Genomic DNA, 140,056 nt, shown 5'->3' with positions numbered 1-140,056 from the left:
GCACCAGGAGTACATGAGGGGAATTTAATTGGATTTTATGTACTATGTAAAATGCACATAAGCATGTCCGATAATGTGAAAGTAAATCTAAAATGGATAAGTAAAAAATGCTGTACCATGAAAGGTAATGCATTCAGGTTATCGTTTACTTTATTATTTCCTTTATATCAAGTTACTAACAATCATTCTCTTTTCACCTAACATATGTATGACTGGTTTACATTTGCTGTTTAGCATGTAACAAGTTTTACTGTATTGCATTGCCCAAGCTATTCTAGAACTACATGTTGCAGAAGTCGTATTGAAAATTGATGTCAATGGTGTGCATTGTGTATTCTGAAAAACTGTTCAGTTGAATGTCTGTGTTCCAAACTAGATCTTTTATATATATACAGTATATACATAATATTGTAAATGTTGATTTATTTGATCTCAACTTAATAGTCTTCGTTGATAAAATTCATTTATCAACATGTTTATGAAGATATGATGTTTATGTTGAATTTGCCCTGGAAATCACTACATTGTCTATAATAATAATAAAAAACAACTAATTGTTTATCACCACTGAGGTTTCTTCTTTTGAACAACCTTAGCATGTAGCATTTCTGTTTAGCTCAATATTGCTCATCTGGCACATGCTGCCATCTGGGCCTGCAGTTCCATATTTTATTTTATTTTATTTTATTTATTATCTTAAAAAAAAAAAAGTATTATTATTTTATTTGATTTTTTTGAGCCAGCCATCCAAATAACTGTTCACTGAAGAAATATCTACCATAACTTAATGCAAAAATTTTGTATTTCTTCAGAATGCATGCCAACTTTTGAATGGCCGTCAATGGAGAAAGATGTTTTTTGCCTGCAAAGTGTGTAGAGGCTGACAGCTCAAGCTAACCAGCCAAACCTTGACCCGCTGGTTCAAAACAAAGGCCGGCCAAACCAAAAACCAGGTGATTCAGGTTTAATGCAACTCTAGTAAAAATGATCCTCTGTGTGTTTTTGCATGTGACCATTCAGCCTGTTTTTCATTGAGCCAAAAGCAACCATGCTGCAGAGCTTTGGCCATTGTTTTGCAGCTCATTGTCCTAATGTTGAATCCAGGCCATGCATTAGCCTGAGCCAAAGACGGCTTTAAGAAAAGAAAGAGGTAAGCCCCTGCGCTTCAGGCTTGTCCTTAGAGATTTGGCCGTAAGCAGCGTCAACATGATAAAGATATACTTGGGGTGAGAGCCCTTTCTACCATTCAAGTTTAGTACGTCTAAACGTGTTTGGAGACTCTAATCTCACTCCGAACTCAATCGGTTGATTAAAGTTCCAGCTAAATATCCATTTTGAGACAGCTTTGTTTTTATGTGATAATATCATGTACAAAAGTAGGTCATTGACAACAAGTAGTGGTTACATGATATTACCAATTATTTGCACTGAAAATCAACTAAAAAAATATTGATTGATTGAAAAAGAAAAGAACAAGGACAACACACGTTAACATTTGTACTTATCTAAAACTTCAGGCTGCTATATTATTTTTCAAATACATGGACAGAAACCACAGTCAATTGTGACTGTCATGTCCACTTTTGTTCCAACACTACAATAGTAATCTTTTGATCTAAGTGTTTGGTTACACTCAAGGTGTCCTTGTTACAGAGTAATTATACATTTGTACACGGAGTAATATCAATTAACAGCATGCACTTACTAAAGGGTAGGGTTAGGTTTTGGTTTAGGATTAGTTGCTTGTTATTATGCATAATTTACTGCTACTTATTACTACAGTAAGTAGATGTAACATATGTAGCAAGGACACTGTAAAACAAAGTGTTACCCCAAGTCTTTATATTGCTAATTGGCATTGGTGGATTGATGAGTAATGACATGGACTTAGAATAGATATGTATTCCTAAATTTTTCATGTAAAAATTCTCTAAAATTGTCATCACCATCACTATACATCCTAAAAAAACACAGTACAAGAAATTTGTTCTATAAAAATGACCCAGTCAGCTGCTAAACAGATTCTGATGAATGCATGTTGAGCGCTTAAACCACCTTAACCCTGAAGGGATCTAAAAGAGGAGAGCCACTGGACCCTGCGGATTTGTCTCACCCGACCTTCAGATCCTAAGAGGATTGCATACGCTAGAGTTGGACTGTTAACATGAGCCTAATTGCTCTTATTGATTGGACTCTGAAAACAATGGAAATAGCAATGACTTCAAAGGCCCTTCAGGTAGATGTGGTGGTGGTCCAGGACAGAAGTCTTGTGTGTATTATAAGAAAAGCTAGGTTTGTCTGGTTCATAACTCTGACGTGTTTATGGATAGCGGATCTGTATGTGTCCAGTATGTGACCTGGAGAAGCAGTCTGGTTCGTGTAGGTTTGGTTTCAAATGAATAGAAACGAAGCTCCGATCAGTCTCATGGGAATGTGGTCATTAATGCTTCTTTTCCTTGAGTTTTTCCTGAATCTTCTTTGGCTCGTCGAACTGTATCAACCTCAAGATGTCTTTGTTTTCCATGACACCCTGAATGAATTCCCCCTCTTCGATCTTATCTGTGAAGACAATGAGACATTGTGAAAATGCATGGATTATGAGCACACGGCATGATTCACGTATTCTATAGCAATAGCACATATTATGATGAGTTATTACCATCATCTTTCTTTCCGAAAAAGGTCCAAATTTTGTCTGCTCGCTTTTCTGGTGTGTCCTCATCTTCCGGAAGGTTTTTCTGGTCTTCGTCCGGAATCATGTTGAATATCGACTGTTCCCAGAAGAATGCAAAATATAAAAATTCTGTCACTTTTAACATAATAATAAGAACTGACACATTTACTACTAGTGATTGAGACTTGTATTACACCAGGGGGTGTAATCTATCCTGAGCTTCTTGAGCCATCTGTTCACAACTGTTGGACTGTTACCTACATGCTACAACTTGCTACTAAATGCCATGAGCAGTGGCTGCAAACAAACCCCTAAGTTTTGCACACTTTCCATACTCAGTCAACAGCTAATGCATTAAAAAGTCTTGTATGTTAAAGCCAATATTGACCAGTACTCACCCGTACAATCTCCTGCACCTCGTTTTTACTGATGGTCCCGTTGCCGTCTACATCATACAGAGCAAACGCCCATTCAAGTTTGCGTGTGGTCTTGCCTGACGAGGTAAGGTGCAGCGCCACAATGTACTCCTTAAAGTCCAAGGTTCCGTCTGCGTTGGTGTCAAAGCTGCGGAAGACATGCCTAGCGTAGGCGGAAGGATCCGCATCTGGGAAGAAACTGGCGTAGATGCCCTCAAACTGTTCTTTGGTGATGCGTCCAGTGGGACACTCTTTGAGGAAGCTGGCGTACCATGTGCAGAGCTCTTCCTCCGTGTATTTGGTGTTCAACTTCAGATCATCCAGAATCTCTTTGGACAAAGCACCGCTCTTACTGTTCCCCATATTCCCAAGCTGTACACGAGTAAAAGGGACGGATTTGCTGAGTTTCTTCTTGCTTTCACCCACCCTCCTCGATTACCTCCTCCTTTCTCCAACCAGAACAACAGGATGGCGTTGTGCTGAGTGCTGGCGTTGGCCCCTCTTTGGGCTTGGCTCCCCCTGACAACTCCTCTAAGTGCTGAATGGGATTATGTATATCTCTATTTAAATCCAGACAGGCTTTCTGAAAGATTAGTTAGTTACGTAACACCACTTCTGATGAGTGCTGCATTATGTTGCTTTGCTCCTTTATGACGTGGTCTAACAATACAAGGATGGCAAACAAAACTCTGCACTTTGCTATAAAATTACCAGTGTCATCAAGTGTGATGAGCAACTCGGCTGCCATTTTGCTCAGAGAGTCGGTTTCTACATGTGGTTTGGGGGCTCTACATGGGGGTTCATTTTACAATAAGACCCACCAGCTTACAAGACCATCTGCTGTTACTCTAATTGGACTAGGTAATTAACAGACAGGGTTGTGTTACTGTAATACCTTAAACATCCCAGAGGTGCATTTATGAATAGGAAAACACTGCACAAGCTGCATTGTTGTTATTTTACAAAAATATAAACAATGTGTAGTTTCATGTTATATACTGTAAGTATGGTTTGGGTGTCTTCAGGAAGCATTATTTTGGTGCTTTGCAGTTACAATTTAAGTCTCCAAACCAGCAAAATCAAACAACAAATGGTGCTAATACACACTTGTGTGCTGTAATACTACCGAATCATGATCCTAACCTTCATTTCCATACCGAAACCTCATATGGCCAGACAGTGATTCATTTTTTTTTGACTTGTTAAGTATTGGTGTCCAGGATGCCGTGCGTCCATATGTAATCTACAAGTTTTAAAAGCGTAGCTTAAATATGTGATGTGAATAAATAGTGTTCTCAATTACAATGAGTAGAAGCTTGGACCCAGAACCAGTATTCCTTATGTCATGACTTACCAAGCGGATAGAGAATTGAATCAAGTCATGAGGCCTGACAAGGGCATCCATCTTGCTTCCAACATCTTTGCACAAATTAGATTTTTGTTATGATTTTTTTATAATGTCCCTTGTGTTTCAAATAGGATTGTTGCATTTTGCAGTCTGTCTGACCAGTGTTGTACAGCTTATGACCTTAATCATAGGTTTAGTTTGTCATCCCTCCATAAATGTACCTCTTTTGTCAGCCATGACCTGTCAATGATCCTTACTTGATTTGCTTCCCAATCATAAAAGTAGATCGGTTCCATTCACTCGGTTCCATTCCGTTTCTTTATTGGTATCTATGGTTCCATGCAGAAATCCATGAAAACTTTCCATAACACAAAAAGTTCTTTATAATGGAAAAACGCTTCTTCAGACTAAGAAATATATATATATATTGTTGTGGTTTGGGGAGGAGAGTTTCCTTTAGTAACATCAGAGGACATGACTTTAATTAGAATACTATTTTCTATATTTCTAACACATTGGATGTTGGAACCCTGTCATATGTGTCATGTTGATTAGTGTTACTTTTTAAAATATTATTATTATTTGATTATTTGAGTTATTTTGCTGGGTGGGTGTGCTATTGTTTGGAAGGTGAACAGCTTGAGCTACTGACCTCTCTAAACTCATTAGCACACATTGCCTATTTGTGTTGCCTCAAGTCATGGAGGTCAGTAGTCAGTACTGCTCTACTAAGCAGATTATGACTGACGACAGATCTGCCAGCCAAAAAGGGAAACTGATCTTATTGATAGTGTGTCTGCTGTGCTGTAATTAGCTTAGCTTTTTAGGGTATGTTTACACCACAACGATGTACTTAAAAACGTAAACGTTTTTCCTTTGCGCTTTGAAAAGTTTTGTGTACAGATGACAGCGTTGTCAAAACCATCCCCGTTCACATGGATCCGCAAAAACGCTGTATTATGCAAAGCGTCTCTGCTGGTCGTAGTAGTGGTGCAGTAAATATACACTTTGCTGGAGAACTCTGTATCTTGAGCAGCACAAAAACCTGTAGTCCACCATTGTTGTTTTGTACTTGTGCATGCCTATAGACTGAACATGTAATTTACATGGAGATGATAATGGCGTCAGTGGGTTGGGAAACTGGGCTTATGTCTGACACCATATACATCCCTATGACTGTTGCACTGAAGAAGCCCAGACTACTGGTCAAATCCAGGACACACAGACTCAGCTATTAAACCATAACAGTCAAGTATCCAGCCTCCTATCCGCACCAGAACCTTCTCAAAATTTTGATGATAGGGTTCCTTAAAATGTTTTGTTTGTTTGGGGACCCTAGTGAAAAATAAATTGTCACAATTATGTTCTGTCTTGTCTGCACCTGTTCCTGTTAGTCCCTGATTTGTTAACCTTCATCCACCAGTGTCTAGTTATTTACCCTGTGTATATTCTCCCAGTTCAGTTCAGTCCCTTGTCGGTTATTATTCGTGTTTATGTATTATACACGCTGTTGTGTCCTGTTCACCTGCCTGTGTACATTAAAGCTTTGTTATATTTTGGAATCAAGCTTCGTCTGTCTGCTTCATCAGCCAAAGCGTGACATAAATATACTTAACTCTATTTTAAATACATTTATTTTATGTTAAGTATTCTACAAATACATTTACATATTATGTACTTAATATAAATACCCTGCAATTGTTTTTTTAGTAAACTAAATTGGTATACTTAAAGTCTGCTAAATTGGAACAGCTAATTTTGTACTTAGTGTAATTTAGTTATCCAGAAATAATGCTGAAGTTCAACTAAAGATCTATTAAGTATATTTGATTGTGCAAAAGTGAAGCTATAGCAGGTATACTTTAGGAACACTTTAAATATCTTGCATTTAAAGACTGATATCATACAGAGATAATATGATCCTTACTAATAGTGATATTAAAACATATTTTTGGCTTAATATTAATAAATGTGCATTGTGCAATAAAGAAGTACTCCAAATAAAGTTTAATTATAATATGTATATCATTAAGTCACAAGCGATATGTCAGTAAATATGTTAATGAATTTGTAGTTTACTTTTGTATAATATCAAGGAAATGCACTTACCCTGCCTACTTGTCTATTGTAGATAACCTTTTTGTTACACATATTTAGCCAGTGAATATAATGCATTGTGTACAATGTATACACAATGCATATACTGTATTGGCAGAGATGTACAGTAATTGTTAGGTATGTGCGTTTGTGTGTGTGTGTGTGTGTGTGTGTGTGTGTGTGTGTGTGTTCAAGGACACAAAAGACTGTGGTTCTACTCCTAGAAAGGAGTATAAAGGAAATCAGCCATTTTGGTTGAGTTTACTGGAGTTCAAGCACATGAAAAGGTGGACAGCTTGCACCTTCAATGCCTTGAGAAGGATCTTGGAAACTTTGGGAAAGTTACAACTTGTGTCAATCAAGAAGATTAGAACCTAACTTTGGTGGGAAACAACAGGAGTATAAAAGACTGATGAGTTGATTGCCTCTTTGGATACTGATACGTCATTAAACACTAGACGCCTAGAAGCCCAGAGCTGAGGATAATAAACCCAGAGCTGAAGACAAGAAACCCAGAGCTGAAGACAAGAAGTCCAGAGCTGAAGACAAGAAACCCCAAGCTGAAGACAAGAAACCCAGAGCTGAGGACAAGAAACCCAGAGCTGAGGACAAGCAACCCCAAGGTGAGGACAAGAAACCCAGAGCTGAGGACAAGCAACCCCAAGGTGAGGACAAGAAAGCCCAAGCTGAAAACAAGAAGCCCAGAGCTGAAGACAAGAAACCCCACGTGGAAGACAACAAGCCCAGAGCTGACTACACCTTTGACTCAAAGCGTGATTATAGTTTTATTTGCCTTTATATTTTTGTTTATTATAAAAAGAAAAGTAACCAATTAAAATAAATTTAATTGACTACAAATACTGCTTGAGGATTGATTTATAGTGTTTTTAAAGACTTTGAACAAGAACATACAGTATATTACAGAGAAGTCTTCTGACCGAATTGTTAGTAATTTAAAATGCCTTATAATTTAGGCCAGACTCGAATTTCTTTACCTAACCTGAGAATAATCAAAAATAAGGTTAAAGGTGTTAAGATAAAAGTACACCACACAAAACAATACATATGAAATACATGCATTTTGGTATGGGTTTTTTTTTTTCCATTGTTTATTTTTTTTATAAAAAAAATTAAAAAAATTATCACTAGGGAACATTACTATGCTGTAAGGGCAGAATTTCCAAAGACAACTTTTGCCAACAGTGCAAATGTAACAATGAGCAATTTGTAAATACAATTAATTTACTAAAATATTGAAGTACTACTTCTGTAATTTAGTTTTGTTTAATTCTCTGTTGACCTGATATGATTAAATGTACAATACAATGAATTGTATTTGAGTTCTACTTGTTGAGTTTACAGGAAATGTGTTTAGAGTGCCAAAAAGATAATCATGAAGTTTTATAATTATGACATTTACCGTTTCAATAATTTACCCACACTCTATATTAGGTAGACTATTGCTTAATTCAATTCAAATTTATTTCTATAGCACTTTTCACAGTTTTGCATGGTTGCAAAGCAGCTTACATAGCCTAGATATAGAATGTACTGTAGTCACAAAAGTATAGTTATGACAAATAATGAAAACAAAATATAGTCAATTTGAAATGGTGAAAGACATTCATGTACCTGATCAGAAGTTTTATGCACTGGAGTGTATTATTCATAATATAACTACTGTAGGGGAGAGCCGGGACGATTGAAACGCGGGACGGATGAAACACTGAGATTTCCTTGAAAACCACTCACGTCATGTACGTCAAATTTCATCAGCACGTACAGCACGCAATGCCTACCACCCGCGAAAACATTTCTTCTTTACGTCATGCCGTTTTAAAGTTAGAGCCGGAAAGCTGTGTTTGAGTGCGATTAGTGAATTCTTTCGTGCGGTACTTTTTTTTGACTGACAAGTTGTATTTATTGTTTCATGTGCCATTGTAATTATAATACGGAAGGTGTATTAGTACTACAACACACCCTTAAGTGTGCAATATCAGAGTTTTTTAGTTTAAGGGCAAAACAGGTTTAACGGGTAGGAGGCGCTGTCGGGACGGTTGAAACAAGTGTTTCAACCAAGGGGGTAATCCAGCATCCGGAAAGCGTACCTTCTATGGGGGCATCCATTGGCTAACAAGCCATCACCTGCTGTTAGCATTCCATTGACTCCCATTCATTTTGTCGTCACTTTGACAGAGAATAACTTTACATATGAGGTGTTTAAAGACTCCATTTGTCCATTATTTATTTCTAAAGAAACACGACAATGTATAAAAGGCTCCATTACCTTGTATCTTACGTTATGGCCCCGTAGAAGCAGTCTTTGTAAAAATAGGCTAACGATTGCGTCTTAACCACGCGACTCTCTGTCGCACAGTGGAGAAATTACCGTATAGACAGGAGGAGAAGCTCGCAGGCAATCGGAGGGACGTGGAGGCATAATTCAAGAATACTTACCAAAAGTTGCTCCTGCTCCTAGCTCATGGACACTTCCTACTCACTCTCTCCGTCTCTGCAAGATTTGGAAGGGAATGATTCAGATTTCTCTTGCCACAGCTAATAGAAGACTTACAACTGTCAGACAGGCTGCTCAAGTCACATCTACGTCGGAAAGCTCAGTTTGAGTCTGCGCAGTACGCTCATCCATCAGGAAGAGAGTGCTTCTAATTGACTTCACTGGTCTCCGTCGAAGTCTATGGGGTCGCTGTGTCCATTTCTTTTACTGTCTATGGTTTCAACCGTCCCGACAGCGCCTCCTGCCAGTTAAACCTGGTCATAGGAAAACCGCTGTTAATGTGGTCACACTATGTGTTTAAGCATTGAATAAAAAAGTGTTTTGCAATAAATAACGAAAACATTTTTAATGCATAAGATGTGTTTTCAATGTTTAATAGTTATTTAACCATATGAACCTACAGAAAATGGCAAGAATAAGGAAAAAAAAACTACAAGGAGAGGAGAGGTTGAGCCAGAGTACTGTATATGAAAGGGCCTATTTAGATATAGTGTCTAGGGAGGTCAGCATTAGGTGTGCAGCTGAAATACATGGCCTCAACCATGTCACCCTGCCGGAGAGCTGAGACACTGATTTCACTGCAAATGCCCTGCCTCCTGGGAGAACAAGGAGATGGCAGGGAAGGACTGGCTCACATCATTTCTCCAGTGTGCCACCTCGCCATGCTGCCCCCAAGCCACCAGCATTCAGCGCGCAACCAGTTTCAATGAGAGCAATGTGAACTCCTTCTATCTCAATTTGCAGAAGGTCCTGGACCGCCACAAATTCACGGCGAAGGATATTTGGAACGTGAACGTAATTTGTTTTTGCAGGCATTACCATGGTGCCGGACAGAGTGATAGCCGCCACGGGGGAGCGGCAGGTAGGAGCAATGACTTCTGGGGAGAGGGGGACATTGGTCACCATCGCCTTCGCGGGTAACGCGCAGGGTAACCATGTCCCCCCATTCTTCATATTCCCTAGGATGTTAATATGAACCTTTAAATTAAAATAAATTACAAAATATGTTTGTAATAATATGTGCATAAGTTACTTGTCAGTTATTGTTAATAAAAACAAGCATTAGATGAATATTGAATATATGAATGTTTCATCCGCTCCACCCCTGTGTGTCACAACTACCGTTCAAATTCAATTTTTACTTAAATCATTCTATATTTGTACCGAATAACACATGGTACTAAGAGAACACATATGTGAGTTGCTGATCACCAAAAAAAAAAAAAAAAAAAAAAAAAAAAAAAATATATATATATCAATCTGTAACCTTATCTTATAAAACGACGTTTATCTGAAAAGTGTTTCAACTGTCCCGGCTCTCCCCTACTAATACACTTTTCCTTTTAATTGTACTTTAATGGCCTGTTAAACTTTGAAAAGCCCTTTAGGCTGTCAAAATATTATGAATTATTAAACAAATTTTTTAAATGATCCCAGTCCTCAAATAAATACACAAAAAGTTTGTCAAATAAATTCAGAAACGTTGCATGAAATGCATGCAAATAATTTCAATTCATGAGTCATATTTAAAACCGCACTTCTGTATTGTAATGCGAGACCGTCAAACCGCCAAATCATTTCATTGCGTTTTACATCAGGAGTAGACAGTTCTGCAGTAGCCTACATTGAGAGTTGAAGCTAGCAGTGACAATCAGGCGGGTAATCCATCGACCGGAAGTTGAAGCCGGCCGCGTGCCGCCATCTTGTAGTAGAACTTCACTTGCGTTAGCATTCCATTGACTCCCATTCATTTTGTCGTCACTTTGACAGCGAATAACTTTACATCTGAGGTGTTTAAAGACTCCATTTGTCCATTATTTATTTCTAAAGAAACACGACAATGTATAAAGGGCTCCATTACCTTCTATGTTACATTATGGCCCCGTAGAAACAGTTTTTGTAAAAATAGGCTAACGATTGCGTCATAACCACTCGACTCTCTGTCGCACAGTAGAGAGATTACCGTACAGACAGGAGGAGAAGCTCGCAGGCAATCGGGGGGACGTACTGGCGTTACATTTTAAAATAAATACTATCGAAAATAATTAATCAGAATACTTACTCCTGCTCACTCACGCCAAAGAACTCTTTGCTCAAGCTCGCCGTCTCTGCAAGATTAACGTTGGCAGTTTGCACACACAGCTACTAGAAGATTAACATCTGTCAGACAGGTTGCTCACGTCATCAAGCTTAGTTTGAGTCGGTTTGAGTCTGCGCGTCAGAAACGGAAGTGCTAAAAAATCGCTAAAAATGGGCTTCACTTGTCTCAATTGAGTTCCAATGAGATGACTCTGTCCACTTCTTATACTGTCTATGGTGACAATCGGCAGAGAATTGTCAGTGGCGGCGTTTCACAAAAACCTAGAGTAGGCCTATGGCATTCCCTCTGGGCATAGGCCTACAACAACGACATTACCGAACGATATACCAAACAAAATGCACGATGCACTATTAACTCTATTACACTATGAATTAAAACTCACAGTGAACAGCATTGAATATAAAAACACTGCCTTTACCTTTTTATTGCTTAAGTGTAACGTTTTGCTGACAGCACTACAGTCCTATTTTTTTATTTTATTTATGTTTTGCTGCTTCTATTCTCCTGATTGCTATTATTTAATTTCTTCGTTAAAAATACATCCAGGGAAGATTAAATAGGCCTGTTTCTTTTCATTTTTACTCAGTATCTGACAGCTAATCAAAAAGACGCGCGATAAAGTGATGCAAAAAACTGCGGCTACGCACACTCACTCCACGCAATTATTTTTATAATAATACTCTTGCAATAATATATACATGTATGTGTTCATTTAAAATCTGCCATTGTGTTTTCGACGTTGTTAAAATAATAATAAAAATACGTTTTTGTTTTTCTGAAGTGGGATCCAATCAGAGAAGTCGGCGTTAAGATCATAAGAGCAGCGCTCATCGTGAATGGTGCACTTATCGCGTGTTTTGCCTTTGGATTTATTATCAAATTAATATTATAATATATTTTTTAAGCAATTTTATTGCACTGAAGTGTGAAGTATAGGAAGAGTAGGAAAAGTCACAAAGTCTCATGCCGTTTGGATGAAAGGAATTTCATAAATAAATAAATAAGCCCAGATTTTACAGTGGGAAACCGTGTTGAATTGCTACAGCATCATATTATGTCATCTGCATTTATGATAAACAAAGAACTACACAGATGCATGTATATCATAACGATCTATCAATAAATGCACACACGTTGTCCTCAGCTTTTGTTCTGACGCTGACGCTGCGGAGATAGGCTACTGGGAGGAGCCGGGTTCATATGACTTTTAATGACATATGAGGCGATCACGAATTAGTGTACAGTAAATAGCACATTTTTAGGGGGGCTGGGTGGAAATTTAGGGGGGTTAAAGCCCTACTAAAATTTTTAACGAGCATCATCATTAGCTGATGTTTTATCTAAACTCGATCTGACTGCTAGGGTCTCATACTCTGCCATACGCAAACGCCGCCCCTGTACGGATGTTCTCTTACGAGAGGTCTCTCGTACTTGCGTAAGTATCTTACGCTAGGGGAAAACCTCTTTTCCTCGAGATATTGAAGCCAAAAATTATCCTTAATTTTGCAATAATGTAAAACGCATTGCAGCAGCATGCAGACATGGGCGAGACAGCTCGCGCGCCCATTGGCTGCTCTGCGGCAACTGCACCAGCCTATCGATAGAGGCCCCTCATGACGTAAGAACCAATGAGGGTGCTTCGCGCCCATTACGTCATGTCCCGCCGAAATCGGGTGGGGCTGGGGCTATAAATACGGCCCAGAGAGGCTGGTTTGGTCAGTTTTTCATCTCTTCAGCGGGCTTACGCATCGCTGGATCCTGAGAGGAAGCCGCGCCGTCTGAGTCAAGCACCCAGCGGGATTAGTCTGCATCTGAAGCTGCCGGTCGACAACTCGCCGCCTTCAGTCGCCGTTCCTGCTGACGCTTTCCGGTGTACATATATCCTTTTATTGCTGTGTGTGTGTTCGCCGCTGCGACACGCACACTTATTTCCTCTAAAAGAGCACGAGCGTCTTTTTCAAGATGCCTCGTTCATCCTGCGGCTCATGCCGAGCTCCACTCAGCGACGGGGACCACCATGTCATCTGTGTTTCCTGCCTGGGTGAGGATCACGCAGCTATCGCGCTCGCTGAGGGCGGCTGCCCTCACTGCGAATTAATGTCTATGGTGACTCTGCGGACTCGCCGGGCATTTTTCTGCGAAGCTGCGCCCGCGCCTTCACCCGCTGAGCTGCCGCGCCGTAAAAAGCGCCGCGCTCAGCGGGTCCCTGAACCTCCTCCATCCCGCGAAAGCTCGCCGGTGCGCCAGCCAGCTTCGCCGCCTGCTTCACCTCAGTCTCTCACCGCCGGTCAGCGGCCGCCGTCTGCCGCCGCTTCCGCCATTGAGGATTACGAGGAAGCTGTACGGGTGGAGGACGACAGTTGCTCTCTCCTAACGTCGGGCAGTGAGGACTGGTCGAGCTCCGCGGACCTCGCACCATCTTCTCACCGGCCCTCTGGGAAAAGAGCCAGCATCGAGGCGGAGCTTATGCGTCTGCTCGAGCAGGCCGTCGAGAGCCTCGGCCTTGAGTGGTCGATGCCCCAGCAGCCTACACTCAACCGCCTGGACGGCTGTTTTCTACAAAGGGACCGTGCTTCACAGCCTTCAAGACCAGCCCCCTTCCTTCCTGAGCTTCACGAAGAGGTAGCTAAGTCTTGGAGCGCTCCCTTTTCAGCCAGAGTGCGTGCTCCCGTGTCCGCAGCATTCTCCGTAGTCGAAGGTGCTAAGGACAAAGGGTACCACTCTCTTCCTCCCGTCGAGGAAGCGGTAGCCGCCCATCTTTGCCCGCCCTCTGCTGGACGGCGTGCTAAGACGGCGCTGCCATCAAAAGCCTGCCGCACTACCTCAGCTCTGCACGGTCGCGCTTACACCGCCGCCGGGCAGGCTGTCTCGGCGCTTCATTCAATGGCCATACTCCAGATCTTCCAGGCCAACCTTCTCCCCAAAATGGACGAGGAAGGACCGGGAGCTGTGAATCTCACGGATTTGAGGAGCGCGACGGATCTCGCCCTTCGCGCCACTAAATCCGCCGCGCAGGCCATAGGGCGGAACATGGCTTCTCTCACCGTGGCTGAGAGGCACCTATGGTTAACGCTCTCGGAGATGCCGGACTCGGAGCGCTCTGCGTTTCTCGACGCCCCCGTCTCCCCCGCTGGCCTCTTCGGATCTTCTGTCAAGGATTTCGCAGACAGATTCGCCGAGGTTCAGAAGACATCGCAGGCCATGAAACATTTCCTGCCAAAGCGCTCGAGCTCCGCAGCAGGTCGCTCTAAACAGCCGTCTGCTCGCAGCTCCCAGCCGCAACCCTCAGCTGCCGCCGCCCCACAGCGCCGACAGACCAGGGATCAGAGACCGCGCTCTCGCTCCGCCGGCCGCCGGCCGCCGCCCCCCGCCGCGTGGGCCACGGCCGAAGATTGAGTTAAAGCCCGAGGCCTCTAAGTCTTTCTAGCCAGTTTACGGAAGCGACGGTGTTCAAGTCCCGCTGCGGCCGGACTTCCACCAAAAATTTTCGCTCGCTCAGTTCCAGTAATTGCGACTGTTCCAGCGTATTCTGCAGTAAACAAGTCGGCAGTACAGTCCGCTTGCCTGCACACAAACGCCGTTTTTACGGCGATCCAGATAAATCCCAAAAAGAGTGTATTTTCTGGTATTCCGGCCACGGCCGATGGTGTTATGAGTGTAGTAAAAATGCCCACTACCCAGTGCCCATTCCTACACACAGACACGGCCCGCCACACACGGCCCGCACAAATAAAATCGACTCATGTCGGTTGTGCACCAAATGTAGTGATTGTGCCCACGTCCCAGTGCCCGCAAACACTACATGCTACATGTCTCACGGTTTTTGTAAAAACGAAACCAACGCACATACAGTCTGCACAAACAGACGGTGTTCTCAGCGTTATGCATGGGCCCGTTGTCCCTCGCCCTCATTCGCTCACAGACATATTAAACCCCACGGGGCTGACCACGCTCGCTCTCTCTCAGCACACAGCTGCAGGAGAACTGAGCGCGGGCAGGTGATCAGCGCGCCCCCAGTCTCGCACGCTGCAAACGCGGCGCTCATGTTACAGCACACTGTTGCTCTCCGCTCGCCACTTGGCCGCGACCAGAGCCCAGATATCATTCTACCCCTAGCCACTCACGCGAAAGCATGGGCAGAGCTCCCCGGGGTATCAAAGTGGGTGCTGAGCATTATAGAAAGAGGCTATTCGCTACAGTTTGGTCGACGCCCGCAACGCAAAGCGGCCCGAATCGAAACTACGGTGAAAAAGGAAGTAGCACACCTACTTCGAGCCGAAATAGCGAAGTTACTGAGCAAAGGGGCTATAGAACCCTTATCACAAGCTCAGAGCGAAGGGGGCATGTACAGCAGATATTTTCTGGTACCCAAGAAAGACGGGGGTCTCAGACCCATTCTAGATCTAAGACGCCTAAACAAAGCACTTCTGAAACGACGGTTCAGAATGCTCACGACCAAGAAAATCCTCTCGCAAATTTGCCAAGGGGACTGGTTCATGTCGATAGATCTGAAAGACGCTTATTTTCAAATACAAATAGCGTCACGTCACAGGCGATTTTTGAGATTCGCCTTCGAGGGCCAGGCATGTCAGTACACAGTCCTGCCATTTGGCCTTTCCCTGGCACCTCGCGCATTCACGATGTGCATGGATGCAGCGCTCGCACCCCTCAGGCTCCGAGGCATACGAGTGCTGAATTATTTGGACGATTGGCTGGTTCTAGCTCGATCACAGTCAGAGCTCATAGAACACAGGACCATATTACTCGATCACCTCGAGAATTTAGGTCTCACAGTCAATTGGGCGAAGAGTTCGCTGTCTCCCAGTCAGAAAATATCTTTTCTGGGCACAGATCTGGACTCGCTGTCTATGACAGCACAGCTGTCGCCGCAGCGCAGACTAAGTATTCAGCGCATGACAGAGATTTTTCGCCACGACGCTTTGGTCCCGCTCAAAAAATTTCAAAGGATGCTGGGTCTCATGGCTTCAGCATCCTCAGTGCTTCAGCTGGGTCTGCTTCGCATGCGCCCGCTGCAGTACTGGTTGAAAGCGCGCGCGCCGCGCAGAGCTTGGACCTCCGGTCTCGCGCGCCTCAAGGTCGATCAGAAATGCGTCGCAGCTCTGAAACCTTGGACAGTGACCGACTGGTACCGGTCAGGTGTAAGCCTGGGGACTTCCTTGAGTGTGAAGGTGGTGTCTACGGACGCCTCAACCTCGGGATGGGGAGCGCTGCTCGAGGGCAGACCGTTATTCGGCCAGTGGTCGGAACGGGAGAAGCTTCTGCATATAAACTGCCTGGAAATGATGGCAGTCGACAACGCGCTGGGGCGCTTTTGTCCTCAGATAAAAAGACACCATGTCTTAGTCCGTTCGGACAAAATGTCAGTGGTGGCTTATATAAATCACCACGGAGGTATCAGATCCAGAATCCTTCACAGGCTGACGGAACGCCTCCTGGTCTGGGCTCAGCACAATCTGCGCTCACTCAGGGCAGCGCATGTGCCCGGCCATCTGAATGTGGGACCAGACAGGCTGTCCAGAAACAATCTTCCGGCAGGAGAATGGTCTTTACACCCACAGACAGTCGAACTGCTATGGAGGACATTTGGCAGAGCGAAAATAGACCTATTTGCGTCTCAAGAGAACGCTCATTGTCAGGATTTTTTCTCCAAGAGCAGGGACGCGCTGGCTCACGTCTGGCCCCGCTGCCCGCTCTATGCGTTTCCCCCTGTCACGCTCCTACCCCAGGTGTTAGAGCAAATCAGGAAGAGCGGATGCCCAGTGCTACTCGTCGCCCCATTTTGGACAAACCAAGCCTGGTTTCCAGTCCTGATGTAGCTGACGAGTACCGCCCCGTGGCCGATACCGGTGAGGAGGGATCTCCTCTCGCAGGCAAACGGCTCGATCTGGAATCCTTGCCCGGCTCTATTCCTCAAAATGGTCTGTGTTCACTAGTTGGTGTACAGCGAGTGGTACTCCGCCCTCACGCTGTGGGGTGATGGAGGTTCTCTCCTTTTTACAAGAGCTTCTGGATAAGGGCAGAACCCCATTCACGCTCAAAGTTTATGTGGCGGCCATAGCAGCGTTCACTGAACCACCGCTCGGCCAGTCATTAGGAAGGAACGATCTGGTCATTCGCTTCCTTAGGGGAGCTAAGAGGCTGAACCCTCCCAGACCTCCCTCAGTTCCCGTTTGGGACCTTTCCACGGTTCTGGAAGCCATGAAAGGTGCCCCATTCGAGCCAATACAGTCAATAGACCTGAAACTCTTGTCTTTCAAAACAGTGTTTCTTCTGGCTCTCGCTTCAGTGAAGCACATAGGGGATTTGCAAGCGCTCTCAGTGAGCGTGACGTGTATGGAGTTTGGGCCTAACGACTCGAGAGTCATACTCAAACCAAAGCACGGATATGCTCCTAAATCCCTCAATACACCATTTAGGGCACAGGTGATCTCCCTGTCGGCCCTGCCGGTATCTGAAGAGGAAGGGGACGCAGGCTTCCTTTGCCTGGTCAGGGCGTTAAGGGCCTATGTGTCTCGCTCATCTGTTTTCAGACAGACAGAGCAGCTCTTTGTTTTGTTCAGCGGACGTTCTAAGGGACTAGCTGCGTCAAAACAGAGTCTATCCAGATGGATAGTTGATGCTATAGCGCTAGCTTACACATCCAGGGGCCTGCAATGCCCGATAGGTGTCAAAGCGCACTCCACAAGAGGCATGGCCTCGTCGTGGGCTTGGTCCAGTGGGATTGCCTTGCAAGATATCTGTATGGCGGCAGGCTGGGCCTCCCCGTCTACATTTATAAGGTTTTATAACCTCGAGGTTCCCGCTTTGCAAGCTAGGTTGCTCTCGGTTTAATTTTTCAGTATTGCCCGCCCGATGCTATCGGCTCAGGATGCTGAAACTGCTAGAGCGTCGATCACGGATCGTCTGTATACTTCTGTGGGCAGTACGTAAGTCCCCCATATTTACCAGTCCAGGCCGAGTTCGCCCTGGCTGTGTGGAACACTTGATATAACATGCTCTTATCAGAGCTCCATATTACAGGAATGATGCTATTCTAGCCCCTCTTCCCGGATTCTCTGTGAGTCCCTTGTGATTAGGCACTGTATGAGCCCCGGGCACCTGCCCTTGGGACTTTAGTGTTATGTCTCAAGCACGCACGGCGTTTTACATTGTGTTCCCCTAGCGTAAGATACTTACGCAAGTACGAGAGACCTCTCGTAAGAGAATGTACTCGGTTACTAACGTAACCTCGGTTCTCTCTAGAAGAGGGAACGAGAACTTGCGTATCTTGCCGTGCATGCGTCATGTTCTGATTCGCTTCAGCGATGAAAAACTGACCAAACCAGCCTCTCTGGGCCGTATTTATAGCCCTAGCCCCACCCGATTTCGGCGGGACATGACGTAATGGGCGCGAAGCACCCTCATTGGTTCTGACGTCATGAGGGGCCTCTATCGATAGGCTGGTGCAGTTGCCGCAGAGCAGCCAATGGGCGCGCGAGCTGTCTCGCCCATGTCTGCATGCTGCTGCAATGCGTTTTACATTATTGCAAAATTAAGGATAATTTTTGGCTTCAATATCTCGAGGAAAAGAGGTTTTCCCCTAGCGTAAGATACTTACGCAAGTACTCGTTCCCTCTTCTAGAGAGAACCGAGGTTACGTTAGTAACCGAGTACGTTTTTATTCCATCCGCACGCACCGAGCGAAACTCAAGCAGTTCTGCACGTTCACATTCTTCCACAACGAACGGAACTGTCTGTGTTTTAGCGTGTGCACAATAATAAAACGAGTGCATTTGTATTAAGCGACTCGGGCGACCCGGGTTTGATCCCAGTCCGAAGTGGTTCCTACATTCAATGTGCAAATATCTGTTCCCATTGTCTCACTGATGTTCTCTGGATAAGTAAGTTACTGGTATATGGTAAAGGGACTGCATTTATATAGCGTACAGACCTATGGCCACCAAAGCGCTTTACATAGCCTCACATTCACCCTGAGGGTGGCCTGAGGGGAGTATACTGAGGCAGGTCAGTAAAATGCAATTTCTCATATAGGGCCCTATTTTAACGATCTGAAACGCAAGTGTCAAAGCGCAAAGCGCAAGTAACTTTGTGGGCGGGTCTCGGCGCTGTTGCTATTTTCCCGGCGGGATAAATGACTCTTGCGCCAGGCGCAAATCTAAAATGGGTTGGTCTGAAGTAGCTTCATTATTCATAGGTGTGGTTTGGGCGTAACGTGAAATAAACCAATCAGAGCGTCATCTCACATTCCCTTTAAGAGCAGAGGCGCTTTTTCCATAGCGGATTGCTATTGTAACGGCGGATTTGCCAGACGCGCGCCAGGAGCGGTTCACAGCCAAGGAGAGCAACGCTCTCGTCACGGCCGTAAAAGAGAGAAGTTACATTGAAATGGAGAAACCCACCCAAATTAACTTCGGTTAAACACGCGTATGGTAATTTGGGTAAATGTGTAAGCTAGATGTATGCTTTTATAATAAATTATCTATCTATCTATCTATCTATCTATCTATCTATCTATCTATCTATCTATCTATCTATCTATCTATCTATCTATCTATCGTAATAATGTATGATTTGCAAAAATGAAAACTGCTGCTTCTGTGTAGATTAGAGAATCAAAGTGCGCGTTGTGCACAGGCTACATTGATTATGGCCAAGCATGCGCCCTTAAAATAGCATATGAATAACATGCGCAACGCGCCACTGACTTTAAACTATTTTTTCCTGGTTAGTGGCGCAATTGTTTTCTAAACCTGCAAAATAGCATGAAGGAACGTTTGCGCCGGAACACGCCTCCTCTTTTCGCTGAACCGCCCCCGGGAGCGCAAGTGTATTTCCTAACTTACCGACGTGCTTCTGTGGAGGGAAAAGTCCGCTTTGCGCGGGTGCAAAATAGGAATGATACATGCGTCGGTGTACAAAGTCACTTGCGCTGGGTGCAAGATAGGGCCCATAGTGTCATTATTTATAAAGATGACTTTATTGTAGCCTATTTGAAGCACACTATAATGATGCCAGTAGCACATTTCAAGTTTACTTGGAATGCCATTGCATTGTGTAACAATGTGTAACACTCTTACAGTGCAATTGAATTGCAATTGTAATGTCACCAAAATATATTAAGCTGAGTTACAGTTTAAGCTGAGGGAATTCTGCATTTTAAAACTTAAATACAGGAGTAGGCTATATATTAAAGTGCCTTGGAATTCTTGGAATAGTTCCACTTTAGCACAAACAAGTATATTAAATACAACTTTAGTTGAACTTCAGCACTGCTTTTGTACAACTAAAATGCATTTAGTACAAAATTGGTTGTTTCAGTTTAATAGACTTTAAGTATATCAATTTATAGTGTAGCATAAATACACGTAGTAATAAATTGTGCTTCAGTATACAATCTTTTCACTAGGGGATGAGGACTGATTTTATTTTTCATATGCGCTCTGCTGTTGAGGCTTGGCTTGAGAGAGGTCAAATCTGATTTATGTAATCAGTTGAATTCAGTCATTTAACAGGATTATCTAATGTTGACATTGTGATTTTAAAAATGTTCAGAAACAATTGATGTTTTTCAGAATTAATTTGCCGCTTTACATGGATAAATACGTGGAATATCTCTTAGTCATGAAGCCAACACTTATACTGTCTTTTACAGTATAGAATAAACAACAACAACAACAACAACAAAAGCAATTAAGTTTGGGATAGGAGGATATGCAGGTAAGGATTACATGCTTTAGCTTCTCTTTTCCAGGAGGTTACAGCAAAACCACAATCAAGAGGGCAGCGTGGTCATGATTACAATCTGTGTTCATGCCCTTTAACATTTAACCAAGCACAGATATTGAAGGATTAATTCTGAAATGAATGTATGAAAAATGCAACGTACAGAATAAGTAAAACTGACTCATCACAAAACTGGTTTAGACTTTTAAAAAATTCAACTATCAAACCTGCTGTGGTGTTTGACTCAGCGACAGTTTGATACATTTTTCTTGGTGTTCTATGTTCTACGTTTCTGATCACTTTGATAATTAGGTTGTTTTGCATATTTCACGAACACGTCATTTTAAAGTCAAAATTAAAATCCTTGCAAAAATGCAACTCAATACGTACTGTGTCTAACAAGGAGAGAGCAATGTTTGAGCAATCGCTATTATATAGGGCATTGGATGTAGTTTGTATATGTAGGACATGGTCCTCATCAAATGTCAGCGCAGATAATCCTCAAAGCATCTGAAACTCCTTTTAAATGAGGTTTGTAGACAAATCACCTGTGTGTTATTATTCCTGAATTTTTTATTAAAATTAAATTTTTTATCATTATTATAACTTATCCTAAATCTATATTGCATTAGAGTTTGTAGTTTCTAGGACAATGGAAGACAATATGAATGCACTAGGTTGAATATTATTGTAATCTGTGTTTATTTTGTTGAGCATCAGAAATCTAATGGTAATCATATGGATTATTTGTTGCATAATTTCACTCCTACAGAAAATACTGAATACTTCTGCCATATTTCATCGGTCATTATCAGATATTAGTGTTCATAGCTAGCTTTTTAAAAATACTTATTTCAGTGAATCATATTTTTCATAGGCCTGAACAATAAAAAAATAAATAATAATAATAATAATCAGCATTGAATTATATTAATATGCATAATATTAATATGGACATATGCTGAATAGGATAATGTAGATGTTTGGTTCTAAATATCTTTTTTTAATGGGATCATTCTCTATTTTTGATGGTTTCTCACTCTTGAAGGTCAATAAATCACCTCACAACATGCACTCTGGTCAGTACAATCCTTGCTGCAACCTAACCCGTATTTAATTTAGTCTAAGACATACATTTTGTATAGTTTTGTTTATGGTTTTCAAGGATTAGAGGATAATATGTATCTTGTCCAGCAACCTGATTTGGTAAGTTTAAATGGATATTGCACCCAACATGTTTGTTTTTTTGTCAGTTAGTTTGTTTTTGGATGTCAGTGGACCAAACGGCGACTTGATTGGTTACCAGTAATCTTCAAAATATCTTCTTTTTTGGTTTCAAATGTAACCGGTGACAGAATCTTCATTGGGATGAACAGATGCATTTTGTTGGATAAATAAAAAATAAAAAAAATAAAAAAATAAAATTGCCTTAACAAAAGTAGGTACAAGCAATACAATGTTGCATTTTCTAAAATGAATATCTCTGTGACAAAGCATGAAATATCCGGAAACAGATAAACCTCAGGATTCCATATTACATAACATCCTTCACTGTTCTTTTATATCATGAGCTTTAAACCTGTATTGGTATTTCCGGTTCAACAGCACCTTGGAAGAACATGGGGGAAAAAAAGTAATTTCCTCCTTTTCCCTATATATCCCTCCTTTATCCTCTGCTAGGATCCATCCCTGTAAAAAATCTCTTTTCACCTGTTCATGAAATTACTTTGGGAAAAAATCACATGGACAATTATTATAACCTACTGTATTATTATAATACCCTTGTGATATTATATGCCTTACAGAGATTAGTTTTTTTTAAAAAGAAGAAAAAACTGATGTCATGCAAAAACCCATATGACTTGCGTAGAACACAATACCTCCGTTTCTTCCAAATACTAGTGCATAGTGAAATAGACTATGTTTATGGCACTTTCATGGTGCTTTTTTGGTCATTTTTGTTGTTTGACACCCCCAGAAACCGTTCGCTTACATTGTGAAAGTTTTTTTAAAAGAACAGTGTGGACATTTTTCTAAACATTGCAAAAACTTTAACTAAAAAAAAAAAAAAAAAAAAAACCCTCTCTTTATTCTCTCCAAGATAATTTGTGAATTCCTGAATAATAAAAGTTAAATAATAATTTACAGCATAAGCCCCTGTGGGCTTAATCCAGTGTCTGTTTGTGCTGACATCTGTCTTAAAGCCCTTAAACATATTTCCCATAGCCATTTCCCTACATTTGTATGAAATATCCCACATTAATCATCCAGCTGTCAAATCAGACAGGATTTGCTGTGTGTGTGTGTGTGTGTGTGTGTGTGTGTGTGTGTGTGTGTGTGTGTGTAGCAATAATTTTTGCATGTGCAAACAGATGTAAGAGCTTCTTCGCAGCATCAAAGATGTTACAGATTTATCTTTATCTTCTTTACTGTAAACCATTGTTGAACAAACTGTTGCACTTCATTGACATGTTCACTGAGGCAGTCTTGAAAATGGAGGAAGTTCCCACTGAGATTTGGCAGATAGCCCTGCATCAGATTGAAGAATAATCTGATTGATAATCTGTTTTATTGCTATGCTCACAAAAATAAGCTACGGGTTTAGATGGAAGAACAATTTCCCCTTTGAAATGATAACAGTGAAAAGGATGGGGGGAAGGGAACCGTGGGTGGGGTGGGGAAGGGTAAGTTAGAGCGAAACATAAGAGACTCATAGCATTAGAGCTAGACATGAAGTAGAGCAGCTGTCATTTGTGAAAGCTCTGAGTCCGTCCAGTTGGTCTTCCAAGGAGAAGAAAGCACAGATGGGACGCATTAGCAAGCATCTGCAAAACAAAAGTTTGAATGTCTGAAGCAAGGACCTCGAAACCAGGATCACTCATCTCCTTGTGCCTCCCGGAGCACGATGGGTATACAGCGTGCTCAGAGAGCATCTCTGGCGCTCACGCTCAACTACGTGGCATTGGCCATGGCGATCTCCGCCGTCACCACCAGCTACTGGTGTGAGGGGACCAGAAAGGTGGTCAAGCCTTTCTGCATGGGGCCGGTGAAAGTCAAGCAGACGTACTGCATCCGCTTTAACAGCTCCGACATCAACGACACACGGCTGGTGCAGTACATCTATGAGACCGGAGAGGAGAAGTTCCTCATGAGGAAGTTCCACGCAGGCATCTGGTACTCCTGTGAACAAACCATGGACTTACAAGGTAAGACAGCATTACTGCCTCTTTCTCATGGCTACTGCCTACAAAAACCACTGGTGTTTTCATTTAAAGTGCAGTGCAGAAGTTCATTCTCCAGATCTGGCTCTGGACTCTGGAGAAATGGATGTGGGTAACACTTTACAATAAGGTTGTATTTGTAAACATTAGTTCATGCATTGGTTAAAATTAGCAATGATCAAAATTCTGCATACAGCATTAATCTTTGTTAATGTTAAATTGTGCATTTACTATGCATTTCTTAGTAAACAGCTTTAGTTAATCGAATCATCTCTTAACATTAATAGCTTACATTTTTAACATTTGTAATGCAATAGTTAACGTGAAGTATAAAATGAATAACACCCCTTTACAATGTGAATTAATCTTGGTTTATGTTCATTTATAAAGGCTATTTACATGTCTGGAAACAAATCACAATAAGGTTTAAAAAAAACAAAAAAACAATGATTAATGCTTTTACAGGACTGTTATTATTCCTGGGTTATGTTAAATTCTACACAATACTAATACCACCATTTCTAAGTATAAATTAAAGCACTGGTTCCCCACCCTGGTCCTGGAGGCCCTCCAACACTGCACATTTCTGATGTTTTATCTGACACAACCATCTGAGGTCTTGCGGTCTTTACTAATGAACTAAATGAAGGAAGAAAGCAGTAAGAACTAGCATGGCAAGCTACACAGCATCTCGTTCTCTGTTCGGGGAACCGAGATGTTCCTTTCAATAGGTTTGCATGATGCTGCATCATGAGCTATGTGCCAGGAGTGGTGCAAAAACAGCAATTCTGGAGAGTGTAGTTCCATCAATGCAAATTCAAGATGGGTGTAGTCTCCCATATACTTTTTCAACATCAGAAAGTGGACCAGATATACTAAACAGGGCAAATTAGCATGAGAGCGAAATTCGAACAGAGCGCAAATGGAAAGTACTGCGTGTGATCTACGGAAGACGCGCAAATGAAAGAACACCAATTTCATAATGACCAACAAGAGCAGCGCAAATTAGCCTCTGGTTTAAGACTTGCTTTTTGGGGGGCGTTAAATAATGGCGCAAATACCAGTAAACTGACAAGCGCCAACCTTAGTAAATCACCTTCCATGATTCATTTAAATGATGTTTTATTAACAAAGTTCGGGAGGAGCACGTTCAGATAATTAACCTAAATTAACTCAAGAGGAGCGCACTCAGTTAATCAACCCATTACCTAAATAAGAGGTATATGTACAGCAGACTTACCTCCGTTCGTCCACAGTTTAACAGCATCCCTCTACCACCCCATCTCCTCACTTCTAGTCCTAACTACTCTTTCAACAACCGGGGGGAGTACTCTGGGTTCGGGCAAAAATTCCGAGCTCGGAGCCCTAACTTATGCATAACCTTTACTCCACTTAATTACATGTAAGTGTGAACTCATGAAATACTCTCCTCCCATAAATTTTGAGTCTGAAAGGGAAACTCCTACAAATGCATATGCAGTAAGGTGTCCACGCCTTTTCACCTTTTTAACTGTGTGTCTTTAGTAAATCCTGACAGTAGTTTTTTTATTAGTAAAGATTTAGATTTAGTTAGTAAATCTGGCCCGGTATCGGCTGTAAAAGCCAGACTCCCTTTGAGAAGGAGACACTTCTTCTACGGCTCCTCTTTCCAAAGGGGAAGAACTTAGAACTTCCTGCCCCAAAATGAGAGCCTCCCAACCCGCAGCTATAGGGAACAGTCCATTGAAAAAAAGCGGACCACGATGGAATTGGATGATGTTCCCCAGTTTTATGGTTCAAAGAATCATCCCATTTGGCAAAAGTCTCCTCCTTGCTAGATGAAGGAGAGAGGCATCAGTCTCTCTGAAAAGCATAAACTCCAAAAGTCTTGTAGCATGGAGAAAACAGGAGTACATTGTCATATGGGGCATCACACGGTCTGCTTTCGTCAAAGACACAGGTTGTGATGGAGCTAACCATAGGCGACATGGTCACCTGAAAATGTGTCATAGTGAGAGAGCCTGAAGCGTCTCCAACCACTACATGAGAAATGAAGAGTATAAAATTGGTTTAACTTGATTGCCGATCTTAATTTAATGCACCTACGTGGGTGCTGGTGTGCCTTTGGACTAGGCCCGTTTCTTGGAGCGGGACGGACCGCATTGCCTAACCACGAAATAGTAGTCTTGTGAGTGAGCCATCTTTAAAAAATACATAACTGCTATCGAACTGCTATCATCTGTAATGCCACACAGCAGAGCTGACAAGCAGAATCAGCCGTGAGCAACCAATCATATAAACCAAACGTTTAGTTGCACAAACACCAAATCAATCGCACACTCCCATAGAGTATTTAAACAGGCTTCAAACAATCATCACTTCTGGTAGCATCAAGTGAACCTATGAAAAGGAACATTAGTTTGCAAAAAACGAACAAGCATGAATTAACAATGAACAATAGCATTTATTATTTATAACAGTAGCCTATAATATATTCTGTAAAACTTGTTCCTTCTTAAAGAATGTGAATCCATTTGTTTGATGTACATTTGGAGCCAGAAGCCAATGTTTACCAGAATTGTCTTTTTATAGGATTTACCTGTAGGAGCTTTTTAGAGATTGCACCAGATCATGAAAGAGGTGGGTAAGTAACAAGTGTTACATGTTATTTATATGAACAATAAAGACAAATAACCTAAAACAAATTCCGTTACATCTACTAGTTCATTAAAGGTATAGTGGAGGATTTTCTTTTTCCGGGTGGATCATCAAGACTATTGGTCCACCTAAGTGTCAATCATTCTGGTGATATGTTTACGTAAGGCCGTCGTACGTGCTCGTCCTTTCTGCGCATGCGCACTTTCAGGTGTATGTGTGTGGTGAACTATGGTTTCAGCCATTCATTGAAGCTCGCCGTTCTCACCGGGTTTTTTCAAAATGTCTGAGGGTCGCAAGAGAAAAAGTGTCTACGAATTGAATGACACGAAGAGAAAGGCCTCTGAAGAAAGAAACAAGACCAGTGTTTTTGGGAGAATATTTCACACGCTGGCGTGCGCTAAAAGCACAGGTTGGGCTTCCCACTGATGCCTCAGTCGCGAAGTTTCTACTCGACAGGTAAAGTTTGGCATGCTATTTGGAGAAATCCATTTAAAATCACTGCTAGTAAAAGTTAATGTAAGCTATGATTAGCGATGCTAGCTTTTAATAGGCGTTCCCTCTCGGGAGCAGGTAGAGTGTTGCGCATGTGCATTTTTCTCAAAAAGTCGAGAGGGCGGTTCTTTTCTAAAATTCGGGAAAATCCTCCGCTATACCTTTAAATTCAAAAACTAACACCACCCAAACACTTCTCTAGACAAGGTCATCAGATTTTCTTTTGCTTACAATATGTGCAAGTGTGCATGTAAGCTTTGATGCTTGTGAGAGGTCAAAGATTACTTGGAATGAGTAACAGTGTTCAGTAACTGAGGATAAAGTAGCCTAAAGGTGGTTCACATCAGTTTCTGTGTAATAGACGGAAATAGCTACATTTTAAAGTCATTAATCCCCTTTTCATATTTTTGTATTTATTAAAAAAACTATTTTTTTACTGAGAACAAAGCACAACTTTTTTAGCGGAATTATATATATATATGTATATATATATTTAAAAAAGTCTACAATAGTAGAAAAGAGGAGCATGTTCTTAAAGTATGTATGGAATAATGTATAAATGTAAATGCTAATTTAAAAGCAAAAGGACAACAATGTCTCTCTCTCTCTCTCTCTCTCTCTCTCTCTCTCTCTCTCAGAAGTACTCTGGCTGTGTATTGTGGCTGAGTGTCTGTACATTGGTCTTCTGTTCACCGGTGGAGCTATGATGGTCATAGAGATGTGTCCATGCTTTAACATGATGAACAGACTCAAGCTCAATGCCTTTGCAGCTCTATGCACCGCTCTCTCAGGTAAAAATAAATAAAACACATAAGAACAGTTGGGGCAGTACATATTTAAGGGCTTATCTTTTTTTAAATAAACAGTTAATTGCATTTAGTTTAAGATAGCCTACTGTTAGTTTTGAATGTATATATCTGCTATAGGGCTGGTATGACGGTACTGTATATCGTGACCACGGTATAACGTCTATCATTAGAGATTTTACAATATCATCTATTTCTCTGTATGTAAATATATCTGCATAGCACAGTACTAGTGATAAAGAAACATGCATGAATGAGAAACTGAAGAGTGGGACATGCTTGATGATGAGTGCAATAAACTGTAAAAAAGAACTCAATGCGTTTGGTGCTCGCGCTGACTGACATTCACCAGAAGTGTGCTAAGACAGTAGTTCCTTTGCAAAGACCAGACTGTTAGGATTTGCTCTGGTTGTTGATGTAGTTCAGACTGTTGTGCATCAGAATTAGCCAAATTGCTGAATACTGAATAAGCACTGGTTTGTAAATGTTGGCGGTAATGTTAATATTTTCATGGATATGACATTCTGTGCTGCGTTCCAGTCCAAAATTGTCATGCCCTTCACTCGCTAACTTCCCTCCGTCTCGTTCACTCGGATGTACAGTACGTCATGCTTATGTTGCACGAGTGCCCACTACTGGCGGAAACTGCAATGGGCTGAACTGGAACGTCCTCAGCCCTTGATCACTTGGAATCAGCTATGGAGTTTATTTATTTATTTATTTATTTTTCATTTAAGAATTTGTTTAATGCGGCATCCAAATGTTTATAGGTGTGTTTGAGTTGTTAAAAAAAAAAAAAGAAAAGAATTAATATATAATAGAGTTGTTTGTTGTGGTGGTGATTAGATGAGATCTGTGGGGACGTATCGGTCACAATCGTACTGCATTGTGGGACATATATGTGCCTGAAGTGTACATATGAAGTAGACTCGCTCCCTCGGTCAAAATCGAGGGAACGAGGGTCTGTCCATATAAACTTCCCTCGTCCACCTCATGAAGTGCTTAGGGAAGTCTGCAAGTGCGTGTCTAAAAGTGGACTGGAACGCAGCCATAGTGTCACAATCAGGGCTTGACATTAACTTTTTTACTCACCTGCGACTGTGGCTAGTGGGTTTCCAAAGTTACTAGTGACTCAGCATTTTCACTGGCCACCATTTTGACAATGATACCATGGTGAATAACTGCCATATGGATATTTTTAATATTATCAGGTAAATTAGGCTGCTGTCACTTGAAGCATGGATCCATTATACTGTTCCACGTGCATTTTCTTTCTCAACTGTTTACGTTCACTTAAAACATAACTGACTGTGTTTACGTGATTACTCACCAAGACCGGCATTTTGTCATTATGTTTTGTGTATTTGACTGTTTAAGCGCAATAAGCAGCGAAAAATAACAACATTTAGTACTAAGAGGCGGCTTTATGTGGTGCACTTTGGGTGTGAGCACAAAATCTGCGGGAATTAGTCAAATGATGCGCAATACATGCTGTAGCAACTCATGTAATAAGTATTACATTATTATTGTAACAAAACTCAATGTAATAAAAAAATTACGTTATGAGAAATGTATTACATTATAAACTCATCAAAAATATGTCATATTTTTACAATTGTCATAGCTTTTAAAACATAAAAAAAATGTATTCCATTACAGTACACCACTGTCACATTTTGGTTTTGTCATTGTCATGTTTCTGTGTCTTGTCATGTGATTCCCTGTAGACCACTGTTTGTAAGTTCATGTTCATGTCTTCATTTTGAGTTTTTCATGCCACGCCATGTTTTTGTTTCAAGTTTGATCTTGTTTGTAATAAACTGCACTTGGGATCTCAATAAGCTTGCCTCCAGTGGATCCCGGCTTACAGAATACTTGACCGTCAACAATGAACCCAGCAGTTGCCCTCCTAAATTATAAATCTACGCCAGGGGAATCATCCCCTGGAGGACTATGTTGAGGACTTCTGTGAACTTTGCGATGTGGTAGATTTGAATGACGTGGCTCTAAAGGACATTTTTCATTTTGGGCTGAATGAACCCGTGCGGTCTCGATTGCCAGGGGGAAAACTTCATTTTTCCCTGGCCCAATAACATTGACTATGCCTTGTTGGTGAGTGGCTCAACTTTTACAGTGTTTTTTGCGGACGAGGAGCCCCGCAAAACCACAGTACCCTCCAAGCCTGAGTCTCTTCACGTCACATCTGCCAAGCCTGAGCCTCTTCAGGTCATGCCTGTCAAGTCTGAGCCTCTTCACGTCATGCCTGCCAAGTCTGAGTCTCTTCACGTCATGCCTGCCAAGTCTGAGTCTCTTCACGTCATGCCTGCCAAGCCTGAGCTTCTTCACATCAGGCCTGCCGAGCCTGAGACTGTTCACGTCATGCCTGCCCAGCCAGACAGTGTTCACGTCATGCCTGAGTGCCTGTGTCTTCAGACAGGATGGGCGCCACGCCTGAGTCAGCTCTGGAAGATGCAGCGCTGATCGTGGTGGACACAGCTATTTTGTGTGTGTGGGCAGCACATCGGCTACAACCCGTGAGCCCTCGGTCAGGATGGCCGCCGCCACACCAGTAGGTCCCTTGATAGGGCCATGGAGGCCGCGCCTCTATGGCCCCCTGAAGTGTCGGATCCGCCCTGGCTACCTGAACTTCTGATGTCACCCTGGAGGCTTCATAGCCTGCCAGGTCCGCCCACGCCATGCCACGATCCAGGCCCGTCCATGTCCTGTCCCCCTGCACGGGCCTGGCCCACCATCCCTCCCCCACCATCCCTCCCCCAAGACCTCCGCGACTTATGTATGGTTTTGGTTTTGTTTGGCGTCGGGAGCCGCCCTAAGAGGTTTTGTGACCCTCTGTCACGTTTTGGTTTTGTCATTGTCATGTTTCTGTGTCTTATGTGATTCCCTGTTTGTCATGTGATCCTGCCATTTGTCTTGTCATTGGATAATTGTCTGATCATTGTTCACAAGTGTCCCTTGTCTTGTAATTAGTCTGTGTATTTAAGCCCTTATGTTTGCCATCCTGTAGACTACTGTTTGTAAGTCTATGTTCATGTCTTACCATGTTTTTGTTTCATGTTGGTAAATGGACTGCATTTATATAGCGCTTTCAACAGACCCATGGCCACCAAAGCGCTTTACATCTTGCCTCACATTCACCCATTCATTAATTCACTCATACACCGACGGTGGTGTCAGCCATGCAAGGCGCCATCCAGCTCGTCGGGAGCAGCTGGAGTTAGGTGTCTTGCTCACCTCGACACTTGGTTAGGTGTCTTGCTCACCTCGACACTTGGTTAGGTGTCTTGCTCACCTCGACACTTGGTTAGGTGTCTTGCTCACCTCGACACTTGGTCAGGTGGATCCGGGGACTGAACCACCAACCTTCCGGTTTGTAGACAACCTACATGAACCACTGAGCCACTGCCGCCCCATCTTGTTTGATCTTGTTTGTAATAAACTGCACTTGGGTTCTCAATAAGCTTACCTCCAGTGGATCCCTTTAACTTGCACAGATTAATTGTTCACCACAAGACTAGTAATATGCGCTAACAAAGTAAATAGGGTAAATTTTGTCGGTTTTGAGCTGCGCCCTCTACTGCACAGGCGTAAATATGCATTTCCTTCTGCCTGAGGCTTATTCATTTAACTTTTGGTGTGAAAGGGCCTTAAAATTTGCCAAAAATATAACTTTTTTTGATGTTATTAAAAAACAAACAAGAAAGCCCAGCCCAGGAGAGAAAAAGTAAATCAGAAGTAATGTAACGCGTTACTTTTCATAAAAACTAATTAAGTAATGCAATTAGTTACTTTTTTGGGGAGTAACACAATATTGTAATGCATTACTTTTAAAAGTAACTTTCCTCCAAACTGTTTAACAGTATGTATACAAGAAGTAGCAGCAGCAGTAGTAGTAGTAGTAGTAATAATAATCATAATAATAGTACTAGTCTGGTGGATTTTGTTGGCAGGTTAAGATTGGATTTAGATTTTTTAAATGTACTGTAAAGGAATAGCACTGCTTTATGTTTATTTTTAATTTATTTTTAAATCTATTGCAGGTAGTTTAAGACTATTTAGATTTTTTTAAATGTACTGTAAGGGAATACTAATATTTTTTATGTTTTAAAAAGCTATTACAATTATGAAAATATGACATGTTTTCGGGTGAGTTTAAAATGTAATACATTTCTCATAGTGTAAAATGTTTTATTACATTATGAGCTCAAGATTTTCTAACGTTTTGAGAACATTATTACATTATGAACATTTTATTGCAATAAAAATGTAATACTTATTATGTGCAGTTTTTACATTATGTGCAGTTACATAATGAGTTGCTACACACGCAATCCCATGCCGAAATTCAAGCCCTGCAACAGAAACAATACTCATCTGGAGCAAATGAAGCGAGTGAGTGAGGAGAGGAGGGTTTGAGTGTAACTCGCTGTCGGAGAGATGAGAGAGCAAGAAAGCACAGCTGGTATCGTGTATATATTCTGCGGAAAATAAGTATTGGAAGTATTTCAGTAGTGATTTATACCGAAAAAACTATATTTTTGACACTACATTGTACTTAGTTTATTATTTCACATGCTTTTTTAAAAGACTACAATTAAAAAATGTATATATTATTTATAAAATTCAACCTGCCAAAGTGGCTAGGAGTGACTGCGCTACACGCCACTGCTGAAATACACCTGCATTGTTCATCAAAAGAGTTGCAAAGAGCAATAATATCCTGTTTTTCGAGGATGTGACCTTTTAAGTAAAAATCAAAGAATGTGGGTGACAACTTTCCCTGTTAGTGGTGTGTCTTCTATTAAGGTGTCTTTGATCATGTGAACTGACTATTTTAATATTAAGGACATATTATATTTTTTAATTATAAGGAAATGGAAACGAATTGGAATAAAATAACAGAGAGCAAAAATAAATCAGGCCAGTTGGTTTAACGATCTTCTTTGATAGTTTGACCTGTGTCTGTGTGGCAGAAGACATCCAGAATATTCAAATCTTAAAGGTCTTATCTATTTACCACTGTAAGAAAACCAATCTGTAGAAAAATGGAAAAAGCAGTGGAAATTTTCTGCAAAGATTTTCCATTATGTTTACGGATATCTCCAATGACCTAAAACACAGCACAAGGCGATGCATAATTCAAAATACGGGGAAACATCTGTGAAAAATCAACATAGAAAAGTATTAACACCGTACATCGGGCCCTATTTTAACAGACTTTTCTTTCTTGCTTTCACATTTTTGGCAGACAGAGGAACACTAGTCCCTGTTGAATGCTCATTTACCAGAAAATCCTGCAAGCTCAACTCCTGCCAGTCATCCCCAGCTGTGAAACCGAGATGAGATTATACAGCACAAATCCAACCGCTTCATGGCGCTTTAATGGCTAGATATATTGTTGTATATATATTGTATATATATTGCTTTGCATTGTTGTAACAAAATGTAATGAGGTTTACGCTCAAAACAACAGAAAATGCATCTAAGGAAAGAAAATCGTAATTTAAGCATAAATAATCTCTGAAAAGTTTTAATATTTTACGCTTTTTTATGTGAAAAGTATTTCAATATTTTACTGAAAATAAGAAAAAATTGTGATTAAGAAAAAGTTGTCTTGCAGTGAATGTGTATTTGTGGCAGTGGTGGGAGGTTGTTTTGGACGGGAAGCTATCTCTCTGGTCTGTCCCAACAGCGTGGGGATTTGGTAGTTTGTGCTGTAATCGGATTGGTGTGGGGGGTTAGGGGTTTTGGTACGTGACATGGCCAGCCGAGACCATCATCCCTCCCCCTATTTTTTTTTCCACTATAATCCTGGTTGTAGGAATGCTCACCAACACACTTGATGTACATCAGCACCTGCCATGAGAAGAAACGACACTGAAAAAACACAATAGCCGCTTCATCACATGATGCATGTGCACTGCAGCGGTGTGGTCGGCTTCTGAAATATTTGCATTTGGGTTTTTTAGTTATAAATAAATGTTTCATTTAATGTTTACTTGGTTTCAATTCATAATCAATAGCCTAATATAACATTTCTGTCACAATAAAAAAGTAATCAAGTGTTTCTACCTTATTTTCAAACCAGACAGTGGTTGTAATGAGTGTAATGGTGTAATGAATGTTGCAGGCACTCTAACTTAACTTTGGTGAACGGTAATTTGACCAGCTCACTCGCAGATTTAATTCAGATGTGACTAACTTTGGTCTTAGAAAGCAATCCGTTAACATTCTCATTGATCTCAATAGGACTGATTCGTGGTGTTCGAGGGCAAAGCCAAAGCAAAGTCTGTGTGTCACTGTTTAAAAAAAAAAAAATACATATATGTAAATGTAAATTCATATTCATGTTACGCTTAATGTTGACACTTCAAGGTTAAATAAATGTTACTCACACTATTACAAAAAAATCAACAACAACAACCAATAAAATTATATTTTGTATTTTTACAGTAATAATGCAATTTATGTTTTATTTAATGAAACGAAGTATAAAGATAGTGCTTATTATCATAATTATTCCATAATGGATACTTTATTTGTTACCTGATGTTCACCTGTTCTTTTTAACAGTTAACTTCGGATCATCAGTCATCAAGACTCGGTAAACACTGTAGGTCTCAGACATGAGATGTAACTTAGGCTACTTTTAATTTCACCATACAAAACTGATTGCTCACTTAAAAAAAAAAAAAAAAAAAAGCCCTTGCAGGTCATTTTTGACGTGACAAAGCGGTGATATCTGAGTGGGTGAGTTGTTTACTTACTTTTTATTTGGTCTTTCCATTAACATATTTCTTCAGACTGATTCTCACGAGCACTAAATTGAGAGGCGCGATTTTTACCCGCACAAACAGTGCAATAGCCAATCATAGTGCGATGGACACTTTGCCTCCTCTCACGTGACTTTTCCAAATTTAAGCCGGTAACAGAGAATGTCTAATATGGCCGGTAAGGTTTTTTTTGTTTTGTTTTTTGGGGGGGGGGAGTTGTCAAAACTCAATGGGACTTAATATGGGACCAGGTGAGGCAAGAGAGACTCTTCTCGCCGTAACTTTCACCGCTGGTGTTGCTGTTGGACAGTGCACACTTTTTAAATGTCATATTTCACAATCTGCATTGTTTTAGTTTTCTACTCATCCAGTTCTTTGAGGAGAAACTGCCTATCTTGCCTCCTCGGAGGAAACAACCCTATCACAGCTGGTCAAGTACTCGCTACTACGCCTATTAATTAATATACAATTATTAATAATTTCTACTTCTTATTAAGTTGGTTTTGCAACTGGACAGTTTACTCTTTGAATAGACATTATACTGAAACTCATACTGACATCTTGTGGACAAAGCCAAAAATGACAACATATGCGATGTCATTTTTCTGTGTCCCAGGCCTTTTCGGGATGGTTGCACATATGATGTTCACCACAGCTTTCCAGCTGGCTGTTCAGCTGGGTCCAGAAGACTGGAGACCTAAGACATGGGACTACAGCTGGTCCTATCTGTGAGTCTCATGTATGACACTTTGCAAATAAATTTGCCAGCAGACGTACATTAATAATTGTCAAGCCAGATGCACTAGCAGGATAGTTGATCTTATAGACTTGAAAATTTCTTTTTTGCACAAATACATCAAGTTCTCTACATACAGTGAGTAATGTGAACTTTTATTAATATTATATATATATATATATATATATATATATATATATATATATATATACAGTCAAACCAAAATGTATTCAGACATTTAACATTATACATTTAACAGACATATAACATTTCCCACATTATGACAGTTTATATTTCACTGGTTTTTGCCATCCTTCTGTTAGACTGTCTCACAAATTAATTTGGTTAAATTTAAATACACAATTGGGTAATACCAATTTAGGTCAACCAATTACCAAGCAATACTTAATTTTGATCAGTCTGTGGTGTAAAAAGGTTGCATTAGCAATTAAAGAAAAAACAAACAAACACTTAAGCAAAACATGGTCAGGTCAAAGAGTCTGAATAATTGTTGGTCCCATATATTTTATAAATTTCACTGGTAGTCCACTGTATGAAGAATTTTTGACTATATGTCACAGTTTACTTTATTTTGCTATCCTCACATACATAAATGTGACCCTGGACCACAAAACCAGTCACATGGGTCAATTTTTTTTAAATTGAGATTTATACATCACGAAAAGCTGAATAAATAATCTTTCCATTGATGTATGGTGTAACGCAGGGGTGGGCAACTCCGGTCCTGGAGGGCCACTGTCCTACAGAGTTTAGCTTCAACCCTAATCAAACACACCTGAACAAGCTAATCAAGGTCCTCAGGATTACTAGAAAATTACAGGCAGGTGATTTTTTCAGGGTTGGAGCTAAACTCTGTAGGACAGTGGCCCTCCAGGACGGTCACCAGCTGGAGTGCCCTTGAGTGCCACCAGAGGGCACTCCACACCAGACTATCATATTTCACTCACACTACATTTCCCAGAACTCACTGCCCGGACTCATTATCATTGATTGCATTCACCTGTATCTTATTGCCCTGTTAGTCTCAGCCTATTTATACCTTGTACATTCATTCATTCCCTGCGAAGTCTTGTTTGTGTCACACTGCATTTCTGAGCGTTTATCCTGTGTTTTGTTTATCTGGTTTTTGATCTTGGACTGTTTCCTTTGCTCTGTTTGCCCTGTTTGACCCCGCCTGTACGACCTTCCTTATTAAAAGCTGCATTTGGATCTCAACCTTTGTGTCTCGGAGCAGTTCGTGACATATGGTTTGTTAGGATAGGACAATATTTAGCCGAGATACAACTATTTGAAAATCTGGAATCTGAGGGTGCAAAAAAATCGAAACATTGAGAAAATCTCCTTTAAAGTTGTCCATTTATGTTCGCGATTGTGTTGCATTCACTCACAAAAATAAATGTTTATATGTTTACGGTAGGAAATTTACAAAATATCTTCATGGAACATGATCTTTACTTAATATCCTAATGATTTTTTTGACCCATACAATGTATTGTTGGCTATTGCCACAAACCCGTGCGACTTATGACTGGTTTTGTGATCCAGGGTCACTTAACTATAGTGTCCTGCACCCACTAGTAAAAAAAAAAAAAAAAAAAAAAATTATATCTGGTGTCTGAATCATTTTTGGTTTGACTGTATATAGGCTAACTGTATTTATTGGAATGCATCAACTACAGTAAATATACAGTATGTGTCAGTTATGTTTTACCCTCTTTTTTTAGTACTAAAATAAAATAAAAAAATAGAATATTAAATATAATCTTCTCTCCACTTTTTCTCAGTCTGGCATGGGGCTCGTTCGGCACCTGCATGGGCTCGGCGGTCACGGCATTAAACCGCTACACCAAAACCATCATTGAGTTTAAGTTCAAGCGGAGGACGATTGAGAAGAAACTGCGCATCAAGCAGATTCTGGAGCTGGACGTGCCAGAAGACTTATGGTACACCACTTCATTACAAGAGGAAGCAGACCAACACACTGCTCTGTATGTGAACGGCACCGACCCGTCCTGCATCAACTCCACTATACTGGACAATTGGGGCAGAGCATACTGCTGAAACTCATGAAGGACACTGCCCCTCTTCAGCACAGACATTTCTGTGCATTTATATCATAGGGCTTCTGTCAACAGAGCAGGATATGGACTAAAGTTATTTTGCAGTGCCACATCTGTTCTGACAAGACTCTCTGTGCTACCGTGAACTTTGTTCATATGCTGATAACTGAGGTTTAAAGTAATGTTCTGAGTTTAAAAAACAAGTTAAGCTCTATCGACAACAAATGTGACTAACGTCAGTTATCACGGAATATAATTCATGCTGAAACAATGTTGGTATTCTTGACAAAAACATAGTTTGACATTGTTGACTTAATGGACAGTTCTTATTTTTATGGAATTTTGAAGTATTTATAATAATGGATTTATCCACGCACATCATTATTATAATTTCCATGCGCTCTCTTTAATGATAGTAACTTTAATTAATTGTTCCTCCTATAAATATACACTATATGGGCAAAAGTGTTGGGACAACCGACCTTTGCACCAACAGGGACTGTATAATGACATTGCATTCTAAACACATAGACATTAAAATATGGAGTTGGTCCCCCCTTTAATTGAAACAATTGAATTAAATGTGACCCTGGACCACAAAACCAGTCACATGGGTCAATTTTATGAAATTGAAATATATACATCATATGAAAGCTGGATAATTGATGTATGGTTTAGGACAATATTTGGGCGAGATACAACTATTTGAAAATCTGTATTCTGAGGGTGCAAAAAAAAAAAAAAACCTTGGGAAAATGGCCTTTAAAGTTGTCAATTTATGTTCGCGATTGTGCTGCATTCACTCACAAAAATACATGTTTTATATATTTACAGTAGGAAATTTACTAAATATCTTTACTTAATAGCCTAATGTTTTTTGGCATAAAAGAAAAATCGATAATTTTGACCCATACAGTGTATTGTTGGCTATTGCCACAAATATACGCGTGCTACTTGTGACTGGTTTTGTGATCCAGGGTCACAAATAATTAAGAGGTGTGTCCCAATACTTGTACATATAGTGTATATGGGAGTGCAGCTATATGTATTTAAAAGTAAACTATTTTATGTATTATGGTTTTTAATCCAAAAGCAAGGTTAGTTCAAATGGAGCACAAAGCAAAAATATTTTCTGTGATGATTGACACCATGTCACATGTACTGTCATTAGACTTGTTCTCTAACCCAGAGTAGCCTATTATACCATGCATTGTTTGTTGTTATATATATTTTTAAACATTTAAAAATTGATTAATGCATGTCTATTCATTTGAAATGTCATTATGTCTCATATGAACTTTAAACCACAGAGAGGTACGGACGCCATCTTCTGGACCGACATTTCAGTGCCTCTGGCAGAAATAAGACTCCTTTAATAAGACATGCTCCAGTGCCACATTTATTACACACTTGTGTCAATGCCAACCATCTTGTATATGCACTTGTTGTAGGATGAGTGAAATCCCTCAATCTCTTATGGATGTAAGCGTGGGTTTCTGGATTAGTTCTTCTGTCTTTGATCGCACGGAAAGCGGTTGAGTTTTACTTGTATGTGTGGTGCATGTTGATGAAGCGCTGCTTATTAAATGGATAATTAATATAAAAATGACATCTGTCATCATTAACTAACCCTCACATAGCATTTTCTCATCACTGTCATGCGTCGGATTTATGATGTTTTGGTCTGATTGTTACAGTTTTTGATATATGCATGAGTAGCCTAAGAAATTTGATGGATGTGATAGTGTCACGGGGTGACAAACAGCTCCAGATCTGTATGAGTGTTGGTCGTCATGACAACTAAACGGCAGATTGGCGACAGGTGTAGGGACTTCACTCTGAGCGTCTGATTGAGGCCACTCCCGCTTTTAGAGAGGATAAAACACACGAGGAGGAGAAGGCTGGGTGTACTGTGCCATGCTGTGGTGCTGTGTTGTTCTTCTGCCCTGTTGATCTGGATCGTCCTCCCCCCCGATCGTTGGTGGTCTCTCTCTCGTGGGGAATTGGTTATGGGCACTGCAGTTGAGGGGTTGTCTTGAAGGAAGAGGAGCGTTGTTTGAGAGGACGCGAGGACGGCCCAGAGGAATGAAACGCGCTGACTGAGCTGGAGAAGAGAGAGATGAGTAGTTAACAAACTGCATCTCATAATTGCATTGTGTTCTCCACTAAATTGGGTATTGGATTGAAGTGTTTGGAGCATGTGTACACCCTTCACCGAGTGAAATACTGATTCTTTGTCGATCTCTCACCTCCTCTCCCCGATTGGAGTTCAGCGAAGTGAAGTCCGTCTGTGACCGCGAGGAAAAATCTCTCGAGTGTTCTGTCCGCCCCTGGCGATCATCAGTGCGGTAGACCAGGACTTGCGGGTGAGTGCTGGCCTTATGCGCACTAGAAGAGTGAAGTTGCAGTGTTTAAATTGACGTTTCCCCTCACGATTGCATGCTTAGAGTTGGATTGCAGTGTGTGTGTGTGGAAGAATATCTTTATTGCTGTGCAACCGCCCATGCGTCCTGGGGGTCTACCATCTACCGTGAGAGCTGAGTGAGATTGCTTACATCTACGTGCGGTGTCTAGAAAGAAGAACCTCCGCGAGATAACATCACCCCATTTGAGAACTGTGTATTGCTGTTGAAGTTGATTCTGTCTGTCCTAGAGAAGCCCCGCTCAGCCTGCGACTTTGAGCCTGTTGCAGTCCTAAGCCCAACTGCACGGTGTGAAGTTATCTGTCCCCTGCAACCCACGTGAGAGCTGTGTATTGCTGTTGAAGTTGATTCTGTCTGTTCTAGAGAAAGCTCTGCTCTGTCTGTGACTTGGAGTCTGCTGCAGCCCTGAAGCCCAACTGCACGGTGTGAAGTTATCTGTCCCCTGCAACCCACGTGAGAGCTGTGTATTGCTGTTGAAGTTGATTCTGTCTGTTCTAGAGAAAGCTCTGCTCTGTTTGTGACTTGGAGTCTGCTGCAGCCCTGAAGTCCGACTGCATGGTGTGAAGTTATCTGTCCCCTGCAAGCCACGTGAGAGCTGTGTATTGCTGTTGAAGTTGATTCTGTCTGTCCGGGAGAAGCCCCGCTCAGCCTGCGACCCGAGTCTGCTGCAGTTTTGAGCCTACCTGCATGGTGTGAAGTTATCCGTCCCCTGCAACCCATGTGAGAACTGTGTATTGCTGTTGAAGTTGATTCTGTCTGTTCTAGAGAAACCCCGCTCTGTCTGTGACCTTGAGGCTGCTGCAGCCCTGAAGCCTACCTGCATGGTGTGAAGTTATCCGTCTCTTGCAACCCATGTGAGAACTGTGTATTGCTGTTGAAGCCGATTCTGTCACCTGTGACCCTCACCTGTCTAACGCTCTCCCATTGAGAGTCTGGCACCAGTCTGTGAAGGGAGTGCGCCTTGATCCCTCTACTCACCTGTGATACTCACCTGTCTACTGCTCTCCCACTGTGAGTCTGGCACCAGTCTGGAAAGGAAGTGCACTTTGAGCCCTCTACTCACCTGTGATACTCACCTGTCTACTGCTCTCCCACTGTGAGTCTGGCCCCAGTCTGTGGAGGAAGTGAGCCGTGATCCCTCTACTCACCTGTGATACTTACCTGTCTACTGCTCTCCCACTGCGAGTCTGGCACCAGTCTGGAAAGGAAGTGCACTTTGAACCCTCTACTCACCTGTGATACTCACCTGTCTACTGCTCTCCCACTGTGAGTCTGGCACCAGTTTGCGAGGAAGTGAGCCGTGATCCCTCTACTCACCTGTGATACTTACCTGTCTACCGCTCTCCCACTGCGAATCTGGCACCAGTCTGTGGAGGAAGTGAGCCGTGATTCCTCTACCCACCTGTGATATCCACCTGTCTAACGCTCTCCCACTGTGAGTCTGGCACCAGTTTGTGAGGAAGTGAGCCGTGATCCCTCTACTCACCTGCGACACTTACCTGTCGAACGCCCTTTCACTGTAAGTCTGACACTCACCTGTGAAGGAAGTGATCCCCGTTCTCTCTACTCACTTGTGATACGCACCTGTCCAACGCTTTCCCACTGGGAGTCTGACACCAGTCCGTGAAGGAAGTGAGCCTTGATATCCTTACTCACCTGTGATCCTCACCTGAGATTCTCGCCGGTCCATACCCGCGGCGGTGCGGTTCCGGGTTCCTGGGAAGAAGGAGACAAGGAATTTTAGATTAGGATTTCTTAATTGCTTTTTAATAGAAAATAAAGTTGCCATTCCTTTTACTCCTGCCTCTTGCCTCCTCCTTGATACGCTCCTCTGGGTGACAGTGGTTTAGGGGTGAGCGCAGTCTGGCTTGGCCCACCCCGACCTGTGACAGACATTTGGCGTAGTCGGCAGGGTTCATCTTGAGTTGAGCGGTCAGAGGTTGAGATGGCGGGGGGGGAAGAGCCTGTGAATCGGCCACCTGTCATGCCGATTTTCATGGGTGCTCCATGGGCCCCGAGGTATGGAGGTCCGGGGTCTGAAGTAAGTTTGTCCCTGTGGAAGACCCAGGTGGAATATCTGGCGGGGCTCCAAGGGTTGAGTGCCCTACAGAAGGTCCAGTTTGCCTTGAATTCCCTGGAAGGGGAGGCGAGAAGAGAAGTTCAGGCGGCACCGGAGGCCAACCGAGCGACGATCCAGGCCATTTTCGACTTTCTCACGGGGCAGTATGGAGACACTACCCCGGTAGCTGTTCTGAGGACGAAGTTCTTCAATTCTCGCCAAGGTCCTCGGCAATCTGTGCGGGCCTTCGCCTTGCAGCTGCGGGAGCAGTATTCTCGACTCACGGGGAGACAGGACCATGGCCTGGGGGGCGAGGAGGTGTTACTGCGAGATCAATTCTTGTTGGGGCTGCGAGAGGGTCCCGTACGCCAGAGCTTGCGGGTGCAACTTCGGAGAGAGCCAGACTTAACCTTTGAAGAGCTGAGACGAGAAGCCCTGGCCCTCGAGCGTGACCAGGCGGAGCATGTGGAGGCTCCCAGTTGTCTAGCTGCCAACGTTGTTGACCCCCTCCCGGCCCCTCCGGCACCCGATTGGAAGCAGGCCCTTCGGGAGGAGTTGAAGCGGGATGTTCGGGAACAAATGTCTGAGTTGTCCAAGTCCGTCATAGAAGAGCTCCGTCGAGAGCGCCCACCGCCATCCTTTCATTCCCGAGAGCGGGCTTATTCTGATGGGAATCGCCCTTCGGAACGCCGTCCTCCCCGGCCAGTGGGCTCCCGATTCCAGTGGGACGAACAGGGGCGGCCCATCTGTAACGGCTGTGGAGAGCCCGGGCACTACTTCCGCCAGTGTTCCGCTAGACGAGCATCACGAGGGGGTTTTTTAGAGTCTCCAGCCACTGTGGGTCAAGTGGTCGGGACCCCCTTATCAGACCCCTCTTCTTCTGCATCCTCTCGGAATCATTTGATAGGCCGTTGTCCAGTGGTGGTGGCCCAAGTTAATGGTCAAGAAATCCGCTGTCTCTTGGACACTGGCTCCCAAGTGACTTTATTTGCCGAAAGTCTGGCCCATGAGCTGTTTGGCACCAATGGTAGGTCTCCTGCCGAAGCTCCCTGGTTGACGCTACGTGGGGCCAACGGGCTGGACATACCGTATGTGGGATACCTCGTGACTGATCTGAAGATCCATGGAGTTGTAGTGCCTCAGAAGGGGGTAGTAGTTGTCCGAGACCCGTGTTTGGGGTCCCATCGGGCCTTGATCGGGATGAATGTTATCTCGGAGTGCTGGGAGGAGCTATTCCGGAGTGGACCGGCGCGAGCAACCGTAACCCCAGCCAGTCGGGAGTGGGATCGCATCAGGGCCGATTGCCGCCGGATATGTCTGGCCGAACAACAGCACGATCGAGAGAGTACAGGAAGAGTGGCCTGTCGCTATGCCCTGTCGATCCCCGCTCAGAGTGAGGCTGTAATCTGGGCCAGACTGCCCCCTCGACGTTATACTCCGCAAGAGTGGGTTATGGTGGAACCCCATGAAGAGGGTCCCAGGGTGGAGGTGGCTCGAGGACTGGCAACCGTTCAGGGAGGCCGAGTCTCGGTGAGAGTTAGGAACACGAGTCCCTTCCTTATTCACCTGTATCATCGTCAATGCTTGGCCCGGGTGACCTCAGTAAAGCCGCAGCAGGTTTGTGAGCAGGATGAAGTTAACTTCCAGCGGGTGGGTCCCACGGTGGTCGAAGTAGCCTTAGCCCGGGCCGGTCCCGGGGTGGAGGAGACCGGAGGACTGCCGGCTCACTTGAGGGGAGAGTCGTTACGAGGCGACGGACTGCGGGAAGAGCAAGTGGGACAACTTCATGAATTCTTGAGGAAGTGGCTATGACTATGGTCGCACCGATGTAGTAAAACACCAGATTCCAACCGGGGATGCCGCGCCGAGCCGAGAGCGTTACCGACCTGTACCCCCGACCCTGTACACTGAGATCCGCACTCTGTTGCGAGGAATGCTCGACAGAGGGATTATTCGTGAGAGCAGCAGCCCTTGGGCCGCACCGATAGTGTTAGTCCGCAAGAAGACAGGGTCTTGGAGGTTTTGTGTAGATTACCGTCGGTTGAACCAGGTAACCAAGAGGGATGCTTTCCCACTGCCCCGAGTGGAAGATTCTTTGACGAGCCTTACGCAAGCTGCCTGGTACTCCACCCTCGACTTGGCCAGCGGCTATTGGCAGGTGCAGATGGACGAGCGGGACCGGGAGAAGACGGCATTTACCACCCCTTTCGGTCTCTATGAGTGGGACCGGATGCCGTTCGGCCTCTGCAACGCCCCCGCTACATTCCAGCGGCTGATGCAGCGCTGCTTGGGCAGTCAAGTGATGGATACCACCCTTGTCTATCTGGACGACATCATCACTTTCGAGTCCCACCTGGAGCATCTTGGGCGAGTCTTCCGCTCCCTAGAACGCTATGGACTAAAGCTACAGCCCAACAAATGCCAGCTCTTCAGGAAAGAGGTCAAGTTTTTGGGACACGTGGTCAGTGCGGCAGGGATCTCTGTTGACCCAGAAAAAGTGAGGGCAGTGCAAGAGTGGACAGCTCCCCAAACGGTGCGCCAAGTTCGGTCATTCCTGGGCTTTGTGGGCTACTATAGGCGATTCATCAAGAACTTCTCCAAAATCGCCAAGCCCATTAACCAGCTGTTGGGAGGTATGGGTCAAGCACGGGGCTGAGGATCCCCTCCCATTCAATGGGACTCCACCTGTGAAGCCGCGGTCCAACGGCTTAAACAGGAGCTTCTACAGGCCCCGATATTGGCATATGCCGACTTTAACCAGCCCTTCATCCTGTACACCGATGCTAGCCAGCTAGGGTTGGGAGCTGTCTTGGCACAGAAGCAACAGGGGGAGGAGAAGGTGATTGCCTATGCGAGGCGAAGTTTACATCCTGCCGAGAAGAATGACTCGAATTACAGCTCCTTTAAACTCGAGCTACTGGCCATGAAGTGGGCGATGGGCGAAAAGTTTAAAGACTACCTGTGGGGGACTAAGGTACAGGTGGTCACAGACAATAACCCGCTGGTACACCTACAAACAGCCAAACTGGGGGCAGTAGAGCAACGCTGGGTGGCACAACTGGCCAACTTTGATTACCAGATTCAGTATCGGCCAGGCAGAGAGCACACCAATGCTGACGTGCTGTCCAGGCTACCGGGTGAGAGATCGGCCGGCCATATACCGACCCCAGGATCAGGCTCCGACGAGGGGCTGATGGTGGGAGTTGTTGAAGCACCGGGGCAGACACCTGAGGATCCCCCTCCCTGTTGGGGATGGGAACCACAACGCTGGAGGCTGTGGCAGGGCGAAGATGGAGATGTGCTGCGGGTGCGGACATGGGTAGAGCAGAGGATTTGGCCTGAGGGGGCAGAACGTCGAACTCAGACTCGGAGTGTGCGAGGCCTGCTGGGACAGAGGGAGAGACTCTATTTGAGGGATGGGGTGCTCTGCAGGGCGCTTCAGGACCCAGGCCAAGGAGAGGAGGTCTGCCAGATCGTGGTCCCCGAAGGCCGAAGGCAGGCTTTGTTGGAGGCGTATCATGTTAGGATGGGACATCAGGGGCAGGAGAGGACATTGGCTTTGCTGAGGCGACATTTCTACTGGCCTGGGATGGAGGGCACCATCAGGACTTACCTTCAGGGATGCCCCCGTTGCACTTTGTTTAAGTCCAGGAAGGAAGCACGGGCACCGCTGGCCCCGATTCAGGCCAAGGCACCTCTGCACATGGTGGCCATGGACTTTCTCACTCTGGGACGACCGGTGGATCAGATCCAAAATATTCTTGTTGTCACCGATCTGTTCACCAAGTATGCTTGGGCCATCCCCACTGTGGATCAAACTGCCCTTACGACTGCCAACGCTCTCTGGAGGTATGTGATTCAGCCCTTCGGATGTCCGGAAATCCTCCATTCAGACCAAGGGGCCAACTTTGAGTCGAAGGTGATCCGTGAACTATGCCAACTGTACGGATGTAAGAAGACCCATACGACCCCGTATCACCCTCAAGGGAACGGAGGGTGTGAGGTTTAATCAGACCCTATTGGGCTTGCTGGGAACTCTGGAGGAAGAACAGCAGGGCCAGTGGGCAGATAGGCTCCCAGCAGTGATGCAGGCATATAATAACAGCATACACAGTACCACCGGTTATGCCCCTACCTACCTGATGTTCGGCCGACATGTAAGGCTCCCGATGGATATGCTCTTGGGAACCACTGGGAGAGAAGAAGGAGGTAGTCTGTCCGATTGGGTAGCAAGTCACCATCAACGCCTCCAGTCCGCCTACGAACAGGTCGCCGGCCGGATTAATCAGGCAGCGTTAAAGAACAAGAGACTATACGATCGGACTGCCCGAGAAGCCCCGCTACTGCCTGGGGAGAGGGTGCTGCTGCGGGATAATCGCCGACAAGGGAAGGGAAAATTGAGCAACCGATGGGAGGCTCAGCCATACGTCGTTCAGCGACAACCCCATTCGGACCAACCTGTATATGCCTTACGGCCTGAAGGGAAGACGGGCCCGGAACGGGTTTTACACCGCAACCTGATCCGCCCCTGCCCGAATTATCTTAAGCCAGTGGTAGAGGACCCACAGGCCGAGACGACGTGGATGCCCCCACTGGTGGGATGGGCAGTGATCCCAAGGGGCCTAGGCCCAGGACCACGACCTGAAGCCCCCCTCTCTCCACCTCGACGTTCCCAGCGGGAGAATCGGGGCCAGCCCCCAGCCAGGTACGGAGACTGGGTGTCGGGAGACCGTTCTCGGGACTAGAACGGTTTGGCGGGGGGGTATGTCACGGGGTGACAAACAGCTCCAGATCTGTATGAGTGTTGGTCGTCATGACAACTAAACGGCAGATTGGCGACAGGTGTAGGGACTTCACTCTGAGCGTCTGATTGAGGCCACTCCCGCTTTTAGAGAGGATAAAACACACGAGGAGGAGAAGGCTGGGTGTACTGTGCCATGCTGTGGTGCTGTGTTGTTCTTCTGCCCTGTTGATCTGGATCGTCCTCCCCCCCGATCGTTGGTGGTCTCTCTCTCGTGGGGAATTGGTTATGGGCACTGCAGTTGAGGGGTTGTCTTGAAGGAAGAGGAGCGTTGTTTGAGAGGACGCGAGGACGGCCCAGAGGAATGAAACGCGCTGACTGAGCTGGAGAAGAGAGAGATGAGTAGTTAACAAACTGCATCTCATAATTGCATTGTGTTCTCCACTAAATTGGGTATTGGATTGAAGTGTTTGGAGCATGTGTACACCCTTCACCGAGTGAAATACTGATTCTTTGTCGATCTCTCACCTCCTCTCCCCGATTGGAGTTCAGCGAAGTGAAGTCCGTCTGTGACCGCGAGGAAAAATCTCTCGAGTGTTCTGTCCGCCCCTGGCGATCATCAGTGCGGTAGACCAGGACTTGCGGGTGAGTGCTGGCCTTATGCGCACTAGAAGAGTGAAGTTGCAGTGTTTAAATTGACGTTTCCCCTCACGATTGCATGCTTAGAGTTGGATTGCAGTGTGTGTGTGTGGAAGAATATCTTTATTGCTGTGCAACCGCCCATGCGTCCTGGGGGTCTACTATCTACCGTGAGAGCTGAGTGAGATTGCTTACATCTACGTGCGGTGTCTAGAAAGAAGAACCTCCGCGAGATAACATCACCCCATTTGAGAACTGTGTATTGCTGTTGAAGTTGATTCTGTCTGTCCTAGAGAAGCCCCGCTCAGCCTGCGACCCGAGTCTGCTGCAGTTTTGAGCCTACCTGCATGGTGTGAAGTTATCCGTCCCCTGCAACCCATGTGAGAACTGTGTATTGCTGTTGAAGTTGATTCTGTCTGTTCTAGAGAAACCCCGCTCTGTCTGTGACCTTGAGGCTGCTGCAGCCCTGAAGCCTACCTGCATGGTGTGAAGTTATCCGTCTCTTGCAACCCATGTGAGAACTGTGTATTGCTGTTGAAGCCGATTCTGTCACCTGTGACCCTCACCTGTCTAACGCTCTCCCATTGAGAGTCTGGCACCAGTCTGTGAAGGGAGTGCGCCTTGATCCCTCTACTCACCTGTGATACTCACCTGTCTACTGCTCTCCCACTGTGAGTCTGGCACCAGTCTGGAAAGGAAGTGCACTTTGAGCCCTCTACTCACCTGTGATACTCACCTGTCTACTGCTCTCCCACTGTGAGTCTGGCCCCAGTCTGTGGAGGAAGTGAGCCGTGATTTCTCTACTCACCTGTGATATCCACATGTCTAACGTTCTCCCACTGTGAGTCTGGCACCAGTTTGCGAGGAAGTGAGCCGTGATCCCTCTACTCACCTGTGATACTTACCTGTCTACTGCTCTCCCACTGCGAGTCTGGCACCAGTCTGGAAAGGAAGTGCACTTTGAACCCTCTACTCACCTGTGATACTCACCTGTCTACTGCTCTCCCACTGTGAGTCTGGCACCAGTTTGCGAGGAAGTGAGCCGTGATCCCTCTACTCACCTGTGATACTTACCTGTCTACCGCTCTCCCACTGCGAATCTGGCACCAGTCTGTGGAGGAAGTGAGCCGTGATTCCTCTACCCACCTGTGATATCCACCTGTCTAACGCTCTCCCACTGTGAGTCTGGCACCAGTTTGTGAGGAAGTGAGCCGTGATCCCTCTACTCACCTGCGACACTTACCTGTCGAACGCCCTTTCACTGTAAGTCTGACACTCACCTGTGAAGGAAGTGATCCCCGTTCTCTCTACTCACTTGTGATACGCACCTGTCCAACGCTTTCCCACTGGGAGTCTGACACCAGTCCGTGAAGGAAGTGAGCCTTGATATCCTTACTCACCTGTGATCCTCACCTGAGATTCTCGCCGGTCCATACCCGCGGCGGTGCGGTTCCGGGTTCCTGGGAAGAAGGAGACAAGGAATTTTAGATTAGGATTTCTTAATTGCTTTTTAACCCTCTGGGGACCAAAAACGCGCCCACGCGTTTTGCTCGTTTTTTTTTTTAGCAATGAAAAATAAACACAAAATGCTCTGTTAATTTTGATCTTTCATTTTCGTGTAATACATCAATCGATCCTGTTCAGTTTCTATTTTTTTTCTGTATACTCACAATACAAATAAAGTGTTTTGCTTTTTGACAAATAAAGAAAAACTAACATGATGCTATTTCTGCCTTCTCTCTGTCAGTAAACTCCCATTTGAAACGCGTTCGAAAATTATCTATAACTCCGCGAAAATTCAGTCAAACAGGCAAACAGACCCACGGGCATAAAGCTTGAGATCGCAGCTTTTAAATGAAGTAATTTATATAAAAAACAAATATTATCAGCTTCTGTAATCTGTATAAAAAGAGAGCGACTCCAGTCGAGCTCATTAGGAGCCATTCAAAAGTAATGTGACCACTCCCCGGAGAGCGCGTGCTATTCAAACGCAAATTCTGAGAACCATTTCAGTCTGTGAAACGCCCCCACATCAGCTGTAAACAAAGAGGCATAATATAGCCTACCTTATGGAGAAAATTTTCCGTGCTGATATGAGGAGCAGATCCCGCTGAGGAGTGAGGTAGGCTAAGTTATCCTTTCTCAAGTGTTAATGTGGAATAACGTTATGGAATAACGTTGTAGGCTTATGTAAACAAAAAGATGAATCGCGTTTCTATAATATGAATCGCGCGTCTATTTGTAAAGAGTGTTTAGCCTAAATATGAATCGCGCGTCTGTGTGTGAAAGAATAAACTGCTTTTACAGTTACAGTTACTGCGTTACAGTCAGGCGAAGTATGAAAGACAACATTTTGTTGACTAGATTTGGGTACAGTTTTTACTGTAGAATATACTGTCACATCAAATAAGCTTTTCTGAATATATATAAAATACTATTTTGTCAAAAATAAAGTCATATACTAAGATGTTCCAATGTTGGCTATATTCAAACTAATGAATACATATGATAAAATGTAGGCCTATAATCTTTTTTTTTTTTTTTACAAAGAAAGAGTACTTTTTTGCAGAAATATTGCTGAAATTGTAATTATTGTTGTAATTGTAACCTTTTTAATAAAATAGCAAAACATATTTACAAGATAGATGTAAGCAAAATCTTAAATGGTCAATATAAGTCTTCTTCAAAATATATATTTTGTCTTTGCATTGTGGCTCAGTCAGTGTCACACCTGAATGAATGGCTAATTATGCAGAGTCATTATGCAGAGTGGGTGGGACTAAGGTGTAAACTACTCCTCCCCCTCGCATATTGGCTTTCCAAGCAAAACCTGTTTTACACCATTTAAATCAATGTATTTTTTTTTGTGAACGATAAAGCAAGACTATTTTCACATAATTTTGAAGCTAGAACTGAAAGGGACAACATCCATTAGTCAAAAGTCTTGTGGGCACATATTTTGTATGAGTTTTGTGGTCTTATTTCAGCAACTTTCATTTTTATTTTTTTAAATAACCACGCATAAACATTATTCTCTTAAAAATACAAACATCTACATACATGTTGCTCGCATATTATGGTAGGCCTGTTTGTGCTATATAGAGTGAATTTACACCTTTGCCATTAACATGTTTATAAATAACTGAAAAAAGCACAAATGTCAGAGCATGTCAGAACATCTCAAGGGCCCCAAAAACAGCTTGGTCCCCAGAGGGTTAATAGAAAATAAAGTTGCCATTCCTTTTACTCCTGCCTCTTGCCTCCTCCTTGATACGCTCCTCTGGGTGACAGTGGTTTAGGGGTGAGCGCAGTCTGGCTTGGCCCACCCCGACCTGTGACAATAGCATTGATTAGATATCACAAAATCCTGTTAATTATAATGTGGTTTTGTGCATATGAAATATATTTCTCTGTGATCTGTGCAGCCGGTGACTTCTTAACAGACTAAGTTTGTGTGTTTCAGTTCTGAAAGAGCTCAGAGGAACATCATGATTTACATAAAGCTGAAATGATGAGGCACATTGTGCAGGTGTATCCTGAGAGAGAGTCATGCATGTCTATGAAAGAAAATGCAAACAAATGCATTGCCAAAGATCTTTAATTGCAGAACCAAAACCAAAAATTTAAGTATATACTCGTGTTAAGTCTCAGATATGGCATCATACAATTCAAATAATATGAAAAGAAATAAAGAAGAAGAAAAAAAACATCTGTTATTTTCATTCAGACAATATTTCAATAACACTGTGAGTTTTTGATACTTTTCTTAGTGAATTTTGAGCCCACTGACACTTGACATGAGAAATCCACATTATCGGTCCAGTCCGAGGAGTCGATGGTCAGAGAGCTGCTCATTTTGAAGGTTTTGTCTTGTTGTTTCTCAGTAGCACTGCTCCAAACTCCATCTGTAACAGAGCGTCCATTGACTGTCCAGCTGACATGAACCAGAGCTACAGAAATATCCTCAGCCAGACACACAAGTGTAGCTTTACTCTCCTTCAGAGCCTCAGGGGGTGAGGGACCTGGATAATAAATAGTCCAAAAAAGGCCCAAAAAAGGTTGAGGACCACTGGTATAGAATTATAGGCTTCAACCATGTAATTTTGGTGATCAAAGATGAGTTTTTAGGGATACAGTTATTGACTACAGGGGGACTTTAAACACATATTTTAGGACAATTTTACAAATACAAAGGCTATGTGTGATTACTTACCTGATATGTTATATGATTGGTGGATGCCATACTATCTGACTTTGAAAATGTTTTTGCTTGTATTTAAATTAGTCTTTGTGTACATGCAAGCTTTATACGCTCATGAAGGCTTGTGTGCCAAAATGTGTTGGTGTATAACAGTAGTATTTTCTTATTAAAATAATTCATACAACTATAAAACGCAAGTAACAAATGCAAGTTTAATGTTTTACAAAAAAGCATCTGATGTTCTGAAATAATCAAAATCTGAAACTTAGAAACAGTGAGAGCCAAAAAGCTCAAAAAAAATAAAATAAATAAATAAATCACTAAATACTATATTTTTAAAGCACTGAATTTTGCTTTGTTTTGTATGTGATTTTTTTCATTTTTTTTTCCATTTTGAATTCATTTTATTGCTCCTTCATTATTGTTCATGTACAGATGAAGATCCCCTGATCATTTGCTGTTAATGCTCTTGTCTGGTTGAATGAACAGATAAAAAGAGACAGAGAAACTGCTGATTTGCATAGAGCTGATTATAACAGCAGGTGTTTCCTGTGTGTCAGAATCAACTTCCTGTCCTGAAGAAAATCTCCACAGCTCACTGCATCTGCTAGAAGACACACTTCAGCATGAACTTTACAATCCAGATTCACATGATGTCGGATCACATGAATGTCAGGCCATCAGGAGCATTTTGTTTCTCATAGTTTAGATCGTAACTTTACTGTATCAAATAATAGTCATTTTTCATTTGTCATTGAGTCACTCTTCATTATCAGTCATGTGATCGTCTCCATATTCAGACGACATTCATCTCTGCTGTGCTCTGAACAAATGATATTTACTAGCAGTAACACTCGTTTAATTAGCTCTTTCCTCTGAAGATCTGAGGTTTCATATATTTTAAAACTGAAGACATGGTTTATTTGAGTATTTACACAATGATATTACTAAGAAATTATTCATTCTTCCATTGATCGTAGAAGTGAAAACTGACTTAGTAAAGAAGTAGTAAATACATTTTGAATGGTTACTATTTCATTTCTCTACAAAATCAAGAAGAAAACTGTTTGTTCAACATGCGGTTTATTAAACAGGTTGTAAATCATCTTACATCATTAAAGCCAGAATATTGTCTGCAGAAAATGACACAGTTCAGGCTACTAAGTTACATTCTTGAACTATTTTTAATATATATTCATGATTTCTATTCCACTACGTCAGAAGACATTATCACTCGCTATCATAATCCCTCAAACAACACATCAGATCCTCTGAGTTTAGTCGCTGCATTCAGATTTCTTGATGCTTGTGCTGGTGATTTTTGAGGCAACAGACGCTTCACATGTCAGATCTTGGTCTTTGTCCCACTCTGAGCTCTCAATGGTTAAATAACTGCTCATCTTGAATTTCTGATCCGGCTGCTGTTCAGCAGAGCCGGTGAAGACGCCTGTAGTAACAGAGTTCCCGTTCACAAGCCAGCGCACATCAGCAAAAGCCACAGACATGTGATTGATCAGACACACCAGAGTGACTTTACTGGAGCTGATCAGATCTTCTCTGGATGGACGGAGGATGTTCAGCACAGGAGGAGCAACATCAGCATCTGCATCGGCATCAACACAAATCACCATTAACATGGACAAACATCTGCATCAGCATCAACACAAATCACCATTAACATGGACAAACATCTGCATCGGCATCAACACAAATCACCATTAACATGGACAAACATCTGCATCAGCATCAACACAAATCACCATTAACATGGACAAACATCTGCATCAGCATCAACACAAATCACCATTAACATGGACAAACATCTGCATCTCAGACACACATCTGACATATTGAACTCTGACTACATTTAAACTTCGAAAATTTCATACATCACCATGTCAACAATTAATCTTTTCTCACATCATTAAATAAATAATTAACATCATAATAAATTTTTTAAAACATGCCTCTCAATGTCTTTATTGAATTGCAACACAAAAGTCAGATAGTGCATGTATGTGGGTAGTTGGTTGGATTGTTATTTTCTACATCGAGATTTTAGGTTGAAATGTACATGAATTTATACACAGTGTATATTGTAGATGCTGACACTATATTTTCTACCATTTTTAATAATCTTCATGCCTTCACTAGCTCATTTTCAACTGTCCTACAGCGTGACATAAAGGTACAAATTGAGTAATATGACTAGTTAATAAAAGTTTAATGTATAATAATTATATATATACTGTATATATATATATATAGGAGGTTTATATATATATATATATATATATATATATATATATATATAAACATTTAGCAACACAGTTTTAGATGTAATACAGCACGTCACACCGCAGGTCCACTTCTCATGTGTTGTTTCACAGATACTGTACATTATTAGTTCAATGAGGATTTTTAAAAATACATCAAATTAAACACAAAGTAGATGCTTGTTCTTAAATCACAACATGAAAAAGTATGTTCTATAATAATCATTATTATTATTAATTGAATATAAAATACAACCAGATAAAACCACAGATGAAAGTTAAAGCTGCAGTGAAAGTCTTGTCAGTGTATTTCAGGACTGTTCACTGGAGGTGTTTGATAAAACTGTCTCTGACTGAATTCACACATTTAACTAAATTAACTACAATAATGAGTTTATATTTCTATAATAAAGTTTAGGCTATATTTAATACAGTAAAAATATTGAAAATATTGAAACTACAGTGTAAAGATCACTTACCAGTCACAATGAGTTTTGTTCCTTGTCCGAATACCACAGTGACACATTTCATATGTTCAGTCGTACAAAAACCTCCTCAGTCTGTGAAGAGACACAAACAGAAGTGAAACACTCACTCAACCTCGGCTGACTGTGTCCTTTACACATTTATTTCATGGAGAAATGTTTCAGATTCAAACACAAACACATTTATGTTGCTGTTTTAGTCTTCATATTTGCTGTATTTGACGGCTGTGTATTTGTGGCACGTGTTCAGCTACAGGATCACACCACAGGAATAAGTCCTGCAGAGATGCTGTTGGGACGTAAACTGCGTTCCACTCTTGATCCATTGCATCCAGACTTGCAACAGAAGGTACGAGACAAACAAAGTAAATAAAAGCAGTATCATGACAACAAATGGCAAGTTAGGAGTTTTCAAGTTGGTGATGCTGTTTTGACAAGGAACTTTAGTTATGGACCCAAGTGGACTCCTGGGTTCATTGCCAAGGTGACGGTCCCTCTCTCGTACCCGGTCATGCTCACAGCTGGCAATATAGTGTGTAGACACGTGACGTGGATCAAATTCTCTCTCAGGAGGAGGAGAGTTCAGACTCAAGAGACTGTGTGGGGATGTTTCCTTGGACAGTGTGTACAACAATACATAGTCCTGATTCGCTCAGCATTCACACTGTCATTTTTAACACTGGCACTAAAGATACAAAGAAAATAAAAAAGAAAGTATGACACTCGATGGAACGATGGAACTTGTCGAACATCCAAAACAATGCTGTGTTCTGCGCTAAATTCAAAGTCAACCACAACTCTCTTCATTAAAGCTCTTCAAGTGATTAAGTGTCGTGATGTCAAGAAACAAGTTCATAAGCAACTGTTTTTATGCAGTTTTTTTAGCATGAGGAATTTCTAGCTTTAAGACACGAGATAAAGTTTTTGTGCGTCATCATTCATTCTTTGCTTTGTTATTATTGTTCATTTGTAGATGAGATTGCATGATTATTTGTAGCCAAAGATGAGAGTAATCTGTTGTGAACACTGAGTGAATTCACTTTGGGAAGGAGAAGCCGTTTCAAACGAAAGTGAACAACTGAATCCATCACATACTGTAAGTCTGTTAGTGAAGGGAACATGCTATGGTCACTTCAAGAAAGTGTGTCTTTACACCTGAGGACCAGAGATGAGAAACTGCTGTAGCTTCAGAAGACCTGGAATACAGAACATTCACGAGTTTGTGTGCCCATATAATCTTAGCGTAAGTGGTAAACGGATTTGGCTTGCTGTCCGCTATAGAGGGACTCAGATCGCCCCCTATTACACAGGCCAAATATGGTAGAAAAGGAGGAGAAGGAGAGGAGGAGGAGGAGGAGAAGAAGAGGAGGAGGAGGAGGAGGAGAAGGAGAGGAGGAGGAGGAGGAGGAGGAGGAGGAGGAGGAGGAGGAGGGGGGATGCCGAAAGAACTAACCTTGAGAAATGGTAAGAGGCTGGATTTATATCTTGGTATTAATTAGAAGATTAGATCGGTGCACTCCTCCCGAAATTACGTTAATAAACTTCACATATTGATGAAAATTGATAAACATATTTTTCTAAAATAATTACTTACAGGACAGAATATAAAAGTTTTATTTATTAAATGAGGTTAATCATCATGGATCTGAGAAGTGAAGTAGTGCTCTTATCATCTGCTGTCTAAAAGCAGAAGAGAGTCTGAGCAGTGAGGAGGTTTTTGTCATGGTGTGAATCACTGTGATACGTCCTCACTAGCAGAGACGTCATATGTGTGACAGTAATACACTGCAGAATCACCAACATCCACATTATTGATGATCAGACTATAATCTGATTTAGATGAATGTGTTGATGTGAATTTAGGAGCAGAGAAACCAGATCCATATGTAACTGAGCTCCAGTCATGATAAAATCTTAACACATATCGAGTAACTCCTCCTGGAGTCTGTTTGTACCATCTAGCACCAGAATCAATCCCCAGATTACAGTCCAGTTTAGCTGTTTCTCCTTTATTGACTGTGATTAATGGACTCTGAGTCACTACAGTCACTCCACTGACACCTGCAGAATAAACACAACCTTTATATGAGATTGTGTGTCAAAACACTTTAAAAATCTGACATCAGAAATGAGGAAAACTTACAGGTCAGAAGAGTAAAGAAAGCACAGAATATCGTGATCATCTTGTGATTTGGTCCGTGTGACGTGTAAAGATGCGCAGTGCTGTAGAATAATGCTGAGATGATCAGAGAGAGAAACTTTAAGACAGTCAAGATCTCTGAGAGGGAGGAGCCACTGAAAGACCCGCCCACCTCGTACAATAGACACGCCTACATCATACAAAAGACACGCCCACATCATGCAATAGACACGCCCACGTTGTACAATAGACACACCCACATAATACAATAGACATGCCACATCTGACAAACTACACATGAGCTTCTCACTTCTTCACTGAGGAAAATGTGTTAAAGTTTTTCTCAATCGATTTGACATCGATCTGAACACTTTATAGTTGTCCTAAACAGATTATAAGTTTGTCATATTCTCAATTACACATAGCATGATTTCAATTGGCCCCAAACTAGAAGGCCAATCTGATTTAATCTGGTTAACAATTCACACATCACTGGAAAAAAATGTACACAGCTATCACAATTGCATTAATGATAAAAACTATTTTCAGAAGTAACAAACATTGTTATGCAAATGAAATAATAAGAATAAGCATGAGGAAGGAGGAAAGAAAGAGGTGTAAGAGTGGAAGAGAGTTGAGGAATGGGAGAGGAAGAGTGAAACATGTAGAAAGAGATGAAGAGGAGAGGAGGAGAGAGTTTAAGAAAAGGAGAGGGAGAAGAGATGGGTGAAGTGGAAAGAAGAAGAGGAGAAATTGTACAAAGACAAAAGGAAGGGATGAGAGATGAGTGAAGAGACGTAGAAGGTACAGACTTTCAAATGAAATGGAAAATCATCCTAATTGACCATGTAATAAATAAATCTTCTTGAGAGAAGCTGAAACAGATCCAAAGTGTTACTCAGACATTCCACTTTCATGAGTATTTTACAGTTTTTTTTATTCGCTTTGGTACTATTTTCACAAGTTAGGTGTACATTTTCAAAACTCTTAGTGCTAATATCACAACAGATCATCAAAAGTGCACTTTTTTCAAACATTTCATCATGTTTTCAATTGTGTTAGTACAATACTCAAAATCACTAAGTATCCTTTTCACAACACAACATAAGTGTTTCATCTACATAAATGTTTCATTCACAGTCACTGCCTTTCATAAAGCTCTTACTATCAAACTTTTGATTTGCATCTCTTCTTGTTCAGTTTAATACATTTGTCTATTATTTAATTATTTAATAATCAATGAATCATTTGGTACATCTATAGATTTCTATAGATATTGATTCAATACACAGTTTCTATAGAACTTGTTTGCAATTTCTGATATGGATAACCAAATGTAATGAATTCTTTTTACATAAGTGATTTATAGATAATAACCACCACGATGTTCAAAGTGTGTGCACATGCATGTGTGTGTCTGTGTGTGTGTGTGTGTGTGTGTGTGTGTGTGTGTGTGAGAGAGAGAGAGAGAGAGAGAGAGAGAGAGAGAGAGAGAGAGAGAAAGATACAGAGAAATTTGCCATTTGTAAATACTGTAAAGCAGAATAGAGTATAAGAGGAAACAGTCAATGACTGTAAAACATCAGATTGATCAGAGATGCATCAGTAGAAGGGAGACAGACGGCATCAAATACAGCCTTTTACATTACAGTATGTATTCCATGTGATGCTGTAAACATGGTAGAGACATGGTTGTTACATTACTGTAACTCACCCGTCACCTGTAAAGGTCCACTACAGTATATTCAGTCAAATAGTCAAAATCATTTACTGTATTCATTGCCAGCAAACTCTGTTCAGCACAGAACCTCATGGCTGTACTTCATCACAGCTTTTGATAAGACACTGGATATATACTATTACAAACATTATGGATTCAGTTACATAAGTTAGGTTATGCACGTGTATTTTCTAATCTGGCATAGCCTGTATTACTGTAGTTATTTCAGCAACAACTGTGATTTGAAACATGTATCTTGCATTGTTTGCTGTTGAATGAACTGATTGTTAAAAGTACTAAATTGAAAGAAGATCATACTGTTGTGTTTCTGTGATTAAACCAAATGTTCTCATTACATATTACAATAATCTTGTGTTTGAAACGATGATTATGTGGACTGAAATGAGTATAACTGTAATGAAAGCATGAGATCAGGTTTTGAAAGAATGTCTTGCTGTGATAGAAGTGTGATCAGTTTGGATTTTTGTACTAAGAGTTTTGAAAATGTACACTTTACTTGTGAAAATAGTACCAAAGCGAATAAAAAAAAAAAAACGGTACTATACTAGATAGTGTACATTTGTAGTTTTGAGAAAGACTCAGAGGAGAAAGTTCTGTAAATGTCCAAACATTATTCAGAATTTAAGTTCAAGAACACTAAGGATGACCAAGTGTGTTTTGAATGGAATAAAAGCAAGTCATTTTTAAACAACACCATCAACCACAACAGAAGAGTCCTGTGAAGATGTTGAGGCAGAAGAACCATGGATGATAATAATGCATGATTAGAATATATTCTGTATGAAATTCTCTGTCCAGATGTAAATCAGAGCCGTGATCAATAAAGTTGAGTGATCGCAGTTCTGTACAACAGCAAACATCAGCCTGCCTGACAGACATTTCTGGCTGGATGAAGGACCACCACCTTCAACTAAACCTTGTGAAGACAGAGCTACTCGTGGTCCCGGCCAACCCAACACTTCATCACAACTTCACCATTCAGCTATAGGCTCGTCATCCACAACTCTATCAAGGTCAGCCAGGAACCTTGGTGTGGTAATTGATGATCAATTGAACTTTACAGACCACATTGCTAGAACTGCCCGGTCATGTAGATTTGCCTTGTACAACATCAGGAGGATCAGGCCCTTCCTATCAGAACATGCAAGACAACTCCTTGTCCAAGCGCTAGTTTTATCCAGACTGGACTATTGTAATGCTCTCCTGGCTGGTCTTCCAGCTTGCACTATCTGCAACTGATCCAAAATTCTGCAGCCAGAGTGGTCTTTAACAAGCTGAAGAGAGCACACGTCACTCCTCTCCTCACTAAAGTGCACTGGTTGCCGGTTGCTGCTCGCATCAAATTCAAGTCACTGAAGTTTGCCTACAGAACAACCACTGGTTCTGCTCCCTTTTACTTTAACTCTTTACTTCAGACTTATGTGCCATCCAGGAACTTGCGCTCTGCAAGTGAACGACGTCTTGTGGTGCCATCTCAAAGAGGCACTAAATCTCTTTCTCGGACCTTTACCATGACTGTTCCCTGCTGGTGGAATGATCTGCCTAACGAGTCCATGGCCACTTTCAAGAAACGGCTGAAGACACTTCTTTTTCGACAGCACTTGATCCAGTAATACTAACGCTTTCTCTACTACTCTATTCTATTCTGTTCTAAAAAAATAAAATAAATAAAGAATTACTGCATTAGATTAAACTGAGAAGGGTCATAGCACTTGCATATTGTTGTCCTATTGTTAGTTTAACTGTTTCTATTGTTCTCATTTGTAAGTCGCTTTGGATAAAAGCGTCTGCTAAATGAATAAATGTAAATGTAATGTAACTGTAAACTGTAAAAACTGGCCAATATTGAACTCAAGAACAAGTGAGACGTGTGTAAAAGCAGAAGTGAATGTGAGCAGTGAGGAGGTTTTTGTCATGTTGTGAATCACTGTGATACGAACTCTTTAGCAGTGTCATCCCATGTGTGACAGTAATACACTGCAGAATCACCAACATCCACATTACTGATGATCAGACTATAGTCAATCTTTGACTGAGCTCTAGGTGTGAAGCGGCTGGATGTAAAACCATGACCATATACATGGAGATTTGTATGAATGATGGAATCTCAACACATACTGAGGAGCTTCATTTGGACTCTGTTTATACCAGCGGACATATTGAACATCATCCTTTTCAACGTTACAATCCATAGTCACAGATTTGCCTTTTTGTTCTGTCAGCACAGAGGGTTTCTGTGTGACCACTTTCACAGATCTGACACCTGTGAAATTATAATCAATACAATTAATTTCATCAACTTTGACACCCCTGAGAGAACAACATGTTTGTAGTGAAATAACTTACATGACAGAAGAGTGAGGAGAGTGAAGTAGAAAATGATCAGCATCTTCCCTGTGAAGCAGTTTGAGTTTAGTGGAGAGATGAAGAGAATAAGAGAGACTGAGAGACTCATATATGAGGAAGAGAAACTCTGAAAGAGTGACGATCACTGGAGTTCAGCCAATCATTTCATCCAGAAACTGCTTTAATATTCTCAGTTTCTTGAACTTCGCATATGGAAAAAAACAAACAGAGAAAACACAATTTACATCCAGCTGTAAATGTGAGTCATTTTGAAGAAGCTTCGAACTAAAGGACAGAATAAAACACATGTAAAGGAAGATCAGGTTCGCCTAATAGTTAAAGGGTTCATGATATTGACTTGAGGTTCACTTATAATGTTAATAAAGGTTGTTTTTTTTGCACAAAAATGTAGAAAAACGGTGATCTTCAACCTTCACTCTGACCCTCTGTCTGAAATGGTCAGTTTTTAAGGGGCGGCTCCTGTAAGGCTTGTCAGTAAACGGCCACTGTTATGATTGGCTAAAGTCATTGTGTCGGAAACAGTATCAACGCCCACTCACTATTACATGATGTGACATTATATAAAACCGTCATTAACAGACAAAGCATTATGAAATCGTTTACTTACGGTCAGATTCAACACAGCTGCTGCTTCATCTTTCAACAAAAGTTTCTTTGTGAACTCTCCATTACACTCTGCCTCGTTTACAAAACAAAACGCTCCGAACAAACATATAATCCTTCATCACACCCAGGACGCCATTAAAATGAACCATCCGGTTGTTTCCAGGTTTCCAGCTCCACCCCTTTGAGACATTTAACGCAAAACTGGATTAAAATATTATTTTTATTTCCAAAATGATAATAACATAATGATAAATATGCAAACCCTTGTGAAAAAGAAGCATGCTGTACTTTTAGGAGTTCTTATTAAATAAACAATATACTTGTAGATTACATTGTGAACGGAATCTAATGTTTTCTCACACTTAAATGTGAATTGCAATTCAATGAAAATGTATTTTAGTTAAAATGCAAATATTAAATCCAATTATTTAATTTAAGAGTGTTTTTGACACACAGTAGTGCATCCTTAAGTACTTTCTTCTATTGTCTCTGAAATATGGTTAAAGTGTCCTGCTGAATGTACTGACAAGCATAGCAGACTAAAATATATTTTTAATGCAATTTTATGAATCATGTATGTCATATATTTAAACATACATGTAATTACTCATTTGTAATTATCTGAGTTGCAATTTAAAACATTTAAAACACTATAGTTAAAGTAAGCTATTTTACATGTGCCAACACATCAAAATAAGTGTAGGCTACTACTTTTAAGCACGATATATTTTTTAAACATAACGATTCAATATGTACTTTTAAAGTCAAACTTTTAATTTAGTATACTTTTTTAAAACTCTATTTAAATGTGTTAAGAAATATAGTCATGAAAGTGACCCTTTTCCGTTAATATTTTATACTAAATATTTTATATTTTATATAAAAAATATACTTTTATGACTTGAAGTACACTACAAATGTACATTTAGTACAACAAAACACTGCTCTTTCACAATGGATATATGGGTTTGGAGAGCAATTCTGCTACAGCTCACCAGAGGGCGCGATGAATCCTCACAAATAATCATACAGGAAACATGGAGACTTTTATTTTGTAAAATAGCATCGTTGCCGTGGCGACACAGGAAATCTCTACATGTAATGCTTGTATGTGTAGAACAGAAATCTTTAAAACAGCGCTATTATTCTGAGACAGAAACTGTGAGCAGACTGAGTGGTCGAGGCGATGTGCTTATTGCTCGGTGCAACTGGAGTTGGAAAAACGCTTTTACTGAAACGACTACAGAATATCCTTTACCAGCTGTTTACACAAGACAGACTGCCTTCCTAAATATATAATAGTGTCTTATTATAATTTCTCACCCACTGTCATTGAATATGACTCCTTCATCTGGACTAACAGTTGTGTCAGATGGACGCGCATGCGCATTTGGGAGAAGCGCCCGTCACTCTTCCCACGGTGAGCTTCTCCTCTTCACACTAATGCTGTTCAGCTAGCACAAAAAAAATGACAAAGGTGCTTCGTTAGCAACATTGATTGGAGACTAGGCCAGGATGGGGCGGGTGTCTGACTAAAACAATACCTAGCTGCTAACGTTAAGTTACACCATACGTTTTAAATGGGTAATATAATTTGACATGTGATAAATAACATGTAATAATATTGGCATAAGTCATATGTGATCAAACACATTTGCATACAGACAGACTACAAAATTTAAGAAAAGAGATAAGCAACTTTTCTATGGCTCGTCATCCACAACTCTATCAAGGTCAGCCAGGAACCTTGGTGTGGTAATTGATGATCAATTGAACTTCACAGATCACATTGCTAGAACTGCCCGGTCATGTAGATTTGCCTTGTACAACATCAGGAGGATCAGGCCCTTCCTATCAGAACTAGACAACTCCTTGTCCAAGCGCTAGTTTTATCCAGACTGGACTATTGTAATGCTCTCCTGGCTGGTCTTCCAGCTTGCACTATCTGCAACTGATCCAAAATTCTGCAGCCAGAGTGGTCTTTAACAAGCTGAAGAGAGCACACGTCACTCCTCTCCTCACTAAAGTGCACTGGTTGCCGGTTGCTGCTCGCATTAAATTCAAGTCACTGAAGTTTGCCTACAGAACAACCACTGGTTCTGCTCCCTTTTACTTTAACTCTTTACTTCAGACTTATGTGCCATCCAGGAACTTGCGCTCTGCAAGTGAACGACGTCTTGTGGTGCCATCTCAAAGAGGCACTAAATCTCTTTCTCGGACCTTTACCATGACTGTTCCCTGCTGGTGGAATGATCTGCCTAACGAGTCCATGGCCACTTTCAAGAAACGGCTGAAGACACTTCTTTTTCGACAGCACTTGATCCAGTAATACTAACACTTTCTCTACTACTCTATTCTATTCTGTTCTAAAAAAATAAAATAAATAAAGAATTACTGCATTAGATTAAACTGAGAAGGGTCATAGCACTTGCATATTGTTGTCCTATTGTTAGTTTAACTGTTTCTATTGTTCTCATTTGTAAGTCGCTTTGGATAAAAGCGTCTGCTAAATGAATAAATGTAAATGTAATGTAACTGTAAACTGTAAAAACTGGCCAATATTGAACTCAAGAACAAGTGAGACGTGTGTAAAAGCAGAAGTGAATGTGAGCAGTGAGGAGGTTTTTGTCATGTTGTGAATCACTGTGATACGAACTCTTTAGCAGTGTCATCCCATGTGTGACAGTAATACACTGCAGAATCACCAACATCCACATTACTGATGATCAGACTATAGTCAATCTTTGACTGAGCTCTAGGTGTGAAGCGGCTGGATGTAAAACCATGACCATATACATGGAGATTTGTATGAATGATGGAATCTCAACACATACTGAGGAGCTTCATTTGGACTCTGTTTATACCAGCGGACATATTGAACATCATCCTTTTCAACGTTACAATCCATAGTCACAGATTTGCCTTTTTGTTCTGTCAGCACAGAGGGTTTCTGTGTGACCACTTTCACAGATCTGACACCTGTGAAATTATAATCAATACAATTAATTTCATCAACTTTGACACCCCTGAGAGAACAACATGTTTGTAGTGAAATAACTTACATGACAGAAGAGTGAGGAGAGTGAAGTAGAAAATGATCAGCATCTTCCCTGTGAAGCAGTTTGAGTTTAGTGGAGAGATGAAGAGAATAAGAGAGACTGAGAGACTCATATATGAGGAAGAGAAACTCTGAAAGAGTGACGATCACTGGAGTTCAGCCAATCATTTCATCCAGAAACTGCTTTAATATTCTCAGTTTCTTGAACTTCGCATATGGAAAAAAACAAACAGAGAAAACACAATTTACATCCAGCTGTAAATGTGAGTCATTTTGAAGAAGCTTCGAACTAAAGGACAGAATAAAACACATGTAAAGGAAGATCAGGTTCGCCTAATAGTTAAAGGGTTCATGATATTGACTTGAGGTTCACTTATAATGTTAATAAAGGTTGTTTTTTTTGCACAAAAATGTAGAAAAACGGTGATCTTCAACCTTCACTCTGACCCTCTGTCTGAAATGGTCAGTTTTTAAGGGGCGGCTCCTGTAAGGCTTGTCAGTAAACGGCCACTGTTATGATTGGCTAAAGTCATTGTGTCGGAAACAGTATCAACGCCCACTCACTATTACATGATGTGACATTATATAAAACCGTCATTAACAGACAAAGCATTATGAAATCGTTTACTTACGGTCAGATCCAACACAGCTGCTGCTTCATCTTTCAACAAAAGTTTCTTTGTGAACTCTCCATTACACTCTGCCTCGTTTACAAAACAAAACGCTCCGAACAAACATATAATCCTTCATCACACCCAGGACGCCATTAAAATGAACCATCCGGTTGTTTCCAGGTTTCCAGCTCCACCCCTTTGAGACATTTAACGCAAAACTGGATTAAAATATTATTTTTATTTCCAAAATGATAATAACATAATGATAAATATGCAAACCCTTGTGAAAAAGAAGCATGCTGTACTTTTAGGAGTTCTTATTAAATAAACAATATACTTGTAGATTACATTGTGAACGGAATCTAATGTTTTCTCACACTTAAATGTGAATTGCAATTCAATGAAAATGTATTTTAGTTAAAATGCAAATATTAAATCCAATTATTTAATTTAAGAGTGTTTTTGACACACAGTAGTGCATCCTTAAGTACTTTCTTCTATTGTCTCTGAAATATGGTTAAAGTGTCCTGCTGAATGTACTGACAAGCATAGCAGACTAAAATATATTTTTAATGCAATTTTATGAATCATGTATGTCATATATTTAAACATACATGTAATTACTCATTTGTAATTATCTGAGTTGCAATTTAAAACATTTAAAACACTATAGTTAAAGTAAGCTATTTTACATGTGCCAACACATCAAAATAAGTGTAGGCTACTACTTTTAAGCACGATATATTTTTTAAACATAACGATTCAATATGTACTTTTAAAGTCAAACTTTTAATTTAGTATACTTTTTTAAAACTCTATTTAAATGTGTTAAGAAATATAGTCATGAAAGTGACCCTTTTCCGTTAATATTTTATACTAAATATTTTATATTTTATATAAAAAATATACTTTTATGACTTGAAGTACACTACAAATGTACATTTAGTACAATAACACACTGCTCTTTCACAATGGATATATGGGTTTGGAGAGCAATTCTGCTACAGCTCACCAGAGGGCGCGATGAATCCTCAAAAATAATCATACAGGAAACATGGAGACTTTTATTTTGTAAATAGCATCGTTGCCGTGGCGACACAGGAAATCTCTCCATGTAATGCTTGTATGTGTAGAACAGAAATCTTTAAAACAGCGCTATTATTCTGAGACAGAAACTGTGAGCAGACTGAGTGGTCGAGGCGATGTGTTTATTGCTCGGTGCAACTGGAGTTGGAAAAACGCTTTTACTGAAACGACTACAGAATATCCTTTACCAGCTGTTTACATAAGACAGACTGTCTGCCTTCCTAAATATATAGGCTAATAGTTTCTTATTATAATTTCTCACTCACTGTCAATGAATATGACTCCTTCATCTGGACTAACAGTTGTGTCAGATGGACGCGCATGCGGATTTGGGAGAAGCGCCCGTCACTCTTCCCACGGTGAGCTTCTCCTCTTCACACTAATGCTGTTCAGCTAGTAAAATAAAGCTTTCTGTAATATTTTAAACGCAATATAAAGCAAACAGTGGGTTTCAGTGTTTAAGTCAATTAAACTAAATACGATCTAAAACTAAAGTAGCCCAATACAAAAGTTGGGAAAACATTGGAAATGAAGATTATGTTTGACTTTTTCTTCTTCTTTTTTGTTTCTTTGTTTAATAGTTTCTTTAAATCACAATAAAGTCTGTTTGATAATGCATTAGAGTAATATATATATATATATATATATATATATATGTATATGTGTATCTACAAAAATAATAATTACAAAATACTAGCTTTTATTTTTATTTATATATGTTGGAAATAAGTTGGGTGGGGACTGGTCAAAAAAGTGATTAAAAAAAAACTGTTTTGTGTGTGTGTGTGTGTGTGTGTGTGTGTGTGTGTGTGTGTGTGTGTGTGTGTGTGTGTGAAATACCTTTTTTTTTTTTTTCTAGGTCGGCACCAACCTCACAGACCTCATATGTCGGAGGAAGAAAATAACAGTTCGAGAGCTGGGAGGCTGTATGGGGCCCATTTGGCCAAAATACTACTTAGATTGCACATCCGTTATAGTGAGTATCAACAAGTCAAGAAATAAGTGAACGAGAAAGAAATAAGTTTACATATATAATAGTACAGAAGCCAAAATAGAGGTTTAAGGTTTGATTCGCTTAACATTTTTGGTCACTACTTAATTCCCATATATCCATATGTGTTGTGAGTTATGAATTTACTAGTATATAAAAATGTGAAAAACAGACTGTCATATTGAAGAATGAAGTGTGTTCAAACATTTGACTGGTAGTGAATATCTCAGTAACTCAGATGGCAGAAGGTAATGGCTTTGCTCGTAGAATCCCTCGATTATCAACCACTGGATGTGAAGATTGTTGGCAGGTTTTGTCTTGAGAGTCCTGGAGAGAGACTGTATGTACATTTACAGTATGATCATGTTGTCCATCACTATTGCTATGCATTTGTTCTTTATGCCTTGTAGTTTGTGGTGGACTGTGGCAACATTGGCCAGATTTCATCGTCCTGCGTCCAGCTGCTGTCTGTTCTCTCTGCGGAGCCGCTTCACGCTGCTGCTGTGCTCATACTCTTCAACAAGAGGTCAGAGGTCACACACCAGCTACGCTTACATCCAAAGTTACGACTTTAACTTGATTGGAATGTCACATAATTCACTTGCGAATAAAGCAACGTTTCCATCCCATGTGTTCAAAAGAGCAAAATCATTCATTCCTGGGAATTTGGCGTAAAATATCTCTAATAAATGGAAGTTGCTGAAATCGGCGAAGCCACTGGGACTCTTTATTCTGAGCCAGACTCTATAAACGCGGTCGTGTTAGCTTGAGTTCAGATGCCTGATGTTTGGGAACGCAATCGTGCGAGACGCTTCTGGGAAGGAATTAAAGCAAATCATTCATGACCGACTTCGGCTCAGGCATTTCAGAACGATCAAACCAACATTTGAGATGCTGTGATGCGATTGGTCTGTTGATTAGTCCAGTTATCCAATCACATCCTCTGATGAGGCAAAGTCACATTTATTCAGTAAATGTGTTTCAATTGTAGTTTATGTGCATGTCTTCTTATCAAATAAAAACTGTATGCACCTCAATTGAACGCATACTTTTTTTATGCACATTTTTAGAATTTATGTGCATCTTATAGTTTCTATCCATTGTTTTTTTTTATGAGATATCCCAAAATAGGTGGATGGAAACAGCTGCTCTCTCCCTTGTTGATTTAATTCATTCTAAGTCATGCTAAGCCTATCGCTCCTCTCTCCAGTAATACATTTCTTTCCTCAGGGATCTTCCGTGCACCATGTCTCTTGTGGAGCTGAAGTCGCTGTTCAGGATTGATGACATCATTAGAACTGCGCCTCAGTCAATCACAACACTAGAGATCAGTGGGCGCTCGGGACAGGGCCTTCAGGATGTGCTCGCCTGGCTGTTTCCAAACCGCTCTGATACATGAGAGATGTGGATGCAGAGAACTGGGGGCTAATATTATATCACAGGTCACAGTTAACATCTGATAAATGTGACGTGAAGATGTGATTGTGATTTCCAGTCATCGCAGTGCTGCTGTGTTACAGTAGCTCGACTCAGTCCCGCGCCACATGTGCAAACATTCATTTGAGGAACAACCGTGGCAAAATGTAGAGCTGGTGGTCTTTTGACGACTCTCGTGTGACTTCCTGTGCTCTGTGGGATAGTTAGTTTGAAGAGTCTCTGAGCGGCTCTTTTCCACACAATGAAAGCATATTTTCACCAGGATCCAAAGTGGTCAAAACACAACCATTAAATACTTGGATTTTTCCCTCCACTGTAAGCTCTCAAATCCCATGTGTTCCACAGAAGAAAGAAATTGTATTGGTTGGAGTCTTGAAATGTTGTGAATGCATCCTAGGATCAGTGGTGTAAATATTTAAAGTCCCCTGTAGTCAATCATTTTATCCATTTTATCACCAAAATTACATATTTAAACGTTTTTTTTTTTTTTTTTTTTGGACAAAAACACGGTTTGGAAAATAGATTCATGATGTACCATTTTATAATTGTTGTCCCTGAGTTCAATATGTGCAACCCCCTTTTTCCTGAGCATGTTATTACAATCTCATCTATTACAATCCTCTATAATTAACAGTAGATGACATCATAAAGCCTGTTTTGATCACAGATGATTGCTTTTAAATATATTATTTGGGGTTTAAACCATTTTGCCCAAAGAGACGAAAAAAATATCAGGTACAGGATCTTTAAGTATCTTTTTGGCTACTTTGTAGTTTTACTGAGTATCAAAGATATTAGCAACTTTTACTCTATACTTGACAACATTACATTTTGCATGGGCATCATTCTGCATCATTTTATTTCTGCTACAAAAGAAGCAGTATCGCCATCTACAGGACATTTAAGGTACTTTATCCTGTGTGTTTTGCCCTTACTCACCCAAACTTGTCAACAAGGCTACTTTATACTTTCACTGTGCATTATCAGGTCGTTTCTGAATCTCAGGGGTTTCATGTATGAGATGATCAGTTGTGACTGCAGCCGAAACCAGCACATCTAGTGCAAGTGGGCTTTGACTATTTAATTTTACTCATCATTATTTTATCTAACTGTTATTTTGAAGAAACCTTTTTGAAGGATATTGCTTTACTTATGTCCTTTTTGAGAACTGAGACTTGAGTGTTTGTAGACGTTTACAGTAGAGGCTGTTTTGTCGACCTTGATTTATTGCGATATTGAGGTGTTTCGTTTTATTGATTTTAGAAAATAAACGTGATTGCCCTCCTCACAAATTTTTTTCACCAGCATGTCTTTTAGGTGTTACAATCAGTGCAAGTAAAATACTTGAGTACTGTTCAAATCAGATACTCTATTGGCCAGTTTCATAGACAAGGCTTAAGTAGTCCCAGACTAAAATTGCATGTTTGAGCTGTTTTAACTGGAAGCAACTTGTGCTGGAATATCTTAAAATAAGTCAGTGCCATTGTTTTGTCTCAAGATTCACACCAGTAATGTTTTTTTTCTAAGGCACATTTATAAAAGCGACTTAAATGTCCTAATTCTGGCTTAATCTAAACCCTGTCTGTGAAACTGGGCCTATGACTTTTCCTCAAGTCGTATTGGACTTGGTGACTTGTAACTTGTAATGGAGTCATTTTCGCTGTAAGGTCTCTGTACTTTTACTCAGGTATGATTTTCAGGTACTCTTTACACACATCAAGTTAAAGAATATAACATAAAGAGCCGTTCACACCGAATGAGTTCTGTGAGACATGGGCAGTGGACTGGGTAAAAACTAAAAAGTCTAGAGACACGTCAATTAAAAGTTTAACTTATTTTAGCACCACATCTTTAGTCTGACATCACCCTGTCTTGTGTGAGACGCTACAAAAGATGTGAGATGTGAGTGCAACGGTCCTTCTAGTGCATGTTTACAGAGAAAACAAGGAAAAGCAATGCAGTGTAATGCAAAAACGCAAGACGCAGGGAAGTGGAATGGGAACAGTTGAGTGAAGAGTTTTTTTCCCCAAAATGTGAGACGTGATCAGTGGAATGTAAGAAAATGCAAGGTGTCGAGACATTTTTAAAAGTAATTTTAACTTAAACGCTGTGTCTACTGCATGTTTACATTGAAAAAAGATGGAAAAGTAGTGCAGTGGAATTCAAAAATGCATTATGTGTGATGTATATATTATATATATACAGTAGTCAACATGTGAAGTGGAACCAAAAAGTTTATCAAAGTTGTCCTAAGACAAGAACGGGTATTGTTCAAAATTCATGTGTAACTTTGATGAAAGGTTTTGATCCACTTCAAATGTTGACTACTGTATATTAAAGGCTATATGAGACATTTTGCTCACTCATTAATTTCCATCCTTCAGTTTGTTATTTTATAGTTTTCTGAAAAGTGAAAAACTTAACTTATGAGTGGGTGTGTCCTAGTACTGTATACAGTTTGTGCAAGCAATGACAAGCCAGAGGTGGAGAGCATGATGTATGAACCATGAACAAACATAAACCAGACATGCCATTCAGTTTCATCTCCATCCTTGTATTCGATGAGCAACATGTCATGTGCAAGTCTCACATTCTTACATTCGGTTAGTAAGTGGCATCAATTCATTCTGAACACCACAGTAAGTACATTCTCTTGCTGGAGGTCTATTCATTCAACAGTCAATGCCCAATATTACAAAATCATTATACTTTTACATTTTGCGACTTAAATTATTGGCCCCAAAATCATAGTCCCTTTTTTTTTTCCTTTTGTCATACTGGTGAGAGTGAGCCATCAGGATGTGTTCAGTTCAGACACCAGTAAATTAAAGGACAGCATTGAAAGTCATCAGATACTCCAGACTGATAAGGAGACACTAAAGCAGAGCTAGAAATTGGCGGCGAGAAATCAGAATATGATAGATAAAACTGTATAAGAGTCTTTGGACTTGTGCTTAGTTATGTACTGGGTTTTATGGAATGAGTAACAAGTGTGTTATCCTTTCCAAATCTATTATAATACTTAAAGTATGAGGTGTTTAAAGGAGATATTGATGCTGCAGGAGCTGGATTAAATATTCTCAACTTTTAAATTGTGTCATTTATTTGCCATTTCCTATAAAGCCAGCATCAATCTGTATTGCCATGTAATGCATAGTTGACATTCATACATATGATTATAAATTAAAGGCGTTCACACATACATGGGTTTAATGACTGGAGGTCGACGAGTGGCTGTATTGCTGGTTGTGATTGATGTTCTTGTTGCTGGATGCCATAATGTTATTGGTCAAAATCTTTTGAAAATATGATGACAACTGGGACGTAGTGTCTGTAAACCATTTTCTACACAATTTTTCATTTTAACCTTATACTGTATGTCTGCAAAGGTAAAACTGCTCACAGTAAAGGCCGTGACACGCCAAGCCAGCAGTCGGCTAGTCTTTGCAGTGTGTTCTGCAACGTTGAATAAACATTGCATTAAATTGAGCTGAAAAACTGTATTCTGTAAAGCTGCAATTGAATACGTTTCATAATTGATTAATTTTACATTAACTCTGTTTATTATAGTGAAGTTGCTTTGAAACAATCTGGCGGAGCAAGTGATTGAGATAAATCTGATTGGCTGGTCAGCTTAGCGAACCAGTGCACAAGAAGAAAAACAAAAGTGACGAACTAAAACAAATGGCAAAGTAAAAAGGGCACACATAGAAGGCTGCGTTCCAAATGGGTTTAATTGGCGTTCCAAAGGCCTCCGAATGGCACTTCGGAGTGAGAACAATCCGTATTAGGGGCTTTCGCACCTTTCAAACCTTTTCATAGTTCCAAGAACTAATGGTGGAAGTACCGACTTTTTGGTGTGTTCGCACCGCAGGAACGGGACTATTTTTGGTTCTAGGAATGCTTTTTGTGGGGACTAAATTAGCTCCCACTTCAGAGTACGGTCTAACCCAGCACAATCGGAACTACCAGTGATGTAAGTGAACACCGATTGGCCGAACGCATGCGAAACACCGGCACCCGCCATTTTAACTAGATGAGTTTATAGCCTGTATATTTACTCCACGAACGTGGAAAACAGCGATATATGGACCAGGCACTTCTCAACCTTTACGCTAAGGAGCAAATCCAACGCAACTTTAAGAGAACCAAGCGAAACACGATTATATATTTCTGTTCAGCAAGCGACATTGGGCATCAATAACATGGCAAACGCTATAATACTTTTTCTTATACCGTTTACTCTCAATGTGTAACAGTTCTATCTAATAACGTATAAGATAGGACTGTTAAACAGATCGTAAACTAATGAAGACGGAGGATGTCAGCACTGTGTGCTCAGGCTTTGGCTAAGCCATTCAAAATAAAAGTCTCGCAAAACAACCAGAGCGGCAGGATGTTAGTGATGGCTTACGTGACATTCCTACTGGCAGTGCGAATGCAACCAGGAAAACGGCACTAGGGGAACATTTAGTTCTCGTGGAAACACACTGGTGGCTCGTTCCTTTACCAGAGTTCCCAGAACTACCCGGTGCGAAAGCCCCAAACGAAGGAATATTAAAAATAAATATATACAGTCCTAGCTCTTCCAGTTTCCCTTTTTGAATTCAAATACAGACTACTGCCACCTGCTGGTGTGGAGAGTTATTTCCTCGCACACAGAAGCAGAATGAATGTGCCAGTTGGCTGTAGCCTTTGGGTTGTGATCAAAGGCAACTTTTTGGCCCAGATGCGATGCCACAGTTGGTTTTTGTTGCCACTAGTTCTTTGGTAAGGCCAAGACACACTAAACTGATCATCACGGGAGATGAATATATTATCCGCTCTCCGCATTGCATGACGACTCGTGCATAACATTTAACATTTCTCAATTTTGCCGCATTGAATTACCAACGGTTGCTGTTGTTGAACGTGAATGGGTTTTGTCACTGCAAACCACTGTATGTGTGAACGCCTCTTAAGAGTGACTGCATAGAGCAAAACCAGGAAGCTGTGAAAGAAGCAGAGACATTACAAAAAGTGTGTTCCAGTTTTAAGTCAAGTCGGTGGTTAAATTGTCATTTCAAAAGCTTGTTTGGATCTGCTCACACTGTCTTTCATAGGAACGGATTTTGATTGTGTTGGTCTGGATCTCCAAGCGTGGATGTGGTTGACAGGGGTAGCAGCGGTTGAGGCAGGTGTCCAGGGATCAGCGGCGGGACCTGCGCAGACTGTGTGAAGGTACTGGGAAGGGAGCTGGGCTGGTTGCTGGCAGCCATGGGCAGAGAGGCATTAAATGGGAGGGATGTGGGTACAGGGGATGTGGAGCTGGGGCGCATCTGATTAAGTGTGAGGCGGGGTTGTGGTTCGTGTTGGAATGGATTAGACGCCGATGGAGCGCTCAGCCCTAAATGGGATAAAGTCCGAAATCAATTCAAATAATATGGATTTTGACACACGTGACAAGTAGTAGTTTGGTCTAGTGGTTCATTCTAACCTGATAAAAATGGGTTGAAGTTCTTGGAAGGAGGGTTGGAGGTTATCAGTGAATCCAAGTTGACGAGTGAAGCTCCTGTGGGACCCAGAAACGCCTCTGGAGTACTGCCGGTTTGAGCCTGTTTTGGTAGACCTTGGCCAAGGGAAGACATATCGAAAGTCTCAAGACTACCGTGGCCATTTACATTTGCCTGACCTCCATCCATAGCCTCATCAAAAAGATCGTCATCTATATAAGTATAAATAAAAATAACAAAAATTTAGATTTATATATATATATATATATGTGAGTGTGTGAGTGTGTGTGTGTGTGTGTACACTACCATTCACAAATTTGGGGTTGGTACAATTTCTTTCATGTTTTTGAAAGAAGCTTCTTATGTTCACCAAGGCTGTATTTGTTTGATCAAAAATACAGTAATATTTAGAAAAATTATCACAATTTAAAATAAGTGTTTTCTATGTGAATTCATGTAATGTATGTAATAATATATATAATATATTCCTGTGATCAAAGCTGAATTTTCCGCATCATTACTAACAGTTTTCAGTGTCACATGATCCTACAGAAATCATTGTAATATGATTTGATGCTCAAGAAACATTTCTGATTATCAATGTTCAAAAAAGTTGTGCTGCTTTATATTTTTGTGGAAACAATTTTTTTCAAAATTCTTTGATGAATAGAAAGTTCAAAAGAACAGCATTTATTTGAATAAAACATCTTTTGTAGCATTATACATGTCTTTTCTGTCATTTTTGATCAATTTAATGAATCCTAGCTGAATTAAAGCATTAATTTCTTTCAAAAAGCCCCAAATTTTGAAAGGTAGTGTAAATATGATAAATAACGTAAAATCAAACTATTCACAGACAAAAAAAAAAAAGAAGAAAAAACAAATACAAAAATGGAATGAGCAAATGAAATATATTATAATACAAAGTAGTAATTGTTAATATTAATAATATATTAATATGAACAAAAAAAAAAAGAATTCAGTTAAAAAAGAACAGTGATTGCCTGAGGGACTTCCTGCACGAGGCGATGGAGTTTTGAGAGGCCCAATAGATCCTTGTTTGTCAGAAACTGTGGGAGAAAAGGGATCCACTCCAGTTCCTAGAGAATTTGAAGACCCATGAAACACTGGAGTTTTGTGACCTTTAGTTCTCGTCTAACTCGAGGTCATCTCTATGCTACACATAAACATTTAGCAGTTACACACATTTAAAATTCACAGTCTTCCACTTCAGGGAAAACAAAGCCAGATTATTGTGCACAGTAACAACAGGAACAATTATTAGAAAAGTAAAAAAAAAAAAAAAAAATGAATAGCATCTTCAATTAGTATATTTAGTATATTTAGCAAGTATGTGTTCCAGCCATAGCTTGTATGTGTTATTTTATTTACTCAATGTATCATCATGTATTATTTGCGTAAGGTATGACGTGGTTAAGCGTGTACCATGTGCAGGCGAGATCCAGGTCTGATTGATGGACACAGGGCTTGAGGAGTTCTGGGGGGCGTCCCATGGGTCAGGATGTGTCTGTGGCCAAGGCTGGGAACGAACACTTAATGCAGGCGGTGCCATCCATGAGCTTCCATGGCCACGGGTTACTAGGCCACTGGGCTCTGATTGAACACAATCCAAAAGGTGTGTGGAGTTCACATTATTAAGGCAGTATTGCTGGACGTTTACGTTCATTTTGCCTAAAGGTGCACCATGTCATTTTTTGATTTACATTTCATTGGCCGAACCAACAGTGGTCTTGGACAGATATAAGGGGAAATCAATGGTTCTCAACCAGGGGGCCTCACTTCCAAAGGGGACATTCCATCCTGATGTTTTTAAGAACAAGGGTTCTCATCATCCTGAACAACTTGGATATACTATTTGAGGGAATTTTAAAAGCGTGATAAAATATTATGTTTTTTTAATTTATTATTATTATTATTATTATTGAGTAACGCCTATTCTAATTGCTATTCACAGGTGTATTTGTCACCGATGAATCAATTTATATACATTTTTGTCAAGCTCTATAATGTTATTGAATAGAAATTGCTATTTGGAAGTAATCATTTTTTATTTATTTTTTAAACTGTAAACACAAACTAGTGAAAGTTATGTAAATGAATTGGTAATGAAAAGTATAAACCATGAAAAACATTCAGGTAACGGAATTATGCGGGTTTTTAATTATTTTAATTATTTATAATATTAATTAATTATTTTAATATATTATCACCAGTTTTATTTTAGTATCATTAAGATACTAGACTAGTTTTTATTAATATGTTGAATTAGTTTGTATTTGTATATTTTCTTTCATTTTAGTTTTATTTAAAGTTTTAGCAATTTTGTTGCCGAGTTCTTGTTAATTTTTATTTAAGTTTTAGTTAATTTAGTACTTCAAGTTAAGTAAAGTTAATTCAATAAAAATGAGAAATGTTGCCCTGGCAACTAGTTAAAAAAAAAGAAAAAAAAGAAGAATATATATATTTATTTTATTTCAGCTAATGTTTCTTTTATTTCAAACAATGAAAATGTTTTTATAATAACCCTGACTGCCACTTCTAGTTTCTGCACACAGAAAGTCTGAAAATGAGCAGCTTTGTCATTCCAGCATAAGTATCAGAAATATCTCCAGAGTCCTTGGAGTCAAAAAGATGCAGCAAACATTTTTGGTTACCATTGTCACGGAGTAACGCCTATTCTAATCGCTATTCACAGGCATGTCAGCCATGACTCATTTATTTCACAACCTGAAAGAGTCCATCTGCACCAAATGCAAGTAAAAACAGGCTATGGTGAGTAAATAAATCCTTACTATTTTGCATTATCTTGCTTGCGTTTGTGTGTGTGTGTGTGTGTGTGTGTGTGTGTGTGTGTGTGTGTGTGGGAAACTTAGGTCAAATCAATCTCCCTATAATTTTCCTATTTCCTGACACATATAATATTGCTCTGTCAAGAATTATTTTTTTTTTAATTCCACTGAAAATATAACAAATGCAAAATACAACATTTATGGTCAAAACATTTTCTTGAACTAACAGCCATTGGCTCTTGTGGCTAAAACATAATTTTGACAATGTGATCTCAACATGGACACTCACACCTTACATAGAATAAATGCACCTTACTATTTTAAACATATCTGTCAAAAAATACTCGGTGTGCCTTTACTGTGTAAAAGTTTAAATAGCTGAGATACAGTTATATTAAATCACATATCTTACCCAGACTATCCCAGGGGTCGGACCTCAGAGGACCAGCCTGGGCTAAACCGCTATGGCCTCCAGATGAAACCCAAAGTTTAGCAGCAGAGGGCACATCAGGAGCTGGAGCAAAAATATCTGCAAGATCCAACATGGCAGACTGCCAAAGCAAAGGACAGAAAAGCACTTTCAGCACATTCAGAATTAGTTTTTAGGTCAATACGGTATGTATCTATACACAAGCGTTCACAAAAAGCCTGCAATGGGGACATCTAACTGCAGTACAGTGCCTCTAGTTTCTAAAAGCCCGAAGAACAATAAGGCCAACCCTAAAATGTCCATCTCTCCAATAAGTGTGCCAAAATTGCTTGACCACTTAAATATAATCCTTCCTACAATTACAACAATACCCACACCTGACTGTACCTGTTTGTGTCAATGTATATTTGTAACTTTGACTTGTTTACAGTAGGAATGATTTGTCATAGTAACTCTAGATTTGAATCCGTGGTAACACTTTACAATAAGGTTCATTAGTTAACATTAGTTAATGTATTAACTAACCAGGAACAATCCATTTGTTACTGTATTTGTTACTGTTCATTGTTTGTTCATGTTAGTTCACGGTACATTAACTAATGCTAACAAGATTTTAATAAAGTATTAGTAAATGTTGAAATTAACATTAACAAAGATTAATAAATGCTGTATAAGTGCAGTTCATTATTAGTTCATGCTAACTAATGTAGTTAACTAATGTTAACTAACGAACCTTATTGTAAAGTGTTACCGAAAGTGTTATCTCTTCCACATAAATGCATCACAGGAGTCATTTAGAAGAGCTTCTAAACAGCCAAAAGGTTAAAAGAGTTGTCTCATACTCCTCCTGCTTTGGCCTCCATTTCTCGTTTGCTCTCCTCGAGTGCTTTCTGGAGCAACGACTCGTCTCCCTGGCGACTTCGCTGCTCCTAGCAAACAACAGACACAGAACACAACTTTAGAGAGAACGTCTACTAAAGACATGTATGCACAGTCATCCTATCGTACTTTTTTTTCCTAGAGATGCATAAATCGTTTTTATGTTTTATTTTGGCCGATCTCTATTCCGGACTTGCATTCTCTGGTTATTTCCCAAAATGTGATTTGTGTTGCAATATAATGAAGTCTGTAAACAGGACGTTAATCAGCGGTGCCCAATAGAAAATCATGTGATTGCAAGCTAACTGAGTTAAAGACCAATCAGCCTGCGCCATTTAGAGTTACATGACAGAACTTTGTATTATTTTAAAGTATATTATTTCCATACTCTTTAAGTATGCTTTTTTAATGTGTATATGCTTTTTACTGAGATTTAATGATTTAAAAAGCTTAGTAAATAATTTAACTCAATAAATAACTATTGGTGCTTTTCCAAGATGATATTAACATACTTAGAATTAGGGGTAGAAGTTTAAAAACATTTTCAATGTCACATTCTTGTCGGTCTTCCAACGGCTGAAATAGTTTTAGATGTGGGAAACTATTTCTTGTAAAGTTTAATTTACAATAACTTATGCACCTCATGCTCCAGATGCCTACCTGCTGATGTTCCTCTTTACTGAGACTCAGAGCCAGCTGAAGTTGAGCCTCTTCATCCATGTCCATGGCAGCAGCAGCAACAGGAGGAGGAGGAGGAGGAAGAGGAACTGGCTGGAGATTTACAATCAGACAATATACAAGCAGCGTCACTTACAACACACAGTACATGCGCGTTACTGAAACTACAGTGCAACTAATGAATGAAGGGGCAGGTGTAGCTGTGACTCCTGGTAATGCTGTACCTTCTGCGTCTCCTTACTGAGATTTATTGCGATCTGAAGCTGTGTCTGTTCATCGATATCCACAACAGGAGCGGGCTGGAGGAGAGGAGGATTGGGGTTAGTGAAGAGCAAATCAGAGTGCAATGACTCCTTCAAAATTATCAAGAAGCAGAATTTTTTTACATAAAATGCAAATGAAAAAAATCTACATACATATAATATAAAATATAAATATCAAACACTATTAAAGTCAAGTAAACAATCTGTCAAATAAGAACAAATAATTAAACTACAAGCAATAGCACAAATAAACACAATAGAACAAACATGCAAATTAAATAAGGTGCTTTTTCAGGTTTTACAAATGTACTTAAATAACAAATAAAGTACGCTTTAATATCTCTAATCAAACACGTAATCAGTCCCAAACACGCATTTACTTAAAAGTGTACTAAGTATACTTGAAGTTGTTCCAATTTAGCACTTAATACACTTAAAATGATGTTTTACTACAATTTAATTACAACTAAAATATACTTAGTTAACTAATCATTAACACACTTGAAGTATCCTGATGATTATTGTGGCTGCAAATATACTTAACATGTTTTTGTTTTGTTTTTTTAACAGGATTGTGTTATGTGTTTTTTCCCTATAAATGATTAGATTGCAAAGTTTCTAGGAGGAATGCACCATGTCCCTTTAGGGTCTCCGTACTTACACACTTATGGATGTTTACAATTTTAAAAACACAATAAGTTAATCTTTTAAATTTGATTTGTATGTCTGTACACTACTGTTCATAAATCAGTCCGCTTTTTTTTTTTTTTAAGAAATGAATACTTTTATTCAGCAAGGATGAATTAAATAGATCAAAAGTGTCAGTAAAGACATTATAATGTTACAAAAGATTTATATTTCAAATAAATGCTTTTAAACTTTCTATTAACAGTTTCCACAAAAATATGAAGCAGCACAACTGTTTTCAACATTGATAATAATCAGAAATGTTTCTTGAAGATCAAATCATCATACTGTATGATTTCTGAAGGATCATGAGACATTGAAGATGATGCTGAAAATTCAGCTTTACATCACTGGAATCAACTCCATTTTAATGTGTACTGTATATTATGATAGAAAACAGTTCATTCAAATTGTAATAATATTTCACAGTATCGCTGTTTTTACTGTATTTTTAATCAAATAAATGCAGTTTTGGTGAGCATTAGAGACTTCTCAAATCTTCTAGACCCCAAACTTCTGAATGGTAGTGTTTTAACAACACTAAGCTGATGGGTCTTTGACTGAAGTAGCAGCTTAACAGCTCCACTCAGCCTGATTTATGAGCATTGGATCAATGCTACAGTCTAGTAACACATTAAGACTTTAAGAGTCATAGTAGCTTGACTTAGACCTGCATTATCAGTGAGTGTGGATACTAATAATGTGCTCTCCTCACACACTGACAACACTGTCAGATCACGACTGAGCTCTTTCTGGACAATGCTGATGGGAGACCGCAACGTGTCGCTCTCACCTTCAGTGCACTCCAGAAACTAACCGTTAGCCCACATGCTAACTGGAAATGTGGTGCTGTACCAAAGCCTCCAGGCAAATAATGAGTTGTAACAGACTTCTAATTGAAGACAGATTACCTCCATGAAGGCCATTTTAACACACTAAAACACATCTCAGATTGGATGATAGTTTCATACAGCCTCTCCCCCATGAAAGTGCTGCACTTCTTTTCTGTGATGACATATTTCCTATTGATAGTGTTCAACCTTGTTTGTTGCATAGTCAATAGCCAATTTAATTTAGATTTTCTATTTAGGTCTATGTAGGTGATAGTGAACTGGTGAACTGATTTTATATGAACTAACCTTGCAAAATACAGTTTTTATCAATAATGAACAAAGATTTGAATATGCCTGTAAATGCAAGATCATCAATATCTTTTGTTCGTTACGATGTTACGATTTACTAATGTTAAAAGACACTTTAATTTTAATCTGTTGTGATTGGTCTACTCTGCTCTGATTGGTCAGATGGCCCAGTCTGTTGTGATTGGTCTACTCTGCTCTGATTGGTCAGATGGCTCAGGTCAGATGGTCCAGTCTGTTATGATTGGTCTACTCTGCTCTGATTGGTCAGATGACCCAGTCTGTTGTGATTGGTCTATTCTGCTCTGATTGGTCAGATGGCTCAGGTCAGATGGTCCAGTCTGTTGTGATTGGTCTATTCTGCTCTGATTGGTCAGATGGCTCAGGTCAGATGGTCCAGTCTGTTGTGATTGGTCTACTCTGCTCTGATTGGTCAGATGGTCCAGTCTGTTGTGATTGGTCTACTCTGCTCTGATTGGTCAGATGACCTAGTGTGTGTGTGTGTGTGTGTGTGTGTGTGTGTGTGTGTGTGTGTGTGTGTGTGTGTGTGTGTGTGTGTGTGTGTGTGTGTGTGTGTGTGTGTGTGTGTGTGTGTGTAAACCTCACCTTCTCGCTCTCCTCTCGGCTCATGGCCAAGGCCAGCTGCAGCTGAAGTTCCTCCTCCCCGCTCGTCTGCGGCCGGGCCCGCTCCAGATCTGGGGCCAGATGAGGCGAGGAAGAGGAGGCTGGGATGAAGAAAAGAGAAAATGCCTCATTCAACCTCTTGGTTTGGAAGAGAAAGGACTGGCACCACCACTGAATGTTAAACAAGCACCCAAATCACTGTTGTTCCATGCCCGGGCTGGAATCGCTTTCCTGTGCCTGTTAAACTCTGCAGTCGAAACAATGGGGTGTCTGTGTGGGGCAGGAGAAGAGGGACGAGGCGATGGGTCTTACATTATAATAACCCCCTCATACAGGTTTTATCTGGCGTTTCTCCCATCTGTGGCATGTCATTCTAATGCATCACTAATTATTTGTATTAGTATTAGTAGTGGTATATGTATAATAATTCATATTATATCACTGTTGTACATGACAACATATGCTGGTGCTACTTTAATGTCTCTACATTAACCCTTACATAATTGTTGTTTTATTTTCTGCACTGTGAATTATTTCCTCATCTGAATTGTTTGAAAGAGAAAGTGTGTCCACAGAGAAAACACCCCAGGACCGGAAGAGGCGAAAGAACCAGAAACTGGCATTGCGGTTTTCCAGTTGCGATCACTTCCACTACAGTGCTTCTGAATGGCGGCGCCTGGCCTGGAATGCACTGGTGAAGAGATACGGATACCTCAACATTACCATGGACACCCCTCTGTGGCCCAAATCACAACCTTTTACATCATCTACTCAGGATCATGACCATCTGACCCTGTAAACACCAAACAGTGTCCACGGAAACACAGAGAAATTTCTGTACTTTCCCAAAATACCTGGCGTCGTGACAAACATGTTGGTCTATTGTCAGTAAAAGTGAAACCGCATTGCACCTTATGTCATACCCAAAGGCTTGATTACAGTGGATTAAACATTATAAAATAGTGCCGTGTGGAAACTGAATATGTGGTCTATCGTGCCATATGAGAGAGGGCCTGTAGAATAGAAAAATTTGACTATAAAATGTTATTAAATTTAGAATTGTCAATTACAAATTTTAATCAAATCAACTACATGATAAGCTGATTAACTCATATTAGAAAGTAATCTTTTAAATAGTTTAAAATAGTTTTTTTCTCCCTAAATTGTAATGCTTACATCAGCAAAGAAAGCATTTGCCAGTTTCAGCTGATCTAGTAGTGCTGTAGAGACACATTCCCCAGATGCATATTCTGGAGTTACTGCTCCATAAATATGTGAGGAATTCAATGAGTCAGAAAATACAACAGAGAATGTTTCCTGTTTCTCTGTAAACACGCAGGGGAATGACATCTTTGATCAACGCAATGCATTTTCAAGAGTTTTGACATGCAGCGCAACTCATCAATGTCAGTTTGACACAGTGGACCAAACAAAAGAAGTCAGGTGGCATTTTATGTCCAACAGCTGAAAGATACAGTTTGAAAAGACATAAGGGTGAGTAAAAGACAGGACTGCCTTTTTTGGGGGGCGAACTATCACTACCATTGCTGTCTACGACAATAATCAACCTGAAGCCTCAGAAAATCAACATAGACCTCAAACTAGTGAGTAAATGAATGAATATGGGAAGAATGTAGATGCGTATCAGGTCCACAGTTACACATGCATCATGTGATGAAGTCTATATGGAGTCATCCACACTTTCATGAGGCACTTCACATTAAAACTGTAGAAATCACACACTCACAAAAATGAGGAAGTAGAACTTCCAAAAGAAAGGAGCATGTCTGCTATGGGTTAAAAGCACAAGGCTGTGTATGATACACATCTCTATGTAAACAGTGTGTGAACACATTTTCCCCAATATTGACATAGATTAATCATTGGTTTAGTTAACTTCAGAGGCTGATTGATTTTCAAATCCCTAGACAAAGAAGGAACTATTCATTCCAGTGAAATCAAATGAAAAACAAATGTGTCACTCTAAGACTTCTGTACATTTTCAGAACACAAATTAAGATATTTTTCATGAAACCTGAGAGATTTATGCCCCTCCATTGAAAGTCCATTACACCAAAACTTTGATGCTTAAAAAGTACTGAGCGTCCAAAAAATACTGGATTACCTTTGACGTCATCTAACACTCACTTTGAAAACACTTAGTAATAATACTACTAGTACAAGTAATTACAACACTGTTAAGATGAATATTCATTGTTAATATAGGGCCCTAAGAAATCTGTTTTATGGTTTTCCCAAATTCTGTTTTATCTTTTCCTAAATTCCGTTAAAACTTTTCTGGATTCCATTTTTTTTTCCATTTTAATGGTTAAATTGGTCCCGTTGACAGCAACATTATTTAAAAAGTTGTATCATTACTTTCCCAGTCTCGGCCATACAGTGTTTGAGTGTCAAAGTAGACATTTTTCAAAATGCAGACCTTCATATTCAGGAACAGCTGTATTACAAACTACATGAAAAGACAAACATAACCTAATACTCAACTGTCTCCAGGACTTTTTAAAAACAAAGTGACGCCCCATGAGTGTGTGACTCTGCATTCATGAACAGTATGAACAGTCATACTCACAGTTGAAGGAGGAAGGTGAGCCTCTCGGCCTGCTATGCTCTTCAACATACACTGCTTCCATGCTGGGTTGACTGGTGGTGCGTCCTGGGTAGGGAGGCGGTAAAGATCCATAACCAATGGCACCGCTGTTTCCTGTCACACGCTCACGGGTCTTGATCGACTGTGATCGCTCCTGCTTTAGCTTCTCCTCGTCCTTGAGCAGAGCCACCAGCTGCTTGGACTTTTCCCGGACGCTCATGCCCTGGTCCTGCCCGTCCCGGTCAATGTACTGGAAATCCCGCAAAGTCTGGATGGCGTAGATGTTCTCCTTGCACTGCTGGGCCACTCGATCTGATCCGGACTTGATCAGATAGTCCAACAGAGTGAGGGCCTTGTACACGTGCCGCCAGTTCTTGCCATGGTCATTAAGTCTCTTCCAGATAATGCCCATGACCTCGGTGAGCGCCACCACGTTGAACGTCAGGTCTGCGATTTCCATCAAGAGCGAGGTTGGAGGACCCCACGGATCATTGGACGTCGCCTCCCTGACCTTAATCTCTGCGTCCGTGTAGTTGTTCACAATGTTCTTCATCTGACGCCGTAAAGAAGAGGTCGTCATGATGACTTTGGGTGTGGGGTGATGACGATGGATGCACTTTTGTTTATAATGAGTGTGGTGTTCGCCACAAAGACGAAATGTTCAGCAAACTCCTGCTACAGCTTTGTTAACCTGAAGAAAAGAGAGGTGAAAATAAGTTTTTATATTTCATACAAGAAACATGCCTCGTCTCAATGAAACATACTTTAGATGAGATTCCCTGGACTTCTTTGGAAAAATACCAAACTGATATTTCGATGGATTCAGTAGCTTTTTTGGCAATACCTACCCTTGTGTTGTGAAAAAGTAGACTTTAGCAAACTTATTACAAAAAGAAAAAGAGTACTTATTACAGAAAAGAAAAAAAATACACTTTAAAAAAAGTTCAGGAGGAGCACATTCAGATAATCTACCCAATCAGCCAGAGGTCTATACCCCAGTTCCTATCCCAGCCAGGAATTGTAGGGGGTTTTGTACTCTAGGTTCAGGTTGCACGCCAAATAGGCTACACATAGGCCTACTCTTTACTCTATTCGATTACATGTAAGTGTAAACTCGTGGAAGAATGTACTTAAGTGTGAAGTGAACTGAATGCAATGTTTTCAGACATTTAATTGCATGTTATTTACAATTAAATTAAAGTGTATTATAGTTTAAATTAAATGCAAATCTGAACCTTAGATATCTAGATTTGAAGTACATTACAAGTCCACATTCAGGACAATTAATCACACTTTTTCACAAGGGTACCGTTTGACAGCTGACAAGTTCTTTTGATATGGAATCAAAAGAACACAAATCATCTGCATCCAACATGTATTCAAAGAAATGAGCACCAGCTGAGGAAAGGGGACTTGAAAGAAACATCCTGAAAAATCTTTACACAAAAACTCAAATAATCCCGGCTATTTGTGCCAATAATCTTGGTTATCAAAGATGTGCCATTCAGTCAAAACGGCTGAAGTGTAGTGTAATGTAGGCTGTACCAAAGACTACAGAATATGACAAGCCGCGTCACTCGTATTGTTTTGAATGGGGAAAAGTGCAACGCTTAAAGGGATAGTTCACCCAAAAATGAAAATTAGCCCATGATTTACTCACCCTGAAGCCATCCTAGGTGTATATGACATTCTTCTTTCAGACGAATACAATCGAAGTTATATTAAAAAATGTCCTGGCTCTTCCAAGCTTTATAATGGCAGTGAATGGCTGTATGTCTTTGGAAGTACATTAAAAGCACATCTATTCATGATTAAAGTGCTCGACACGGATCTGTGGGGGTTAATAAAGGCCTTCTGAAGTGAAGCGATGCGTTGTGTTAGAAAAATATCCATATTTAAAACGTTGTCGACTAAAATAACTAGCCTCCGGCAGACGGACGTATGCATCGATTTACGCCAAGTGTAACCCTTGAACTTGAACCGTGAGAGGCGTCAATTGCAGTTTTGGAGAATTTGATGTTTCCCCATTCAAAGAGATGGGAGCTGCACTTGCATGCCCAAGAGGCGTTTCAAAGATGGCCACCAAATGAAATGACTTGTCTTAAAGGGACTTTGGTCTTCTGTCTGTCCTGAAGAAGACAGAGGAGTCTGTTTGAAAAACTGCTTGATGCCAAAAGGTTTTTCACAGTGACGCCATATAGAAGAACCATTTTGGTTCCCCAAAGAACCCTTCAGTGAACAGTTTTTCTTAGTGTGAAGAACATTTTAATAATCTAAAGAATCTTTTTCCACTATAAAGAATATTTTGTTGAATGGAAAGATTCCATGGATGTTAAAGATTCTTCATGGAACCATTGATTCTAATAAAATAATCTTTATTTTTAAGAGTGTAAAGTTGCAGTGGGAAAAAATGGCAGCAAAACTTTTGACACCCAACTTCACTGGTAATACTAGCTTAGAACCAGCACAACTTGAAATTCACATTATAGCCTACATCAGTGTTAAAGCCACGTGGACTTACATCACGACGTATGACCCGAGATAATGTAGGCTGTCAGATATGTCACTTCAAAAGAGAAAGAGAAAAATGTGAACATGTCTGTAACCACAAACAAACTATAAATAAAATCTAAGTTCTATTTGGAACATGACACATTTAATCAAACACAAACCTAACCCAAATATGTATAAACAACACATCCCAAGTCAACCAAACGACGTGCTGCAGGACTTACTACATTTAACAAAAGGAAAATGACATGCTTTCATTTGAAAAACAAAGACTTGCAAACCATTTCTATTGTACAAGAATCAATGGGTCTTGTTCATGAAAAAAAGAATTCGAATGTGTGAAATGGACTTCAAAACATTCTTCTTCTTCTTCTTCTAAAAAAATATACATGCATTGAAAAAATATATATCTTTTTTTTTCTTTTTTCTTTTTTGTATTTAGAAGAATGTTTTTAAGACCATTTCACACATTCTAATTCTTTTTTTCATGAATATATATATATATGAAGGGTTTCGGCCAGACAATGGTTGAACAATTTACACACTAATTCTGCTGGTGTTTCATGAGTGAGGGCCATAAAAAATAATGTATGGATTTTTGAACAGATACTGTTGGTGTAATGGCCAGTCTACCATGTTTGTGCTTTCGTTTGTAGTCTTAAGCAATGCAAATAATGGTATTATCTTGAAGATACACATTATCCACAGTGTTGATAAGCTATAAGAAAAAAACATCATGAGCTTATATAATTTTAAAAGCATACCGTCAGGGATTAAACTCTCAGTGTGTTTCATCTCAATGTGGGAACATGAGAAATTGTATATAAAGTCATTATCTGGCAATAGGAAATCCATTACTCACTGAACAACACAGCTTCAGTTACACTAATGAAAGTCTGTCGAGACAAACTCAAATGTTGGATTGACAAAGCCTTGCTTGAAAGCTTAAAGGGATAGTTTATCCAACAATTATAATTCTCTCATCATTTGCTCACCCTCGTGTCATTACAAACCTATGTGGAAAACAAATGAAGATATGGTGAAAAATGTCACCGGGTCTAGTCTTAATTTTGTGATCATAAGAAGAAAGAAAGTCATACTTTGGAATGACATGAAGGTGAATAAATGATGACAGTCACAGAACTATAATTACAAATTTTTATTAGACTGGAAATATTACTGCTTGATTACACGTAATTGCAGAAGTCTACACTGTAGTTGGAATGGCAAAGCCATAGAGTCACTGTCAGTTTCCTCTGAACAATTATTAATAACTTTATATAAGCATGTCCACACCCTGAATAAAAAAGACACGCACAAATCAAAGCCATATGCATCATACAGGCAATGAGAACCTGATCTCATATATTTAGTGCACGGGCCATGACCTTGACGTGGCGGTGACACATTCAGCTCTCGCTGAACTGGCTTTAGACGACAAATCAATAACAGCAGTTTGCTTAACATCACATTTCTGCTGAGAGTCTGTTGGATCACACAGTGCTGCGCTAAGAGGGTGGAATTTCAAAAACAAGCCCTGCTGGCACATGGGCACAATACACAATGAGTTACCACATGAATCTGTCTCTGCAAGGCTTTCTCTTAAAACCAGGTCTGCATATCCAACCCGTCAGGGGGTTAATGAAGGCTAGTACGAAAAAGGGGCGTCGAACATAATGCTGTCATTTTTTTACCACTTTTACTACGTGATATTATATGGGCATATTTACAAAAGAAATATACATACATTTTCATACATTTCTTTACACACACACACACACACACACACACACACACACACATACAAATATATATAGGCCTATATGAAGTTATGAATTATGTATCTATGATGAACTATATAAATTAGAAAAGGTTTGTGATTTGACATCACGCTTTCGGGAATATCTCATTTTTATCACTTGATATAGGGTGATATGTAGGGTTTATACAGTAACCAAGGTTTTGTATTGTATATGCCTATGTGTTGTTGTTGTTGTTGTTGTTTAAGTTTGTAGATAGCCTATATAAGCATTGATTTTGATCATAATTTTATCGCATACTGTATTAAAATGTAGACTGAAAGGGCACCAACAAAGAAATCATCTTTAATATTTATAAATAATCTTAAAATGAAAAGGATGCTGCCTGTAACCTACAGAATTTCCACATGAAAAGTTGTACTATACTTGTGTCTAAATGTAAAATAGCGTAGCGTATATTCACGTTATATTTCAGATCAATCATATGGCAATAGCTGGCCTTATATTAACCAAATGTTGTTTTCTTTGTGGTCCACTTCACAAGATACAGATCAACTTTCAATCAGTGGGGAGAACCAGCTCTCCCACATTTCATTTCCCTCTCATAGTTTTAATATTGAGAAAGTAAATCAGACCCTTAAAACCATTCAAATGCTTTTCAATGTTGTGGGACAAGAATAAAGAGCCGCTTTCGCAGCGTTCGCATCTTCATAATGCGGTATTGCGGCAGGAGAGAGAGAGAGAGACAGAGAGAGAGAGAGAGAGATGGTGAATTGTTGTAAGGCGGCATAATGCATTTGGTTGCGTGACTCAGCTGGAATAATAGAGTAAGATTTGGAAATCTTATTTTGACTCGCGAGTGAAAAAATCGTAGTCATCTGAACGTCCTTTGTGTCCTTACCTCTCATTGCTTGACATAAAAGTCCCAACTGTGGGATCCTATCGGTAGTTGTCCTCCCCTCGACATCTCCGCATATTTCCAGTGTTGCTAGTTTCTGGAATCTGGTTCAAAAACACCAGACGGTCAACTCAGTCTAGCGCCTCAAAGTTTTGCCTCTGTGTTTGTGTTGTTTCGCTTTGTGGAGGAGGCCTTATCCGGTTAGGAGTTGTTGGTACATATCCCGAAAAAGTCCCGGGCGCCAACCTCGCTGGGAACAGAGCCCCCCCCTTGTTAAAAGCTAGTAAAGTGAACCGAGGGAAGAGGCTGATGGAGGGAGAGAGGGAGGGAGGACTGCACAGTCAGAGTCGGTCTTTAACCCGTTCTGCTCTGAAACGAGACACACACACACGAACCTGACAGACCAGATATGCAGCTCTGCCTGGGCTGGGAAATGGGAATGTGCTCTCAAAATGGAAAATGGCACTTTCCACTAATGGACACTTTTTCACAGACTGTGATGACGCGATTTAACGGTCATCAGCATCGTAAATGCTGAAAAGGTTTTAATAAAAAAAAAATAAAAAAAATTATGTTAGGGTTATATATAATTATATATATATATATATATATTTTTTTTTTTATTTTATTATTTAAATGTAGCCTACACTATATGTAGCCTACTTCGTATTATTAGCTGCTTTGCATCAAATAAAAAAATAAAAAACGAGTCTTCTAAACTAGACATCTTTCTCTCTTCCGACTACCGTTATCAATCTATCTCTCTCTCTCTCTCTCTCTCTCTCTCTCTCTCTCTCTCTCTCTCTCTCTCTCTCTCTCTCTCTCTCTCTCTTTTTTTTTTTTTTTACTGGTTTAATAAAAATAAAAAATAAAAAAAATATATATATATATAATGTTTTCTCTCATTCATCGCTTTAGAAGTTTACCCAACTATGACGACTTCTGCTTCTGGGAAACCCAGAAATCTGAAAAGCAAATGTTTAGCCTACAACCCATGCAGTTTGTCTGAAAATAGTCAAAAAAATTAAATAGGCACAGTATATTAAAGAAACAATACAATAAAAAAAATTTAAAAAAACATTTAACCACTTAATTGACTTTTTTTCTTTTCACATTTTTAGTAGGCTAATCATCATAAATGTAATTAGGTATCATTTGAAAGCTTAAAAACTCGAATCGGATATTGCATTACCATCGACAGGGTACTTTAAATCCTTTTAGCCTTTAATCCTTTTCATGTCTGCAAAAAGAGGGGGGTGGGGGGTTAAGGGGTTAATGTGTATAAAATAGCTACTTTTCACACTAGCTTCATTTTTAAATAGTTATAATAGTTTATCTAAAATATCTAATAGGTCTCAAAACAAGCATGTGATTTGTGGCTGTATTTTGTTAAAAAAAATATTTAAAAAACGCCATTCTGGGAATGTGAAATTGTCTAATGTGCTCTAATGGAAATGATGGGGGGGGGGGGGGGGGTTAATGATGTTAAATTACTTATGACTCTTCCCACAAACCTACCTACCATTTATGTTCATGATTTATTCATTATTTTCTAGAGAGGGGTAGGGTGTGATTGCTCTATAGACTAGAAAAGTGTTTCCTAACCTCTTTTGTCTTCTGTACCCCTGCAGCCCCATCAAACACTCATCGACATCAAACTGCAATGTGCAATCTAAATTAGCATTATAATTGATAGGCTATTATTAAAGTCATCAAGAAAATGATACTGTGGGTTCACTGTATACTGCACATATATTAGGCCTATATGCTATTTTATTTTTTAATTAAATACAAAGAATTGAAAACTAAAATAATCAATTTTAATCCATTGTGTGTGTGTGTGTGTGTGTGTGTGTGTGTGTGTGTGTGTGTGTGTGTGTGTGTGTGTGTGTGTGTGTGTGTGTGTGTGTGTGTGTGTGTGTGTGTGTGTGTGTGTGTGTGTGTGCCTACTTTAACCATATTTGGAGGATAATTTGTACCCATAAAGGAAGCTTCCAAAAACCTTTTGGTGATGTTCTCATTTGCAAAAAAATAAATTACTAAATTACTTTATCAAGTGTTTTTTTATTGTTAAAATGAGTGTGTGTGTGTGTGTGTGTGTGTGTGTGTGTGTGTGTGTGTGTGTGTGTGTGTGTGTGTGTGTGTGTGTGTGTGTGTGTGTGTGTGTGTGTGTGTGTGTGTGTGTGTGTGCATATAATGGGTTTAATGAAGGAAAACAAAAACCTTTCCAAGTGCACATATCTTTGGTTGGGAATCACTAGAACACTCCGACTCTTTATCATAAAGCACAAACAGTGAGAAGGAAAGAAAGCAGCAGAAAGACTATTGAAGAGAATTCCTATTCAAAGCTTCCTTGTGACAAGTGTTTTTGGCCAAGCGAGTGATTCTAGAAATACCAGCTCTGATCTTGCCAAACTGATACTCTGTTTAGTGGATCAACATAGACGGTCTGAACGACTGCCAAAGTAGAATTCCTATAATTTCTTCTCCCCAAAATTGACAGAAGACAAACGGAAATTAATCTTAAAGGGATAGTTCACCCAAAAATGAAAATTCGGTCATCATTTACTCACCCTCATGTTGTTTCAAACCTGCATGAGTTTCTTTCTTCTGCCGAACACAAAATATATATTTTGAAGAATGTTGATAATAAAGAGTTGACGGTATAGCCATTGACTTCCATAGTAGGAAAAAAAATGATTTATGCCTCTGAACTTATGATTTCTCTCAACATGGAGCCAGAGGGGCTGTCAGTCAATACTTGGGAAAACATTTTACTTTAAAAAGTCATTTGATTATGTAACTTGCGCTACTTGTTATCCGTTAAAACATTTATCATTTTACACGATTTCTATTTGAAATAAATGTTTTTCTAGAATCTTCATCTCTATTTCTAGAATCATCAAAGAATCTTGAAAAAAATGATCATGGTTTCCACAAAAATATTAGGCAGAACAACTGTTTTAAACATTGATATAAGAAATTATAATTATACTTGAGCATCAAATCATCATATTAGAATGATGACACTGAAGACTGGAGTAATGATGCTGAAAATTCAGCTTTGATCACAGGAATAAACAATATATTACACTAGCAAACAGACAGTTATATTAATTTTTTATAATTTGTCACAATACTACTGTTTTTACTGTATTTTTGATCATATATGCAGCCTTGGTGCACAGAAGAGTGTAAATGCCCAATAAAACAGCACATAATATTAGTTTGACCTCATGTGGTTGACAACATTTTCCAAAGTACGAAAACATCCTTTCACTAACCATTGCTGGAAAAAAAAGTTAAACTACATAAAGAGTTTCAAGCCATACTTTTTAGACAATTATGTGTAATGAGAGCAGGAATGTTGCAAATCTAGGCGTGTCATTAAAACATTTCCTATTGAGTAAAACTGTATTATCTCCATAGCAGAATACACATTCCACGTGGTGAACTTCTATTCATGTTTCGTTTTTACATTGTTGCTTGATGGCGTATTTTTGCATTTAACATAACATAACATAACCCTTCCTCCTGTCAATCATTACACACAGTCCTGGCCAAACTCTTTGTTTCCTTTCATCTGACGCACACAAACTCATGACAACTAGTCCACGTGTTTTTACGATTCACTGATTGAAATATGTAGAAACAGACAATGTACATCTATGTTTTTGCCTGTGACAAACATGAGAGGAACTATGGAAAAGAAAGATGGCCATCACGTCTTTGCTGCCCTCACATGGCAACACTTGGTACTTGTACAAGATTTCTTTGCGTGTTTATTATTATATAATATGACCAAATAGCTCCAAAATAGAACAACATTCTTACATTAGTAGCGGACATAATATTTTGTTAAACATTTATTTTTGTGTGAATATTAATTCTTAAATTATCAAGCAAGAAATGCATTTTATTTTCAGTAACAAAAGTAAACTATCTCCAAGAAGATTTTCTGTTACATTATACTATGATTTTGAAGTCAAATCAACAAAAATGCAGGTGATTTGGATTAAGGCCTTTTTTATCCCTTTTTTTTTTTCTTTTTTTTTTTTCTATAGTTCCATTTGTTCTCTCCCCTCAGGACATCAATTATTATTATGGTTGCATTGTGACCATTTGTCAGTTTACACTTTTGTTTTTAATTCTGTTTAATCTTGTAAATTACTTTTATTTTTTATTTTTTTTATTTTTTTTATTGGTGTCAAGGTGTGTTTGTATATAAAGGTGCGATGTAACTTTTGTCCCTCTAGTGGTGCAAAAACAAAACTGCATGAATGTTGCTTCGGTTCTGCGTGACTGTGCGGATGAATATGATTATCATACTGCTCATAAAACATTCAGTAGGCTGAAGAGATATAACCAGTTTAGATTTAGAAAGGATCTCAAGCTGACTATCTAAAGACGTTACTGTAGCTTTAACCATTAATAGACACGGTAGCCTACTTCCTTGAAAATAATCCAGCAATAATTCCAGCACAGCGCTACAACAACCATAACTAGAATGTACATTTCCTGAAGAAAATGTGAGTGATGCTTGCAGTGGCAAAACTCATCACTAGGTTGCTAGGGTGTTCTGCACGATTGCATACGAGCCAACAAACTTGTCTGTACGATATTGTGGGGCTGAAATATGGCTTCTATATGTTGTAATATGGTGGCAAGGTAGCTCTAAACGGTTGCTAAGGTGTTCTGGGTGGTTGGTATGGTGTTGCTAGGTGGTTGCTAGGGAATCCTGACTGGTTTCTAGGCAGTTGCTAGGCAGTTGCTAAGATGTTCTGGGTGGTTGCTATGGTGTTGCTATGCGGTTGCTAGGGTGTTCTGGGTGGTTGCTATGGTATTGCTAGGTGGTTGCTATGGTGTTGCTAGGCGGTTTCTAAAGTATTATGGGTGGTTGCTAGGGTGTTCTGGGTGGTTGCTAGGGTGTTGCTATGGTGTTACTAGGTGGTTGCTATGGTGCTCTGGGCGTTTGCTTGGCAGTTGCTAAGGTATCATGGGTGGTTGCTATGGTGTTGCTAGGTAGTTGCTATGGTATTCTGGGTGGTTGCTAGGGTGTTGCTAGGCGGTTTCTAAGGTATTCTGGGTGGTTGCTAGGATGTTCTGGGTGGTTGCTATGGTGTTGCTAGGCAGTTGCTAAGGTGTTATGGTTAGTTTCTAGGCAGTTGCTAAGGTATTCTGGGTGGTTACTAGGGCGTTGCTAGGGTGTTCTGGGTGATTGCTAGGCAGTTGCTAAGGTGTTCTGGGCGGTTGCTATTGTGTTGCTAGGCAGTTGCTAGGGTATTCTGGGTGGTTGCTAGGGTGTTGCTATGGTGTTACTAGGTGGTTGCTATGGTGCTCTGGGCGTTTGCTTGGTGGTTGCTAAGGTATCATGGGTGGTTGTTAGGGCATTGCTAGGCGGTTGCTAGGGTGTTCTGAGTGGTTGCTATGGTGTTACTAGGCGGTTGCAAATTCCAGCACAGCGCTACAACCATAATGAAACGATAATTCACACTAGATAATGCTTTACAATGAACTATATCATAGAGCTACATATGGCAATTTATCTGTTCAATAAAATAACTCACCTGTTGAGTAATAAAAACATTTCAAATCCCTCAGTTCTCACCATCTCTGAAAAACCAAACTGATGTTGAATCTTGTTTTACGAGCTCTGTCTTGTTCTCTTTTTTCACGTTCTCGAACTGACACAAGTTAAGTTATTTTAAGACTTAATTTAAACTTTAGGCTATAGCAACTTTACATGTTACGTTCTGTGAACACATTTACTGCTTTCCTTTATATAGGTGAATTCAACAAAACAAAAAACATTCGTGACATACGTGCCTTCAGCTTTTGTAAGTTCTAAGAACGTCTCACAGCAATGTAAAGCATAGAACATACAATTTCAATAAAAGGCCGTATAGGAGTGATATTGTGATGGCTCACAAAAGAGATAGACTCAGCTTTTTAGAGTTAAATAGACTCTGGAAACCAGTGTTATAAAGTGCACAGTTGCCATGGTGATGTATATTTCATTCTCAGCAGAGAACATTTAGTCTCAAGCACTCCAAGGTAAGCATTGTAAAAGAAAGGCAAAGCACATTCACCAATTCAGTCCGTTCAGTGTGGCCTTGATGGAAGTTGAGCTGAGATGTAGGTGTTCACGCTGAATAAGGTGAGGATTTGTCCTCTGTTAATAATGCCTTGCCCAATTCGTACAGATGTGCAGACATGCTCTCAAATAGCCAGAATGTTCTTGATATTCCTTGAAAATTATGATATTCATATTTTTGGACCATGTTTTGCTTTATTGCTCTATTTTTGTGAAGATAACTGACTATGCTTGTGCAAAAGAAGTGCACTTTTAGTGTACTTCAAATCTTAAAAGTGTGTTTTTTTTGTTTTGTTTTTGCTGCATTTGCAGATAAATTAGTATTGATGAAATGAAAGGCCACTTTCATGACTATGTTTCTTAACACACTTAAGTACGCTTTTAAAAAGGGCACTTTTGATGTCAACCTAAAAGATTTCCTTTAAAGTGCACTTATTTTTATGTACTTATTTGATGTGGCTAACAAACTAAAGCATGTGTAAAGTACTTTATTATAATAATAACTGTATGTGTGTTATTTGATATTCAATTTAAAGTTAATATATTTAAAATGATATAAATTATATATTTAAAAAAATATACGAGTTTCAGTAGAAATGACATTAAAGTAGCCTATATTTAATTTTTTACCAAATGTTTGTCCGCACATTCAGCAGTGCACTTTAACCACATATTTCAAAGACAGTAATGAAGCAATTATGAAATTACATACAGAAATTACTTAAGTGGGTCAAAAAGCGGGTTAAATTGCCTTTAATATGAATCTTCATTTAACTGTAAATAGCATGCAATTAAGTCCGAAAATTTTACATCCAGTTCACACTGAAGTATATTCCTTCAAAGTATATTATTTCCATTATAAGTACTCTTCAGAAGTTTGCTCGAGTTTCAGCTGCAAGAGAGAACCGTGGTCGTGATCATATCTATATAGATTATTGTTATCATTGTCGTGATGCTTCGATTAGTTTCATCGCACTATTAATGCCAGCTGTTATTCTATTTTTATTAAAAGAGAGCCATCAACATCATTACGCAGACAGGGATTAATGGAATGTGGAATCATTCATATAGATGCAATTCCCGAGGGACCCGCCTCATAGACACACAAAAAAACAGATGCGGATAAACCTGCACCTCTTTGACCAAATGTTTCCGTGCGCCCACACACAAATAACACAAGCTTTTCATCTGAAATCATCCGGTAATTGAAAAATAAAGCTTGTGTTCAATAATTATCCAATTCGTAGCTTTTTTCCCGGAAAGTCAGTCATTAGCAACCCCACAATTATCCAGACGACTGAGGGAAATAAACTAAAATGTGTCCACCCCCATGCTACTCACGCAGCTATACATCACATCAAACCGAAGCCAAAGACATCGTTATACAACATTTGGTTCAGGTCTGTGTGTTTTATTGGTTGAGCAGTGTTATAAGAGTGATGATATTTAGCATATAACAGTACTGGGACTTTTAACTGTCTCCTTATCTGTTCATGACATTCCAGACCAGAGTCTGTGAGCTGTGTTTCTCTCTGACATGCAAAGCTTGGTTTCTATGGAACTATCGATACTTCTTTCATTGGCAGAGAGGAACTAACTAGCCATTTTTTCAATTAAATATAAACTACCAGTCAAACTACTTGCGTTAGTTACTTTTTATTGAAAGTAATGTTACATTACTTTTGCATTACTTTTTCCTCACCTGGGCTGGGCTGGGCGGGCTTGTTTGTTTTTTAATAACAAAAAAATAATAATTATATATCTTGCATTTACTTATTTGAAGAAGTAACTCAGATATTTTGTTGTAAATTTAAAAGTAACATGCTACTTTACTAGTTACTTGAAAAAAGTAATCTGATTACATGTTACTTGCAATGGGTTACCCCAACACTGTTTATAATGTTACAAAAGATTTAAATTCATAAATGCTGAACTTTCTATTCATCAGATAGTCCTGAAAAACATGTTTTCAGTTAAACAAAAATGTAAAGCAGCACATCTGCTTCTCAGCATTGATAATAATAATAACAATAATAATAATAAATGTACTTGAGCATCAAATCATCATCATAGATTAATTTCTGAAGGATCATGTGACACTGAAGACTGGAGTAATGATGCTGAAAATTCAGCTTTGATCACAGGAATAAATTACATTTTAAAATATATTAAAATAGAAAACAGTTATTTTAAATTGTAATTGTTTCAGATGTTACTGTTTTTACTGTATTTTCGATCAAATAAATGCAATCTTAGTGAGCAGAAGACTCTATATATAATTTATATATATTTTTATTTCATATATTCACATTTTGTTTTAGTTTTTACTTTCTTTTTGATCCAATAAATGCAGTCGTGGGCATAAGAAACGTCTTTCAAAAACATACAAAAAAATCTACCCAAAATTTGTAATGGTTATTTTTTTTATTATAAAGACAATATCTAACAATCATGTTGCTAACTTTTTACAAATGCGTATTTATGGCAATCCTTAAGCTTTTCGGGCATTTTTCAATCCAACCTAAGCTGGAAAACGTTTGACTTCTTCAGTCTTCTTGTTTTAAGTAGTACTGAAAATCTGTAGCTCTGCATAAGAATGGCTGAGATCCAAGTAACACTGCGGTGGTCAATACCTTAAATAGGCAGCAGCATTGTTCAGATTCACCAGAAGAAACCAAATCTATAAGCGTTGAATGACGCACCACACGACACCACCCATCCACCCTCAGCATATAAAAAGCACTGCGGGAAGCGCGTACTGTACAACTCACTGCACCGAGAGCACAGAACCAGTCGTTCTGGATGATACCAGCAAGGAGCATGGAGGTGAACACAACTGATAAAGCTCTTCTTTCAGTTGATGGCACCGCGACGCTCTCCTGTTGCAGCTATCATTCCGAAGGCACCGCAACAGTTGAAAAGCATTTGCAGTGCGCAACGCACTGGAGACATCCAGGGGTGGTGCGCTCCTCCAGCGCTGGAAAGAGTCCCTCGTCCTCTGAACGCAAACCACGGAGATCTCTGGACCCCTTCTCCGCTTCTCAGCTCCATAAAACAAAGCATATGAGATATGAGAGTAAAAACGAAGATCTGGTCAGCGTGAAACCCAGTCATTACAGGCGCTTAGTCGTGCTCGGCGCGCCCCGAGTGGGAAAAACGGCGGTTATACGCCGTTTCCTCGGCGATGATGGATTCGAGGAACATTATGAGCCCACGACTGAAGACTTTCACAGCAAACTGTTCCACATCCGAGGAGAGAGATACCAGCTAGATATCTTGGACGCGTCCAAAGAGAGAGACTTCGCTGCCAAACGAAGACTGACTATTCTGACCGGTCAGTATATATAGCCTATGTACCGTTTTTTATTCGATTAACAATATCTATGATTTACTGAGTTCTTATTTCTTGTTATATCCTCAACAGGTGACATATTCCTGCTGGTGTTCAGCGTGACTGACCGAGAGTCTTTCACTGAGGTCTGCTCGTTACGCGAGGAGATTGTCACGGCCAAATCCAAGCTGACCAAGTCCAAAGAAAACAGACAGATACCAATCATAATCTGTGGCAATAAAACTGACTTAAACTCTTCGAGAGCTGTGCGACACTCAGATATCTCCCGGTTTCTCGGAGAGGACAGGGTCTCTTTTGAGGTGTCTGCTAAAGACCGCACCAACCTGGAGGAGATGTTCGAAGCCATGGCGGTGCTGGGAGGACTCCCCACAGAAACCAGACCCTCTCTCCATCGAGACATATCCATTCACACGTATCAAGCGCTGAGCAGCAGAAAGAGAAACAAAAGAGCCGTGAATGAGCCGTGTGGGGCGGTGCAACCGCTCGCGCGCAGACCGAGTTTCAGTAGCGATCTGCGGCGCGTGATGGGGCCGAGCACCCCTAAAAGAAGTACACCCATTGAGAGGTGCCAAATACAGTAAAAGAGTAACGCTATAGGGACTCTGTTTCAAACCTATGAATAATAATTATTCAGCTACGTAAGAATTATTAAATTCTATAAGTCCCTGGCTGGACCAGAGGACAGATTTCAAAGTATTTGTGCAATGTCTTTAAAACCCTGCAGGAAAAGCAGGCTTTAGATGGTATTATTGGTCTAAACTGGTCATTAGCTGGTGTAAACTGGTAGACCAACTGGAAGACCAGCAACAAACCAGCTAAACTTTAAGGTTCTTTATTGGAATCTGTGGTTCTATGTTATTTTAAGAACTGTTCTGGGGAACCAAAAGTGGTTATTCTATGGCATTGCTGCAAAAAAAATGCTCTTATAAACTTTTTAAGAGTGAATATACAACCACGCAGTAAAGTGTGGCAACAAATTACCTTATAACCATTTCTAGGCAATTTAAGAAATAAAATGGGTTTTGCCGCATGAGTTAATGTATTTTCGTTGATTCAGTGCTGTTAAATAATATTTTGACTTATATGAATGACTTATATGAATAAAACCATATTTTACCATTGTTCCAGTGCAGTTCATGACAAGTTTGGACCAGTTTCAAAACGCAGATACTGATGCATGTATTTCCAACTGGAAAATGTAAGGGAGAAGTATGCATGTTTTCTTTATATTGAGTGTATTATACCTCACATTTGTTTGCACGTTTCTTAGGCTAGGCTACTTAAGACAACAATGAAATATTGTTTCATTGCGCTGTTGTTGCTTTTTTTTTCTTGAAAATGAATAAACCTCCATTACCTCAAATATGTTTCCACTTTGTCATGTATAACAGACAACAATAAATTTGTCCTTAAGAAATAATGCGTCGATTTTTCCCTCATTGTGCATGAGTTTGTTCAGAGTCATTGCAAACAATGCATCCGCTTAAAAGTTTCTTTTCAGCAAATCGGGTATGACAAACGAGAGAACGTAACACCACTTATGAGTCATAATACTGTACATATTTATAACGTGTACCCCACCTCACCTCACTTTTGCAGCAGCCTCTACGCGTCTATTTCTAGAACAAACCTCACACTATTTTTTTGGATGAACAACGGGAAGAAAGTTGTGGGCGGTGAAGCCTTGCTTCTCATCGTCTGCAGTGGCTTGAGTCATCATCGCTGTTCTGGGGTAAATTCTCTCACATTAGTAAGAAAATGCGCCCACACATTCATATGTGTGAATCCCTGACAATACAATCGCGCTTTGCATAATAGAAGTTACACAACACGACGCAGAAAGAAACTGAATCCCGTTAGACTTTGAATATTCATGAATGCAGTGATTAATATGCCTGCAAAGAAATGACAATCTGCATCAATAGTAAGACAAAGAAGCATATAGACGTTTTAGCGCATCCGCGTATATTTGCATAATGATTTGTAAATGCAGAAGGCGCTCGATCAGCACCATGGACAGCGGACGATTAGTCTTGTTTGTGTTGTAATAAATACTTTATTTGGATCACGCTAGTCGTTGTCCATCTATGTGTCCCTTGAATCCTAAACATTTAGGGACCGTAACAACAGCCTTTTGATACGATAATGTCTCAACTACATTGATGAAATGTTTCTACATGAAATAAGTTGGGAGCAACGAGAATATTTCATGATTCTTCAGTGACCTTCTCTGACTGAGCATGTGGGTGGTTTGAAGAGGAGTAACTTTAAATGGCAAATATGAAGTTGAATCAAATACCACTAAAGATGATAAATCCCCCAGGATACAATCACATAGATCAGACAAGCAATCAAGTTCCCAGTGTTCATCGTTTCACATTCCTGAATTACACTGTTAGACTTTTCAAGGGTTTTTTACAGTAACTTACTGGCAACACTGTTGCCAGTAAGTTACTGTAATTAAGAGTTACAGTACCAAACCGTATTTCAGTTTTGTGTAATACAGTGCATTACTGTAAAAACGAAGCTAATCAGTACAGTGCATTACTGTAAAAACTAAGCTAATCAGTACACTACTGTAATTATTTTTATTTGTACTAAATATAAATTAGATTTGATAATTTTGATATATGATTAATTTTATTTTTATCCTACATAAGTACTACTTTCATACAAACCAATTAGACAAAGTTATCACAAAATACCATTTTTTTATTTAAAACATTTCATATATATCACAAAATAAACATGCCAATGCTGGAAATGATGTGTGAAATTTTTACACATTAATGGGTAAGTTTAGAGACAACATTTTTTGTGTTAATTTTAACTCATTCATTGTGTTAATGATTTTAACAAAGTAAATATGTCAGAGAGGTTAGCACAAAGATGTGTAAACGTGTTAAATTAACACATTATGTGCTGTCCTTCACTGCAAACATTTTTGAAAACATACATAAAATCATAAACAAAACATTAGCATTTGACTAAATGAATGTAGAGTCATTGGTTGTTTAGCTTATACAAGTATTATAAGGAAATATCAACCATTACATTCATAAAACTGCAGAATATAAATACATTAAGCATTCAAAAAGGAAATGTCCAAAACAGGACAAAACACAGTTCTTTTCACAATACAAGACACATAACCCCACCTTAAAAATAATTTCACTTATTTCCAAAAATGTGTTGGATTCATGTACACTGGTGGCCAAAAGAAGTATTTAAGTGGCGTAATGTTTTTGAAAGAAGTCTCTTTGATGCTCAAGAAACATTTATTATTATTATCAATGTCTGACTGTCTACTCCATCTTTTCTACAGCATAGGAGTAAAAGTCATCATCAAAATAATCTTTAAAAAGCCAACACAATGTTTTTGTCCACCTTTGTGAATAAATGAACTTCTCCAAAGATTGGTTCCTGTTCAGAACTTGATTGACAACATCAGAGTGTTCCCTGGTCTGCATGCGTGCCCACAAACACAAATGTACTCAGTCCTTCAGAGGAGATCCCGGTTCCAAAACTATATGAGAGAGAGAGAGAGAGAGAGAGAGAGAGAGAGAGAGAGAGAGAGAGAGAGAGAGAGAATATTAGTGTCACATTATTTTTAACCTCCTTTTTTGTTAATTTTTATTATTATTTTCACAAAAACTTAAGAATATATATTTGTAAACAGCTTTTGTCAATAAATAGCATACAAAAGAACTAAATTAAATTATGCCAGATTAAATTTTAATACTTACAAATCCTAAATTCTGTCCAAAAATGCTGAGATGCATAGAAAGAAGTTGAACGACTGAAATAGATGATTTTAGCCCATTTCAGCTTGTCTGCAGTGAAGGAGTACCTGTTTGAGACAAATACACAGTAAGATACATGCAAGAAATCACTGTGTGATGATCGTTCTCCTTCCTACAGTAGTTAACCCACCTGTGCGCTGATATTAGGACCTTCCTAGTCAGGTGGAACTGCAATGGTAGAGTCGCTGGCTAATAAAATATAAAAATAATGCAAAAATATAAACTTAAGTTGTTTAGAATGCTAGATTTGGTCTTAGTGAGAGTTTTACTGCAGTGCTTACCTGGATACATTTAATCTGGTGAGACTGAACAAAGACAATGGTCCATCTTCTGATTGGTTCATTTGCTGTGTAATAAAGTTAGACATAATGCAAAGGTCACTTATTTGATATAAAGTTAGCCAATTTTATAGAGATTTTATAAGATATTGTTAGCTACCTAGTCTGCACCAGTGGCTCAAAAGCAATTTTCACATAGTGTATGCTAATCATTTCAGCAAACTTATCTCAAAATATATCACAAATGGGCTGGCCTACCTCTGGAATCTTGCTAAGTCACTGGCGCGAATTGGCGCTTTGTTGCAGTTGCCTTTAAACACAAAAATGGAAGTAAATATTAAATTCCATTAAAAAAAAAAACTATAATATGGTATAGTTTGCAAACTAATGCTAAAACTATAAAGGTTCTCATCAGTAGGCCAACATTAAGATATAAACAGAATTTCACATTAGTTTATTCACATTTATTGTTAATGTAAACGCGTTGCTCGTTGGCATATTTTAACTCGACAATTCAATAATCTAACAAAGTGTGTAAAATGAAACGTTAGCTCAGTTTACCATGGTAAAGTTCGTTACCGCCATGTTGACGACGAGTAACGTTAGGCTAACGTTAACGTGATAACATACGTTAAACTGGGCACAATCCTGTCAACATACACAGAATGTTTTTTTTTTGTTTTTTTTTACCTTGCTTGCTGATCTCTCTCTCGGTGAAGTGAATTCCGTCTCTTCCCCGGGCCAGACACGAACGTCGCGATCCAACAAAAGACAGACCCCATTACCTACACTGGATGTCTGTCTGACGCGACACGACAAATCCCAGACAGTGTAGTGATGCGCCGCGGCCGTTATATTTCAGACGTAGTCCGATACGAGTCCAAGCGCTCGCACTAGTTCTTACAAGGGATAAACAGGTTTGCATTTAAAGGTCCGGTCGCTTCAATGTGTCCAATATAGACAGCCTCTGGCTATTATAGCGTTGTAGACACGTGGTGTAAGGCAAAAATTAGGAAATAAAAAGCACGGTGGAATGGTGCCAGCCAGAGAGGCAGTTACGTCAAATACAGTAGTATACAGCAAATTTAAAAAATACAGTAAGTCTCTGTATGTGGTGTTAGACGTCACAGAAAATTCCCATGATGCAATTGGAATCACAGTTATTTACTGTAAAGAGAAATAGCAGTATAATACTGGGGGATTTAAAGTAAATAACTGTAGAAATTACAGAAAAGTCTAACAGTGTATATAATATTTTAAGTGTAACAATTGCAGACAACAGCATGCATGTGTGACAGGTAGAGTGTTTTTAATATTTTCTCTGGCTGTTGGTTCATTAGAATACATTTTTTCATCCTAATGGGCACCTCTCAAATGGGAAGAAACGCCCACTGGCGCAGCGCTGCGTCTTGACATTGAGCACACCTGTGTGGCGCAATTACTGAGGCGCGTTAGGTTTAAGTGTGGTCGTGTCATTCTCCCTCTAAGTATGTTCATGTTCTGTGGGCCGTAAAGGTCTATTGGCGTTTTATTTCCTGACGCTTTTCCCTGGTGAGTCGCCGGGTTTATTGCTCTCCTATAGACGCGATTCATCGTTTAATGATGTATTTGTTATTAGGGACTTGTGTGAGTGTGTGTGAGGTGGCGAGCACAATTAACAAAAAGCCTACTGTAGAGTAAGATTTCATATGGGAGGTAAGACGTTCATTGTGGGTTTTTATAACCTGGACAATTTATGAACGTTTATTTGTGCTCGTATCACCTTTTTGTATTTTAGGTGCGGCCTGAGCGCTAGCTGCTGTTTCCTAAGCCCGTTTTGTGTTGCTGTTTCACTGACTGTTTTAGACGCCTGTGGATGCCGCTGTTTTTTAACATCTAATCTACCGAGTGTTTTTTTAGCGTGATTCTGCCCTGTGTACGTTGCAATCTGATTATGAGTGTTTGATATTTTTATGCTTTGTTTATAAATTAAACCTAGGTTTGTATTCTGGTTCATTGAGGTGAAGCAATTAAAAAAATAAATAATATATATATATATATATATATATATATATATATATATATATATATATATATTTGTGGTTTCATTTCTTTTTAAGTTTTAGAAGTTCTTGCATGGCCAGCATACTCACCGGACATGTCACCCATTGAGCATGTTTAGAATGCTCTGGATCGGCGTATACAACAGGCGTCTACAACGTGTTCCAGGTCCTGCCCATATCCAGCAACTTCGCACAGCCATTGAAGAGGAGTGGACCAACATTTCACAGGCCACAATACACAACCCTTTTTTTCTTTCGGGGCCCCCCGGACCCCCAATACAGTAAAACTGCACATTTTAGAGTGGCCTTTTATTGTGGCCAGCCTAAGGCACACCTGTGCAATAATCATGCTGTCAGCATCTTGATATAACACACCTGTGAGGGGGATGGATTATCTCGGCAAAGGAGAAGTGCTCACTAACACAGATTTAGACAGATTTGTGAACAATATGTGAGAGAAATGGGCCTTTTGTGTACATAGAAAAAGTCTTAGATCTTTGAGTTCAGCTCATGAAAAAAGGGGGCAAAAACAAAAGTGTTGCGTTTATAATTTTGTTCAGTGTACATTTTAAATTAAAAATTGCTACCCCATATGCTTCCATACTAAAATAAGTCCACGCCACAATAATAGCGATAACGGCACAGAGAAACCATATAGTTGGATTCACTTTCAGAACGATATTTTCCAGCTGATGAACCAAAAAAACACTGACAGCCAATCGGAATCCATCCTTTTAAAGCGACAGACAACAAAACTGCAGCACACACTTATAATTAACAGAATGATATCGTCCGTTGGTGTGGAGGCAAATATAGTTATAGTTATTGTTCTTGGTGTGAACGGACCTTAACCGTCATGTAAAAATAACACATTTTCTTTCAACCTTGAATACACATCTTAATCATTATTTTTAAAGTAAAACGTGATTTACTTAAAGTCCCCCTGCAGTCAATGATTGTCTCCCTTACAGCTCATCTTTGATCATAAAAATTGCATATTTAAATCAATGTTACTCCACACCCTTGTGTCATTTAGTAGGCTATACCTGGTTTTATGAAAATGCTAATTAGCCCCGCCTCCACTCACACCAGCTCAGAGATCCACTCGCTCAACTTTACTGTAGTAAACGCTGCACAATGGCAAGTTGAATTACTAGTTTAATTCAGACATTTATGTTTGAACCAGAAATTGATTCAGAAGAAGTGAAAGAGTGAATTATACAGGCCTGTGTACAAGTCAATGTATCAGAAAGGTAATGAGTTTTATGTATCACTCTCTACAACGTCGGACACATAATGGCAATTGAATATGTTGCTAATTTTACACAAACCATTTTCACATTCTCCATCTCAAGAGTCAAATTAGCCTTCTAAAAATCAGGGCTGAGTTTCCCGATAACGTTGTCTCTTAGCGTGCTACGAAGACTCTTAAGGTATAACTTAACTGAAGGTATACCATTTCTAGGTGTGTTCCCCGAACTATACCTCAGGAAGCCGCTTAAGATATACCTTGTTATGTGCGACGTTACCGGGTGCTGTCCGTGGCGATGGTGCTGAATCTGCTGATATCGATGGCTCGAGAATCAATTATTCTCTCGTGCAGGGGCTGTTTATGTGAGAAAGCGGTGTTCAAAAAAGCACTTTAGAAATAGTTGAAATTGCATTTACTAGGACTCATGGGAGTCCTACATATTTTAAAATTGTATCATATATTGCTGCCATAATAACCATTACATTTTTTTACATGCTTTCTTCTCTTTCCCATTTTTGTTCGCTGAGGTGGAGCTGCGATGAAATATTGTTCTTGTAAATACTTTCAAGCATTTCAGTAATAAAAGTGTACGTCACGTACGGTGCTCGGCAGTGATCAAAAAGGATTTAAACAGTGGATTTTGAATCTCTTCTTGAAAACGCAGAGATGTGGATTCAGACGGCAGTTAAATTACCGTACGACCTGTTTGTCAAAAAACAGTAGGTACTAATTTGGCCAGGGATTTTTACGTGGGTTGGGTAAGAAAAAACTCTGACATTATGGATTCGGACGGCACTAAAATAACCGACCCTGTAAATGTTTAAAAAAATACCGTACGAGCCCATGATAAACAATATTAGCGTCCGAATAGGACTTAACTAGCCTATGCTTTCACTGGCCTTTAAAAGTGCTCTTTAATTAAAATAAATTTATAAAATTGTATTATATATAATAATATAATTAAAATTCTAACAACAACCAGTGTAATGACAAATTTATTCTTTGCATGAAAACACTTGAATTAGCCTAACTGAACACTGTCTGGGTGTATTAAAACTTCAGAATTATATTCATATAAACCTGCAACAGTGATAAGGTAAAGCTAAGAGTGGTCCAGACCAACCTTCCGAAAGTATGACTTACAGAAGGTATACTTAAATAAGAACGTTTCGGGAAACACGTATTAATGATAAGGTACAGCTTAAGGTGTAACTTAAGAACGACGTAGCGTTAAGAAGGTTTCGGGAAACGCAGCCCAGCATCCTTAAAATAGTAAAAGCCCCGCCCTACACGTTGACAGGGTTGGATATGAGTTTGTTGAGTAGAAATTAGGGGCGGTTTCAAAGCGCGTTTTTGAGACGACTGTCTTTGGGAGAAAATACTCAGCAATGGTGTTGACTGAAGAATTTGCACATGGTTTGTCTTAAAGCATATATTTTTTAAACACCATATAGAAACAAGCAACATTAAAAACTTTTTTAATTTTTTATTTGTGATGAAATGGAAGCAGCGACAGATATTTTCTTCCATATTGTGATGTACATACGGATTATCGACAAAGAAAAAAAGTAGGATGGGAACTTGATTTTATGCATTGGTGGATGACTGGATTTTGAGATGTGGGCGGAGTTTAGGCAGACTAAATGATTGGACAAGTCCTGCATATGTCACCAGAGAGAAGTCTGTCATTTTCAATGGAAGATATGACAGTTATGACATCTTGATTAAACATCACAAGGTCAGAAAAATGAAACGTAAGCAAGGATGACTGGTTTACAATGAGACATGTATTTAGAAAATATAGAATTGAATTCTTCTTAAATATATAAAGATCATATCATCCTGACTTTTTACTTTATGCACCCCGAACCCCATACACAAGTTACACAGAATTTTAATACGGAAATTAAAACCATGTTTACATTGAAGAGGTGCATTCAACTCATGTATGCAATGCTTTTTTAATGTTCTGTATTTGTGAATAAATGAATAGATAGGGGGGAAAAAATGTGTCACGTAATTGACCCACGTTCCTTCTTCAAGAGTAAACACTTCTTCAATCTCCACATGGATGCATTTGTTTCATGTTTACCTTATTACCCATTATCTCCGTCTCATGTTTCTCTGAATGTCTGTGTTTCTGCTGAAACCCTGCTTTGGAAAAACGTCTCTAATTCTAGCAGCATTGTGGGCAAGATGCTGTCCAGTAACGCTAATCCTTCCCAGGAACACCGCAAACCCCTAAAAGAAAGGTAAGCATCAGTGGGGAACTGATGTAAGTAAAAATTAACTATCACACTTGGGTTACTTTAAAAGTAAAAAAAAGTTTTGTAGCCATAAACATTACCTGTCATTAAGCATTAGAAGACCGCCTGCTTGCAATTCCTGAACGTTTTCTGACATCCCAAAAATTAGTTGGAGGTCAGCTTCTGGACTGAATAACTCCCAGTGCTACACCATTTCATAAGCAAAAATATCAAAGGCATTGGTTCATATATAAAGCATTTCTGTTTAACATGTTGTATAAATAATGTATTTTGTAAAAAGCAAAACATAATTGTTTCAAAATGTGACCTGAACTATGCTGTGTTAATAAGCGGTCCATTTTACCTGCTGGGTGATTCCTTCATTCATACGCAGACCCATGACCAAAACCTCCTCCAGCCTGCAGATACGATTATGATCTGATTCAATAACTCAGCAACAGATTGTGCGATTGCTTACACAGCTAGTTGTGTGTGGACTGCATGTCAGAAGCACTTACAGGCCACGATGGTCAAGCTGTATTCGACGGCGTGTCCCGTGACCGTGCCGCTGAACCTCCCGTATCCAAACATCTGGCTCTAAAGTCTGGGTTCGTGCTTCTCTCTGAGCTCCTCCCACTGCACGCGGCACAAAGCGCCCATGAGCCCCTAACAGATCATGACAAATCTTACTGTGTGTTTCTGTAAGATCAGTCTATCATAGTTTATACACTAACATTCAAAAGTTTGAGGTTGGTTAAATGTTTTAAATTTTAAATATAATTAAAAACATTATATTTTTAAAAGTAATTTATTCATGTGATCAAAGCTGAATTTTCAGCATCATTACTCCAGTCTTCAGTGTCACACGATGCTTTAGAAATCATTCTAATATGTTGTTTGGTGCTCAATAAACATTTATTATTATCATTTATTATTACCAATGTTGAAAACAGAGCTTAAAATGCTTAACATTTATGTGGAAATGGTGATACTTATATCAGGATTATTTAATAAATAGAAAGTTCAATGAACAGCATTTATTTGCATTTCTTAAATTTATTTATTACATTTCTTAAAGCATATATTAAATAGAAATCTTTAATAAACGTATTCACTGTCACTTTTGATCAATCTAATGCATTCTTGGTGAATAAAAGTATTAATTTCTCTCTTTTTCTTATCTTACCACAAATGTTTGAATGGTATCATTAATTCCACGAAAATGTTAAGTAGCAAAAACTGTTTTCAACATTGATAATAATAATTAGTGTTTCCTGAGCATCAAACAATCATATCAAAATGATTGGTGTTTTCCTGTCGTCTCCTGTCGCGTTCATATGTAAATTGTGCAATATAATTTTGTCCATTATATCGAAAGAGCTGAAAAAGCCCATAGATTTACCAACCCATAGACCCTCCCCTCAAAGAAATCAGGACAGAAGTAGTTGAAAGTGGACAAAAGAGACGGGAATCTGTTTCTCTCGTCTACTTGTGATCCAATCGACCAAAACGCGTCTTAATACTAAACTAGATATTATAAATCTTTTTTTTTATATTATAAATGTCTTTACTGTAATTTTTGATCAATTTTGTGCATCTTTGCTAAATAAAAGTATTCATTTCTTTCAAAGGATTCTTGCTGACCCCAAATGTTTGAAGAGTAGTACATGTGCATGAATGTACCTGGGCCTACACCGATGTACTGATGGGACCTCCAGTACCCGATATTGTGTTCACTGACAGCGTTCTACAATGAGCACATAATCAATAAACCAAGATTACACTTAAACATTTCAAATAATGATATAATATAGCATTTATTCATTGAGCAGACACTTTTATCTAAAGCAAATTGCAGTGCATTACATGCCTGGGAATCAAACACATGACCTTGGTGTTGCTAGTACTACTTCTTATTTTGATACTTTTTACAGCTTATAGGTATAAGAACATAAGAAATTATAACTTACATTTTTGGCAAAGCTGGACACCTCGTACTGGCAAAACCCAGCATTCTCTAAGACTCTGCGTGCTGATTTGTACATGTCAGCAGTGACATCGTCACCAGGCACGCTTAGTTCCCCGGTTTCAACCTGTTTAAAAAGCTGGGTGCCCCTTTCCAAAGTCAGCTGATACAGTGAAACGTGATCGTCACAAACCGGCAGCAATTTCTCCAGCTCACTCTCCCATGACTTTACGCTTTGACCGGGAAGAGCAAACATGACATCCACTGACACACGTCCCGGGCAGAGCGTCCTGGCCTCTGACACTGTGAGGAGAGCATGCAGGGAGTTGTGATCCCTCCCTAGTGTCCTCAGGTGATCATCATTCAGTGACTGTGGAAAATATCATTAGATCTATGGAGACTCTAAGTACGTTTTTGACCACAGCTACATAACATCTGACAGATTGTGGCATGTGTGCAAGCAGCGTACCTGAATTCCAATAGAAAAGCGGTTAACTCCTGCCAACACGAAGTCCTTCAGACTAGCTTTTCCGGCAGGTGTAGGGTTCACTTCCAGGGTGACCTCAGCATCATCTGAGAGATGGGCGTTTTTGGAAACAGTCTCCAAGACAGCAGCGATCGTGGAGGGCTGAGCCAAGCTAGGTGTTCCTCCTCCAAAAAACACTGAGCTGATCCTAGGGAACAGTACAGCACAAATTAAAGGGATCGTTCAAATGAAAGGGGACCTATTATGCCCCTTTTTTACTCCACTCCATTTTTGAGTGGAAGGAAAAACATGCTGTTTTTGTGCATGTATCTTTAAATGCAAATGAGCTACTGCTCCCCGCCCCTGCTTTCCAGAAGAGGGCTGTGCCTTTACAGCTTGTGCCTCGGATACTCCGCCAAAAACTAAAACGGCCGTTTGGTTTTGATTATCATCTCTATTGAGCTAACGTAGACACTGCAGTTCCTCATCATCATGAATGTTTATTATCTACATGAGTTTCAAAGCCATATCAGTCTAAACTTCTGATATTTGGTTTTCTGAGCGCACATAGAGCTGGATACCAGACGGAGCATCCCGTGAGTATTAAACTAAGTTCTCTTTCATGTGTTATTGTGCTTAACCCTCTATGGTATGCATTATGTTCTAACCATGAAATATTTTTTCAGTTAAGTTTTTATTACATGAAATAGCTTCAATCATACAAATCAAATTTTTGAAAAAAATAATTCTTCTTGTACTTAGGGAAACGGAGCTATATGGCAACGCTGTACCACAATGGAAAATGCTCAAAAAAGTAGTTTTTCTATAAAATTACGATTTTCTTTTCTATTTAAATGCACATTTCTTTTAGAAATTGATAGATGAATATACTTGGAGCTCATGCAAACCAAAAATAAGTAGATCCCTATCATTTAATCCCAATAATTCCCTATCATTTGGTTAACTCATCCTCACTCTCATCACATGGAAGAGCTAATTCTGCACTCTATTGCCCTCTCCGTAAAATATTGCTGTATTCATTTTCTTAAAATAAATAAATTATTATCTATGCATAAATACAACTATACTAAAATAATATATAAATAAATTCAAATAAATAAATAACTGCAATCATATTGTTGATGCTACTATCTATAAAAAATCCCAAAGAGGAAATGCATTACTGCAATTCCACTGTGGTACAGCTTTGCCATACCGCAACATACCCATTTTTCCATAGTGGCAGCATTGCCAGTAGAACTATGTTAGACAAAGTTGATTTGTGAATAAAAATATCGAATTTACTTATCAAAGATGCTGCAAAAAAAAAATCCGCCTTGAGAAGAGATGTTTAGAAATTAGGTTTTTAGACCAATTTCTGGAGCACTTCAACAGATGTCTTCCGTGTAAGGGTGACAGTGGGAAAGAGAGTTTTGGAGGGACATTCAAATGTAATTTGGGCGCTTTCACACTTGGTTCGATTGCCTGTTCCAAACCCGAGTTCGATTGCTCCCCCCTCCCCCTGCCCCCGCAATATATATAAAAAAAGTTTTTGTCCAAAACACACAAAGTTCACATAAACACAGTCAGTTATGTCTGTGAACGTAAACAGCAAGTAAAGAAATTGCATGTGTAGTGTGTATTAAAGTGAAAGAAGCGTGATATAGGCCTACAGCCAACTGTTACGCTGTTGTAAAAGGAAAAACAGAAAATCACTCACTGCTCTTGATCGAATAACTATAGTAGCTTTACTAAGAATACATTTCTTACTTGAATGCTGCTGTTGCTCCGGCGAGGACATAAACATTCTTCAAAATATCTTAATTTGTGTCCAACAGAAGCAAGAAAGTCGTAGAAATTGATGGCAGAATTTTTATTTTAACTATCCCTTTAAGTAGGTCACAAAAGCACTCTAAAGATCAGCTTCTTGCATTTAATATAAATTTAAACTAGAATAGACTTTCATTTAATTGCAAATAACATGCACTTCTGTATATTCTTTTAAAAGTAGATTATTTCCGTAATAATAAGTTCTCCTTTTATAAGTGTGTTAATTCACTAGAGGTATCTCTGCATGTACACTGACCGGGAGACTTGACTGAGTTGCAGTAAGGTTTGTGTCTCTTTCTGCAGACATTCTGTCATGACCCCATGGTTTTGACTCCGAGGAATATACTTGTTGAAGTTGCAATAGGAGCATCTTTTCAGGCAATATGGCCACTGTAGAAAAGGAGAAATACAGACAGTTATAATAGGCTACATTTCCCTTCTTTACATTTTGCCAGTGACTGGCTTTGACGATCTGAGGACACTCACATGGACATAAAGTGACGCTTCATCTGCGTGAGGAGGCAGCCTGTGAGTGGCGATAGATCTCAACCGTACAGAAGCGACCGCCCTCCCCAAACACTGCAGAGCGTGATGTTGTCTGAGTAAAGCTCGTCTCGGCCATAGACTGTAAAAAAATATGTCATACATAAATGACATACTGTACTTGTCAAGTTATGCTTCCATGTGTGCTGCTTGCTTCTGCCATGTTTTCTACACGGCGCTATTTCCCTGCAACACACATTGCGTCACAAAGCTCAACTTCTGGCTTTTGTTTGTTTTGTGTTTTTCACACTTCCTTTATATGGAATATTGCCAATATATTGGGTGCCAATAAATCCTTATTTTTAAGGAATTGGTTTAACAGGGATATTAATCATCTCATGAATATGTTTGATAATTATGGAAATCTTTTAACATACGAACAATTCATGCGAATCCAGTTTCCCTGTGCATTTTAAGGAATTTAATTCTGTCATTAAAGCTATTTCCCCTACTCTGATTCATCTTATCAAAAGTCATATTCAATATAACTCCACATTAATGACAAATCCAAAATTAATATTAAACGGCATTGAATTGGTTGATAAAAAAAAATGCAATAGGCTACTAAACATATTTGTGCAATATTTCAAATACAAAATAAAATAGCACCTAGCTGAATTTTTTATTTTTTTTTGGAACTCTATTATTGATTGGTTAATCCCCTTTAAATATTGCATTAATAATAAAACCAAAGAAATACATTATAAAATGTTGCATACCATTTACCCTGTTAAATCATTAATTGCAAGATACTCTGATATTGACGATTTATGTTCTTTTTGTAAAAGTGGGAAAGAGGTGTTTTGACGCATTTGTTTTTCGAATGCAAAATTTCTGTAAGAAATTGGCAGAATTTATATTTAATTTAGATATTTACATTAAAAGATATTATTGTGTATTATGAAAACAAAGTTAACAAAGGTCTTGAATACATTGTTAATTTATTTATACTGTTGGCAAAATTTTATATTCATAAACAAAAATATTTAAATTCATCCCCAATATTTAAATTAGAATTTGATTGTTTCATGTCTTTGTAACAGGTCAAAGAATGACAAATATTTTTGCAACTTTTAATCTTTTATTTTCTATTGTTTGTGAGTTTATTTCACCAAAATACTGTACTGTTCAGTTATGTCATGGTAGTTTATAGGTATTGGGAGAGTTATTTGTTGTGTATGTGCGCCCTCTATTGGATGTGAGGTCATGTACTGAATTTTCGCGTTCTTTTCTCAGTCTGCATTCTACGTGATTGAGAGAGGCTGATTTTGATTCGAGGATCGAATCCTGAACTTTTGCTCTCTTTGAAATTTAACAGTTGAATCGAATAAAGTGCCTTGAGGAAAGTCAGTGTCCTGTCATCAGTGCACCAGAACACAACGCAGTAGTCGGCGAAGAGCAGACCGCGCCGGCTACATCTTCACTGAAATTGTTAAAAAACAAAAAGTCATTAACGTGTTTACACTAATTTGATATTATTTTTTGATCCCCTGCTACCAATTAATGTCACTCTTTGTTTTGTAGTATTGTATGCTATGCTATGTTTGTTACTTGTTCTGTCTGCAATAAAACAATTTTTTTTAAATAATAATAATAAAAAGAAGTTTGTTTTATATTTTAAAATGTTCATAATAATAATGAAAGTAGCACTGTTCCACTGTACAATGTTCCTTTTATATATATTTTTTTATATTTTCATTGTTATTTAGTTTGCCTTCTAAAAATGCGTAGCACATATTAAAATCAATCAAACCGTACAAAACAAAAAAGAAAATTAAAGAAACTTAACTAATCGCCCGATGGCGTGGCTTCAACATCATCCACTAGGCTACTAACAGTTATTTGCACCATTTTGGCAGAAAATGCAGCAATTGTTTTAAATAAATCACTTCGAGACCAAATTACTAAACTGTTTTTTATTCCCTTTTGTTTTGTGCTATCCAGGCCTTCTGTAGTTTCCTTTGTTTAAAGTCCCCCTGTGGTGAAAATCCAGATTTTAATGTTGTTTATTTATGTGGTGTTTTTAATATACTTTAAGACAAACCATTGCTAAGTATTTTGAACCAAAGACTGTGGTGTTTCTGACGCCACAAGCTATGGCTTGTGGAAAGTGCTTTGGATGACCTAACGAAGGAGACAGTGGTCAATTTTTACGTGAGAGAAGGGGTACTCCGCACCACAGACGCGTGACACTAACGTCGCCACCACAATAAATCAATATCTTACCCTCATGTTTTTTTCTAGCTTTCCTATTAATCATTTAACTTTTTTTTTCTTTTACTTTCCTATGTGTTCTTGATATATATTGTGTAGAAAGTCTGCTACCTTTCAGTGTGTTTTGACTGACTGACCGGATCTTAATGATACCTGTGGCTTCTTATTAATTAAGCCCAATCTCTGTGTTTGGATATAAGAAGCACCTCTCTTTGATCCAGACATGTCCTGTGAGGAATTGTTGAGTTGTTGACAATAAGTTCCCTTTTGCTTGTTTGATATGTTTGATATTTTGAATAGGCCTACATTGAATTCTAGTTTTAGTTTCTTTGATCCTACATATTTCTTTGATTTGTTAAAGCTGATTTTAGATGTATGATTTAAAACATGCTAATGTGCTTGTATTACATTCATTGTTTCTATTTTTGTTTATGGTTTTATTAGAAACCAACGATTACCATCACTTGTCATCAATGAGAAATGTCAACTCCTACATGTTAAATAAACTGAGGAACAAAAGACAGATGACTGAATGAGTTTTAATGGGCACCATTCCGGTAGCAACAGCCAAATCAGCCTAAAATTTCTACATATTGTGTATTGTATACAAAGTTGTATGTCATTAATGTAATCTCTATACTATTTACAAGCATAATAATACAATTTAAAAATAATAATATTCATGTTAAAAATGCATCACTGTCTCCTAAAGACTATGTGCAAATGATAAACCATCAGAGTTGCTATTTGGTCATTTTCACAATTATTAACAACAACTTTAAAGATGAACGCATCAATTCAGTAATTATAATTTATCAACATAATATTCTGGAATGTGACCTTTCTGAGTTTTACTTTTGATATCTTCGGTATTGATGGAATTTTACTTAAACTTGACCATGGGCTAATACTATTCAATGCACTCATTCACACTGCTGTTCGAATTCACTCACTCCTTTTCATTCACTCCTTCAAGTGAACAGTATTAGTGGACTAACGTAGGGAATAGTGAATGAGGGTTTAGGGGGCAATTTCGGATTCAAGGTGTTGAGGGTTTCTTCATAATTACAGACAGGTGTGTTGGAGCAGGGTTGAAAATGAAGTCTGCAGGACGGAAGCGACCCCTTGTCTATACAAATCATGATCTTTTTGGTTATTTCTTCCACTCACTGCTGTGGTAGAGCAGGGGTTCCCATGTTCCCATTTCATATTTTGGAGTCTCTACTGTAGAGTTCTCCTACCCTGCTCCTGGAGAGCTACTGAAGAGCTACTGTCCTACTAACCTCGACTTCAGTTCCAACACACTTTTAAAATGCAGAAATTATGTAAATAAAATATTATAAACAATAAACATTATGTGATATTTTAAAAATAGCCTTGGATATTTCACCCGCAGCCTGCTCTAGATTCCCGACCTGCAGCTGAACCACAAATCAAACTATACTGTCAGTACACAATAGTTACACAAATGAATGAGACCAATCAATGCATTTATTTCCATTCAAAGGGATATAAACCAAATTAATAACAATAGGCATAAATGATTCCTTATCCTATAGCTCCCTCTACTGGGCAACGTTAATATCACAGCCTTCATCTTTCAGTTGAAATGGCTGGTTTAGAGCAGGGGTTATAATACCACAAATACAGTTATAATAGATGTATGAATTTCTGATGCTCAGGAGGAGAACATCAAATTCTAAACCAGGGTTTCTGAACTGATTAGGGTTGGAGCTAAACTCTGCAGGAAAGTGGACCTTGAGGACCAGAGCTGGCAACCCCTGGTTTAGAATTTGCTGTTCTCCTCCTGAGCATCAGAAATTCATACATCTATTATAATTGCCCCTCTTTTTGGTCTGAGGTTACCATTATGTTAGTATTCCTTTGTTGTCACAAATTAAAGAAACTATAATTTCTACCATCACCTTTTTTCTTTCTTTTTTTTTACAGTTAATACTTGTAACCTCTTATTTATTACATGAAACTAAGGTTGCTTAGAATAACTTGTTCTCCACTTCATTAAATGTTAAAGAAAATGTTGAATGACAAAGAAAATTAAGGCGAGATCATGAGAAAACAAGGAAGAAAGAAAGAATTGTGCATGGGCTCTTAGGGCTATAGTGCCCAGGATGCCTTTAATTTTAAAAACGTTTCATTTGTTGAAGTTCACTTCAACAAATGAAAAAGCCTCTAAATGCCATCTGAAAATTTTCTTATAGAATGATCATTTTTATCAAGCTCGTATATTTAAATTCAATAATTTCACTCAAATGGCAATGAAGATTACCTATTAATTGTCATTTAAGTGAAATTACTGAACTTAAATATACAAGCTTGATAAAAATGATCATTCTTTAAGAAAATTTCAGATGGCATTTAGAGGCTTTTGCATCTGAACTCTTCATATATATATATATAGATATAGATATTTATATAAAGTTTGCCTAATTAGTCAACTTATTTCCAGTCAACTGTTTCTAATGACTAATTGACTAATTAGGCAACTGTAAAAGCAAGACGACGTATGTATCAGGCGCCTTTAAAGGCGACGTGGAGACGACTTATGTATCAGGCGTCTTTTAAGGTGACGTGCCTATTTATACATTCATAATTTTCATTAATTTCTCATATACGCCGTCGCCACGTGGCCGTCAGGCCGCCGGTCTGTCGTCAGCAGTCCCTATCAATCCCATTCGCGACGGAAGGGTAGACTGCTCCTTCTCCTTCACCAGGGTATCCTTGGAAATGGCATTTTTCACTCGTCATAACGAACTACCTTGTAACCAATGACATCAACGTGTGATAGTCAACGAGTGGATCTCTGAGCTGGTGCGAGTGAGTGGAGGCGGGGCTAATTTGCATATTCATAGAACCGTATATACTAAATGAGGCAAGGGTGTAGAGTTACATCCAAGCTATTTTAAGGCATGAATAATTTTTTTTCAAGGAAAAAAAAAACATTTAAATATGCTTTTTTGGTGTTCAAAGATGAGTTTTAAGGGATACAATTATTGACAACAGGGGGATTTGTGGGTGAAAAGATCTTCACCCACAATGTCTTGTTTATTTATTTGTTTGTTTATTTTTTTATTCCATTTATTTATTTTTCCATGTCTGTAAATCCACTTTTACATCTATTTAGATTGCACTTTTAAAAATGATGTAATAAGCTGTACATGCGTCTATAGCTATGGTCAGTTATGTTCAGTTGTAGAGGCTATTTTGATCAATAAACATTGTTAGTATTAGTAGGTCATAAGATAAAGGAACACGAACCCTTAGTGTCGGACATCACCCAATTTCATAATCTTTAAAAGGACACAGATTTAATTTAGCCTAGCCCAGCATTTAGCATACATTTAGCATACAATATACTGTATATATTACCTTTAGTTTTGTAATTACTCTGGCATAGTGTTAGTGTAAATCATTTATACCAAAAACACGTGACCAATCAACTTGTTTTGTGCCCTATAGCTTATTGGTTGTGTTTGTCAACCTAGCTTATACATATTTTGGTGAATTGTTGTCACTTTTTTCTTTTCTTTTTTTTTTAACAACATTTTTGTTGTTCAAAAAGGACAGAACAGTCAGTGTTAAAGATTATAAGAGACATGCATTTCATACAAAACAATATATTTTAAAAACACAAACTATAACCAGCATAAATCATATATGAACTAAATGTATTTTCTGTTGAAACTGTTATTCCTCTGCCATATGATGCAACCCATGCAGTCAAAATCGAAGTCATGTGTTTGTGTGGGGTGGGGTGTTTGGGCAAGTGAGTGAATTCAATTCCCCATGTCTCCAGGCCATATTCCATCCAGTAGAGCTTGTCCATTATCAACAGAGATGAGCAAACTAATGTAATGTGGTATCTGACTAATATTATTTTTTAATACTAAGCTCTTAGTATCAAGAACAAAAAAAACATAACATCAACAACAATAAAACAAAGAAGCCTCTGGAAGCATGCCTAAAAGAGCAGGTAAGTTTGAAATGACTTCATAACACGCAGCGGCTAATCTTTGTGAAAAAGAAATGTGCTATATAACAGTTTGCAGATTATATAATATTATTTAAAGAGTCTGTACTTTCATGTCTATGTTTCTTAATTCATTTAAGTACACTTTTAAAAAGTGAACTGTGTAAAAATGTCAAATTAAAAAACTTAAATCATTTGTTGTTAACATTTTGTCATGCTTTCGAAAAGTTCAATTATTTTGATATGTTGATTATACTTCATACTTTTCAAGCACATGAAAATGACTTTTATATGAAAGTATAATTTTAACTGTAGAGTGTTATTTGATATTACATTTGAAGTTAATATATTTTAAATGTACTAATTTGCAACTTAATATGTATGTATAATTACAAATATATTTAAATACGACATAAACAATTTCAATAGAAATAACGTGGAAGTATATTTTAGTTTACCATAAATGCTTGTCAGTACATTCAGCATGACTTTAACCATATTTGAAAGACAATAGAATTAATTATGAAATTATAGAAGTAATTATGAAATTACATATAAAGATGTTAGATGGGTTCAACTAACTGCATTTCATATACATTTATAATACTTTTAATTTAATTGTAAATAACATGCAATTAATTATTCATCTGAAAACATTAAATAATTGATCATTTTATTTAAATTATAATGTTTCTGTAATAAGTTCTGCTTTTAAAAGTATGTTAATGTTAAATTTTTTCACAAGGGTATTCTGACTCTAAATGCATCTAGATAAGTATGAATTTTGAACACATGCACTGCATATTTAATTTTTTTCTTATTTAATCAAGAAGTCTAATTTACAACTACACTGCAAAAAAAATATTTAAATAAATTTCAACATTAGAATAATAAATAATGTGTTGTTTCGACTTGAAGTATGTATTCGTGCTTGACCTAAAATATTAAGTCCCTTATTAGTTTAGTTAGGTTGGATATTTAATTTATCTCAACAAATTTTAAGTTGTTATAACTAATTGCAGCAACAGTTATTACAAAATATACATGCATAACAAAACAGAACAATATTATTTTAAAATTATTATTATAAATTATTCAACATGTTGGTAACATCAAATTTAAATTCTGTCATTATTTACCCTCATATTGTTCCAAACCTGAATTATTTTCTTTCTTTTATGGAACACAAAGGGAGATGTTTCATGCTGCTCCACACCTCGAAAAAGTTTCAAATAATACAAGAAAAAGAACCATATACTCCAGCTATACTTCTGAAGTCATATATAGATATTTTGTTAGTAAACCAAAATGATAAAAGAAATGTACAGAAAATATTCCCCTCAACTGCAGCTCTCAAATGCCATTCTGCATATGTGAACTGGAGTGTTGTGTACTGTTACTGCCAAACATATTCAAACCAGATTTTTTAAAATCTGGCTCTGGGGGGTCTCAGGCGTTGCAGGAGTAAATCCAAAAGGAGAAATGCACAATGCAGAATGAACAATAAACACAGTATTTAATGATCCAGGAAGCGCGATACAAAGACACAACAAACATGACTTTAACATGAGACAAAGAACAGAGAACACAGGGCTTAAATACACAGAGGATGATGATTAACAGAATGGAGAACAGCTGAGGATTAATCAAAAACCATAGTAACAAACGAGAACTCCGGCAGTGACAACGACAAAGAAACTAAACAAGCCAATGAAACTGAACATGAACGTGACGGGGAAGATTTTCAGTGAATTATGACTTAAATTTCAGCCTGACTTCAGAAGAAAGAAGAAGACTTGCAATATAGCGCACAAGACATATGGACATTCTTTTATGGTGTTTTCGTCCTTCTTGACATGGTGATTGAGTTCCACTGAAAATAAAATAAAGCAAATGGGTTTGAGACAACATGAGGGTGAGTTAATAAAGACACCATTTTCATTTTTACTTCAGATAACTGTGTTTTCCCCCCCTAGGGTTTGGTGATGTGGAACTAAGGATATTGGTTATCGGGAGCAGTGGTACATCTCAGTTCCTTCTCACCAATTTCATTTTGGGAAGGGAGGAGTTCTCCGAGAATGTTTGTAGCATTACAAGCAGCCAGAAAAATGTGGGAGAGTTTGTAGGAAGACGGGTTGCAGTAGTCAACGGACCGAACATGTACAACAAAGACCTGTCCAAGACCAAGATGAGGAAAGAGCTGAGAAGATCAATGTGTTTGACGTCTCCTGGACCTCATGCCGTACTCATTGCATTCGACCTGGAGAAGATCTCCCCTAATGACATGAAGACTCCCAAGCTGGTTACAAATAAATTTGGGCAGAATGTTCTAAATTACACAATGGTCCTCTTGGTTTACGACGGGCATCTGAGAGACAGAGCGCTTAACGAAAAAGTAATGCGAACCGACTGGCACCTGTGTGAGCTTGTGGAGCAATGCAACGGCCGCTATCACGTCTTCAGCAAGAACTGGAGGAACCAAGCTGGGAACAGGGAGCTCCTACATAAGATCGAGCGGATGCTGCAGGCAATGGGTGGACACCATTACATTAACCGATCTTACAAGAGGGCAGAGGACAGCATCAGAACCGAGGAGAGAAAGCTACGCAAGAAAAAACACTCTGAGATCAAGAGGACGTGCCGGGATCTGGAGGAGCAGTTTCGGGGGGATGAGCTGCGCTGGCAGATGGACAACTACAATGCGAGTGTCGGGGCAGAAATCAGGGACAAGGCCGAACTGCAGAATAGCCGGCTCAGGACTACACTGGCTGTGGGACTAGGACTGGGGTTTGTTGCTGGAGCAGCCATGGGAATGATCGTGGGCTCTGTGGAAGGGCCAGCAGGAATGGTAGTGGGAGGGGCAGTGGGAGGGGTTGTTGGCGGGGCATCGGGTGCCGCTGCACAGCTGGCCATTCAACACTTGGATGACAGAGTGGGATCCCAAACAGCCAACTTTAATGCAGCTTTTATTAACCGCTTCTTTCGGGCACCTCCGGTCTGAATACAGAAAGATGAAGTTTGAGTGTTTTTTTCCTTTTTCTTTGAAGTGTGTCTGGAACTGCAAAACTAATCCCTGCATCTAAATATGCCTACTTCCTTACTATATAGTATGCAGATAACAGTATGTGAGATGCGTAGTGTGTCCGAATTCATAGTATTCATAAATTATAGGTGAAAAGTACCCGGACGACCTACTACTACTTAAGCAGAGGTTCTGAAGTGCGTATCTGATGGTTACTTTACTATCCCATGAGGAGTTGTGAATAGACTGCAACGGCCAGGTTCAGGAAGTAAAAGCTCCATTTATTTTCACCATAGGGTAATTGATTTTTAACAATAACTTTTAAACCTTTAATGGCAGATATGTTGTGACCTCAGAGGTTGTTAATTGGTGGTATAAGCATTTGTTGAAGCCATCTGTTCACATTATTTCAGCTTATTTTTTTAATAATTGTTTTTAACAGCAGAATTCGTGGTGAGAAAAAATTCCAACAATCAGAGTCGCGGCAGGCAAATCGCACAAAAAGTTTGCAGGGAACACCCACTAACCCACTTTATGGCAGTGAAGCAAGGCAGTGAGGTCGGATAATTTGCAGCCAGATTTGCAGCCAGTGTCGTCTAGCAACTCTCCGTTGGCCGTCAGGTCAATCACATCATGTATAGAGTCTGTGGGCGGGTTTAACATAATGACGGCAGAGTTGTAACGGTTGAATTCCCTGCTACTTGAAAACAAAGAAGAGCTGCTGCTGCTGGCAAACAGCGGAGCTTCGAATCGGCTTTGGCCGCGACTCTGGAAGACTTGGAGTTAAGCTTTTCTTTGAGAAAAGAACAAAGAACGGCACTAAAGTCATTCTTAAAAAAGGAAGATGTGTTCGGAGTTTTACCGACCGGATACGGCAAAAGTTTAATCTATCAACTAAGTTAGCTCCGCTGGTGGGAAAATGCTCTGGTTGGTTTTAGGGCTATTCTATTGCGTGCAGAGGGAATTTGAAAGAGAACCGTTTATCCCGTCCCTCGGATTGAGCCCTGCCAATGGTGTGTTCCCAGACCCAACATCTTGATGTGGGTCTGGCTTGTCAGGCTAACGTACTAGCTAATTGATCATTGATCGCTAACACCCAGCCCTATCGGCAGAGGTAACACAATTAAAATGGGTCCTGTTTTCAGTACTTGTATGTTGGGTGTAAACAATGAAGACAATAAAACAGCAGATATAAAATAACATATGTATTCAGATATGTGTCACAAACAAATGACACAGAACTAAAACAACACAATATATGTAAAGAGTCCTTAGACTAGGGTTCCTCAAACTCAGTCCTGGAGGGCCACTGTCCTGCACAGTTTAGCTCCAACCCTGAACAAACACACCTAGCTGTGAGTTTCTAGTGATCCTGAAGACATTGATTAGCTTGCTCAGGTGTGTTTGATCAGTGTTGGAGCTAAACTCTGCAGGACAGCGGCCCTCCGGGACCGAGTTTGAGGAACTGCCTTAGAATGTTAAAAGCATAGTGGTTCCATACCAAAAAAACAGTCCCGAGGAAACTCTGTGTATAGATGTATATATGTATATGTGTATATGTGTATATATGTCCACCAGTGTATAGAAAATCCAAAGTGCAAGTGCTAGTTCTGGAAGGGTAGGTGTCCACAAAGAGTCTTTTACAATCCAAGCAGTAGATGATTATCAACCTGAGCCCCATTTAGGTGTCAGGCCTTGATATTCCTTCTTCTTCTTCCTTAGTGTTTTAAGGCATCCAAAAAGTTGCATTACTGCCAAAGGCCTTAATATTAGGCCAGGGTTCCTCAAACTCGGTCCTGGAGGGCTGCTGTCCTGCAGAGTTTAGCTCCAACACTGATCAAACACACCTGAGCAAGCTAATCAATGTCTTCAGGATCACTAGAAACTCACAGCTAGGTGTGTTTGATCAGGGTTGGAGCTAAACTGTGCAGGACAGTGGCCCTCCAGGACCGAGTTTGAGGAACCCTGTATTAGGCCATGCTGCACCTTTTACACTTAGCGTGTGAGAGGCTGCCTCCTACGTCCTGTCATGTGCTTGTGCACAAGAGTCCCATTCCTTAAAGACAAACACACCTTTCTCAAGAGCAGTTTAAATGGATAAGGAAACATGTAAAAACATAGCTACTTTAGAGGTCATTTGACTGTATAATGTTGTGTCAAGTAGAATAAAATATTAAATAATTATAAAAATAGAATATTTTTAATTACATATGTTATAAAAATCTACTGAAAAGTTGAATTGGTTAATTGTATTGAATTGTACATTCTAGATTGTCTTGTGGATTGTCCTCCTTTTGCTTTGCTTTTTGCTGATGATTATGTTGTCCAACACTTTTCTGTTTTTAATAAAGCTACCTTGCATTTATTGCTGTGTGTTTCAAGACAGTAGCAGATATGTTTAAGGCAGTATTTTGAATTAATATTTTGAATCGAACAATTTTTTTTAACATTTTTAAAGTTTTATAAACAAATTTGCTATTTCACTCAAAGTAGGGGCCAGGGGTGTGTCTAGGGGAGGCTGGGGTAGGCAGTGCCTCCCCTAGGATAAGCCCTGACTCCCCTGAAAAATGATCTGTCCATCTGATGATAAATTAGATCATAAAAATACTAGCTATTTTTTCGCTAATTCTGATCTAAGGTGATGTCTTATGTTCTCCTTCAGATCAAGGTTCATAAGGGACCGTTCAGTATTAATGGAATGGACCACCGGAGGAAAATAGGGGAGGGTCATGTCTTTTTATTCTTTGTTGAGGGGAGGGTCATCCAACTTTTTTTAGTCTAGGGGGAGGGTCACCCATCTTTTGTATTCATGAAAGCAGCAAAATTTCAAAGTGGCTTGTTTTGTGCATATTTTTCCATCGCTAGCAGATGGGTCTGACCCAACAAAAATCCAGTTTGGCGCTATTTGACAGTGCGCGCGTGCCTCAGGCGTACGCGCTCAGAAAAAGTGCATCATGTCAGAACAGAACGAAAATTAAATGTTTACCCGGCAAAGCTTTAAAGCTCGAGCAAATAATGAACTTCTGTGATTGCGAATAAGTGCAGTGTCCTGTGAGTGTAACTCTACCGCTGCATTAACATGTGATGTGAATGTACGTCGAGATTTACAGTATTGGGACTGAGGCGCCAAAACTGCAGCTGATAGAATGTGCGCTGTTGCACGATACTACAATATTTTAGTTTCCATGCTTATTAATTGAGTTTCCACAACATTGTTAGTGAGTAAATCTACTGAAATGGCCAACATAACAGTGGAGTGTGATGTGTAAGATGAGAAAGCAGAGGTTAACGCCTGTTTCACACATAGGCCTACTACTCCATCTGCAGGGCGTATGCGGTGCAGGAGCAGCACGCGCTTAGTGCTCTCACATATGATGCGTTTGCAGTGCGTAACTGATCCGCGGCTGTACCATAAACACATACTCATCATTTTTATTTCAAATCCAGAAGTTATCAGCAACTTTTATAAAAAAAAAAGGTTTTGTCAGCATTGCGATTCTCTTTTTACACATATACACTCTTTAATGGACGTATTCATGTTGAAACACAATTTAAACAACGTATAATTCAATGCCTTACTTATATAGATTTATAGGCTATATTAAGTTGCTCAAGCAAGTGGTAAAATATTTAACCATGTAGGCTACTTATATTAAAATCGCAAACATTTTAAATTAAAACTTAAAATTGACAAAAACAGCCGACTCTCATGCCTTTTCTTTTGCATTTAAATTTTAATACAATAAATCTTGCATGTCACAAAGAACTTGTTTTTACACCTCCACGAATGAGTGTTGTTCATTATGTCGTCTTGATGAGGTAAATTGTAGTTTTCCTTGCTTTACCCCGTTCTTAAAGTAAAAAGGTGACTTTGAACTTTATGACATCCTGGTAACCTCTCTGGTAGGGGCTTTTACTTTAAGTGACGCTACATGACGCAACTTCAAAGGCAGCACTCCTCATATAATTGCGAACTAGGCCTATATAGGACTACAGTAGCCTACTTTCATTTTCACACGTTCTGTCGCGTACTTTTCTCCAAACAACTTTTTTGTCGCACATTCACCAAGTTGTAGGCTACTTTGGTGAAAACATGGGTATGTACAAATCTATAATGCATTTGTTACAGAAGAAATTGTTTGAGAAAACGTATCATGCAAAAACGAAAGTTCACGAAGGGACTGTTCTAACACGAGAACAGATATTTTGATTAGTCAATAATTGTTATGGATATTGGATGCGAATGAAGAAGCGCGTTTAATGCTGCACTTTATAGGGCTCGTCTGAGATTAATCTTGTGACAGATGTTATGCTGTTTTCATGTAGAAACTTGCGTGCTGACAGCTAAATGTATTAAGGAGAGTGACAACTCTGAATATAATATTTTGAACCCAGGGCCACCGGAATAGTAACAATAGCATTTTCTTTTAAATTAGTAGGCTAGTAATTTTCAAAATAAACAATTGAAAGGCGCTTTTGACAAAATACATATAGGCCTATATATATATATATATTTGTTTTTCTTCAAAACGAAAGCAGTGGAAAAAGGCAGGCAGGCGGTCTGACCAATCAAAAGCTCCATATATAAGGAGCCCGCCCTAAAGGGACATGCGGTGTGGGAAAAACAATATGAGATGTGAGGAAACATAATAAGTCAATGCTTTTGCGTTGTCTCGCAATTTGCTCTAGTTTTTTGCTGATCAAAGAGGGGTTGTTATAGTAAGCATTTGTTTATGGAGGCTGGGTTGGGTTTAAAAAAAAATGTTATACATATTTAAAAAAAATAATCTCTATGATTCCACTGTATCCTAAATATACCGCGCTGGCCTACATAAATAGGTAATAAACCAGAATTAGGAAATATGCCTACCACGTAATAAAATTGCATCTGTATGCATAATATTTGTTGCTTTTTTTTAGTGGGATGCTGCTGGGTTGGTGTACCATGGACATGATCTGACTTCAGAGGTAAATTTCAGAGGTTATTGTCTTTCTTTTTTTATATATAAAAGTTATTATATTAATATTCTACATGCTTTGGAATGGTTGCTATTTTTAGATCTTGTGTTGTTGTAATTCTGTAGTAAATATAAAACTTAAAGGGATAGTTCACCCCAAATTTTTATTCTGTCATCACTTATTCATATTCACAGTCACGTATGTCGTACCAAATCTATAACTTTCTTTCTCCTGCATAACACAAAAGATATTCTGTAGAATGTTGGTAACCAAACAGTGTTATTTAGCGTCATTCAGATAGTATTATAGTTTTTATGAATATTTTGAATTTAGAAGATCTTAACTAAAAATTGATGCACCTCTTTATGGAAATAAATGTTTTGATGCTTTTCCATCAAGAGGTGCATACATGTTTGGTTAAGGTCTGGACTCAGAGGTGCCAATTCCTCTGTGAAAATGATTATTCATGCTCCCTCACAACCATTATTTCCCAATTTGAGCCTGATGAATCTGGACGTTGTCATCCTGGAATATGACCATGTTGTGTCTTCTTACATTGTTTAGGAAATGAAAAGCTACAATGTTCATCCGTTAGTGTTCCATCAGTTAGTGTTAGAAGAATTATTCCCAAACATACAACATGCTAGAAACAAATCATAGACTTTTAAGCATTTGAATTTAAATTTAAAATTTTAATGTAAATCCAAACAGTGACTTTTTTAATCAATATATATATTTCAGCAACTAGCTGAAAATATCTTCTTTTGTGGTTAGTTATTTTAGTTATTTTATCTATGTATAAATATTATTTGTCTTTCAAAATGTCTTTTTCTTTAATAGATTAGCATATCCTGAATTTGTGAACCCCTGTCAGTGCTACTCTTAAAATGGCTGGAGTCAAAGTGAAACTTCGGAGAAGAGGGAGCTCTGAACACGAAAGACCTAACAGTGAGTTGATGTACAAATCAGAACATTTGATAAATTACGGTTAATATAATAAATATTTTTTATTTTTTATTTTTTACTTCATCTCACAGTGAGCAGTGAAACATCATTGAGGATGCTGGTCTTTGGCAGCTCAAGTCGTGATCAGATCTCACTGACACACTCTGTGTTGGGGCCAGACGTCTTTACGGCAGATGAAGTCAATATTTCAGCTACCAAGAAAAGTTCAGGGGTTGTGCAGGAGAGAAACATAACCCTGGTCAACACACCAAATCTTCAAGACAACAACTTGCCGGAGAGTGTGCTTCATAAGGAGCTCAGGAAGGCGGTTTGTTTCTCTTCTCCAGGTCCTCATGCTGTAGTGATTGTTCTAGACCCTTTTCATTTGACCTCTGACATAATGAACATACTGAAGCCTGTGGTGCACTACTTTGGAGATCGTGTCTTGAAGCACACATTGATTGTTTTATATCATGAGAGAGATCTGACAACTCTGTCCATAGAGGATGAGGTTAAGAAGAACAAGAGCTTTAGAGAGCTTGCTGAGAAATGTATCCAGAACTACCTCTTCTTCAATGAAGAAAAAAACCGGACTGAAGGCAGCCAGAAGCAAGCATTGTTTGCCAAGGTAGATGATATGGTCTCGGAGCATGGCATGTTTTCAAACCCGGAATTTAAGGATGCAGAAAAAAGAATTCAGTTAGAGGAGCGTTTCCTCAGAAAATCAAAGGAGAAGGAGATCAGGGAGATGTTTAAGGTGCTGGAGAACAAACAGTCAGGGGAGGCACTTGTCAGTGAATTTAAGAAGTATGAAGAAAAGATACAGTTGGAGTGCAGAGAGAAAGCAGAGCTGGCTGTCGCAGACAAGCTTGGCTTCACTGTCAGAGTTGTTGATTATGCTGTTGCTGTTGGAAAAGGAGCATTAGTAGGCGCACTTCTTGGATTTGCGATAGGACCTGAAGGTATGGCAGTTGGAGCTGCTATTGGTGCTGCTCTAGGTGGTGTACTTGGAGGTGCAGCTAATGCAGTGTGGAGCTACATTAACAATTCCTTTGCAGATGCCCACAAAGGGACTGCATAGTGCACAGAGTCAGCCTCTGACACCGCTGGATCTTCTACAGACTGTATAGAGCTTTTCACACTGGGCTTAACCCTGGGTTATTGTCGTTCTAAACCCCACTTTTAACCCTGGGTACAGGAGCGCTCCACTTGTAATTCAGAAGCGGGGTTGGCACCAAGTTAAACCCGGAGTTATGAAACCCTGCTTTGGAGCAGGATTAGAGGGAACTGCCTTACAATGGTTCAGTTCATATCTTAAAAACAGGTAACTTTCTGTATCGTTGGGTAAGTTTTCCTCCTCTTCAGCTCCTTTTATTAGTGGTGTACCTCAGGGCTCCATTCTGGGCCCTCTTCTCTTTAACTTATATGCGTCCGCTGGGGAATATTATTAGAGGGCACAATATCTTGTTTCATTTATATGCTGATGATACCAGTTGTACATACCGTTGAAAGCTGGCGATTCCATTCAACCGTTGTTGGTTGTTGTCTTGATGATGTTAAAAAATGGTTAACCACTTTCTCAAACTTAATGAGGACAAAACAGAAATAATTGTCTTGGGTCCCCCGAGATTGAGAGATGGTCTCATTAATGGGTCATCATTTTTGTCTTTCTAAGATTTGGAGAAGGTTATTAATGCTTTTATCACAAGATTATTGTAATTCATTGTACTTGGGTCTTCCTCTGTCATCTGCTGTTGACCAGGGCATAAATAGGACCATGTCACCCCTATTTTAGCATCGCTCCAATGGCTCCTGGTCAATTTTAGGATCCAGTTTAAAATGTTGTTGTTTGTTTTTAAAGCCCTTAATGATCAAGCTCCTTCTTATCTCAAAGATCTTCTTATTCCACATTCAGATCTTCAAATAGGTTTCTTTTGTATGTCCTTCAATCCCGTCTAAAAACGAAGTGTGATGAAGCTTTTTCCGTAGCTGCCCCTCGCTTATGGAATCAACTGCCATTGGATATCCGCCCAACACCTGAAATCACCACGACTGGTCATCTTTCGTCTGGGACAGAAGAAAACCGTACAATGTGTAGTGAGCATTAGAAAGTCACAGAAACACAGCGCATTGTATAAACAGTAGTAACATTATTTGAGGATAAAAATGTCAAATGGTGACAGAAAGCGTGTCAGTTGGAGTGAAGGAGAGACCCTTTCATTCTTACCTTTATAGTCTGAACAGATCATTCAGTATAAACTTGACAGTCGGCAATATGAAAAATCAGGATTTGCAATATAGAGGCTTTATGACCAGTCAGTGACACTGACACCGCAATTATGCAAATAAGAACTTTAACCCAAGGTTTAGGAATGTATAAAGTTTGAAATGTCAGCTTATGAAACCCAGGATTAATTGTTAACCCTGCTCACTTAAAAATGTTGGGTTAAAAATAACCCAACTATGGGTTGGTATAGCACCTTCCCAACTGTGGTTATTTTAACCCAATGCATTGGGTTAAACTCCAGTTGGGTTAAAATAACCTAACAGTTGAGTTAAATATTTATTTTATGACCTTATTTTAATAAATAAAATACACATTGTTTTCAAATACATTATTTATTTGTATAAAACAATACATATGTTTCAACCAATATATTTTTTAATTACAACCTATATATTGGGGAGTCCAGCATTAATTGTGTACATAAATTCAAAATACACAAGTGTACATACAAAACACATAGTAAATTCAAAACCTATGCAAATATGTACACATTCACATTCAAAGTACACATTCAAAACCTACACAAAAATGTACATAGAGTGCAAAAAATTGTACAGCATACAGCACACAAAAATGAACACTACATTTAAAATGACACATTAATAACCTATAAGTTAAATTAAGAGCAGTGTGAAATGTAGAGCAAGATAACCCAGGACTCCATTTACACAGAATAGCCTATGATGCAGGGTTAATTATTTTATGTGTGAAAAGCTTTAGACGTCGTCTTGACGTAAGGAAAATATGTTTTTAATCTGATACAATGAGTGATTTTGAGTCAGTGATCCTGAGTTCTAGTGGTCCACAGATGCTTTAAACTGCAGCACAAAACTGTCCCACACCCAGGCTAGTTTGACTGTGTTATGATGATAGGTGAGATAGGGGAATAGAACGAAACATTCAGATATTAAATTGCACTATAGATGTGAGTGGGTGAACAGAAGCAACCATGACGTGTAGATATAAGTGGCAAAAGACATTAGGTTTTATTTATGTAAAGCTGAAGCCACTAGACTGAGACGCAGCATTGAGCTATTTACAGTATTTATCATAGACAAACATTTTTTTTAATGGTAAATCAAAGAACAAATATTTTCCTTAGGGTCTTCTTAAATCCTTAATCCTTCTAACCTGTCTACCAAAAGAAAAATGTAGAAAACAAAGAAATTCTTCTGTGTACACGATGCCCTAAATAATCTACTCTATATCTAGCTAAGGCAAACACAAAAGTACAAGGGGTGGCACACACTCGCGCTTACCTAATGCGCATAACAGACACTACTGTCTATGTCGTACAACCAGTTGTAACTTTCTATTTCAGGTTGGATTTCTAGCAGCATGCTGTTCTGTTTGAGACTTAAAATAGTTGATGTTGAAGTTTTTGTGGTTACCATTGTGCTGAAGAGTAGTGCTGTGATTAGGTTGTGTTTGACTGTCTGACTCTGAAGGTATTGACATATGAGCAATAACTGTGCTAATATTCCATGACAAGTCATATCTTACTTATTCAGTAAATTTACATGCTAAGTATGTTATGTTCTCCATGTTCTATCTTAGCTGTTGAATTTAACTAATTGCCTGGTCCACAACTCAATTACTTGGAACAATCTTTTTCTTTTTGAGTAATTAACTTGATGTTTTTGAAAAATTAAGTTCCTCTAACAATAATTTTTTTTTTTTATAATAATAATTGAGTAAAAAAAATTTAAAGTGTAGGAAAACATTTGAAATTATACTGAGTTCAGAACAGAGAAAAATATTAGAGCGACTGTGTTCAATCAAGTGTGTTCTGATTGGTCTGATATCAGTAAACCAATAAAAAGTGTTATGACCCAATAATCTTTATTGCTGTCAAATGGCCATATCTAATTGTGACGTCACGTGTGTATATATAGCCATTATTTTGTAATCAAACCGGAAATCATGGTTGCTGGTCTTTAACGATAATAATGCATTTATGTCAAAATTTAATAAGGATTTATGCTGATAAATTACACAATGAGAAATGTACACTGTGTAAATACATATTTTGAATACATAAACTATAAGTAGAGACTGGATATATGAGATGTTGTTTATTTCTTCTTTTTTTAACTGAAGTATTTTTTACAAAGTTGTACATTTGATATTTTGTCTAAATAAGAACAAGAATAAAATCTACTGCAACACTTTAAAGCTGTTTGATTGTATAATGTGGTAATGTGCATGACTCAGTGTAAAGTCCAAGGCTCCTCCCCTTGCTGAAAACACACCTGTGTACTATACGATCCAGTTCACTCTATGAAACTCACCGTGAGAGACGTGAACAACTCTCTTCATACGCTGAAGTACAGGTAAGATCCAATGAGATTACTGTAACCTTTGCCTTGTACCTTTAAATGTTAGCTCACAATGTAAAGAGCAACAGCTACAATACAGATTTATAAATAATATCCAACTGTGTGGTAAATATTTTAAGGGTGTAAATGTATAATAGAGTTCCAGTTTGAACTGTGCAGTTCATTTTTTATTTCAACCAATTACTAAATGTTTTTAGCTACTGAGAAACATGTCTGAAAATCTGTCCTGAAACCTGCTAGATAAATATTTTGACTAGTCCTGATGACGACAGGGTTTCTGGTTGAACTTGTTCTTCCCCATACCACTCTGTGTTGACTCTGAATAGAGGCCAGTGAAGATCCCCATTACACTGAATGGAATGCCACACAGACTCATTATATAAGCATTTGCAAACATGTACATGGGCACAATAGCTGAAGCTTATACATGATAGTCAATGCTTAAAGTCAAGTTAGGTAGAGGACAGCAGAATGTGTTTTTACCCTGTTATTTTGTGTTAAATGAGTCTAATGCTTATTGACAAGAATTTTCTGATCTCTTATCTTAGCTGAAGTTTTCGTTCATTAGATCATCACCAGGCCCTTAAGTACTGGGATAAAACAGGCTATACAGATGTCCTATTTGGTCACACTTTAAATGAGGTGTCTTTAGTGCTATGTACTTGTAATAATTATAGTAAAATGTAGGCTAATTACTGTGAATAAATGAGGAATATGTACTCATTTCCGAGTACATTCAGCATCTGGCTCATATTCGTGATCTCAAACATATTCTCAAAACTATAATTTTCAACATCTTCAAAATCAAAATTTTGATCGCTGACAGCTTCTTCACCACATCAAGGTGAAGAACGACCCTATTACATTTTTTACACAATGTACATGGGAAAACAGGCATTCTTTTATAATTTTTTTTTTTGCTATGTTGTTTATAATAAATTGATTGAGGAATAATAAGAAGGCTGATGTCTAACTTTAAAAAATGAATGCGGTGGAGGGTAGTTATAATGACATCCCGGGTCACTTAAGACCTGTGGTATGTGTTTAATGGTTAAAAGTGGGGGAAAAAAAACTCTTTTTATAATTAAATGTGATTTGCAATACAGAATTGTGATCTTTCAGGGATGGAATCTAGCATGAGTCTCCTGTCCGAGAAGCACTTCTTGTGCTCTCTGTGCGAGGACATGTTCAGCAGCCCAGTGACAACACCCTGTGGCCACAGCTTCTGTAAAATGTGTCTGCGCACGTACTGGAGCCGCAGCGGGACAGAAGAGTGTCCGCTCTGTAGGAGGGCCTTTGGCTCCAGACCACGTATCAGTGTGAACCGCATACTGGCGGACGTCACCGAAAACTACAGGAAGACACGTATGGCTGCTAAATCGAAGTTTTTCAGTATGGATGAACTTCAAGATGAACCTGTGAGTGGATCACTTAAATCATTTTAAATGAGACCGCATTCCTAAAAACTACTTAACAATTTTGTGGTTTTGTTCTTCACTCATGTACTGCGAACAGAAGAATGCAGGAGAGGTGGATCAAATGATTCAGGAAAGAGTTCAAAAGATTGAGAAACTTCAGAATTCCTTAAAGTTCCTAAAGGTACGTGACGTAGTGTTTAAAAACATGATAACAGTAAATGAAGAGCAACTGTGTGAAACATTCTTTTAAACTTGCTTGCTTGCTTGAACCCGATTTATTACAATTATTTCTAAAAGAAATACTGTTCTTTCTCTAAACAGAGCTCATGTCTCCGAGAGGTTCAGGAAAGCCAGAGGGTGTTTTCCTCTCTGTTGAGCGCCTTAGAGAACGGCCATAAACTGGTAGTGGCAGCGGTGGAGCAGAAACAAAGAGAGGCGGAGAAAAGGGTTGAACGACTTGTAAAAGACCTGGAGAAAGAAATCCTTGAACTGGACAATGGACACGCCAACCCAGAGCTCTTGAATGACAAGGAGCGTCTTAAAAAGGTAATCACATTTCTTGTTTTGTTTGATTCTTTCTTTTTGCTTTGTGTTAATTTGTCTAGTCTTTATGTTATGTCATTATGTTAATAGCAAAGGAATTGTTCTCCCCCAAAAATGTAGTAAACATTTACTCACCCTCATGTTGTTCCAAAACCATACTCAAGTATTTATACAAGTATTTGTACCATATACAAGTTTTTCAGTAGAACATGAACATTTTTTTTAAGACTCTTTATTTTGCTTTCCACACAACTACAGTTTAATGATCACGTCTACTCCAAAAATAACCACAAAAGATTTGTAATTTCAATGTTTTCTGAAGTCATGTAATAGCTAAAAGCGAAGAACAGACTGCAATTTTCGTTGTTCTTATCATTAAATCTTCCCCTCTGCCATAACTCTCATGTCTCGTTCTCCATCCCATAAAATGTCACTCACATCGCATTTGGTTGTGAAATCAGCACATAGATTTACAGTGAATCATGTATTAAATATCAGTCTGATCCTCTCACAAATCGCACGGCTTCAGGAGGCTTGGAATATAATGCATGAGTCATAGTACATGTACTAACATAATTAAGAAACCATCAGAGCAATGGCTCACACATAGTTATTGCTTTAATGTAAAGTGCAGAAGTCTAATAGTCTCTTGGCCCTTCCTCAAGCTAACCACAGGCTCTACTCTTCAGATAAGACGACAACATAACAGAAACCCCTACAAAATCCCAACAAAACAGAACATTAAACACTAACAGATCTACTCCAAAAACACACAGAAAAGGGTTTTGTTTAGTTTGTTTTAGTTTAGTTTTTTTGTTTGCCTGTGTTCCCGATCCTTATTAGTTTGCATGGTTTCTGTTTTTCTGAATAATTTTTTAGAGTGTTGATATATGAACCTTGAACTTTCATTTTATGGAAAAGAGCAGTGTGAAATTCATCAAAAGTTTTCCTCATTGTTACATGAAAAAAAAAAAAAGGATTTGAAACAACATGAGGGCAATGGCAATTGTCATTTTGGGTGAACTATTCCTTTTAACATTGCAGAGTAAAGAATAATCAATCTACTTTCATCTATAGAGCTTCAGTCATATACCGCGAGCAATGAGAGACTGGACTAAAGTCACACTGGAGACTGATCCTTGTGTTGGCGTCACCAGCCAGGCTGTGGTTGACTTCATGGATAAGGTCATGGTGGAAGCTAAAAGACTTTCTAAAGCTGGTATGATTGAAATAACACTGATTTTGCCTGTTAGTACTAAACATATTTCTCACAGCTTCTTCCACTTATCAAGCTTATGCAAGCTTTTTTTTTTGCAGTTAGACATTTTAAACTTCCATGTTTTGGGGCCAAAAGCTGTACAATTTAAACTTTTGCTTCTTAAAATGGCCAATAATAAGCCTGTTTCTGCCAAGGAATAAAAAAATTCATAACATAAAATAATGACTTTATATCGCACAATTCTAACTTTTTGTTCTGCAATTGCCAGATTATATCTCACAATTCAGACTTTTTTTTCAGAATTGTAATTTATAAACTTGGAATAGCGGGAATTAAAGTCAGAATTGTGAGATATAAACTCGCAATTACAAGAAAAAAGTCAGAATTGTGAGATATAAACTCGCAATTACAAGAAAAAAGTCAGAATTGTGAGATATAAACTGACATTTTTTCCTCAGAATTGTGAGATACAAAGTCGTAATTGTAAGTTATAAAGTCCGAACTGTTTAAGATAACTTGCTAAACTGTGACCTTTGAATGCAGCTAAGAATGTAATACTTTTAGCAAGCTAGTAAAAAATGTTTATGCCATTTATGATTCATGTGCAATTTATTACTTTTCAGAACTGAAGAGGCTGCAGAAGTACTCAGGTGTGTTTTCATTGATGTTTTTATAGAATTAGATTTCTGTCATTACGAGTTTCTCTGGAAAGCCAATCGTCTGTCTTCCTTTTCAGTCGATGTTAATCTGAATCCCCGGACAGCTCACGCTTACCTCTACATCTCCGAGGACCGAAAGGAGGTTAGACACGCCAATAAGCGACAAGAAGTCCCAGAGAACCCCAAGAGGTTTGACCGGGTGGCCAATGTAATGTCCAAGGAAGCCTTCAGCTATGGAAGACACCTTTGGGAAGTGGAGGTTGGAGACAAGACTGACTGGGATTTGGGTGTAGCCAGACAATCTGTCAACAGAAAGGGAAAATTCACAATATGTCCAGCCAATGGCTTCTGGACGCTTAGCTTAAAGAATGGCACCCAGTATGTTGCTAACACAATCCCACCAACTTCCTTTAGCCTCAGTCACAAGCCCAAAAGAGTGTCTATTTACCTGGACTTTGAGGGGGGACGCGTGTCTTTCTATTGTTTGGATACCGGGACTCATATCTACACTTTCAAAGATACTTTCACAGATAAGCTCCACCCCATCTTCAGCCCGGGACGACCCCATGGGGAAAAGAACACTGCTCCCCTTATCATCAGCAGCAGCTGTTGCAGCATCTGAAACAATATGCCAGCCATTACAGCTTTCACTTCCTTTACCACTGCCATTATAGGGTGCAATTATTATAATTATTATCACACATATTCCTTTTTATTTATTACTGGTGCTTCCTAAAGCCTTATTTTAATTACAGACATGAAGGATACCTCAAACTGTGCAAGTTTTTCATGAGAGGTGACAATATAACAAGCAAAAAAAAACAAAAACAAAAAACAATCCCATTGACTGAAGACTGAATTTAGAGACTGGAATATCACTGAGACCTGGGGTCCGACCCTTTTGACTTGGGCTAATAAGTACCTAACTTGTGTATCCTAGCAAAAAATAAGTGCTCTTAATATTACTGAACGTGCACTTGAATTGTACGTAAAATCTTAAAAGTATATATTTAAAAACTACTTGCAGATAATATAATATTAACAAAATAAAAGGCCACAGTATAGGATGAGCACACTTTTATGACTGTTTCTTAACAGACTTTTAAAAATGTTTTACTTTGTAATAATCTCAAAAAGCATAGCAGTGCCCTGCAACACCGTATAGGACGTTTTGTGCGGGCAAGTACCACTGAGATGTTCTCTGTAAAATGTTTAAAAACATTTGTTTACAATAATCAAATGAAGTTAATGCATTTCTTTAAATGAACAAAATGGTTTGATCCAAACTTTTGAAAACATAAAAGTTTCTATAATCCAAAATGTGCAATAGCTACAATTGTGCTTTCTTATTTATTTATTCCTTAAATGTTGTTTATAACTTCACACATATTCCATTGTCACATAGACATGAAAGTAAGACGTTAACATACTTGTACTCGCTCTGTGAACTTTTATGAAAGTGAAATGAATGAAAGGTAGTAAGAAACTATGGAGTTTGCTTCAAGGAACAAGAAGGCGAAGGATGAAAAAGAGGACTAGATGGACGGGTTGGGGATCGAGGAGCGCGAGGGCGAGAGAACAGCGAGTCATTGTGCTGGTACACCAGGCACTGGGAGACACACTCAAGACACATTAACGCATTCACACGCTGACACGAACGCGCACATAAGCGCATGCTTCTGCCCACCGCTACACAGACCCGAGCTGGCATCCCAGAGGGCAGCACTTCACTCTCAAACATACAACCCAAGTGACATTAACCCAGGCTGAGCCTCTCCAGAGGTCTGAATCTGTAGGTTTCACCTTCATCGCAGGTTTATGGCATTTCAGGTCAAGCTCTGTTTCCAGATCGAAGGAACCCAACACAAGAAGATAGAGGATTAGCAGATGAGTGGCTGTGGAAGGAGTTCAACTTCAGGGACTTCATTGTCGTCAATCAGGTAACGACAATTTCAGTCATTTATCATGGAAATCAGAAGTTAATGGTTCAGTAAATAACTTGAAATGTTACTAAAAGGCTATTTTCTTAAACCGCATTTGAGTGTTTTTTGAGGTTTTTTGAGGCTTATGCAGCACTGCATTCAGATTGGACATAAACAGACTCAAGTCTGCTTGGCCCACTCTGAACGTTTCAAAGAAAGCTTCTTGTGTCCAGAGGCTCCTCATGTTTTTCTGAGATAATCCACTCACCCCACCAGGCGTAGCTCTACACCCACCACAGTGTGAAAAGGACCCATTCTCTCCGATGTACATTGAATCCAGTAATGCTCACTGTACATAACAGTCCCTAAATATTTATGTGTAAAACCACATGAATATTTAAAGGAATGTTCTGAATTACAAGTTAAGATGCATAAACAGCATTTGTGGCACAATCACAAATTCCTCTGAAAATGATTAAAAAAAATAAACGATTGAAATTACAGCTAGTAAACAATCAAATAAACACCATTTTAAAGGTATTGCCACAAGTTACACTACACAGTGTTAGCTCTGATTTTCCCCTCGCCGACAGTTTGCTGTCTGTATTTTCAAAAACACACAATCTGAGAGATCCACAGATGTCTGAGAGGCGTTTAGCAGGTTAAATATCTAGATATGCCAGCTATTCAGCTCCTGCAGAGTGAAATGTGTTTTGACAGCAGAAGACATCAGTGATGACAGACAGCTGTGTTGTGTGAAAAGAACAGCAATCTTTGGAAGTCATATAGTGTGTAGGCGGCAGCAGACATTACGCTTGTTAGCATGTGACTAGTTTGATATAATCACGTCATAACGTCATAACCACAAAACACGACTAAACCAGACGAACGACACACGCATTTAATACAAGAAAGGAAGCTGTTTACCTGGAATTCTACTACATACAGGAACAATATCCAAAAAGTTCATTCACCTAGTAAAGTAGTTCCACTTCAAGGTCGATTTAGATAGCTTGCATAATGACGTTTATTGAGTAATTCATAAGTATCTTAGCAAAAAACTGAGCACATTTCTGATGGAATGCTGAATGTTTACTCATAAACATATTACTGTAACAGAAAGATTTGCTTGTTTTAAAACAAATTGAGAGCCAATTTGAAATGATCTTCTGTTGTTATTGACATTACTCTCTCAGAAAGTAAATTGTACCTTTAGTGGTGCCCTCAATAGTACCCTCAAAGGGACATCATTGTACCTCATTTACCCCTAAACAGAACATACCACTATTCTAGAGTACTTATATCCACCTTTTAGGGGTTGATAGTGTACAAAGTCCCTTTGAGGTACAGTGTCAAGCGATCACACC

The 140,056-nt window shown here is 39.3% G+C and overlaps 11 protein-coding genes and 3 long non-coding RNA genes across 19 annotated transcripts in view; 7 read left to right on the top strand and 7 right to left on the bottom strand.

Annotated features, from left to right (window-relative positions):
* Positions 1 to 1,062: 1,062 nt before the first annotated feature.
* LOC309511880 (recoverin-like) lies at positions 1,063 to 4,765 on the bottom strand. The gene is made up of 3 exons (XM_082187252.1): positions 3,073 to 4,765; positions 2,660 to 2,771; positions 1,063 to 2,559 (listed from the first exon to the last, which is right to left on the bottom strand). The coding sequence occupies exons 1-3, from the start codon at positions 3,451 to 3,453 to the stop codon at positions 2,441 to 2,443; spliced, it is 612 nt and encodes a 203-aa protein (XP_082043378.1). The 5' UTR covers positions 3,454 to 4,765; the 3' UTR covers positions 1,063 to 2,440.
* An 18,207-nt stretch (positions 4,766 to 22,972) lies between these two features.
* LOC309505218 (germ cell-specific gene 1-like protein) lies at positions 22,973 to 39,283 on the top strand. Its single transcript, XM_082178582.1, has 5 exons — positions 22,973 to 24,101; positions 26,688 to 26,735; positions 27,884 to 28,036; positions 35,459 to 35,570; positions 37,384 to 39,283. Exons 1-5 carry the CDS (start codon positions 23,801 to 23,803, stop codon positions 37,658 to 37,660), a joined length of 891 nt encoding a protein of 296 aa, XP_082034708.1. The 5' UTR covers positions 22,973 to 23,800; the 3' UTR covers positions 37,661 to 39,283.
* An 11,818-nt stretch (positions 39,284 to 51,101) lies between these two features.
* Positions 51,102 to 56,819, bottom strand: LOC309496696 (immunoglobulin lambda-1 light chain-like). Of its 2 annotated transcripts, none has more exons than XM_082166808.1 (4): positions 56,627 to 56,819; positions 56,228 to 56,544; positions 54,478 to 54,511; positions 51,102 to 51,543 (listed from the first exon to the last, which is right to left on the bottom strand). In XM_082166808.1, the coding sequence occupies exons 1-4, from the start codon at positions 56,664 to 56,666 to the stop codon at positions 51,257 to 51,259; spliced, it is 678 nt and encodes a 225-aa protein (XP_082022934.1). In that variant the 5' UTR covers positions 56,667 to 56,819; the 3' UTR covers positions 51,102 to 51,256. The 2 variants fall into 2 exon arrangements, with proteins under 2 accessions (XP_082022934.1, XP_082022933.1); XM_082166807.1 differs by lacking the exon at positions 51,102 to 51,543 and adding an exon at positions 52,787 to 53,325 and having other exon boundaries at positions 56,627 to 56,765.
* A 3,667-nt stretch (positions 56,820 to 60,486) lies between these two features.
* Positions 60,487 to 61,277, bottom strand: LOC309496726. The gene is made up of 2 exons (XR_014205196.1): positions 60,711 to 61,277; positions 60,487 to 60,627 (listed from the first exon to the last, which is right to left on the bottom strand). It is a non-coding gene; the product is annotated as an uncharacterized lncRNA (long non-coding RNA).
* A 1,146-nt stretch (positions 61,278 to 62,423) lies between these two features.
* On the top strand, positions 62,424 to 68,947 carry arl16 (ADP-ribosylation factor-like 16). 2 transcript variants are annotated; one of them, XM_082166828.1, is made up of 5 exons: positions 62,424 to 62,585; positions 62,700 to 62,757; positions 66,955 to 67,071; positions 67,497 to 67,612; positions 68,317 to 68,947. In XM_082166828.1, exons 1-5 carry the CDS (start codon positions 62,524 to 62,526, stop codon positions 68,483 to 68,485), a joined length of 522 nt encoding a protein of 173 aa, XP_082022954.1. In that variant the 5' UTR covers positions 62,424 to 62,523; the 3' UTR covers positions 68,486 to 68,947. The 2 variants fall into 2 exon arrangements, with proteins under 2 accessions (XP_082022954.1, XP_082022953.1); XM_082166827.1 differs by lacking the exons at positions 62,424 to 62,585; positions 62,700 to 62,757 and adding exons at positions 66,044 to 66,273; positions 66,397 to 66,454.
* LOC309496722 lies at positions 64,176 to 65,157 on the bottom strand. Its single transcript, XR_014205195.1, has 2 exons — positions 64,400 to 65,157; positions 64,176 to 64,316 (listed from the first exon to the last, which is right to left on the bottom strand). It is a non-coding gene; the product is annotated as an uncharacterized lncRNA (long non-coding RNA).
* A 2,109-nt stretch (positions 68,948 to 71,056) lies between the features above and the next one.
* epn3a (epsin 3a) lies at positions 71,057 to 89,687 on the bottom strand. Of its 2 annotated transcripts, XM_082166784.1 has the most exons (11): positions 89,306 to 89,684; positions 84,116 to 84,824; positions 81,508 to 81,626; positions 79,037 to 79,111; positions 78,795 to 78,905; positions 78,098 to 78,184; positions 77,238 to 77,376; positions 75,462 to 75,629; positions 75,020 to 75,115; positions 74,000 to 74,227; positions 71,057 to 73,909 (listed from the first exon to the last, which is right to left on the bottom strand). In XM_082166784.1, exons 2-11 carry the CDS (start codon positions 84,711 to 84,713, stop codon positions 73,620 to 73,622), a joined length of 1,911 nt encoding a protein of 636 aa, XP_082022910.1. In that variant the 5' UTR covers positions 84,714 to 84,824; positions 89,306 to 89,684; the 3' UTR covers positions 71,057 to 73,619. The 2 variants fall into 2 exon arrangements, with proteins under 2 accessions (XP_082022910.1, XP_082022911.1); XM_082166785.1 differs by lacking the exon at positions 75,020 to 75,115 and having other exon boundaries at positions 89,306 to 89,687.
* An 8,460-nt stretch (positions 89,688 to 98,147) lies between these two features.
* rasd2a (RASD family member 2a) lies at positions 98,148 to 100,147 on the top strand. The gene is made up of 2 exons (XM_082161967.1): positions 98,148 to 98,730; positions 98,821 to 100,147. Exons 1-2 carry the CDS (start codon positions 98,199 to 98,201, stop codon positions 99,327 to 99,329), a joined length of 1,041 nt encoding a protein of 346 aa, XP_082018093.1. The 5' UTR covers positions 98,148 to 98,198; the 3' UTR covers positions 99,330 to 100,147.
* A 2,347-nt stretch (positions 100,148 to 102,494) lies between these two features.
* LOC309499538 lies at positions 102,495 to 103,203 on the bottom strand. The gene is made up of 4 exons (XR_014206284.1): positions 103,088 to 103,203; positions 102,833 to 102,897; positions 102,682 to 102,740; positions 102,495 to 102,598 (listed from the first exon to the last, which is right to left on the bottom strand). It is a non-coding gene; the product is annotated as an uncharacterized lncRNA (long non-coding RNA).
* Positions 103,204 to 107,594: 4,391 nt separating this feature from the next.
* On the bottom strand, positions 107,595 to 113,355 carry rsad1 (radical S-adenosyl methionine domain containing 1). Its single transcript, XM_082179434.1, has 9 exons — positions 113,118 to 113,355; positions 112,888 to 113,021; positions 110,805 to 111,009; positions 110,340 to 110,705; positions 110,053 to 110,116; positions 108,888 to 109,035; positions 108,734 to 108,788; positions 108,471 to 108,574; positions 107,595 to 108,364 (listed from the first exon to the last, which is right to left on the bottom strand). The coding sequence occupies exons 1-9, from the start codon at positions 113,286 to 113,288 to the stop codon at positions 108,238 to 108,240; spliced, it is 1,374 nt and encodes a 457-aa protein (XP_082035560.1). The 5' UTR covers positions 113,289 to 113,355; the 3' UTR covers positions 107,595 to 108,237.
* A 5,874-nt stretch (positions 113,356 to 119,229) lies between these two features.
* Positions 119,230 to 123,670, top strand: LOC309506018 (GTPase IMAP family member 9). Its single transcript, XM_082179539.1, has 2 exons — positions 119,230 to 119,379; positions 121,353 to 123,670. The coding sequence occupies exons 1-2, from the start codon at positions 119,364 to 119,366 to the stop codon at positions 122,375 to 122,377; spliced, it is 1,041 nt and encodes a 346-aa protein (XP_082035665.1). The 5' UTR covers positions 119,230 to 119,363; the 3' UTR covers positions 122,378 to 123,670.
* Positions 123,671 to 126,312: 2,642 nt separating this feature from the next.
* Positions 126,313 to 132,268, top strand: LOC309506262 (GTPase IMAP family member 7). Of its 2 annotated transcripts, none has more exons than XM_082180023.1 (4): positions 126,313 to 126,495; positions 127,319 to 127,366; positions 128,198 to 128,305; positions 128,395 to 132,268. In XM_082180023.1, exons 3-4 carry the CDS (start codon positions 128,245 to 128,247, stop codon positions 129,381 to 129,383), a joined length of 1,050 nt encoding a protein of 349 aa, XP_082036149.1. In that variant the 5' UTR covers positions 126,313 to 126,495; positions 127,319 to 127,366; positions 128,198 to 128,244; the 3' UTR covers positions 129,384 to 132,268. The 2 variants fall into 2 exon arrangements, with proteins under 2 accessions (XP_082036149.1, XP_082036150.1); XM_082180024.1 differs by having other exon boundaries at positions 127,319 to 127,379.
* A 555-nt stretch (positions 132,269 to 132,823) lies between these two features.
* On the top strand, positions 132,824 to 138,007 carry btr02 (bloodthirsty-related gene family, member 2). Of its 2 annotated transcripts, none has more exons than XM_082180004.1 (7): positions 132,824 to 132,922; positions 134,035 to 134,346; positions 134,444 to 134,527; positions 134,668 to 134,892; positions 135,967 to 136,108; positions 136,732 to 136,758; positions 136,845 to 138,007. In XM_082180004.1, the coding sequence occupies exons 2-7, from the start codon at positions 134,053 to 134,055 to the stop codon at positions 137,387 to 137,389; spliced, it is 1,317 nt and encodes a 438-aa protein (XP_082036130.1). In that variant the 5' UTR covers positions 132,824 to 132,922; positions 134,035 to 134,052; the 3' UTR covers positions 137,390 to 138,007. The 2 variants fall into 2 exon arrangements, with proteins under 2 accessions (XP_082036130.1, XP_082036129.1); XM_082180003.1 differs by having other exon boundaries at positions 132,828 to 132,922; positions 134,051 to 134,346.
* A 161-nt stretch (positions 138,008 to 138,168) lies between these two features.
* Positions 138,169 to 140,056, top strand: part of cldnk (claudin k) — a 3,588-nt gene continuing 1,700 nt past the window's right edge. The window contains exon 1 of the mRNA XM_082180043.1: positions 138,169 to 138,707. The gene's annotated coding sequence lies outside the window, so the exon portion shown is untranslated. The remainder of the gene's footprint in view (positions 138,708 to 140,056) is intronic.

The sequence above is a fragment of the Leuciscus leuciscus genome (assembly GCF_965113295.1).
Source record: "Leuciscus leuciscus genome assembly, chromosome: 1".
Lineage (NCBI taxonomy): Eukaryota > Metazoa > Chordata > Actinopteri > Cypriniformes > Leuciscidae > Leuciscus > Leuciscus leuciscus.
Note: the sequence above shows the minus strand (reverse complement) of the source record. Positions and strands in the feature narration are given on the sequence as shown.

Bases quoted from the DNA above. Each gene is read 5' to 3' on its own strand.
- LOC309496696 (XM_082166807.1), bottom strand. From the start codon at position 56,666: ATGATCACGATATTCTGTGCTTTCTTTACTCTTCTGACCT. The intron at 56,545-56,626 runs GTAAGTTTTCCT...TTTATTCTGCAG, and splicing joins TTTCTTTACTCTTCTGACCT to GTGTCAGTGGAGTGACTGTA. The intron at 54,512-56,227 runs GTATCACAGTGA...TGTGTCACTGTG, and splicing joins ACGTCTCTGCTAGTGAGGAC to GTATTCGGACAAGGAACAAA.
- epn3a (XM_082166784.1), bottom strand. From the start codon at position 84,713: ATGACGACCTCTTCTTTACGGCGTCAGATGAAGAACATTGTGAACAAC. The intron at 81,627-84,115 runs GTGAGTATGACT...TCTTCATCCCAG, and splicing joins CTCACCTTCCTCCTTCAACT to CCTCCTCTTCCTCGCCTCAT. The intron at 78,185-78,794 runs GTAGGCATCTGG...GTTGTTTGCTAG, and splicing joins GTAAAGAGGAACATCAGCAG to GAGCAGCGAAGTCGCCAGGG.
- arl16 (XM_082166828.1), top strand. From the start codon at position 62,524: ATGTGCTTATTGCTCGGTGCAACTGGAGTTGGAAAAACGCTTTTACTG. The intron at 62,586-62,699 runs TATCCTTTACCA...TCTGGACTAACA, and splicing joins TTACTGAAACGACTACAGAA to GTTGTGTCAGATGGACGCGC. The intron at 62,758-66,954 runs GTGAGCTTCTCC...TTTTTTTTCTAG, and splicing joins CGCCCGTCACTCTTCCCACG to GTCGGCACCAACCTCACAGA.
- LOC309505218 (XM_082178582.1), top strand. From the start codon at position 23,801: ATGGGTATACAGCGTGCTCAGAGAGCATCTCTGGCGCTCACGCTCAAC. The intron at 24,102-26,687 runs GTAAGACAGCAT...GTCTTTTTATAG, and splicing joins ACAAACCATGGACTTACAAG to GATTTACCTGTAGGAGCTTT. The intron at 26,736-27,883 runs GTGGGTAAGTAA...TCTCTCTCTCAG, and splicing joins TGCACCAGATCATGAAAGAG to AAGTACTCTGGCTGTGTATT.
- btr02 (XM_082180004.1), top strand. From the start codon at position 134,053: ATGGAATCTAGCATGAGTCTCCTGTCCGAGAAGCACTTCTTGTGCTCT. The intron at 134,347-134,443 runs GTGAGTGGATCA...TACTGCGAACAG, and splicing joins ATGAACTTCAAGATGAACCT to AAGAATGCAGGAGAGGTGGA. The intron at 134,893-135,966 runs GTAATCACATTT...TTTCATCTATAG, and splicing joins ACAAGGAGCGTCTTAAAAAG to AGCTTCAGTCATATACCGCG.
- rasd2a (XM_082161967.1), top strand. From the start codon at position 98,199: ATGATACCAGCAAGGAGCATGGAGGTGAACACAACTGATAAAGCTCTT. The intron at 98,731-98,820 runs GTCAGTATATAT...TATCCTCAACAG, and splicing joins AAGACTGACTATTCTGACCG to GTGACATATTCCTGCTGGTG.
- rsad1 (XM_082179434.1), bottom strand. From the start codon at position 113,288: ATGTCATTTATGTATGACATATTTTTTTACAGTCTATGGCCGAGACGA. The intron at 113,022-113,117 runs GTGAGTGTCCTC...CCTTTTCTACAG, and splicing joins AAGCGTCACTTTATGTCCAT to TGGCCATATTGCCTGAAAAG. The intron at 108,789-108,887 runs GTAAGTGCTTCT...TCGTATCTGCAG, and splicing joins CAGCTTGACCATCGTGGCCT to GCTGGAGGAGGTTTTGGTCA.
- LOC309506262 (XM_082180023.1), top strand. From the start codon at position 128,245: ATGGCTGGAGTCAAAGTGAAACTTCGGAGAAGAGGGAGCTCTGAACAC. The intron at 128,306-128,394 runs GTGAGTTGATGT...TTCATCTCACAG, and splicing joins TGAACACGAAAGACCTAACA to TGAGCAGTGAAACATCATTG.
- LOC309511880 (XM_082187252.1), bottom strand. From the start codon at position 3,453: ATGGGGAACAGTAAGAGCGGTGCTTTGTCCAAAGAGATTCTGGATGAT. The intron at 2,772-3,072 runs GTGAGTACTGGT...TTCTGGGAACAG, and splicing joins AGGTGCAGGAGATTGTACGG to TCGATATTCAACATGATTCC. The intron at 2,560-2,659 runs GTAATAACTCAT...TTGTCTTCACAG, and splicing joins TTTCGGAAAGAAAGATGATG to ATAAGATCGAAGAGGGGGAA.